Source organism: Cottoperca gobio, chromosome 17 (genome assembly GCF_900634415.1).
Source record: "Cottoperca gobio chromosome 17, fCotGob3.1, whole genome shotgun sequence".
NCBI classification, from domain to species: domain Eukaryota; kingdom Metazoa; phylum Chordata; class Actinopteri; order Perciformes; family Bovichtidae; genus Cottoperca; species Cottoperca gobio.
The window spans coordinates 12,170,963-12,311,874 of NC_041371.1; the positions used below are offsets into that span (position 1 = coordinate 12,170,963).

A 140,912-nucleotide genomic window follows, 5' to 3' on the forward strand; every position below is an offset into this window, starting at 1 on the left:
AATAGTCCACAGTCAATGACACTGAAGTAAAGTATCACACAGTAGTTAATTATAATGCAGAGCAGTGAGGATGCTGCCATTTCATACAGGAGACTAGTGTTTATGCAGATACCGATGCACATTGGACACATTCATGTAAAACAGTCACTTTGTATGTTATGTATTTCGTGTTTTAAGAAATTAGACATCTAATCAAAGTTAATGTGTCTTTGTTTGTGACTTTAGGTTGAGTTGAGTGAACTATGTACACTCAATCCAGAGCTGTTGGACCATATAAAGGCTGTCAACAACCATGTCACTGACCCACCCCCTCCTGCTCTAGATAAGGTAAGTGTTACTTTTCCCCATGACGATGAACTAGAGCAGCTTGTTGTCGATGACAGGTTGGACCATACTCTAAGAATTTGAACATTAACACTTTCAACTGTTATAATCCTATCTGAGCACCGTTCTTGTTTTGTCTCCTACAACAATACTCTTCAATAAATGAAAAAGAAATGTCATGGTTGAGTGGTAAATGTACGCATCTTTTGAATTGGGAAACATGAGTTCAACAGTAGTCCTGGATCATTGTAAAGCATCTAAATAACTCATGCGATGAGTCATTTCTTCCTCTCTCTGTTTCTCTTCCGTAGAAGTATGAGGGTCGACTGCGCTCATCCAGGATTCCTGCCCCTGCCTCCTGTATGTAAATATATTGTGCCATTAGTTTGTTTTAGATTGCCGTGTCCTGTAGTTTGGTTCCTAACAGCTTCTTTCCTTCCAAAAGCTCCAGCAGTCACCAGGGCTGAAGAGTCAGGTCGGCATGGCATGCATGTTCCGCTCTAAAGCAAATTAGTCTTTTTTTTTTCTAATCACTTCTTTGTTAATGGGTTCAGAGTGTAGGTACAAACAAATCCACAATCCTTGGAGAGCTGAACTCTGCTCAGGCCTGTCCACTGACTATTCATAACAAATCATCTGCTTTAGTTTTGTTGATTAACAGCACAGGGCTGCAAATTAAAAACTTTGGGTATTGTGTGCTTTGTCCATTAATCTGCTCTACATTTTGAGTAAGATGAATAGGGGGCAAAGTAGTGCACAGTATCATCACTAATAACAAAAGTACAGCATTTGTACCAGCATGTTTATCCCTTTAGGATAGAGTGGACTGTTATGATTCAATGCATTGCTTTTTTTATTTTTCAGAATTGGCTGAAAGTGACACTATTCACCTTCAGTCAGTAATATTTTCATATGCAAATATATAATCGAATATTTAATCCTTTTCTGCACCTGTGTTGATCTGTCATGGCTCACTTCTGTCACTCTGGGTCACTGAAGGATCTTGTTTCATCTTACAATGTCATGTATTTCCTCCCTTTTTTGATTTCACAGTTTATCCTTCCATTGTATCACATTTTGGATAACATTCGACCCCAGACAAACCATGCTAGAAATACTCAACGATACTTACTTTAACAAACTGACTTGGATTTGTCTTACTTTCAGTTGCCAGTCGTATTCAGAGCAGGCAGACGTGCATGTTCCAGGCCCCGGCCCCTGTTCTATCACCATTCCCGACCTCTGAGTCTTCTGAGGCAAACGTGGAGATGGTCCACCCTGATCTCCCCTCTTCATCAGTCTTCAAAAACTCTGGTTGGTTCTTTTGAAAATACGTTCACAATCTAGAACATTGTCCAAAAACATGAGAGAAACTAATACAAGCCACATATTTGTTTCATTCGACATGACGGTATTGTTGCTCACAATGACAGGTTATTGCTGGAAGTATATTTTGCACATCTACATTGTGCTCAGTCTCATGACACATTACTATATATAGAATTATAAAATATAAACTCAAGTGCACTCTTTTTCCTTCTCTAGTGCTTCTTAATGAGCAGCGTAGAAAGAATGAGGCCAAACCAGCAGAGACGCTGTCGCTTGTCCGTGAGGCAATAAAGGAAAATGAACCCGAGAGAATGCCTCCTCCGCCAGCAGTCAAAGGTCAGCAACACACATCAACATGATATCATGTGTATCCACTGGATCATTTAGATCTATAGACACATCCCATACACAAAGAGAGGAAGCTCAACAAAGTACTGTCACAAAAAGATTTTTGTTTTATTTAAGACTCGTACATAAATCCTATCAACTTCATGTTCGATGAGACGTATGATCTGAGGCACAAACTCCTTCTGTCATTAGATTTGTTGGCTATTGCATGCAAATGATATGTGCGGTTCTTAGGTGTTTATTATGATCTGACTAACAAATATACATTTGTTTCTCTTTGCACTTCAGTAAGAAGAAAATCTGTGGCTCCCCAAGAGCTAACCAAAGGCAGCAAAAGGCAGTCTTGTGTTGTAAAGCCCCCCGACATGCAGACCAAGAGGGGAAAGGTGAGATTTGTTACTCCTTCTGCTGTACATTTTTTTTTTTTAATTGGAGAAGTGTAACTTTTATACACGAGGGAAATATCATCTCACATTTTATTTATGTTCCCTTTTTGTTTCCTTTTAGTTTGGAGAGGCTTCTCGACCGAACCAAAAGTTTTATGAGATGATCCAAGACTTCAGAGAGACCTTGGAAATAACCCCCTTATCAACTACTGACCATGTTAGTTTTGACTCAAACGATGTGCCTTGTATGACGCTGTACGCTGGTGTGCCATTATAGCCATACTTATCGCACATGTTGTGTGTTTACAGATTGAACCTCACAGGATTTGTGTGTGCGTTCGCAAGCGGCCCCTGAACAAACAAGGTATATTAGAAGTGATTTCTAACCTCCTGTAAACGGTAGCATGTGAATATCAAGGAGTGATTAATGACACTGTGCAAACAATGTTTTACTGGTTTGAAATGTAAAATTCTCGTGTATTCCAGAGATGAACAAGAAGGAGATAGATGTGGTGTCTATACCTGGAAAAGGTGCACTGCTGGTCCATGAGCCAAAACAGAAGGTGGACCTCACCAAGTACTTGGACAACCAAAACTTCCACTTTGACTTCTCCTTTGATGAGACTGCCACCAACGAGCTGGTCTACAAGTAATTAACTCATGTGTTTTTTGTTTTTTGTGTGTATGTGTGGATAGCAGTGTTTAATACTGTATCTTTTCTTTAGGTTTACAGCCAAACCTTTGGTGCAGTCCATTTTCGAAGGTGGTATGGCAACATGTTTTGCCTACGGCCAGACTGGAAGTGGGAAGACTCATGTAAGCCTCTGCTTGCTGTACGGCGCTGACTTTACTTGAAGTAGTAATTTCCATTTATACATTGTTTGCTTGTTTTTTTTGCACATTTTCACCCTAGACAATGGGAGGTGATTTCACAGGGAGGCAGCAGAACAGCTCTAAAGGAATCTACGCCTTGGCAGGTAGGACCACAATCATCTACCCAATGGCTCTACATGCACTACGCAGAAGGAAATAGTTCATCTGGGTTTTCACATTTAAGATAACTAAGGAGAATCAATCAAATGCAATTTTCCCTCTTTGTTTTTATCCGCATAATTTCTATTTCTTCCAATGAACTCAGATTGCGTTACTCTTTAAACTACAGAAAATCAGGATTGTTTGAACTAAAGGTCTAGAAATGTGTTAAAATGACTGAAATTGTAGTATTGGAGGCATTAAATATGGATCTGCAAACTCTGTTCGGTGATCTAGAAAATATTCGGTAGCTTAATCGATTTTATATAAAATAAATAGAAAATGTGTTTTATTGCAGCCCTACGTGCATGAGAGCTTCACTTTAAGTAATTTGAGTTTTTCCCATTTAGCCCAGGATGTTTTTGCCTATCTAAACCACAAGAGGTATGCCAACCTGGATCTCTCTGCTTATGTTAGCTTCTTCGAGATTTACAATGGAAAAGTAAGAAGATCCTCCTACCTCCATGAACACATTTATTGATAATATTTGACATAAAAACCTTTTTTTTTTTTAGCTTTTTCCAGTTCTCCTAAATGGAAATATTCTTTTTGATTTAGGTGTATGACCTGCTGAATAAGAAGGCCAAGCTCCGTGTTCTGGAGGATGACCGACAGCAGGTTCAGGTGGTTGGCCTGGAGGAGATCTATGTGACCACAGCAGAAGATGTCATCAAGATGATCCAGCTGGGCAGTTCATGCAGGTGCTTTTGTGTTAAGAATGTGCATGTTCTGATCTCATGATGCATACTTCTTTTGAACTTGTGTCACATTTCTCTCTTTAAACTTCTGGTTCAGTAAAGAATTGAACAAAGACATGACATGTAATCGTTAATTCCTGAATCAGCCATGAGTTTACTTATTTTTCTGACATTTGTGTCATTCTTCAGCTCAAAAATATATAACTGACACTTGACTGCTTTTCTTTTGTCCTACTGTCTCTCCAGAACATCAGGCCAGACCTCAGCAAACGCCAACTCATCCCGCTCTCATGCCATCCTTCAGATTGTCCTGCGCCGCAATGACCGTGCCACCACGCTGCATGGCAAGTTTTCCCTGATTGATCTGGCTGGCAATGAGCGCGGCACTGACGTCAGCAGCAATGACAGAAACACTTTGGTGGAAACTTCTGAGATCAACCGCAGCCTGCTGGCTCTCAAGGTAGGAGAATGGCTGCAATGGAGGTGTGCACGTGATAAATAAGAGATGTGAGTAGAGCCCATTTTTCTCTCTTGCACTTTTAAATTAAATTAAAAATCTCCTGATATTTTCAGAACTCAGCACAAATATTATAACATGAATTCATAGCACGTGAAATGGTATTTAAAATCACAACCAACATTCCTGTGTGTCCTGTAGGAGTGCATTCGTTCACTGGGAATGAACAGCGATCACATTCCTTTCCGAATGAGTACTTTGACCAAAGTCCTCAGGGATTCCTTCATTGGAGAAAGGTCCAGGACCTGCATGGTACGTTAGAACACCAAACTTGGACTTACTCTCAATTTTAGCATACGGTGTATTATGGGCTGATTGCATTGTAGTAGAAGATGCACATCAAATAAGTATAGACTGTATGTAGATGTATTTTCTCTTTTCTTAATCCACAGATTGCTATGGTGTCGCCGGGCCTGACTTCCTGTGAATACACGATGAACACACTACGTTATGCTGACAGGTACACATTTAGCTTATGAAGTTTAACTTGATTTGAAATAGTTGTGTTTTCTTTGTGTAAAGAATAACATTAACTTTTTATAAAACATTTTCCGATCTTTGGCAGAGTGAAAGAACTGAAAGGCCATGCCAAGGCCAATGGAGCAGCTCAGGCACAAGAGCTTTTAAATAGCTCCACGGAGGAGGTCAGCTGGCACAAGATCAGTCCAAAATCATAATTAATATTGATAGTATGTTTGGTTTGCCTAAGTTTTTGTTGGGTGCTTTTGTGTGTTGTAGGAATCTGTTGTTGAAACCAGTGTATATGATGCCGTATCCCACGTGGCAGAGCTGGAGGAGAAGGTTTATGTACAGTTCCAGGTAGAGTTTTCTTAAGTCTACTCTTTTTCACATGCATACAAGACAAGTGATTTTTTTTTTTAGGCCTTTAAGTCCTCACACCTTTATCACTTTTGTTTCTCAGAGGGCCAATGAACTCTTCATTGCAATGGGGCAAAGCTCTTACAATATCGAGGCAGGACTTCCTGACTTGGTGGATAATGCAAAGACATTATTGGGTTTGTACAGACAACAGTTTGATATTCTCCAAACTAAATAAAATGTAACCTTCATGGACTGCTGTTGAATACGACGCAGTAAATTGTACCATTATTATCACTGAGACTTGAGACCAGAAATATGTTGCTCAGCTGCAGAAACTGCATTACATAAAGCAGTGATTCTCAACCTTTCTTGTGTCAAGGACCCCCTCTGACAAGATTTCGCTTCAGGGACCTCTAATTGTCAACAAGATAACCGTGAAGGAAGCGAAAACCTATGATCAGAATAGTCTCATAGTCTCTCAATAGTCACACTCTTGCTTACATTGGGCTCACTTCTATAGTGAATTAAATAGTCATAATAATCTATTCCCCCTAAACCTTTTATTCATTCAGTTTTTTCTGTCATCCACAGACACAGTACAGGCTTTGCAGACTGCTGTGGAACAGGAAAGAACGACACGTTAAAGCGACTGAGAAGAACCCGACCCACTCACAAAGTGCTTTATTGAAACTGTTTGTGTTGAATCTGCTTGATCTTAATGTGTTTATTGTATTAAACAAATAAAATGTTCAGACACTATTTTTTATTTTGGTTTTATTCAAAAACAAAGTTTACATATACATTTGCAACAGAGCTTGTTCTATGGCAGGGGTCGGGAACCTATGGCTCTTTCGATGACGCAATATGGCTCTATTTTTGAGCTGATATTTTTAGTAATAAAGTAATAAATAATTATACTGTGTCATTTTAAAGTAAAAACATTTAGCAGCGGATGTTTTTTTGCTCTCCTTTTCTCCGCCCTGTCTCTGACTGTAGGTGTGTTCGCACGTGTGTGTGTGTGTGTGTGTGTCGGCAGTGAAGCCCCTCCCTTCGCGAAACCTAGCAGAGGAGAAACTGCGCAAAGCAAGCAGCCAGGGGAGTCAAACTCAATTACAGAGAGAGCCAGCATTAAAAACAGGATACACATATTGGATAAAGTGCAAAGAGATATGGAACATATTTAAGTCGACTGCAAATGGATTGCAGAGCAGTTACATTTTAATTTCTGAGCTGCAAATGCGCTCGGTTGATCAGCAGAATGCGCGGTCGGGACCAAAGTGTCCTTCTGCATCGGAGTCTCCCACAGGCAGCTTGGCTTGGAAAGCTCTCACTGCATCATACATGTCTGTGATCACACGGCCCTGAAGCTGGAGGTTTAACAGGTGAGATGCTTCGTTATGTCGCACATAAAGGCCCGCTCACATCGTCCCGGAGATCTGTGGTGTCCATGATCCCTTTGCTTTCCAAAAACTGGCAGATTTCCTCACGCAACTCGAAAAATCTATTCAGCACTTTCCCTCGACTCGGCCATCGCATCGCCATGTTCAGAATGTATCTCCTCAAGAAAAGACTTAAATTGTCTCAAAGTTTCCTGTCTGTTACGGTGCTTATTACATGTTCCATCTCCAGAGCTTTACAACACAGCGCTTCCTGGTGTATGATGCAGTGATACACCGTCAGCTGCATCTTCTCCCGCATCCTGCACTAATCTGCTCTTTTCATCACATCGCAGGCTCTGTCTGTCGTCAATCCCGTCAGTTTGTCCCGGGGCAGTGTCATTTCATTCAGATACTTCCTCAAATATGTATTTTCCCGTGGTTGTGCCATGCCTTGATTTAATTACCAAAACCGGCGGGCCAGTTATGATAGAAATGATATTTTCTTGTGTGTATTTTCTTCAGCTTTCACAGACAATGGTAGGGGAAGCACTGATAGCGCTTTTAGTACTCGGAGACGTGATATACTTAAAACTAAATTTTATTAAATATATGGCTCTCAAGGAAATACATTTAAAAATATTTGGCTTTTATGGCTCTCCCAGCCAAAAAGGTTCCCGACCCCTGTTCTATGGAGTAGGAATATGCCTTGATGTTGTCATCCACAGGCACAATAGGTGATTGCATCTCCAAAAGGTTAACTTGTGTTTGATTTAATAACTGTTGAGTTAAATGCTTTTCAAAACTAAATGGATTTATAGGTCAGGTTTGTTTGACAGGAAATAAAATGTGTTTGTTAGTCATTCCTTATTTTTATATAAATCACTTAAGTGTACACTTCCAACACACACTTTTACACAAAACAAGTTGTAACAACATGATACACATGATCGAAAAGCAGCAGGAAGAAATAAACTGATCACAAAAACTGTTTTTATTTTAGGTCAGTTGAACAGCCAGGGCAGTAGGTGGTGCTGGAGATCTGTGCGAGTTGTGTAAGCAAGAGGAAAAGGAGGGACCAAGCAGTAACGTACAGATTAAGCTGCCTCCTTCTGACGGACGGACTGGGTGAGGAAACAAACCCCGGAACGGATAGCGATGAAGTGGTTGCGTCTTTCGCTCCTCGTCTTGGGGGTTTTCTCGCTGAGCTGCGCCACGTCTGGCGACAGCAGCGGCGTAAAGAAGATGAAGATGCAGTTTGCCACGGGACCCCTTCTCAAGTTTCAAATTTGGTAAGCAAATACAGGAAAATATGGCGAGTCATTGCAAGCTAACTAGCTTAACACCCCGGCAAACAACATAGGCCGAACATCGACAGAAGCTAACTAACAGCTGGGTAGTTTGTTAACATATTACAGGAGAAGCGTTCACGTTACGCTAGTTTTTTTATTAATGAAATTACTCAATATCTGAAACGCGTAGAATACATGTTGTGGAAGTTCCTGTTTTTTGTCACTTCTCGTGAACATATCGGAGAAAACATGGCCCCGCTTCCGCTGTCAAACCTGCGAGTTCACGTCAAATCCTGAGTCCACTGGTTAATGTTAGTCTAACGTGTTTCGTGTTGTACGGACAATGGGATTATTTCAAATCCCAGTTAAGTGCTCAGTCTGTCTGTAATTATGTTGTGCAACCATAACTGTTACCCTTTTAAATATGTTAAACCGTGCAGGAATGTTAACGCTAGCCTAGCCATCTAGCTAACACAAATTGAACATTAACAAAAAACGTGTTCATAGTTAACGTCAAGAGTATGCTAATAACGATGTCACATCCTTTTTAAAATGCTAATGTACAAGTGTTTCCAAAGTAAACAAGAAACAAACATTTGTATTGTATTGCTTTTCTCCAACCAAGAATCGGGGCATTGAAGTACAAAGCAACGTTTATTTAAAGTGGCTAACATGTAACTGCTCACTGGCATTTCACACTAAAACTTTCCACTGAGAAGAAAACGATCTAACTTATAAACGTGGGATTCGCATGTGGTCTCGAGGCTAAATTCACAATTTACCTTTGAGATCACTCTTGTGTTGTGACTGTCTTTGTTCCCTGTTTTGATGTTGCAACTGTAAACTGTGTTTGTCTAACACTGTTTGTCTTCTCACAGCATTTCCTGAGGGTACAAGCGGGTGTTTGAGGAGTACACGCAGGCCTTGTACCAGCGGTACCCAGACATCCGTATTGAAGGGGATAATTATCTTCCTGTGCCCCTCTATAGGTAAGGGGGAGATTGTCTGCCTTGTGACAAGTGGATTATATCCAGCTTTATGAAAGCAGCCTAAAGGCTGGCTGGGATTATCTGTGATTCAACTGAGGAAATGGGATTCTTGTGCAGTCAGGTTTATATGGTCTTTGGTAGTTTTATAGAGTAGCCCTACAAATTACACAATTAAGGTGAAAGGTGCATCATGTTAAGTGTGGATTATTATGATAAATTATCAATAATCAATGTGGTAAAAAAAAATGTGGTAATGCTTTTAGAATATATCCCGCATCATGCAGTGTAATTCTTCTTGTTTTCTTTTCTTGTACCACAACATAATGTACTTCAAGTCTGTAGTACTTTATAAATCTGCTGTGATTTATTTCAAAAATACTTACCAAAATTGGATGGGTACATGTCATAACGAGGAGAGTATTGGTAAACTGCATTGTTGCTTTTTAAGAAAAACCTTTTTTTAAACTACTAACTATTTTACTGTGGGATACATGTGTGTTTACTTTAGAACTAAGGTCCCTCTAAAAGAGTATTGTAAGGAACGTACTGTGGGCCTATGAACTATAAAGGCCTCCGCTGTATGTTGCGGGTCATATTCTGAAGCTTTACTGAACTTTTCTTTTTTTATTTGATCTGAATTAAATTAGGGGAAATGTCAGTATGACATCTATCTTAAACTAATCCAGTCTAATTTAACAATTCTACAAATAAATCCTACCTTCATTAAGGTTATAATTGTTGAAACTAATTTAGTTTGTTGTCCATCCAATTTGTATCGCATAGGAGGCTAAATGACAAATACCTCACTGTTGTATGAATGACTACATTAATTTTAGCCTAAGTGTATCTAATGAACTGGAAATGTAGAGTATATTACCAACGTAATGATTGTTTGGGCTACATGCAAGCTTAGTCACTAATGCTTTGGGTTTTTACAAATTATCGCATGATTACACCACTGTATCGCTTCACAATTATCTGACATCAAATTTTATAGACCAGTGATTAATTAAGAACATAATCAGTCAAATTAACTGATAATAAAAATCATAATTAGTTGCAGCCTTAAGACGAAAATTTCTATTTAATATTTGTCTTTGATTTATTTCTCGCCTCATTGCAGAATTGTCCAGGAACTATTTCTGTTACAGACTAAATTTGATTGATGAAATTTTATATTTAAGTAATATGCAAGACTGGTTTGTGTATTTGTTCCAGGTGTTGTAGTTAAAGGCGTGGCGTCACTGATACCTTCGGGTCCTCATCAGTAGAACTCTTAATCAACACACCAGAGATTTATTAAAGAAAGGACACAGTATCACTCCTTGGGTTTCAAATTCTCCAGAGACTGTTTTTTGAGTTTTTGTCGCATCCGTCTCTGACGGGTTGTAGTTCAACTAGTTACACATGTTATAGTTTTAAAGTAGTACAATGCGAGTGAACAGGATGCAGGTTGTGAATGATATGTGTGATAGTGTTAGTGTCGTTTTTAATTTATTTTTTACCTTCAATAAATATGCTAACTTCGATAACTAAGAATATGTTTGTATAACATGACCAACCTGCTTTAAGACAAACTACAGGCTCACATTTATCCGGACAATCGTCCGATATCTATAACGAGTCTTTATGTTGTCTAAGAATTGTATTAAAAGCCAGTTTCTTCTTTTCATTTCCTCCAGGCATTTTGCTTCCTTCCTGTCTGTGTTCAAACTGCTGGTGATTGGGCTGATTATTATCGGCAAGGACCCATTCGCCCTCGTTGGTATGCAAGCACCAGGGATCTGGGAGTGGGGCCAGGGAAATAAGGTACGGTTCGGATTGTATGTAGGAGTTTGCACGGTATTTTGTTTTGCAGGTTAACGACACGGATATCGTACGTGTGTGTGTGTGTGTGTGTGTGTGTGTGTGTGTGTGTGTGTGTGTGTGTGTGTGTGTGTGTGTGTGTGTGTGTGTGTGTGTGTGTGTGTGTGTGTGTGTGTGTGTGTGTGTGTGTGTGTGTGTGTGTGTGTGTGTGTTCACACAGCCAAGTAAAACTCACACCCTTGGGATTTCATTAGCTCATTCAGGGTCTTCGGGCTGTGTAGTTAAGTATTGTTTTGCTTGGATCGGTTATCCCCAGGGCCACAGACATGCCAAAGGCTCAGAGGAAGAATGACCGCTAACATCAGATATTTGCAAATAAAACAATCTTGCGGCTATTCTTGCATTTTAGCAGAAACATGAGGCTGATAAAATGTGGTGTTTTGGTAGCCAAACAGATGACTAACAAACAACCTTGAAATGGCATGCAGAATAGATAAAGGGATTTAGCAAGCATTTGGTTTGGAACTATTTTGCTAATAGATTTTCTTTTTCTTTTCTTTTTTAATCCAAGCCACAACTTGATTTATAACAGAACTAGTCTCCTGCTTTATGTGTGCATGTGAAGCTCCTGTAGGTACATTTTCAGGATGAGTTTTGTAATATTAGGTTAAACTCTCTTTATATCCTGTCATCAATAAATCAAAGGACTTGACAAAAGAAATGTGGCAGACGGTATTCTCCTGCTGATGTATCAGTTTTGCTCCAATAACTGCTAAACTGTGAGCTGAGATGGGCCTTGCATTTATAAAAAAAAAAAAAGATTATGAGGTATGCAATGCAACATACTGTAAGGGTTGTTGCAGCGATGGCTAATCCTGACAAACAAAAGATTTTGCAACCTAACCTTCAGTTCAATTGTCACTTAATAAAGCTTTAGTTATGCATGCATACACAAATCCCTGTGGTGACAAGGAGACTAACGGGCTTTGTTCTTTTTGTTGTAATAATTCAATCGTATCTCTTGTGATTCATCGAGTGAGAACAATGCAAGAAAAACTCCAAACATAACTGGCAGTAAAAAATAAAATGGGAAAATATTTTTTGTGCAGACGTGTTTAACTCGAGTTTCTCTCGTGCTTCTTTCAGATATATGCCTGCATGATGGTGTTCTTCCTCAGCAATATGATAGAAAACCAGTTAATGTCTACGGGAGCTTTTGAAATCACATTAAATGGTGAGTGTGTGTGTGTGATTCACAGCGCGGCTTTATTTACTGAACCCAATGCTTCAGATTGATTTGAGTCTTTAACATTAAACTCATAATAATCTTTTTTTCGTAGATGTGCCAGTGTGGTCAAAACTAGAGTCGGGTCACCTGCCCTCAATGCAGCAACTTGTGCAAATTCTGGACAACGAGATGAAGATGAACGTTCACATGAACACAGGAACACACCACCACTCCTAACCCTACTCGTCACATCCTGGCTAGCGCTAAAAGCCCCTCCATGTAAGTTCATATTCAGTCCCAGCTTGTAATCTTTTTTTCTCCTTGTGAGAAATATTGGGCCAGTGGAAATGTTTTTTAGTTTGATCTGCCTTCCTTCTCTTCCTGTGTAGGTTTGAGGTGGGTTTCTCACTGGGCTGTGAAGTGATGTTTATGAAGGTCTGCGCTGAAGGCAGGAAGACTGCTAGCACAGACTGGATGCCCCCATCAGTCTTCACCATGCCCCTTGGAGACATCCCGCCCCTGACGCCAGAGTGGGATCCATGGCAACAGTGCCGGCCATTTTCTTGTACCATTTATTCTACTGCAGATTTAATCAGTGGTCCCGTAAAGAGAGATTTAACATTGATTATTATAGTCTATAACTCGTTGCATATAATTGGTTTATGTGAATTAAAATGTGTTCTTTGTACCACTGAGCCACATGTAGAATTTTAAGTTTATTGTTCTAAACGTAGCTTAACCATGTAGAAAATGCAACACTTTCAATCTGTCATCATTGTTGTGGAAATAATATTGAGGAATTGTGTCTTGATATGATTTCTGAATGATTTTTATATTTGCATAACTTGAAGGAAGCTAATAAGATTAATAAAACATATTGTAACTATTTAACTTTGAGGAGGTGGTGTGTTGTTGAGGTTTAATGATTGATGTGGCTATATATGATATACTGAGTGAACTAAAGGAGGGGGGGGCGGGGGACGACATTTGACCTTTCAGAAGAGATGGTGTGTAATGTGACCGCCCTCAAGGTTTTAGTCTGTTAAGGTACCCGAGAGGAGAAGTAGGAAATCTGAATGGCTCAGAGATATTGCTCGTCTGCTCGTTTCAAGTCATGAGTGCACATCTTTTAGCCATCTGCTCAACCTAATGTTATTAGGAAGACTTGAGGCTCTACACTGATTTGATTAGAAGACACAAAACGGATTAGGTAAGAGTACAATGCAAGACTAAAACGAAGTGACGTCACAATGCCATAAACACTTGTTGATTTTTGGTTATTCCCGACAATATGGTCACGTCCCTTCATTATGACTTGTAGAAACAAGAACATGTAGGAATAACAGCTTTTACAATGTAATCCAGTATGCGCTAAAGACTGATTAGCTTTCAGTTTCTTATTGTAAATTTCAACAAACTCATATTTACTATGGAGAATTTGACATTGGGTGAAAAAGTCTACATTAGTTTTTTGCTTTTACTTGGAATTATATATATTGTATACTTTATTAATCCCAGTGGGGACTAACACTGTTAAAGCAGTAAAGCAAAAAAAGACAAAGACTATGCAAACAACTATACAGCCTGTGTAGCGCCATTATGGGTCAGATCATTTGAAGGGGCATGAACGGTGTAAAGGTCCAGGGTGAGAGCTTGTTATAGAGGTGATGATTCTTTATTTTTTATCATACCATTCATGAGTGAAAAACAGTGCCTCCTGTTGAGTATTATTTCAATGCCATAATACCTTCAGAAACCATTAAGAGCCATTAAGTTGTGTAAAAGAAACAAACACTTAAAAAGGTGTTTGACCTGCTTGTGGAGTATGACCTCACTTATACGCCTTTAATCCATATAGCAGAGCTGTCATCGTGCGCTTTTACTTTATTACTGGTGCATCAAAGACAATCTTGAAGGCACCTCTGGATAAAGAATCTCTCACGCTCACTCATCGTCACATCAGCGCTGACTTCCAGAAGTCTTTGGGCAACAACATGGAGGTGAGGGGTTTGTGTTGTCTTCGGCAGCCGGGGACGTGACGGCGTCATCAGGTACAGGTGGAGATGCTGAATGGCCAGGTGGATCCTGATCCTTGCTGCTAACACAAACAGCTCCTCCTTTATTACTGACGGCCCTGAAGCAGCCTCGTCTGTTTTACATTCACCCTGGAGGGAAACAAAAGTTTGAACTAGTTACTGAAGCTGGACATGATATCAACTGCAAGATGAAGTTTGTTAAAAATGGAAAGCAATGCTTCACCTGAGCGCAGCAGTTACCCACACTGAATTTTGCCTGTTGACCTTTTGCCAGGAAGGAGACAAACACTTGTTCCTTCCCAAAGACTCGGACCCCAACAGTTTTGTTGAGGGACAGGAAGACAGGATGCAGGGGAGTGGGAGTGAGACCCAGACTGTTCCAGCTCCACCGGCGAATCCTGGCACCCGCCTCATCCAAACACTGACCTCCTGCACTGCTTAAGGTCAGCCTGCAACATAAACACACACATGCATGCATTACCTATTAAAGGTTATTTTTAAACATTAGATGCACCCATTAGTATAGAAACAGGATATTAATCAGCCTAATTCATACGGTATAACTCTCTCTGTATCAAAACATTAGTTTACAAAGTCTCACAGGACGTGTAGTATAATCCAAGTCTCATTCATCCAGTAGTGCGCTCACTACTTCCCACACACATGCATTCTTAGTGCAACATTTCTAACCTGACTATTTAGAACTTCAAAGTTTACTTCACAAATTCAAGGTAACACAGGATGAGCAATAGGCTACAAGTGATCATTTTGGGTGTGAAGAATTCCTTTGAATAATATATTACCGATATAATACTAATTCTAAACATCTTGAATAAATAAATGACATAAATATACACTTTTCTTTGTACCATATGTTTCCATTGCTGTGGTAGCACGTCGCCCTGCCATTAGACTGGAACATGGCTCTAATTGGCGGTTCGCAGGCTTCGCTGTCATCGTACACGATGCACACTCTTCCATTTTCTTCAGTGACCACGACAACGAGAGCCAAGAGGCCTGAGGCATAACTGTTACCATGACGATAAGGATGGGAACACCCACTGTAGAGTACATGTTGTATTGCACGTGTACTCTCCACGTCAAGGCCCACTGATCTCATGATAAAAAAATCTACAAGCATTCAATAGTGAGCGGATACAAGACCTGAGCAGAGCCATCAGGGAACACGGTAAGAAATGTCTGGCCATTGGAATAATACTTCTGCAGAAGTTCTGCCCCATCCTGGGAACATATAACATTAACATAAGATCAGAAGACATTAATGTTGACCACAAACAGAGAAGCTCAATTACAAAATGTGGGCGCTGAGAGAAACTAAAGAAGCTGCTGCACTATGGGAAATGTTGGATCAAGTATATTTGCAAGCTGACCTATACTAGGGATTCAATAATCAGGATTATATCTCTGTATCTGCTTCTCTGATTTTGACGATTTGAAGTCCATCTCTCGTCTTCTTTATGGATGCACAGTACTAGATTGCTGGAGTAACCCTTTAATAGCCATAAATAAATAGCCTATTTACAATAACAAAAAGGTTGTTAAAGCAACTATTGTATGGTTTTATGCATTGATCAGACAGTGTGACTACATGGAGGCAGTGTATATGTGTAACCAATTAACTTACAGTAGTAAAGACTTCCATGGCTTCTGAATAAATTAGGATTATTTGTCAATGTTTCAATTAAGATAAGGTATTCTTATTGCTGACTTGAATAAAACAAACACAACAGTAATTTGTGGGTACCTGATGATGACACATGCCGAACTGAAGTGGCTTGTGGTCACAAAAAGGGGCCGACACCTGCTCCTCTTCCTCTTTTATTTTCAAGTGCTCCTCAGTTGCGCTACAAGGATACACTGTCCAACATCCTTTTCCTGGAGCACAAGAAAGCCGGAAGCTGAAGACTTTTGATGTTGGGGCGACTAAACAATAGCACAGAACAAACTGCATTAGCCTCACAAAGCAATTTAAAGTGAACTAGATACCTTTCACACACCGCATGCCAGTTTGTGTTAGTTTATTATGAATGGATGAACGGATTTAAAGCTGTCACATACACATGTATGTTGCTCACTGAGTCGTTACTCACAGGTTTCTGCCACAGGTAGTTGGACTGAGTAATCCTCGTAGATTCTCAGTTCTGCTTGTTCCCTAATAAAGAATGCACATTACATTGCTCTTGACTTTAATACTGTAAAGTTTTATTAAGATTATCATGTCACTATATTTGTGTTTCTGTGTGTTGGATCAAAACAAAATGAAGATATTTTAAGATGCAAATTTGTACCCAAGTCCACTCCATAAGTCCATGATGAACTTGTTGTGATCCTCCATCTCCTTGCCTTGGAAGAGAAGCTCCTCCATCACTGTGGCGGGCTTGTCTCTCGGGCATGTTGGAGTAAGAGTCTTCAGGTCACAGCTTCTCTCAACCAAACATCTCTGCTTCACCAGCATCTTACACAGCTGCTGCCACTGAGCACAGCAGAAGAGTGCCACTGTCTAAGATGAACACAACAGATGATGCAAGGAGGTCAGCAGTGCATCAGGTTTATTTGGGGATTTTGTTTAAGTGTATTCACTGTCTTCCTTACCGCAGAGCTCTGTGCCCATGTTAGATCCAGTGAAGGTTGAGCCTTTTCTCCACAGTACTCACATTTCACTGGGTATTCTGTCAGAGGCTGGGACTGGACAACCGAGTGTTACATTTGAATAATCAGTAACATAAAACCATGTTGCTATAGATGGGATTTTACAGCAGTAGGTATAAAGTGAACTCTGTACCGCTGGAAGAATGGTTGTTAAGTTTATCCTGTGGTTGTCAGACTCCCGGTTGTACCTCAGAACTCCTGCTGCTCTGATACAATAGATGGGTGGGTCCCTGACAGAATGTGGACAGCCCTCTGGTATCCTCTTACCAAAGAAAAACATGAATCAAATGAAGTAAACAAGTAATTAATCAAAGAGTATAGTAAATGAGATATGTATTGATTAAAAATTGAGCTGAAAAGGAAAATAAATTGCGTATAGTCTACTACTTGATCCGTCTTACGTGATCATCCAGGGCAGATAGCGGCTCACTGAGATCATGCTCTAATGTAGCAGCAGCAGCATCTAATATTAAAACAAAAGTTACTGTTGCATCATTGAAACAAGTCCTACTAAGAGAAGTAAACACTAGCCTGAATAAGCTAGGAAAGTAAAGATTGTCCTCTGCAGTATGCTTTATTTTCTAATAAGTACATTTAAATTGAGCTTGGAGCAGACTCACAGGAAGAGCTGGACCTCATGTTTTTGTCTGTAAGTAAAGACACTGTGTTCAGCGTATTTGTCCCAGGAAGAGAATATCAGTATTCACAGCTTTTATAACGTTTCTCTGCTGCTGAAGATTAAAATATAGTAATAAGATTAGGAAGCAATCACATGAAAATATCACATTCTATCGCTGGTATTCACACTTAGGTAGCAGAATCAGCATTATATTTTCCAAAATATTAAAGTAATTATCATGTGGAAAAGGAAACAGAGACACGTCAGATTGACAGAAAAATAATGAGATAAGACAATATGCCTATTAAATGTATTTAGCTGAGAGTTCCAAAAATAATGGTTTACATTTTAGTGGGATATATTATAATGAGAATAGCACATTTATAAGAAAGCAATCAAAAAAGTACACACAAGGTTATGCACTCACCTCAATGTGTCACAACTTTTGGTGTTGTGAGTAACCTTGGAGATTAAGTAGCTGCCTAAAGCAATGCCTGCTTGCTGACTGGTTTTAATACCAACAAATATTATGAAACACAATTATAATATACAGTATGATACTGTCAAAGTGCAGACTGTACACTCCATCAACTTGGTCAGCAGAAAAGAAGAAAGGGGGATCCTGAATTATAATATAAACTTTATGTCAAGGCTCCAGTTCCAAAAATATATAATTGCAGATCTTTTTAAACAGAATCTGGATTTATTTTTGAATATGTCTAATTAGATTATTTTAATATGTGAATTCAGTAATTCATGGCTAACCATTTGAGTTTGAATGTTTGAGTTTTATTTAAAAATTCAGAAAAAGGATACAAATAAAAAAAGAAAAACAGGTTTTGATGGCAAAATCTGATCAGTATAGTGGAATTGGACACGAAAAAGACAAAACAATCTCACCTCAAGGTCCACTCCGTAGCGGTTCTAAGGCTTCCTCGGCAGATGGAGTTGTCACAGAGCTGTAAATGTTTAAAAAAAAATTCCTGACTCCAAAGTCCATTCCTGACCTTGGAAACAGAAGTTTACAAAATAATGTAATCTTAAATTAGTAGCTGTTCCTGCGCTTCTAGTCATACCACATTATAATCATCCTAGGTCAAGAGTGAACTTTGTACTCATTGTGTAAATAGTAAGGAATACATCAGTCACCGTTTCTACCACAGATTGACTTTCTGTCCTGTTTACCATAACTTTTTCCTTCCCCAATAGTCAACCCTGAAGCCAGAACTCCAACCACAAGTACCACTAAACCTCAGACACTGCAGTTTCCACCACATTGTCCTTTCTTTCCTCAATATAATCCTTTTTCCCTTCCCTGACCCCAATATTCAACCCCTAAACTTCAACAGACAACATATCACCCGACTTCACCACAGCAACCTTATTTTCATCCCCATGTTCACCTTTCCTTTCCATACGTGCGTTATCTTCCTTTAGGCCAGTCCTCTGAAACGGTTCTAATAACTGTGTCGATTAACATTCTTCTTTTGGACTTGTTAACCCTCAACTACTCCAGAGGCTCTTAAGGCTCATCAAGAAGTGACATTAGGTGTGTGGATGAGATGAACAGTCCATATTGAAGGTCCTTATATACAGTATATACGGAAAAGTTGTGCAGACAAATAGTGCTATACAAATGTACACATTATTTCACTTTCCCACATTTTTATATGCAATTGATCCATTGTCAGCATCTGAACAGTTGTCAAAGTGAGGCTTTGAGACTGTCCACATGGTGGCACCATGGCTCAACCATTTCTTGGTGAGTTTCAGTTGGAAAGTTTTGTTGGATGCACCAGCTTTACTGAAATATATTTCAGTCAAAAGACGAGCACTGTTTAAGTAATTTCCCAAAACTCAACATTTTGCAGGTTTGAAGGAGGCTGCCTTTAATCAAAATGTACATTTAAATTGAGCCACCTCTGGAATGGAGACTTAACAACTGAGGGCCAGTACTGCACTTCCACATACTGTACCTGCTGTTGTTATGTCACCTCCTCTTTTGGTTTTGTTCACTAGATCCAGAAGAACTTGATGATAAGTGTTCAAACTGTATTAAACTGATGGTATGGTTTGATAAATGTAAAAGTAGCTATTATACATTCTTCAAACTACTGGAAATGAGAAACTAATGGGGGACATCACGAATCCTGTAAGGAAAAGATGTTGGCAGTGGAAAAAGCAATACATTTAATATCCTAAGTGTAAAATACTTTTATATAGCCCAAAATCACATCTGCCTCTTGTGTGTATTGTTTCTTTCTCATTGCCTTTACACTTTTACATTCCCACAGCAAGGCCTTGTTTTTGCCCTTCAATTGTCTGTCTGCCAGCAAATCTTAAAACTAGGTTACTGTGGAGCGTACTGATAGCAGCACTGACCATGAAACACAATGTCCCTGGTCCAAGTCAAGCTGGAGACCTTTGTTGCATGTCATTCCCCATCTCTCTCTCCCCTCTGATTTCCTTTCCTTCCTTGATGTGATGTTACATATTTTGTGTTCTATAGGTGGGATAGCAAGATTATACATATTATTTTACCTCTCTAGAGGAACTAAAATGAATGTACTTTAAGGTCTCTGGCTTGTACAGAAATGTGCTTTTTATTGTTTTTTTATGAGCATTGTTATACCTCCTTGTTGTTAATACATGTTTTGCAGGGACAAAATCCTTCCTTTTCCCCCCTGTCAAGGCAAAGAAAATGACCCACTGATGGGCTATGTCTGAGATAAAAAAACAAACAAACTTGAGGGTAACGAAATCCATTAAAACTTAAAGGGATTAGCATGGGAAGATTTGGATGTACTGCTGTTCATCTTTTATATCTTCACACATATTCCGCTAGATCCACATACTTATCCAGTACTGGAACAAAGGTACAAATAGCAGTTGCATATGTTCTTATATTTTGTAGAAGTAATATTCTATTTTGTTTTTTTATTCTACATAGACACATTTCTTAATAAGATCATTGCAGTTTTATCTACTGTACTATTCTGTGGAATATATTAGTATTCTTTAAGGAAAAAGCTCATAATATAAAGATTTTTATATATTTATTATATTTATTCTCCTTAAAAAAAAAAAAACCTGAAATGAAAGCAGAATTGTGATATTCCTTTTAAATGTTTCACCGTCAACAGTTGTATCAGCCATGGCCAGGCAAATACTGTTGTCTCACATTATGTCTGTCATTCTTGTGTCTTCACATTCTCTATTTGGGATGGCTATGAAACTTAACGGGCAGCAATAATATGCACTGAAGACACAATATTGTACTGCTCACATTCTTGCATGTAATACTAGGCACATGACAGAATTGAGGAATACAATGAAAATGTTTAAAATAAAGCAAACAAACTCCCTCAAACATTTCACTAAGAGATTTACATAACATTACAGCAAAATGACCTACAAAACAAATGACATGGCTCCTATTTTATGCCATATGATCAAGATGCAGAGCTTTATTGACCTGAGACAACAAATTAGTCATTCGAGGCTGTTAACGAGCCCACCTGTTGTGAGCTAATTGGACACAGGTGCAAGTTGCAGCTGAAGCGGCACCTGACTGATTGCTTGCCTGCCTGGTGCGCTAATATGTGTCAGTCTTAAAAACTGCAAGTTGTTCTGTTTTATTGCAAAGTGCTTTCCATCTGCTCTGAGCTTGGAGTGCCGCCACTTCAAACTGCAGCAGTCATATTAGTCCTGTGTGCTTTGGTGCAGACTCTAACTTGTTTTAGCTTGTGACAGCTAAGCAAAAAACGTTAGTCTGGATGAGGTTGTTAGTGAGGCGGCTGTTAGTGATGGAAGTAAGGACAGCAAGCATTCTTTTAAATAGGACAGAGATTGACTCCCTGTCAGAGCTGCCTCTGCTGCTGCCACAGGAAGTACTAGATTGCTGCATATTGACTTGGATCAATCAGATGGAAGAGGTTTTACTTTGTAGTTATCTGCTAATTAGATGTACTACATGCAAATACAGCTTGGTACTCGAACCAAGGGATATGAGCAGTATGAACTTTGTATCTGGACTTGTTCACTCCTAAAAGGGTGTTGGAGCAGACTTCACAGCTAGGAAACAACATGGCTGACAAAGCGTCCAGTTAAATTATCCTACTGCATGTCGAAGTTCTGTACAACGCCTGTTTTGACTACCCAGAAGTTCCTTTCCCTCTCAGGCCCTGGAGTCATAAGCATCAAGCATCCCATATTATTATTATTATTATTATTATTATTATTATTATTATTATTACTTGTATTACTCTCTTTCACTTTTCCCAGTGAAGACTGCCACATCTACTACTGGACCTCTCACTAGTGAAATGACCACTACAGCAAAGATCATGAGCACAACAGTGTCGACACCAACCACTCCTCAAAAATCACCAAACCCGTATAGCCCATATTCCTTATCCTTTCTACCATCCAGCAGGACAATGGGTGCCAGGTTTCTCTGACAATCCTGATGTTTACTTCTGCCATTTATCCAGCATTTCTATGGAAATCCTCCATACCCTACAAATAAATCATGCAAACTACTCTGCCGCCAACTCTCGCAACTAAATCAGGTAACACTGCTCCCACCACAAAACGGAGCAACTAAAGTCCTACGAAGAAGCAAACCGCCTCTGCTCCTACTGCGGAAACAACCACAAAACCAAGTGGTAGCAGCTATCCAGGCCCAGCTCCCCTTTGCTCCATACGTTTTATACAACAAGGCTGGCAAACTCCCGGATGACCAGAAGTACATGCCTCAAGCTGGCTACAAATCTGGAGTCCAGGCTCAAGCACATCCAGGCTTCAACAACTGGCAACCTGTGCCCTGGTTTCAACACTAAATGGGAAAAGACAAATTGGCTTGGTTAAATACCGAACACTTAACTTGAAATGCTAAGAATCACTTGTTTGTGTTTGAAATGAAATTGGTATTTTTATAAAGTTTCTCAACCATGCATTTGCTTATTTTCAGGGGCTGGTGTGCGTTCCCTTTTGTGCCATGGTGCTTAAACCTCTTGGCATGGCACATGCACATCATTGAATGTCAAAGTAAATCACAAAGATGACTAAAGATTTAATAGTGCAATGACTCTTATTTCTTTGCAACAATATATAGTTTCACAGACAAAGCTTAGTTTAAGCCAGGAATAGGCCTTAATGTGGACTAGTTAATCTAAAACATGTCTCTAGCATAAAGGTGGCTTAAGTTTGGTTTAGTTAGTCGCAGACTATAGAGTCTTGGAGTAAGGTAAGCAAGACTAAAGGAGAACACCTGGGTTAAGCCTCATCAGGTTAAGTATGAGCACATGCTGTTGGTGTAATGGTGCTCATGAAAACCCGGAATGGATTCAAAAACACCAATTCTGATGTGGATCTAGAGATAGAGGGATGGCAGATGCAAAAAGAATACGTTCCAAAAACGTTTGTGAATATAAAAAAAAATATGTTACTAAAGCAAATTGTGTCCAACCATCCAACTATAGAAAGTAAAAACCATAATACTGCTACAGAGAAAAAGAAAAAGAGTGGTTGATTTATATTTTCCAAAATCACATGTAGAATTATATCTGCCTTTATAGACTCTGTGGAAGAACCTTAAACTGGCTTTAAAAAGCTTGAGAGCGATTTAAAACTGGTGGAGGACCAGAAACAGACAAAACCCATGAATTCAGGGACTTGCTGTCTGGAATTATAGCACCAGCATCCTCTGGGTGGTGTACCAGACGATGACCATGTAGAAAGTTCAGATGAAGACCTGAGCACAAATGATAAATACACCACAAAAAGTTAATTAGTTACGTTGTCAGGTAATTATAGTCCCCTGTCAGTCGATCTTTTTCAAAAGCTTTCATGTTGCTGATCTGTGAAGCACAGTGTCACACACACACACACACACCACTGAACATAATACTACTGTACATACATTTACATAGGTATATGGTATTATACGAGTATGACTGTGGATCATAGGGTTATATTTGTGTTTCTAATGGTGTTATAATGGAGTCCCAGAGGAAAGGAATCTGAACAGGCTGGAAGACCCAGGGCACAGTGAGTGTGTGCCATCCACATCTGCTGTAGCATCCCTGAGAGAAGATGATGCCACCACCTTTCAGCAGAGAACAACAAAGATGACCATGCATGAAAAGTTAGCCAGAGCAAGAAATTAAATAAAACTCTAAATTAGGATTGCATACACCCTGGACATTGATGGAAAACCAGTTCTTATGGTTCCTGTACTCCTCAGCATCAGGAGTTGATGGACACTTGATGGGAACATGACATCCATCTATGCAGCCAATCACTCCTGGGAAGTGGCCATATTCATAGAATTGCACTTTATAGTTGGCTTGGGCAGCAGCATCAGGGAACTTTATATAAATACTCCTCAATTCGCAAATGGCCTTACAGACTTTGTGAACTATTCTACAAATAGTTGCTTTACTGACGCCACACAAATCACCAGCTTCCCGATGAAAGGTTCCAGTTGCCAAAAAACTTGGTGCAAAGTGGGTAAAGGCCTTCGTCTTTGAGACAAGGAGGAAAAGGCTAGAGCAGGGGTCCTCAGCGTCTTTCAGGCCAAGGACCCCCAAACTGCTGTAGCATGGAGCAGGGACCCCCTACTGCAGCGGTATTCAAACGAGGGAGGGGGGGGGGCTTTATCTACAAACAGTTTTGCGACCCCCCTGCAGTACCCAGGGGGTCGCGAACCCCCTGTTGAAGACTTATGGGCTAGACTCAAGCAAATATATTATTTGCAATGCATTTTCTTTTTACATTCTAAAGCGGTCTCGAAAAGTTATTTGATCATAGTCATTTAATGGATTACTCCTATCAACAAGTATTCGTCCGGCTGACCTCTGCTGTGCATGTTCATCTTCATTTAGGTAATCCAAGTAATCCATGCTGCCTCACAAACAAACAGTTGGATTTAAGCAGAGGCTAAACCTGCCTCCTTGAAGGATTAATTTAGGATTCAATTTAGTCCTAGAGTAGCTCTAATCCTCCCTCTTGTAACCAGTTTAGTTTAATCCAGAACAAGCCAAATCTAGGACTATTTTAAGATGAGTCTGTGCAGGTTGCTTAGAGTTGGAACAGTTTAAACAGGCATTTTAGTCTGGGACTAGTCTTAAACTCTGTCTGTGAAACCGCCCCTCAAAGTGCTCAATGGTTAAAGTCCAAGCTCAAGAGTAACATATAATTTATATGGGTTGCTAAACACAATTTACGAAAGAACTAACTCCTTAAACTGTACATTGCAAATGTTGCAGCTGGTGTTATGCCCAGTCTGCCTTAGAAATGGTTTAATCAAGGCTAAGACAATTACATGGTATTGGTTCTGTGCTGCAAATGGTAGCAATAAAAAATATACTGCCCTAAAAACAAGCTAAATGTACACAAATGCTGTTCTATTAAATTGTATTTTTCAGCAGAAAATGCACTTAATCGTTCACTAAGGTCGTTAACTACACTTAATTCCACATGTTGATATTCTGCTTGTTGTCTCATTCTGTGCTATATTTATTCTGAATCTTAAAATCTTGAATAGTATTAAAGATAAATAAAAAAGATTCCTCCCCCATACGCATGTACACAAGGCTCCTCACCTTTCTGTTCCATTGAAGCTGCCAAAGGAAGACTGGTTGTACCTGACAGCCTGAAACTTTTCTTCTCAAAAAAGAGGTTGGATTAAACAGCCATAAATGTTTCTATTTCAAACCTGTGGACTCTCTAAGTACTTCATTTTGCTTCTATTATATTTTTTTCCTTCTGTGAAACCCCTCACGCCTATGTACACTGATACAGAGCGCGCACACACACACCCCATTCTGTCTGTTCCTATATATTTCCACATGGTGCTCTCTCCTCTGGGCGCCCTGTGACGATGGACACACACACACACAAATCTACACACATCACTGAAACTAAGCCACACGTGACAACAGAGACATGTAATGCTGGGATGCACGTCTATTTCTTTTTCGTTTACTACAGTTCTTGAATGTTAGCGAGCAGGAATTATGCAGCGCTGAGCTCAGGAATAAGAAGTATTCTTTAGAGGAGCAAGAAATCCTAAAAATCCATCTTTTGGTGGTCATCATACATCATCTCTTTCCAGCATGGGAGAAGCAATTGTCCTTTTGCTTGATTGCTGCTTTTGAATTTTTATTTCTAGTATCTTAAGAATTGGTTTGCAGTCTACAATGAAGGTGAGTCAGCATGCGATATGTGATTTGACTTTTATTTTACCAGTAATTAGAATTTAGGATGGAAGACTATGCTATGTATTTGTACGTTCAGAATTTGTTTTGTGACTTCTGTTCATAAAGACTCAATAAAAGCAGTATAATCAGAGACTAGAACAATCAGAGTAGGAACATGGGAAATTTTATGACAAATAATATTTCCCATAATATAATTTGATGTTCAAGCCCATGCTGGAATTATTTTTGATCTATTTATTTTGTCTGTATGATCACAGGAAACATAAAAATAGGATAGAGATTAAAGACATTCAAGATCTGTGTCCCACCTCTGAATATCTTCAGTCCATCTGTGGCCATATTCCCAGCCAGGGCACTTAGTCCCTCCCCCACCCCTGACATTTGCTCCACCCTCTCCATACAGTTTGACTTTATGGAGGGCTATGATGTGGACATGGATGAGGAAGAGGAGGGAGAGGTATTCATGGGAAAGGCCACAACAGGCCATTGGTGGGAGGAATGTGGAGATGATGGAAACTGTGACACACAACACCAGAGAGGAGCAAGAGGCTGCATGGTAAACAGCCGCAGTTGGGCCGAGGAGCTCCAGGATATCTTTGCACCACAGGCAGAAGATTGTTACAGTGGAGGGCGAAACAGACTGTCCAGCATCTCTGTGAGTGATTTCTCTCTTTCTGTCTGAGCCACACAAGCACTAAATTCTTCCCTCTGAGTCCATTTGTTCGGACACAATTCCAGTGCAGCATACTTCTCCAAATAATAGAAAAAACAAAATCTCAAGTTAAAAAAAAAGATTAATTAAAAGCTGATAAAATGCCTAAAATGACCATAACAGCATTTGAAACCTGAGGCAATGCATACTGTATGTGGTTTCTATACATGTGTAAGTACCGTATATGATTATAATGGTGTATGCCTTTAAAAGCTGAGGATATTTGGCCTCTGAACCTGATGAGAGATGTCTTAATGTTGTGTTGTTTCATCAGCCCACTGCTGCATTGTGACAGCACTGTGGTAAATAACTGTGGGTGTGTGTACGTATAAGTGCTTATTTGTGTTTCTCTTCGCACGTGTGGGTACGTACACCCTTGTGCTTCCTCGTCTCTCTTCCGGCTCATCACACTTGGATCTGTGATGTGGAATGGGACTGCAGGAGACTCTTTTAGGAGACAAAACAAACAGATAACGTGCAATTAGAAATGTACTGCTCTGCTTTGGGCCAACGAGCAGATGCAGACGCCATGTCAGTGCTGCTCAACAGGGCTGACATCTATTAGAGAAGATGTTATTGATCAGCCTTTTTAATGGTTTTGTTTTCCAATTTTGCAGTCTCATTTATTAGGCTATTTTTAGTTTGGCCTTTTAGCCCAACATATCGCTCACTTTGCCGTGCAATCGTTTGCTTTTTTTTCTGTACATCTATAAGGTCTGTCTCCTCTTATCAGGGCACAGATTTCTAGCAGCTGCTATTTGTTTCTTTCCTTCGCTTATAAGAAATATGACTATGAAAAAGCAAGTGAGAAAGATGGAGTAGCAGATAACAGATCAGGAGAGCAGTGGCAGCACTGAGCAGCTCTGTTTCTCCCCTCCCTCTTCCATCTCTCTCTCCTCCTCCACTTCCGTCTCTTCCCACCCTTTCCTCTCCTGCTCCCACATCCCCCCCCCCTCCTCTCTCTGCTGCCTCTCCCCCTCCCCTCACTGCTCTCTCCTCCTTCCCCCCCCCCTCCCTCGCTTGCTCTCCTGCACGGAGCCGCAGTATATGAGAGGGTCTCCTGGGTCTAGCTTCACTGCAGTGTAGAAAGGGCAGGGCGGCTGTTTCACTACGATGCGCTGAAGGATGGTGCACCAGGAGAAACGCGTTTACCAGGTGTGTGGATTTGTGTGATTTGTGATTCTGAGGGTGTAGCATATGTAGCATAATATATACAGGTACATATGATAGGTATCCATCATGGTCAAGCTGCTGTAGATGAATCCGCCATAATGGATGAGTGGATGTGTGATTGTGAGGTGGCGTGGGTGTGTGTGGGTGTGTTCATATGTGATCTTTACCTGTTTTTACATTTCCTTAGTAATATGTCAAATCCTCTAATGAATGTGTGTGTGTGTGTAATCATATAACCTGCTTTGTTCTGATCCATAAATCCAATCATTCTACATCATTTACATTGATTATGAGGTGCTTTTGCTTTACCACATACCTTCTTCTGGGAGGGTAAAATAGGTTGTGTGCGTGTGTGTGTGTGTGTGTGTGTGTGTGTGTGTGTGTGTGTGTGTGTGTGTGTGTGTGTGTGTGTGTGTGTAACAGTCTGCTGTTAAGGAGGACATCTGAACCGGCTGTCTGAAGTGGATGAGCAGGAAGCAGAGCGTTGGTTGGGAGTGTGAAGACGATCATCTGTGATTTGTGCTTTTACATCACAGCCTCATCTAATGATGCGTCACACAAAAAAGAGAGAGGGGGTTTGTGTCGGGGTTGAGGTTACTTAGAGAGAGAGAGAGAACGTTGTCACATAGGAGAAACATCTCTAATTTTAGAGATGTTATTCAATGGCGCTGTGTCACAGGCACACACACATATAAGTAGGCAGCTTTGTGAGCAGTTGGCACAATCCCAAGTATAAAAATACTATCCCCATGGAGCCCAAATACACAAAATCATGTCATGCTGAAACATTTCGTTCTTCATTTCAAGACAAAAACTGTGAGACTTTGGATTTGTACAACAGAAAACCACGCAGCTCTAAGGGCAGCTGCACATTTGGAGCTGAAATGATGTGAAAATGATTCAGGGTACAATATATTCTGAAGAGGAGGAAAAGCGGACACAATTAAATTAGGACAGTCGAACTAGAAGCTGAGAAACTAAGTAAAACATTTCTTGTAAAGGAAATAAATAGGAGAGAACATGTCTGATGTGAGATTAGCTACGTACATGAAGTTGCCAAACAGAGAGCAGAATGATGTAGCATTTTGTACAATCAGCACGTGACGGATGGCGAGGCATTCTTAACTATATTACTGTAGACATTGGCTGCTGTCTTGAAGATACCCCCTAACTTACAGTAATTACAGTCCTGTGGTTGTAGGTGATTACCCCAAAGATGTTCAAGATTTGTTGATAGCTTTAATTGGTTGAAATATGTTTAATTGCATCCAACAATTAATGGACAAATACTTAAAACAGTATGGATTTTCCTTTTCTTTTTTAGGTCTGTGGTGGACCTGGAAAGAAATGTACTGTATACTATCCATCCATGTTGAAACAGGATGTAATCTATGCACTGTTAATGAGAATAGACGCTGCAAGATTCATTATTTAGATTCATATTCATCCCTGCAGACTATCCCAGGATGCATTGGGTGATCGGCAGGGTAAATCCTGTATAGGTTGTCAGTCTATAAAGGGGCTAACACATAGACAGAAAAATACTTTCAACATATTCATAGCTGGAAGCAGATTTAAGAATTTCTGTTTTACCTGATGTGCATGTTGCTAAACTCTGGGAGAAAATCAGAGCACCTGAATCCGCCAGATGTGCCTTTTTAATTGCAAATGCTGTCCAGTATTTATTGTAGTGTTTGTGCAATAGGAGGAACAGGAACATTGTGTGTTCTGTGTATGGTGGGCTGTAAAATGTTACATGGAAAACGTAACGCTGATATTTGTAGGTTTCACTAATTATTTAGAGGCACAATAAGAAAGGAGAGGAGGAGGGTTATGTAAGGAGTGATGTCTGCACCTGTTATCTAAGCTTATTGTCGAGTAGAGAGAGAAGGCCATAAAGATTATTTTTATAAAATGTGTAAGCTAAGCTTTGATAGTGTACTTCACATATTTATACAAACATAATGACACGGTCATAAGTGAGCCCACAGCTGGATTATCCTAATGTGTGAAAAGCAGGAAATTGGATTGCATGAGTTTGCTACATTTTTTCCCCAATCTACCTTTCCCTTCATAATCCATATTTGTCCCTCCTCCTCAGTTTCTCTTTCATTTCATCCTCCTTCTCTCAACCAGGAAGTGCATTATCGTTTGCCTTAATTGAAATAGCTACTACACACTCATTTTAATATCTCTTTGTCCCACTTGGTCTATCAATCAGAGAAGGAACTAGACCAGCAGCACTATTATTAATATTCTTTATATTCACGTATTTTTCTCTTTTCTCTTGCAGGCCCAGAGGAATGACAGAGAGTCCATCAGACAGAAACTTGCCCTTGGCAGTTTCTATGACGACGAGCCAGTCATCTACACCAGCTGCAGCAAGAACGGTCTGTCCTCCCGGTGGGTTTGGATAGAGTGTGTGTGTGTGTGTGTGTGTGTGTGTGTGTGTGTGTGTGTGTGTGTGTGTGTGTGTGTGTGTGTGTGTGTGTGTGTGTGTGTGTGTGTGTGTATGTGTGTGTGTGTGTGTGTGTGTGTGAGTCTATTACGGTTTGATCAATGAAGCCTTTTGAAGGCCGGCACCAATATGTTTGTGTTTTAGCTTCTGAGGGCTGACACTTGAGATCTTTTAGAAGTTCTCTCAGAATTTATTCTGGGATAGATGACAGGGAAACAGTTAGATACGCCCTAGATTGAATTAGAAAACATTATTATACCTATTTAAAACCCTGAATACAAAACTTCATTGTAGGATATGTAGACTTAATGTGTTGCCTATATAAGGAACATAAGGAACTTCCTCATACACGTGACTGGCCAATACAAGGTATCTATTTATGTACAGTATGTAGAACACACAGTTTGTTTGTGGAAAGTCGCCGCTAATAAATATCATGCATCTCCATATTTGGCAATTTTCGCACATTTTTGGGTTAAAGAAATTCTCTTACTTCTTAAAATAAAAACATATTTAAAACCCATTTCATTATCTAAAGAACACATTGCAACAAAGCTAAGACCGGGCCTGTTTTCATAGCTCTAACATTTTGGAGATACATGGTTTTCTCAGGACAGCGATGTACAGTTGATTCAGTATCCTGCTTTTAATAATCTATATGACAAATACAAGCAGTTGTCTAATAGTCAGGAGAGGGAGTTATTCAGCAGCTCACTGTATCTATTAACTAAGAACAATAAGCCAAAAACACGCAAAGGGGAAAGATAAAGCTGATGGATTGGCTTGTTAGCTCGGGTGTCAAGCGCAAATAACAGTACATGACAGCAGGTCTTTTGTGGATGTCAATTTGGAAACTGTGAATAATGTAGTGCATCATTGTGCAATAACAGTTGGTTGAGTAAATAAGTTGATCCTGTGTGTCTGTGTTTGTGTTGGACTGAGCAACAACAAGAGGAAGAGGGGAAGTCATTCACGTGACAGACAGACATGCAGACTGAAATAGAAGGTTTCCCAGAAAGCCAGTGTTGTTTACAGACACTGGACTATTGAACAATCTACAGCAGCAGAACAAAGAAACTTGAATATGGAAAGCGTACGTGCAGAAGAGGTGGCACAGTGGTTAACCTCCGTTGCATGACAAGTTTCTGAAATAGAAACTTAGTGATGCATGAGCTTCATTTTAAATAAATTCTCATGGCCAAAATGTTCCATTGACAACTGTGTTACCAACTGCTACAAAAATCATTAAATGTCAACAGATTACACATTCTTTCATAATATATCTATATTTATGATTATATATTATATATTTAATATTATTATTTATAATATTCAAATGTATTTGTTTTACACTATAAATCTGCAAAATGTAGTTAAGCAGTTTAGATTTTTACTGCCCTATTAGTTTGCTAATCACCTGTACAGCAAGTGCACTGAATTATATTAAAGTGCAATACAAATTAAAAATTTTTAAAGATATATCTATCAAAATATAGATCGAATTTGATGTTCATTAGGTATATGGCGGATTAAACCAAACTGAAGGAAAGGATTTCCCCACAAAATTGATATTTCACATTTGTAATTGAGGTTTTGAACACATTCGCACACACACAGTGGAAACAGTTGCATTACATCAGACACAAGCTGGTTAACCAAAGCCACTACACCTACAACACAACTTTGCTTCCTTCTAATCACAGTTTTGACCTCCAGTGGCACTTTGACCTTTTCATATTAGGGTGTTTACATTAAACAATGGGGCCGCCCCCCTATTCTACTGGCAAACTGTTTAAGGAAGTGCAGTTCTGTCTGTGGCTCAAATACTCCTGAAAGAAGAAGTGATGCCTTATATAAATCCACAGCTGTGATTGGTTGAATTGGAGTCATGTGGCCTCCAGTGGAGTGAAGGGTGCAACCTCTGCAGTTTAGTTTGGGGTGGAAATTCCATCACCACCCTGTCTGGTTCATAGTATTGTATACGTTATTGTTCTTATCCTAATGTAAGGGGAGGTTACTTTGGATCGTTAGGTTCTTTTAGTTAGAGTATCATAATCTGGAACTGAGTGAATGGTGTCTTTAGCTCTTGGAAAGGCTGAGGTTGAGGTGCAACTGCTGTGGAGAGCCTGTTGTAATTTTTGTGGCTTTAGTTGTTTCATTAAAGCTCTCAATTGCTTTTGTTTCTACTCGATTAGGTCACACACTGTGACGTGACTGACATCAATTAACTTCATGGCCAAAAGTACCGAAACATAACCCATGTTTAATATATCATTCCAAAACCATGGGCATTGATCTGCTGCTATTACAGCCTTCAGTCTTTTGGGAAGACTATAAGATTCTTGGAATCATGCTGCAGGGATTTGATCCCATTCAGCTGCAAAAGCATTAGTGAGGTCAGGTTGGGCACTGAGTCGATGCTCCAGTTCATCCCAAAGATGCTGGATGGGGCCGGGCTGGGGTCCAGCTTGTTCACATCAAGCATGGAAAGCCATGTCTTTATAGACCTCGTTTATGTTGAAACAGGACAGCATCTTCTGCAAAATGTTGCCACAAAGTTGGAAGCACACCATTCCTGGCCTTTTGACTCACTTCATATGTGTTTTGACAACATTTTAGTCCTACATGTTGTGATTTCTTTCATTTAAATGATGTGTGTTTATTATGTGGAAACACAATCTGTACAATCAATCAGTAATGTCCCTATTCTCCATGGGTTTAATTCTGACTAGAAGACATTTTAATGTCTCCAACTAAGATTTCCACTCTCACATTCTTCCTTTTTTTTTTTTTTTTTTTTCCCCTCAGACTGCAGAGTGGGGTGAACCTGCAGGTGTGTTTTGTTAATGACAGCAGCAGTGACAAAGACAGCGATGCTGAAGACAGCAGGACAGAGACCAGTCTGGACACACCGCTGTCCCCTGTGGTATGCACAACTTGAATGGTCTTTGTGTTGCATGAGTTTCTGTCTCGTTTCACGACTCTCATCACTCTGTGGACTAACCACGTGTAAGAACAATTACCTGTTACATCGTGGTATCACTTACACTACTTCTTCTCCAGAGCAAGCAGAGTACATCGTTATCGGACCGGGACACAGCAGAGGAGGACTCAGACCCGTTAGATGACTGCAGCGGGTTCTGGCGGGTGCAACGGAGGCTGCAGGAGGAGGCACGGGTGGCGCTAGCTCTGGCTCGACCCATGGCCCGCATGCAGGTGGAGGTGGAGAGGCAAATCCAACTGCACAGACGTTCACCTGTGGCTGACTTGGTTAGTCAGTGAGAGAGTCAGCATATGTGATGGGGGAAAAAAGATTTGAAAAAGAATGACTTACAGTAAACACAACACAATGAATATTACAGAGAATTGCATTGCCTGAATAGAAGGTTAATAATTAAATGTGTGTATGACCAAGAAAAAAACCCTAAAAGTGTAAAACCAAAAGTACAGCAATTCAAACATTTGCAAACCCAGTTACATAGATAATTTGACTCTCATATTGAATAATACTGATGTCATTTTATTCAGATTCAGAGCTTTTTGCATATTTTGAAATGCAGTAATTTCTTGTCCGTGTATGTTTACATATTCAGCTTCCCCATCTGCCCCACATCAGCGAGGGCCTAATGAAGAGGAATCTGAGGCGAGGGGACATGAGGGACATGAGTCTAGGACAGCTGCAAGTCATCACGAATGACTTGCACTCACAGATTCAGAGTGAGTAGATCAGGCACACACACAAGTACAAACACACACACTTATGACACAAACATCACTGGCCTCCGATTTTAGTGGGGTATCACTTCTGGCAGGTGAAAAACATTTATCTTTACTATGTCCGATTTGAAGAATTAAGAAAAAACAGCACTGGATTGGAAGTGTTTGATAACCTAAGGGTCACACACCTTCTTTACCATATGTTATATTTCAATTACATGGCTGAAAAACAAGGTTTTCAATCAGCAATGTTGATGATGCCACTAAAGATAGCTATAGTGTGCCCTGGTTAGTGGTCAAAGGACTATATCACTGAGAAATGATGTTGGTTTGAATAGAGTTATCCTCTTATAGTAAATCTGGATTATATGTCAGAATACTTTAAAAAACAGGCTCTTAAATCCTTGACCACCATAGTGACATCTTCAACAATGCATTAAACTTAGAGTTACCTCTATGTATAATCTTACACAGATCTAAATGAGGAGCTGGTGCAGTTGCTGCTGATAAGGGATGAGTTGCATGTAGAGCAGGATGCCATGCTGGTGGACATAGAGGACCTCACCAGGTGAATCTCCCTTTTCTCTCACATCTGTCTTTGTGCAATATCTGTCAAATTCTCTGTATATCCTGTTCCCGCTCTCATGTACTTCTTGTCTTTATTGCGACAGGCACGCTCACAGCCATCAGCGGCACCAAGCAGAGAAAGCTATCTCTAAATAAACACCTCGTCTAAACGTGTGTACGTCTGCACGCCATCTTACCTCCTGCTCCATGGACTGTCATCAGCGTTACTAATGAAACTCCATCTGTGCTGACTGTTTCTGTCATATACCATATACTTTAATATTAACACACAGACACACCACATAATGTATTGCGCCACGGGATGTTGTCGAAGGACAGAGGACATCTAAAAAGAAGCTGGGCGATCGCTCCTTTCAGTATGGACACGGTTGAGTGTGTGCAGGCTTTTCACTTCCACTCAGCATGATTAATCATGCCATATTTTATAGAATTAAGGGAATCCTCGCAACGTAATTGCATCCCCTAACCCTCTTCATGATTTTGCACGGTACACTCGTGTATGTTAATGCTGGGTTGGAGAGAGCGCCTGCACGCCTTGTTTCTCCCATGTCTGAAAGAGGATGATGACTTCTAGGGGCCACATCTGACTGAACTTTGTCTTTTGTTTGTCTCTATAATAATCAAGAAGATTGATTGGTTCACATGTAGACCTGCTCTGTTCACCTGTGTGTCATTTGTTTCACTAAGAGCACTGTGTCATCGCTGTGGAATTCACCATGAAAAACGTACTACTCTCTGAGCTGTTGCAATAGAAAATGATGAACACTCTGTGCTGATTTGCAGTTTAGCTTCACGGTGGTGTTTAAATGCTGCAGCAGCTTCACAGAGGTATTGTAATTCGATAGCTGCTACAGTTTACACCTGCTTCAATGATGTATTTAGAGCTGTACTGAACATTTTGAACTTCATTCAGACAAATCTGTATCTGTCAAATGCCTTTATGTACTCGGGATAATAGACAAAATGACAAGATATGGGTTAACAATTATATTGATTAATACATAGGGATAAAACAAGCAAAAGTGGAGGCATGACAGCCCCTGAGTAAAAAGATATGCAAAGTAATTTTTGCTGCTAAAAGCTCAAATGTCAAGATGGTAAACAAATATATGAATAAATCACAACCTAAACATAAATCTATTTTATCTGTTAAGAGGCTTTATGGACATACTGTATGTAAATGTTAAAAAATACTTTATTAAAAGGATGAAAAACATGCCTTGTTGTCTGGCTGTGTTTAAGTGTTTTTACTCTCAGCTTTTTAAGAATGTTATTTAACACAAAGTCAAACTTTCTTTTTCTATTATATGCTTCATTGATAAATGTACTGTATAATGATTGTAAAAAAACACTCCAGTAATAAATGTTTCCAGTGTGTGAACTTTGTTTATATTTGGCTGGTTTTCATAAAAATTCATTTGCATTTTGTGCTGGCTTAATCTGCAGGGGTTTATGTGATTAACTGTAAAACCAAATCATTAGAAAAACATTCATAGAAATTGTTTCATCACGAGATGCTTGGGAAAGGAAGTCTGCTCTCTTTGACACATTCAGCCTCAGAGTTGCACAGAAGGGCGCAGTGGAGTTTCTGCTTATTCACACATTCACACTTATGTAACCGAGTTGTGTGGAGGATTACCACGAGCAAAAGGGGAACAACTTGGACTGTGGGGAAAAATACAACTCAGTGACACGCATCAATTGATCTAAATTAACTGCTATTGGATTATTATTATTATTATTATTATTATTATTATTATTATTATTATTATTATTATTATTAGTAGTAGTAGTAGTAGTAGTAGTAGTAGTAGTAGTAGTAGTAGTAGTAGTAGCAGCAGCAGCAGCTAGTAGTTGTAGTAATATTGAAAATATTAAGTATACGTAGCCACAGGAAAATAACACATTTTTCTAATTAACATTGTACACATACTTCAACACACTTGAACTGCAATAATCAATCAATAATTTCCACCTCAGATGGCGGCTTAGAATATATATATTATTTGTAGATTATAAATGAAATCTTCCATTATATCTTTTAACTAGAAGGCAACATGTTAAACATACATGGACAACATGACAAGATATTTGGACTGAGTTATTGAACAAACACTAAATATATTATTCTAAATATATAATGAATTAAACAAATTAAAAAGTCATTTTCTACTTCTATCAGATCATACTAGATGTTAATGTCAATTCATATGTTCTGTCTGGCACTGGAATAAAATAAAATGTGTTTGTTTTATTTGATACAATTGGCATGGCAGGTATTAATATCATTATTATTATTAATAATAATAATAATAATAATAATAATAATAATAATAATAATAATAATAATACTACGTTATATTTATCAAGTACTTTTAAAAGATGTATTGCACAAATGTGCAGGATTACAGTTAAAAATAACAAACCACATAATGCTGTCACTCTTCAGTCTTGAAATGTCAACAATGAACAGCTACTAGTGTGAAGCTGCATTACTCATCACTCTTTGTGTTAATTCCAGTTTCACCAAAGCATTTGGCGATATAGGGGAAAATTACACAACCTTGACTTTACACTTTCAATATACAGCTAGGTGTGAATTTACTACGGTATCGCGAGGGAAATCCCTGCATCAGTGGGTATAAAACACTTAAGAATGTCTGAGTTCAGTCAGTCACAGCAAACAATCTGAAGTCTTATCCAAGATGGCACTCATCCAGCTCTGTGAGTATAATGTACCCTGACTGAACAGTATTTTCTTTTTGCAACAAAGTAGTTGAAACAGATGACTTACTATGGGAACTGTATATTTTTCTTTTTTTGTCAGACTTCACTCCTGCACTGCTGCTTCTAGTGCTCACCTGTCCTCAGGTCAGCCAGTCTGTGCCAGTGATGGTTAAAGGACCGGTGACAGACACCTGGGTTTTCTACGCACAGATGCTTCTACAGAACATCACTGATGCACTCAATCAAGTATGTCTATAAAACTAAACGAAGATTTATTTCTACCCTGTAATCTTTAATGTGTCTTAAATTTAAACATTATTTTTCCATTTGCTAGAATAACCTGTTCAATGGAATTGACTGCACAAAGCAAAGCATGGAGCTGAACATGAAGACTAACACCCCATCTGTGTGTGCACCAAAGGTAAATTATGAAAATGATTTCATTCTTTTAGTTTTTTACTTTTGGGAGTTCTTGTATAACTGTGCCTCTGTATTACTTCAAACTGAACTGTTTTTGTCCCACAGGGAACAACATGCTCAGGGATGGTTAAGACAGAATTTGATCAGGTAGGTTGTGCGACAAAGAATACATATTTCTTACTGTTTTATTTTTCTACTCTTATGTATCTTTAAAGAGCCTATGAATACTTTTTGAACTTACAAGTGTATACTTTAAATTGAGCCTGAGTAGGAACAAACACCCTTTGACACATCTTTTATATTCATATGTTTATATGTACATACAGTGTCCACTTGATGAGGTACATCTAATACAATTTGATACAATTGTTCTGCCATTTAGATTACTTTCATTATGCCTTTATTGTTACATTTTTGTTGGTGTTAACCAAATTCAGTTTTAGCATTGAGATTAGTAATGGTGTTTTACAGAAATTATTATTATTAATGTTTTTATTATTATTATTGTTGTTTTTATTATTATTATTATTATTATCATCCTTAGTATTACTATTGTTAAGAAGTGTTTCTAATATTCTGTATGTTAATGGAAAGAAACAAAAATAGATATATTATTTTCTATTATAATATAATATAATGTTCTATTATAATGTAGTCCAGTACAACACCATCGATAACACTGACCTCTTAATAAACATATGATTGAATTTAGACATTTCTGACAGCATCAACAAAAACTGAACATATGAGCTTCGTAAAGATAGATGTTATAACAGGAGTTTTCTATTGGATAGCATTGTATTGTACAAGTGTGCAATAGGTGTGTATTCACTATGTAATATTGTCTTGACGATCTATTTTCCATCCAGGATTTATGTCTGACAAACATCGGGGAGGATCTGCATCACTACTACAAATTTCTAGCTGCTCAACCGGACCCTGACAGTTTAATCGCTCCAACTGTTCTGTTCAGCCTCAGAGAGCTCATGGAGGTAAATCATTTTACACAACACCGACAGTATTCACACTTGCAGCATTACTTTTACCATTAACACTGACTGTCTCCAGGCTCTGCCATCTGTTTTAAATATGTTTATACGATATTTGTAAAATGTATGAAGGGGTCAATAGGGAGGTTTCTGGTAAGAGATAATTGCATAACTGAAAGCACCTGCCAAATTTTAGATCAACTATTGAATTGTTCATGAGAGACAGGAGTTGTGTCAACGTTGTTAAACATGAATAATTTTCTCTCTACAGAACTGCTTCACATGGTCTCTGCCCACAGACCTGGCCTCAAAGGAGGTAAGAAATCTCTTAGTTATATTAGAGTATTCCAAATCTAATCTTCTTTTGGAAGAACAGTCATAGTCTAATTATAATACAATCATTTCTTAATTCCTCTGTTTCTTTAAGGCTGCTTCTGAACGTCCACGGACCTACGATGAAAGACTAGCCTCTGCAAAGTGCTGAAGGGCTTCCAGGTCCGCAGCATCACAATCAACAGAGTCCTTGCATACATGACGTCTGGAGAACACACTAAATGAAACATTGAGCTCTAACAGATCAGTAGTTCTAGAAAGCTATACAAAACCATTTTGCATAGAAATAACCTAAATTACAGTACAAATAATCTGAAAAACACTTAAGTCTACATATATATTATTTTTACGTAGTCATGTAACTTTGTTATTTAATATTTGACATCGAGATGGTGTGTTAAAGTACTTTTTTATAAAGTGTATTTAAAGACTTTATGCTATTTATTTATTAATGATATTAGGACTATTTATTATCAACTATTTATTGTTATGTTATTGACTTGGTTCCAAGAATCATCAAATAAATATTTTTCCTGCATAAATCCTGTGGATTTCTCTTTCATTCTATTCTTTCACTTAAATTCCAAAACGTATGACTGTGAGATGATCTAAGTAATATTCTCCTTGATGAAGACAATATGCAGTGACAAAGTTAATCATTGGACTGTCCTTCTTTCTACTACAGCTACAGTCGGTTAATCTATTGCAGTCACAAAACACCAATATGTGTGTTTTACAGAAACATTTGAATTTACTTTAATTGAGAAGAGTTCACATTGTATCAACTGTCAGACCATAATAATGTCAGGAAAAAAGTATTTTAATATTCAGAAGGATGTGGAAGTCCGTCTATTCAGTGTCTGGCTTAGGATTTATTCATAAATAACGATTTAAACTAATATTTGAAATGGATTTGGGTTTTAAGGCCACAGCAGATAGTCAGGTGCTGTCACTGTGTTGAACATCTAGTATAAGTTTACAAATAACACAGAGTTAACAGTGGAACATCCACATAAGGTTTTCTTAAAAAACCTGAACTGTTCACTTTCAGTTGGCACTGTTGGGCACTTTGTTTTGAGATATGATGTTTTGAAAGGGCAGGTACAGGTTGGTTATTCATGAAAACCTCACGGAGTGTAAAATAAATCTTTTTGTTTCAATTTAAATCCCTTCCGTGTTCAGTGAAACTGAAACTGAGGTTAATGGTTGCTGAGGTTGAGAGAGACCTATGACGTTCTTGCTATAGGAAATGTTGATCAGTGTCAGACACAGGAGGGTCAGAAAGAGCAGGATCTCTGAATACAAGATATGGTGGGGGGCGGGGGCAAAAGGAAAAAAATGCTTTGAGGGGAATGCCTGGAGATTTCCCTGATCAAGCCCTTCTGATAGTTTTTGCATCTCTCTGTCACATTTTCCTTCACATTTGCAAGTACATTAGCTTCAAATAGGTACAATCCTTTAAGTGCAGAACAATAGCTTCAAATAAGCTAAACAAAAGTGCAACTAACAGAAACAATAGAATATGAACTCAACCATAAATAAGCAAAACCCATGTGCAACATACAAAGAACATAATTTGTATATATTTGTTGTTTTCTTGCAAATGTGTAACCAAAAAGAAACTATTTATTGCATAGATTATTTTCCTAATAGTAAATTCCTCTCTGTGTGCAGCCTGAGAGGCAAGGCATCTTTTTTTTTTTGCAATTTCAGCCTGTTGAATTACAAAATGTATCGATATCACAATAAAATTAGGACACAATTCAAAGCAAAACAAACATCTAAACTGAGAACACGTTATTATTCCGTTGAAATGATTACCTTCATTTAATTCAGTTACATTCATTTAAACCGTGTCGATGGAGACATAATTATAGGCTATATGTGCAGTTGTAGTGTCACCTAGTGGGGCAATTAGCTTATAGCATATAAAGCTTAGCCAAAGGACCATGCTTCCAAAATGTGTACATATTAAGTTGTTATCCAGTGTTTTGAATTCATTACATAGACTGAAAATGATAAACACTTTCATGTTGACACGTTACACGTAATGACAAACAGACATGCGCAGTGAAACAGCGTTATAATCAGTCAAACTCTGCTCCCAGGTGTGTTTGAGTTTGATTACTTACAGCTGTGGGGAACGCCGCTCTTTCCAAACCTGTCCGAGGGCAAGCATGGAGGCCAACCTTCAAGGAACCGCTTCTCCGTGGATTATCGTCCTTATCTCACTTTCCACACTCACAGAAAGCCGGTTAGAATACAACCGAGGCTCCAGTGCCATAACAAACTCAGAAATCATGAGCAGGATTCATGTTAACACCCAGCCTCAGTTCAATGAGGTCGAACAGCAGCAAAGCGCGGAGCTCAGCGTGCGGCCTCGACCTGTCGTGGTCAACTGCCACCCGGACTCGATGCGGGTTGTGGTACAGGCTGACATGTTTGATATGGGCCTCCAGGTGGACGGCAAACATCTGCGCCTGGGCTCGGACTCCGTGAGTGAAGGGAGTGCATGTGGCGCAGTCCCATCAGCAGAGGGGGAATTCACCATCCAGGCCCACCTTGTGGATTGTGGAACTAAACTCTCGGTGAGCATTATATAGTTGTATGGGATGTAAGCACAAGTGAACTTGTAGAAGGTTTATGCCTGGTTTTAAACTTAAAATATTATCTTGTAATGGGAATGTGCACTGGGTACTGATATGCAAAATGCCCCCCCACTTCCCTACATAGGAGGGAGCACGACACACACCGTAGTGGTTTTGTTTTTTCTTTCATGATTTTGTGTCTGTCTTTTTTGTGTTCCCTTTTTTAATGGTTTTGCTCTTGTATATGTATTTTTTATTTTATTTTTTACTCCTATAATTTTAAGTCTTTGGTCATTTTGAATCTCTCCCTGGTTAGAACATGTCTCTTGAGTGACATTTTGTAGGTGAAGGTCAGTGAACATGAGGCCCGTTAAGTAATCCATCCATGGTTATAGGCCTATTTATGTGTAGATTTATACATTTTGAAAGACTAACTTTGTTGTTTTCAGTCGACAAAAGAGAAGATTACCTATTCTAATATTCTGGTCTACTCACCTGAACCTTCAGCCGATGGTTTGCTTAGATTGGATGGAGCAACTATTCTGGTCGAATGTCATTATGAAAAGTAAGTCCTGTATATTTTAACACAGTAGTTTATACTTGACTGTTGGAACCAGCTTCTTGGATTGTGGCCTTGAGTATTTAAGCAGTGTAAAAAAGTGTTGGTGCTATTTGAAATATTGCTGTTTGTTTTTCAGGAGGTATTCTGTGGATGCCATTTCCCTGCAGCCCACCTGGGTTTCTTCTGTCTCCACGGTCTCTGCAAACGATCAAATAGATTTCAGTCTTCTACTCATGACTGGTATTAAAAGCATATTATTACACTCGTACATCTTAAGTACTATGCTACATTTCTTATGACTAATGCTTCTCTTTGAACATACATTGGGAGTCGATGTTGTACAACCAAATTTCAGTATTGGTTCTTGACTGTTTGGATTTCTCATTTTAATTTTTACAGATGACTGGCAGTTTGAGAGGAGATCTTATTCTTACTTCCTGGGTGACTCCATTCTTTTCCAAGTTTCTGCCATCATTGGTAACCACTTGCCCCTGCGAGTCTATGTTGACCATTGTGTAGCCACAGCAACTCCCGATGCAGAGGCTACATTAAGATATGACTTTATTGAGCACTATGGGTGAGCGCCACAACCAAATCTTAAAACCCACCACCAAGATTGATGGTTAACGTTATCGTTCTTTTTGTGATTTCTTTTTTTATAGGAACTGCATTCTCAACATTTGTTTTCTTTTGATGCTCTAACAGATGTCTTGCTGATGCTTACCTGACGCACTCAAACTCCCATTTCCTACAAAGAGTTGAAGAGCACAAGCTGAGGTTTCAGCTGGAGGCCTTCAGCTTATACCAGGCACCCAGCAATCAGGTTGGTTAATTTTCTTTTCTTTGAAATGCACTTGGGACAACAAAGCTTTTACTAGACCGTGTTGCGTTAGTTGAATTTATCTGTTTTTAAATGAACATAAGACCCTAAAAAGGAGCTTGATCATATTTGACTAAACATTCTCTCTCCCGCAGGTCTATATAACCTGCTACGTGAAGGCTGTTCCAGCTATGTTAACTGTCACCTCTCAAAACAGGGCCTGCTCCAAGATTGAGAACAGGTATTGTACTAATGATGCATGATCAGTTCTCCCTACTGTGTCACGATATTATCAGAAAATTTAGGAATTAAGTCGTACATCTTAAATGCCATGTCATCTGAAAATGAAACATAATTGGGTGCATTGAAAGATCTCTCTAATTTCACCCTTCATTTTGAAAATTGCCTCCTTTATCCAGATGGAGTTCAGTTGATGGGAACGACCAGGCATGTAAAAGCTGTGATCTCTCCCATCGGGTTGAGGAACCCTTGCCGACAGAACCCCCAATCATCGACACCAACGCATGGCCCCCTAATACTTTGAAAGTCCAGAACACACCCGATCACCACCCAGCCAATTATTTCCATTTCCAACACGAGAAGCCTCAACAATCCTCTGCTGGAGTGATGAAGAGAAGAGCAGAGTACAAAGCGGGTGAGAACAACTATTTACTGAATTTTTAATTTTTGTCTTTTCATAAGATGTGCAGGAGAATTTAGACTAACTTCATTGACACGTCTTACATGTTAGCAAGTTTAAAGACTCAAACCTCATACAACCAAAATCTAAGAATTCCCAAATGTACTTAATGCAGAATAAATAATGACATTTAAGTGATTGTTTTAAAATACTGTTTTGTTTTTAACAATATCCCTAATATACAAGATTTATTCAGCTGAGCACTATATATATATATATATATATATATATATATATATATATATATATATATATATATATATATTTATTTATTTTTAACCATATATATATATATATATATATTTATTTATTTTTAACCATATATATATATATATATATTTATTTATTTTTAAACCATATATATATATATATATATATATATATATATATTTATTTATTTTTAACCATATATATATATATTTATTTTTTAACCATATATATATATATTTATTTAAATATATATATATATATATTTTTTAACCATATATATATATTTTTAACCAAGGTTGAATTATATTTAAATATACCCGTTTAGTTCAATTATCCATTGAACTTTTGGTGCAGCAGACGGAGACTCTTTCAAATGTTTTAATGATTTGTTTTACAGAGCAAACTATCCAGCTGGGACCTGTTACTGTCCAGCTATCCCGCAAAGTTGACAAAAGGCCATCAAATTCCAAAACTGTACCAGAGAACGGGACAACCTGAGACTCAGGATAGCAACAGTGGAGACTGAAGATTGAAAAAACATGTTGCTGCCTTGTACAGGACAAAAACTATTTGGACATAACATAAATACAGAGGTTAATCTAGTCATTACAAATGGCATCTCAAGTGGAATATTTTTTTTGTGAACTTTACTCTTAACCCTTTTCCCAGTTTTCCCAATAAATATTTTACTTTAACTTGTTTGTTTTTTCTCTACCTGCTCTATAAAAAATGCATCAGCATTACAATTATCTGTTATTTGATATCTGATCTTTACTAAATCCACCATCCTGTAGTTCTTTGCCAAGAACTCGATATGCCTTTTTAGCAAACAATTTAATTAGGATTGGCTTTTAAGCACTTAGTCATTGGGCCAAAGCAGCAGAAATGGATGTAAGAAGGATGCATTGTTTGTCGTTTACCACAATACACACAATGCATCCTTTTGACATTCACTGTAAAAATTCATCTAACATAATACTTGCTATTTTGATCTGAACAGAAAAGCAGACATGCTATTAGAGAGCACTTTCCTCCATTACTACCCGCAGCCTACTCGTCACATTATTGATTACACAATGTGGGTATATGCAGCAATATAAAATGTTGGCTTTCTTTGACAATTCCAGTAAAATAATTAGTCAATTGTGATTATTTATTTTTTTTTTTAACACTTTCGGTCACTTAACTTTCAGGTGACCTGCATTAGAATAGTTTCTTGAAAAAGTGCTTATTACTGGCTAATGTGAGTACCACTTTGGACGTCTACCAAACCATTGCAGCCCTCTTAAGGAAATATCTGACCCGTTAATGTGCATAGTATTAATATTGCAAATGGAAACTCTTCGTGCTCTTGCTCTCTAGGGCATTCAGTTATTTGGGATTAGTTGTGTCAGCACCTCGGACAGCGCCCCTCATTGTTTCCCTCAGTGGGCGTGTTAAGCGCTGTCCCTGGTACCGAAACATCAACAGTGGCTTCTGCTGGTTTTAATGTCCCCTCCCATCAGAGGGTCATTTCTCAGTGCTGCCGACACGACTGGTCGATGTCCTGGGCGCCTGTTTACCTCCATATCCAATGAATAAGCCATTGTGTCAGGCTGTGTTTACGATTGGCTGGACGGCATCAATATACCCGCTAAGTGCATCATAAATCAAGGGTAAGTTGAAGTACACTTAGGAGTTAATGTCAAGCTCATTAGCATATTCATGTTGCAGAGAAACACAGCTGTCTGTGTAGCCCCAATTGTGCTTTAGTGAATACTGAGTGCTGACTACTCCATGAGTGAACATTTGTTTTAGATTGCTTATTTCCCCCCAATTTTTTTCATTTGTCCTTTCTGGGTTGATGATGGCTCTGCGTCAGCGTTTCAGCCAACGAATCTTTCAACGTATTAAGTGAATCGTCACGCCTGCACCCTTTTTCCTAAGCGTTTACCGAGCTTCACTGGATCATTTCTCCCTCTTGAACACCAACGATGTTTTTCTACAAATCCCAGGCTCTGGCGGTGTTCACAGTTTGCTTTCTTGTTCGCAAAGTTGTTTATTCCATCCGAAAATGTGGACAGGACCTTTGTCGGGATGACCAGGTCTGCTGCGCACAGGGAAACAACACCACTGCCGTCACTTGTTGCAAGCAGTTCGTGGACAATACTTACTACAACATCGCCATGGTCACCCGGAAACTTTCTGGGGTGCTTATTATGCTGCTTCTCTTCGCTGTGGGATACTTTGTCCAGCGGATGTTGTGTTCCAGATCGAGGCAGCTCACCCCACCACACAACGGGCAGCCAACTGTTACCACATCACAGGAGCCGCTTGTGGAGAGCTGTACACCGGACAGCTTGATGGGTCTAGCTCATGCTGCTCAGCTGCCTTCATACGATGATTGCAAACGCCTGCCAACATATGAAGAAACCGTGCGGGATGGGAACCGAGGACGGCCGGAATTCATCATGGGACAAGCCACATGACAAAGACGTCAGTTGGATAAATTAGGGTTTCACTAAATGCCACTATACATTTGACATTTAAGATTGTGTTTCATGTCATTAATGAACATTTCAGAAACACAAAAACAAACAGCATAGGAAGGACGTTGTTCTCTGCTATTTACCCTGCGTCAGCCTACTGTGTGCGTCTGATCATCATACATGACTTATTATACTGGCCAAAGATTTTTTATCGCTTATTACTTTATTTGTTCCGAGGAATGTGTTGAGTGCTTACGTTTTGATTTATGTTCTAATAAGTTACGAGTAAACCATCTATAGTCATCAGTAATCCATTAACCATAAATGAAAACAACGTTGGGGTTCGCATGTCGTGAAAAATCCATTTGGAAACCGATAATTCGTCTAGAATTATCTTTAAATTAAAAACAATAACAACTAATCAACATTAGATTATTGTTGAAACCCTCTCCATGCACTTGTCTGTTGCTTATCTCGCTGATAGTGGTGCTGTGTCAGTGAGAACAGTTTAATGTAAAGCCCATGGCTATGTGAGATCATATAATTATGTTTGACGAGTAAAAAAGGTAGGCTGCACACCGGTAAAAGTCATTTCTACAGTGTACTTATGTAGTTGGTACTCAGCGGTGGTTCTAATACACAGTATAATACTTCATGGTATTTCGTGTGTCCTGTGGTATCCGTACTGGTGTCATAAGAAGTAGCCACATGTTCATTAGTAGCTTTCAATAGTCTATTGTTCCAACGGGGATACTTTACATGGGCGTAAAATAAATGTATAGACTTAACCAAAAAGTCTCATCTCTTTAAATATGATTTATTGCTGGTATAAATGAATTTAGATTTACAAACATATTTCAAAGTAATTCGTCATACTGTCTGGTTTAAAAATATCACATTTCATATAAATAAATGTTCATTTATTGATCATTTGGACCACTCGTTTGAAGGCCTCTTCAACTCCAAAGCCCGTCGATGCGGAACAAGGTTGAACGAACCAATCCCGACCTGCACAAATCTTCCTCAGGTTAAACTTGTCCTTGAGTTCAGTGACAGTCAGAGCGCCGTTCACGTCCTGTTTGTTGGCCAGAACACCCAGCGGACGGCCCCGCAGCTGCTCGCTTCTCAGTGTGTTCTCCAGCTCCCTCCGCGCCTCCTCCAGACGCTCCCTGCTCGAGCTGTCCACAACAAACACGACAGCTGCTGCGTCCTGGTGGAAACTCATCCAATGCTCGCGCATCTTTCCCTGCCCACCGACATCCCACAGCGTTAATGTAATGTTCTTCCTGTTTTTTTTAGCCTCGAGCATTTCCACGTTGAAGCCGATGGTAGGGACTGTGTTCACGCACGCGTTGTGTTTTAGTTTGTAGAGGAACGTCGATTTCCCAGCGTTGTCCAGGCCCAGGAGGAGAACTTGGATGTCTGGTTGTTTAGATCCTCGCAGTCCCATGGCGGCGTGGATATATAAAGACAGTCAACTCAAGTGGAATAGGCACATCTTCCACTTCCAGTACTCTTTTGACACAGTGTTTGCTAAGTGCGTTGCCCAGAGTTTTATAGATAAGCCATTAGGTCCAAGCTGACTATACCTCGCGGCTCACCGATAAGGTGCCACACCAGGGTGCAAAGTTTGTACCAACCAGAGGACAGGCCTATCCCTTGTTTGTATACGCTGTAAACGAAGGGTTGTGTAAACGTTTTGCATTTGTAGGAACTATATTGTTCATCTGCGTTTTATGCAACGACACCATCCTAATCTTGTCATGCATTGGCTACATAAGGTTATCCTAAGTTATTTTACTGCAGACATTCTGCTATTTAACTTCGCACAGTCTAAAAGCTATCAGGTAATCAGTTACATTCTTGCACAAAAGTGTTTAATTGCTATGTTTTGTTTCTGAAAAAGTACCTTGCTGTAAATATGGGTTCTGAGAATAAAGCCCACTCTAGTAAAACGCTTCTGAATTAGAAAGAAAAACGGTCAAAGGAGTCATTTGTTTTTGTTTTTTTATACAGGACCATGGTGCACAGTGCCTTGGATACATTGTTGCACACATATAAATAATTGACCTGACATTACATTCTGACACAGTTCAGGATTTCTTCATCACATATACAACACAATAGTTGCGTAAGTGACAATCAATCTGTAAACATAAGGAACAATATCCAAATTGCACCTGCCTAAGAAAGAAATGCATCTTATTACTGAATTGTTAGCCTTCTCTAAATAGTAAAATAAAGAAAATGATATGGCAGTTTAATTAATTAAATCCTTAATTTTAACATACATTTCAAACATCCACACAGTTCAACCCTGGCATCCACCAACACTTAACATTTTTGTCAAGTGTTGTATCACTCAAATACACCATCACTTTCCCCAAACCACCTCAAACTTCCCAAAGCTTCTCTAAAACCTTTAGTCCATTGTGTCATTATGCTGCTCTGACACCCCTCTCTTACTGAGAGACAATCTGTGCAAACATCCAGCCTTAAATCTAAAGGTGGGTCAGCATTGACCTCCAGTCCATCACTTTCAAAATACCATATATGTAAACATTTGCTTCAAACATGTATTTGTGCTATGGTATTAGGCCACATAAAGTAATATATTGAATTCTAAAATAGAGGATACAGTCAAACAAAAAGGAAGGAGAAATGAATCAAAGTTGATCAGCCATTGAAAGGAGGCACTTTTCACCTTGGCACAGTTGGCCAAAGTGCACTGTGTTTAAAATCCACTGTAGGTCATTTAAATAACGCAGGAGTTGATGTTAGCTGTCATCACAATGTGTTTACACCCAAAAGTAGCCAACTCTCAGTACTGACATAACCAAAACGACCTTCTTTCATTTGATCTACTCCACAAACACTGAAGTGTTTTTATTCTTACAAAAAAAACGTCATGTTGAAAACAAGACTGACGCCCTGTTTCCAAAGAAAACACGTTATCCCAGGGCGCACAGTACTCTTCATCTCCTCATCATCTTCTACTCGTGCAGTCTGACACTGAATATATGAACGTCTCATATAGACTAAATCAATAAATTACAGTGATCAGTCCAACCAACTGGAGACGACTTAAATCCACTTTGACTCCACACGCTGCAGTGTGGATGTGCCATGGATGTGCACCTCAGCGCAGGAACCCAAATCAGCGGAAATCCTGCTGCTCTGAAGAAGACGGAGCTTAAGGACACTCAGAGTGCATACAAGCACGGGGTGCTTCACTCAATTCCATCGAAGAATTCGATATTTTATTTTTGGATCAAGTTCTGGTCCATTTCTCCCCTGGCTTGACCCACACGCCACCGGTTGGATTGTCCATCACGTACACGAGCCCCCCGGTGTCACCGCGGCTTTGGGTCCAAGAATTGGCTGTGGACTTCTCCATTGCCCGGGGGGAAGAGTGAGTACAAGCCGACTGACAGCTCACCTTCTTCTGAATGCGGACAACGGAGGCTGTGGCACAACATTCGTCGATTCTCTGATACATGTCCACTGTGCCAACCCGCTGGAAAATCACCCGCGCCTCTATGGAGGATTTGGAGCCTTGCTGTCCCATATTATAACTTAAATTCAACACACTACTTTAAAGACTCAAGGAAGAATTGTTTAATTCGTGCTTATGTCAGAATTGGCTGAATGATAAGCTTCTTCGTCTGGTGCTTGCGCGCACTTGTCTCACTTATAAAGTGCCCAATGTATATAAAACACGGCAAGAAGTTCCCGTAAAGCTGTTGCGTGACGCACTTGACTTTATGGTTATTAGATCCCTAAATTGCAACACGGGTGTTAGCATTTGGATCAGTCCATGTCAGAGCTATTCTGAGTCTCACCACCTGGTACAGACCGTCACAAAACCTGGCATCAGTGAGTGCTTCCGAGCTGTCTGCAGGCTGCAGCTGGGTTGAGTTAGCGCAGAGTTATGGTATGGAAAGCTATATGTGGTCCGTCAAAAGCATCCCAGAAATGCTGCAAAGACGTCACGTGTTTTCCCACAACCCTCACTCTGATCTCATAACCTCATTAGTTTGTGATTATCAATCGCGAAATGATTCACAGCTGATTCAAATTCCTGGGAAGGTGATAAAACACAGAAGAAAGGAAGCATATTAGTCATTGCTTATCTCTTTCCTCCATATTTATTTTTGTTTTGTGGCTGAATACATTTAAGTGCAGTATAACGTGAATGAATAGGTGGTAGAAAATAAATTAGATAAATCTTTGAAAAACTGTTAGGAACCTAATTTACAAACGACCCTTAAATAATAAAGAGTGGGTGTGTTCTGTAGTGATTGAACTGGTGAGCATGCTGCACAGTTAATGTAAGCCAGAAGGCCTTTGTGATAATAAAGGCTGAAGGGGGAAACACATTTAAGATGAAAGAGTTTCTTTAATACTGATAGTTTACATACAGCATTTATTTACACTGTTTTTTTCTTTTTACACTGAGCATCAGCTCAACATGTGTGAATCATTGACTGCTTCTCAAAATAAAGTGATGAGGAATTTATTGTAAACTTCTGCTCATGTACAGAAGGACAAAAAAAAAAAATAAACTCAACAATAAATAAGGCATTAGGTAAACTTAAAAAAAAAAAGGCTTCTCTCAAATGATGCAAAGGTCATGAAACACAGTAGTAAAGCATAGTTGAACATAAAACAGTAGCAAATCAGGTATGGTTTACTGTAACCTTCCTTGACAGGTTGTTGTTGTATTGCTTCATGAGCATATCATTTTACTAGCTACTAGCATTCCGGCTGTACAGTTCATGATGCGTCACCTTTTAGTCAGTTTCTCATGGCAGCAGAGGTGTGGAAGTCAGTTGCACCTCCTGTTTCGTGCGTTTTCCAGATCAAAGGCAGCCACGGATACAAACTGTATGTACTTTGTTCATGAACATGGATAAGCCAAAGCACATGCCCTGATACAGACGGTGTAACATATCTTTGACGGAACAGTTTACATTAGCTCCATAAAATTGCAGTACCATGAGGTGATGGTCAGGAACTAAATCAGGTTCTACATACATTAAACCCCTCTTGTATTACTGAGGATATACAGTGTTTACATTGGCTGATATGTAAGAATTTACCATTGCAAAAAATAAACATCTGAAAAGTGCAGTTTTTTTTACATAACTGATTGTGTGTGTGTGTGTGTGTGTTGTATGTTAGAGTAATATTTTTTTCTCAAAATCTATCTTCTGAGTATCACAAACCTTCTGCGCACTTATAAAGTGGAGGTCAAATTGTGCAGTTTCAGCCTTCAATGACAAAAGTGGCATGACGAAGCCACCTCCAGCTCAATCATTGGTTCAACCTTCATGCATGCTTACATCCATGGATTAACTTTGTCAGTGTTAAATTCTAAACAATTACTGTATCACAGAAGCTGTTATTAGAGGATTACATTTCAAAAAATAAATAATGTAAATTTGCCAATTACTCATTTTGTTTCCTTAATACATCTTTAAGTGATGAATTAATAATTACATTTGAAACCTTTTTCATTTTCCCCACTGGGACACTGCTCCAGACTGACTGCAGCCAGAGGATGAAGCTACAAATGGTTAACAGCTACCTCTCACGTCTACAGGCGGTGAGTGGTTGATACTCAAAAGTTAGATTTTAGTTGCAGCATCACTTCAAGTTAAATAAAGGTATTGATCCACTGGAGTCTTTTTATATTTGACAACATTTTCCGGTCAAACATGTAACGGACGCATACATTACTTGAGAACATCATCAAAATGCAGCAAGCAGCTTCCTGTGGTTGCACAAGTCATTCTTGAATAGGCACTAGTTGAAGCCTCCTCTAAAAAAGCTTCCAGTGGAGCTGTACCATTCATGTACAGTAAACAGTAGTAGATCAATCACAGTCTAATGTGCGCTGGTTAAGAGAAAATCCCCTGTCTGGTGTCTGCCTGTGTTTATGCATCTCCACTAATGGAGAACTTTAGGATTTTTTATGTATTCATCAATACGTTGGCAGATCTGAATCGTGAATAAATGCCCTTAACAAAACAAAAACATTAAATAATTATTTTTGTGTGTGTGTGTGTGTGTGTGTGTACTTGTACAGTTCTCAGTGTCCATATTTCTCCAGCCCTCCTGTGACATCACACTCACTGCTCCATCCAGAAGATGTGGAAAATCATTGAGAACATTGATCACAATGTGAGCTCTAAACTTCCCTCCTGACCTACTCCCCCGCCTTGCTGCTCCCCCCAGCTCCACTTTTGAACTTCACCACCATGACGGTGATGTTGTCGGGGCAACCACGGTAGAAAGACTGGAGGACGATGCTCTTGGCGCCGAAGTGAGGCTCGTCCAGACGCTCGCGGACGAACCGAACGGCCTCCTCGTTGCTGAAAGCGTCCCACAGGCCATCTGATGCCAGGATCATGAACTCTGGCTGCAGCTTGTCCATGTCAAAGGTCATGATATCGGGGTCGGGGATGACTACGTTGAGGTTCTTTAGCGGGTAGTCCCCTAGAGAGCGGGACATAGCCAGGATTCCCTGGACTCTCCAGGATCCATTAAAACTGATGAAACCTCCTGGAAGTGAAGAAATAAGAATGAAAATGTTCAAGCACAGTCTGATGATCTCTTAATGTGGACATATTGTATATCAATCCAAATAATGAGTAAGTCTGACAGAAAAGCAACATTTTAAATACTGGATCGATTTGAGATAACTTAAAGCTAACCTGAGAAAATCCTTTAATCACACGGTTCAGGTATCTAGTTCATCTAAATCTGTCCTTGTGCTTTGTTTGAGACAATACTGTTCCTAAATAAACCAACAGATGGCAACCAAGGATGCTAAAGTCATCCACAAGAGAGTGCAGCGCAGGTACGTTCAGTATGTGCTTTATAGTACAGGTTGTTTCTCTCGTCATGTACCTGCCCTCTTGATCCTCTTGCGCTCTTTCAGCTGGTACGGCTTGTGGTCGTGTGATAGTGCAACAGCGTTCCCATCTTTGTCACACAACACACCACGGGAGTCTCCAACATTTGCCACTGTGAGTTCTCTGTCTGACAGCAGCGCCACTAGACATGTCGTTCCTGCGTGGGAGATTGAAAGAGAAAGACTAAAAATGAGAGGAAACAGCAGAGAAACCTCTTTTTTGGTAAATGTTCCAATAATTATGAATCAAGTCGGGTTGCATGTTTATGTTAAACACAGGGAGTTGACCACTTCATAACAATGCTCTCAAAACATGGCATTAAATTGTTTTCAAAAATAATTCCAGTCACACTTCCCTATGTTGCAAGTGAAACTAATACATACCAGGTATATATGCAAATACTATTTGTGCCAGATTTAATGTTTTACACAAAACAAACATAATATTCTGAATTTAAACAAATCAACAATGAAAAACAAAAGGCCAAAAACAACAGTTTATAGAGGTACGGTAGATGTATCAAATGCCACCAACTGACTCATCTGGACTGTAGCTCTGAATTTTAAATCAGAGCGAAGAGTATCAGCTACGGCATTAATATAACTGCAGCATAATGTTACAACACAGCAGTCCCCCTCGTGTCAGTATTACAAGTGGAGTGTACAGAGGAAACCCGCCAAAGAGGTACATTTCAGCTGGGAGGATATTTAACAGGAAATTGTGAGATGTGCTGTGACACGTTGTGCACTGTGAGAGGCAGAGAGCGTGAATGCTGAGGGTTTGAAGACCTAATTTCAACATTTCTGCTTTGACCAAGACTAGTGTTCAACATGTCATGCAAATGTTTTAGAATACAGTATATATGCACATGCTAAGTGCCCAAAAAAAGAAACATGTCTGCTAACAATTTGTAACATATTATTTTGTATGCGTAAGTGGGATTTCATCTCAGCTGCTTACTTTCATTTCCCCAAACGCTCATCCAGCCCACGAATACTTAAAGTCTGATTTTCCCACTCTTTCTATCTTCTCTCCGTTTGCTCATAAACTGTCCCCCTCCCCATACACACACACACACACACACACACACACACACACACACATGTATACAGCATATATTCACTTCCCACCACTCTCCTCCCCCCTCCTGACCTGCTTCATCGTGGTTGGCAGAGAGCTTGTCCAGCATCTCACGATCCACAGTCAGGATGCGCTGCTCGAGGATGCTGCCATGAGAGAGAGCGCTCTCTCTTTTCTCTCTCTCAAAGGCCTGCAGCTGCTGCTTCAAGGAGTCTGGCAGGTGGGCCTTCACATAGTCAGCTGCAGCCTGGGAGAGAGAGGAGGGAAGGGAAGACACAGGCAGGGTTAGACAGTGGAAGGTGAATAAGTGAAGTCAAAGCACAGAGCGGATTTGGTGTTGATCATTTCAAATCAGTTCACAAATGCTCGCCCGACTCTGATGTTACCCTCAGCCCCACAGAAAGTTAAGCTCCTTTCAAGCTCATTGGTTTGATTTTTTTCTAGTCCATAAATGTACTGTTCAGTCACGGCACTTTTGTTTTCGGCCGCAGCAGGAAGTTTGTTTTCAGCTTAGAAATCTCTGATAAACCCAGTGTACTCTACCTGCCCGGCACCAAACAGCAGACAGACACAGTTGAACACAGTGGAACATTTACAGAAACATATTTCCCCCAGGGGCTGGTGGAGACTAAGAGAAGAGTTATTAACTAAAACTTCAAAAACTGGATGTGTAAAATCACAATTTGCTAACATGTTCAACATTTCATCTTCATCAGGTGTAAATAGGTTTTATACATGCATGTATATGTATATGATGTATATGTCAACATGTTTAAAGCTTGTTCTGCTGCCACACTAATTATTTTAGTTGCTTTCATTTTCTACTTAACAAGCTAAGAAACCCCTGTTCTTACTGCAATGTATTATAAATATACATTTAATCACATTTTCAGATTATCCTCAGTTTGACAGGTCACCAAAATACAATATAAATATAAAATATTGTTGTGAAGTTGTTACAATTTAGATTCACCACGTGTGGTTGCCAGGTAACATGGTCCAATGAGAGAAGTATTCTTTTTCCCCGTTTCATGCAGCAGGTGCTCTGTGCTGAATTATTGAACATCCTCTTCATCCTCCAGCACACTTGTCCTCCTCCTGCACTTACTTATCTGCTTCTTCCCTCATTTTCTCTGCCAAGATTTCCATTATGCTAATGCTGTTGAATCAAATCTAAAATGAGAACATTTTCTACCATCTCATCTCCTGGTTGATACAGACTACATATTTCATGTTCGCCGTTCTTATGGAAATCAGGGCACTTTTGGGCCATTCAATGTACATGCTTCACTGTTTTGCTTTCTGATGATGTGCTACCACAGTTCTCCCGCACAAGTATGACACCTGCATTCAGTTTATGAATAGGATTATGCATTTTAATTTTGATAAATACAAAAACAAACAAACACCTGAGCTTTTCTTTAAAACTCTCTGCTACATTTGATTCCTATGTAAAAATAAATCCTGAAGAAAACAGAGAACCACTATAATTATACTGAAAGAAATGTCATTAAATACAAGAATATTCCTAATGATCACTACAGTGTATCCACTTTCTTCCCTTGTGCTGGACAAGTGTACTCTTTCATTTAGTTCATTGGAGAGAGAAGCACTCAGTGAGCGTCGATCAGGAAAAGAGCGTCAAGTACATTTCCATTTGTCGTAAACAGCTGAAAATACCAGCAGCAACATACTTCATAAATGACTCAAATATCTCACTGTCTGAGCATTTAAATGAGTGAATATAAAATATTGGACCAACTTTATTAAAGGTTAATTAATCTGCATTGTAGATCACTTATCGACATCGCTGCTTTATTTGATCCTATTTGCCGCTCGAGTCAGTGTACAGTATAACTATACATCAAATGATATGCAGCAAAGTAGTGTGAAAGCCTGTTAAAGTTGTAAACTATTCAGAGTTCCTGCTTCAACAGCAAATAAACTCAGTAAATTCATGTAAAAAAAAAAAAACAGGAAGAGCAGCAGCAGCCTGTGCTGACTTTTACAATTCTGGGGAAATTCTGCCTCGATAAAATACACGGGGGAAAAAACAGAGACGCGATTGAAAGATTTCCTGCATATTTTCAGAGCCAGAACACACTGCACTGCCAAAGACAGCCTGTTCTATCGGCCTAGATTTGTTTTGGCGGCATCGCTTCGTTTAATATTGGTGATGTGTGTGTGTGTGTGTGTGTGTGTGTGTGTGTGTGTGTGTGTGTGTGTGTGTGTGTGTGTGTGTGTGTGTGTGTGTGTGTGTGTTTACAGTTGTGCCAAACTGTATAAAAATGCACGGCAAATAAATGTCCTAGGATATCCACACATGCTGTAATATTTCCCGACAACATCATTAGCATTGAGAGTCAGAGGGTAAACATAGCTTTCCCGAATGCCCCTTAACATTTCATCTCCCATTGATTTACCGTTAGTGCTTAGTTTTTAACTGTTTGTGTTTCCATATCTCAGATCAAAGCTGAGGTCTATGTCAGAGTGACTCATTCTGTTTCTGTACAAACCCTATTTGACATTGCAACAACTGAGAGATACATTTAGAATACAAAAGGAGGGGACAAACAAGCAAACACATATAAAACACATACATGCACCAATACAGAGACAAGTTTGACCAGAGAAAGGGGGGAGAACTTGCAGGAGAGAGAGGGAAAATTAGGAAAAAGAGTGAGCGATGTCAGGACGGACAGGAAAGATAAATATTTGTTTTTGGGACATGGAATAGAAAGAGGTTCAGATGGGTAAACATAATACACTCTCTGGTCGCGTTCCCTTAGTATTTTATGTATTCAAATGAAACAAAATGTAGATGTACAGCATGTTGTTCTGATGTGACTCGACATTAAAGCAGCAAGAGAACATTTGGTTTGAGAGGCAGAGTTTTAATTCATGAATGTTTATGGCTAAACAATATGATAGAAGTACTTCTCTAGAACTGGTTTACTTCTAAATAAGTCTACTTAACCATGTCATTAACCTTTTAGTTACATATAACACTCCGTATGAATGAATGGGTGATACATTAATTAGAGAGATACATCTCCTGTAGTCAAATAGAGCTGGAGTAATTTCATGAGCAAAATGCCAAAACTTCACTGCATCAAGCCTCTCAAATGTGAATATTTGCTAATATGTTTTCTTAGTCGTCAATGATGGTAAACTGAATATCTTTAGATCTTGGTTTGCTGGTCAGACCAATGTGAAACAGGAAGACTGTGCTCTAAAAAAAACCTAATCAGTATAATTCAGTAAAATATGTCATCAATGGAAGCTCTTGAGGACAGCAGGGATGGTGGTGTGACAGATGGTGTTCAGGACACATCGTCTGAAAGCAGCCATGAGAAACCAGTGACCTTTGACAACATAGGGAGTGCAGGAAAGATAGACAAAACCTCCCCCCCCCCCACTCTCTCTCACACACACACACACACACACACACACACACACACACACACACACACACACACACACACACACACACACACACACACACACACACACACACACACACACACACGGTCTTTGTGATGAATCCAAAGTCAACTCCCTGATTGGCAGTGGGATGGAGGAGAGAAAGAATACAATGATGGTGAGGGGAAGGGGATTGTTCTGTTTGAAAATAAGGCAATATGAAGTGAGGAATTCAAGTGATGCATTTCTGTGCCTGAGTACAAATAACTGTGTTCCTATAAAAACCTGGCATGGTGCAAAACACTTTAATGTCCCTCCCCAGATTAATTTATATGATGGCATATTATGTTGCATGTCCCAAAGATTCCATTCCATAAGAATAGGTTTAATTGAGTATGTTTTAAAGTATGTTTTATTACATTACTGTATGCTTTCTCTGAAGACCTTCCCTTTGTCTATACCTGCTCTGCATCCAAATGACGCTAACTCGTGTGCAGCAGCAGGGTTTGGGTCTGGATGAGTCTATATGCACAGTGATAACATTGGCCTGTGTAACCTCTCCCTCCCAGCCTACCTCTCCACCGTGACCGTCAAATATCCCGAATATGGACGGGTGGCTCTTGTTGGTGATGTCGGTGAGCACCTCGAACCGGTCCTCCATGTGATCTCGCCTCCCCTGTATGGAGTACACGGCTACGTTGTTATTCTTGAACTCCCAGGTTTTGGAGAACTCTGCGTCCAGGACACTGAGGCCTCCCAGCCGGTCATTCTGCATCATCTCCGCCACTTTCCCCTTCACCATCTTCACGGCGTCCCGGCTGGACTTGACGATGGTTTTCACCTCGTCCGTGTGGAAGAAATAACTCCACAGCGCCAGGCTTATGCACAACAGAAACAATGTCTCCGGCCTGAGGAGAAAATAACGCATGATCCGACCCAGAAGAGACAAGAGCGTCATTGTGTCTCCTATCATCACACGCAACCAAACTGCGGTCTGTCTCTCTCCCCTTTTGCACAATTCACTCCATCCGCTCAGCGGAACTATGAAGAAATCGATTCACTACCACAATGTCGAACAAAGACTGAATTTCAACATTTAAAGTGCTCCTCGGAGGCCTGTCTTCCCTATTCCGACCGCATTTACGCACTGTGCACGGCAGACTGACAGACACCGGGCCGAGAAGCGCAGGACAAAAGCGGACAGGCCACCGTTGACTCGGTCCGATGTCTTGGTCCTATCTTCGGCTCTCTAAACAGCTGCAAGAGGATTTTCCGAGTTGAGCCGATCTCCCACAGTCCATTGTAGAATGACGGGTATTTTGGGTGAGACCCACCCCGACAAGAGACATGGGAGTCACCGGGGGAGCGAGACTCGACGCGTGCTCCTTTTCCGCCGCTAACCTCGTGTTTCCTTTCGGATATGTGTCTTTTCAGTCTCCGTATCAACATAACATTTTTCAAGCACACACCTCCATTCTTAAATAGTATGAAACCACCAAGAGAGAGTAAGAATAAAACCGGAAATAACTGTGGTTGTCTTACTAAAGTAAAAACCTTAAAAAGCGTTGTACTCGTGTGCACAATGAACGGTTTTTTTTAAAGTCAGGGCTTTATTTTGAAAGTATTTAGCGGAAGTAGATTCTTTGATAGTGGCAAAGATGCTTACGGTGGCCAACTTAATGGCTCAATATTTAAACGTAGTCGGCGCTGACAAGAGTGCGCAGCTGCAAACGATGGACAAACTGCGGAATGAAATCATGATGTCATGTAGTATAACATACCATATCATACTGATATCAAATCTAGATACATTTTCACTCCATATTATCTCCCATTCATCACGGAATATGTTATCAATGTCATCAATTTAATATAAAGTAAGCATAGAATATGTGAGACTAGGCCTTTGTTCAGATGTTGTTACAGTAGTCATTGCATTGACCGAACACCGCCTCCTAGTGGCTCTTTTGAGTAATCAATATGTCCAACATCAAGTCAGACTCACACACACACACACACACACACACACACACACACACACACACACACACACACACGTTACTTCAGTCACAAATATTATTTAAAAAGTCTCGCAGAGGAAATAAGTGCCTATAATGTTGTACTGTATCTACTAGATTCCAATTAAGTGTATGGATCGACGTAAGAACACCATTGCACTGTACACTAGTGTGGACAGTTGGTAGCAAAGCTGCAGGTAATCATTTCAATGATGTGATTTATTTGAGCAATAACAGACTTGAGGAGAAAGCTTCGGTAATAAACCCTGAAAGATATTATGATATTCCCTTGTTTAGAGCACATATTAAAAACACTTTTATAATAAAGCAGTGTCTTCACTCACTTTGTCAGGATATATATCTTCCGCTAGACAATTAGATGTCCGTTTTGACCTTCTCTTCCTTTTTTCTCTTTTGAGTTGATCATCCATTGTTTTGCCACATACAGTATCATATGGCTCCTCATCAGATTTTGGGAACCTTTGCAACCAAATCATTCAGAGTTAATGTCAGTGGTTTGAAACTACATCCTACACACATTCTGAGACATGTAGAGCTTGGTTCAGTGGGGCCAGGTTTCCATGAGGTTTACTGGGTTTGGTTGGTACTTTGGTTTGATCAAGGAGGTGAACGGTTTGGGACATTGATCCCTCTCCCTCTGGGTGTATGGTGATCCATTTTCTGCTTTGAGGTGTTGCCAAAGGGTGTGATCACTGCAAGGTGTTGAACCCGGAAAACTCTCATATTATATGCTATTCATTACCAACAATGTTTGAGTTTGTGTGCCTTTACTGTAAGCGTATGTACACGTGTTCTGCAAATGTGTATCTGTGTGTGTAACCTGCTGTTTGTGTACAAAGCAAGCATGTGTGTGAACAACACTTTAGCATTGTGTGCACTCATGGGCTCTGGAATCATATCCCATATCACAAAGAATAAAGTCTTGCCTTGTATACAACCTGCTTTATTTCATATCCCTCAGGAGTCATATAATCTGTTCTTGCCAGCCCAACTACCTCCTAATAACCCCCGGTGTTCTTTCCCTTGTTCTGTCTTAAGGCTGCCGGAGCAAATATAAGGAAAGAGGCAGCCTACCTCAATCAGTAGTTTGAGGGGATGGAGTGAAGAGTCAACATCATTTACATCAGCAGGTAAGATGCATTTGTTGCTTTATTATCCATTGTAAACGCAATGTGGTGCAATAGAAAAAAAGCACTGCTCCTGTTTTGTCTGTATTCTTCAAACTTCCCCCCTTCTCCCTTACAGAATATTGTGTTAGGTCCTCAGAATGCCTTCCGACCGCCTCGTCTTCCTGACCACTCTCCTTGTGCTACTGATGGCCGTGTTGACCTCCAGCACCAGAACCACACGCTGGCCCAAACCTCAGACCACCAAGAAGCCCCCTCGAGCTGGGAGCGGGGGTGGAGGTGGAGGATTAGGACGGACCACCACCACGACCCCATCCCCTTCCAGCAGTCTGCACTGATGAGACAACTGAGGTTACGATGGACTCTCACTCCCTCTCCCCTACAGACAGCACCACCTACTCTAGCGACAGTTACTCCACTGAGTTCCACACCGATGCCATAGCGCCCCCCGGGAACGCCCTTGGAAACTATAGCCTTAACTACAATGAATGCTTCTTCAACATCTGTGAGTGCTGTCCGCCAGAGAGAGGCCCCGTAGGGCCCGTGGGAGAGAAAGGGCCATCGGGACCGCAAGGAGAGAGAGGCCCTCTAGGTAACATTGATTATCGTTTTCAGGAACGTTAACTTTTGGAGGTTGAAATTTGTCTTTCTTCATACTCTTCTCTATTTTCCAGGGTTACCAGGAGAGAAGGGAGAAACAGGGACCAGAGGGCCTCCAGGATCAGCAGGACTACCTGGAGCCAATGGACTCAATGGGGACATAGGTACAACCGGGCTTAACAGCAGGAGAGTTTCTAATTGCTTCTCCATTTTGCTCTTTCTACCCCTCTATCCTTCTTTGCAAAACACTGTCCTGTTTAAGTACTTTGTGGATGTCATTTTCTACACTTTATTTATCAAAACTACCACAGGTGACAAAGGTGATCAAGGACCGGTGGGTCTTCCTGGTGCCCCTGGGATCCCAGGAAAAGCAGGAGAGAGGGGTGAGTAGTGTCAGTAGACATTGTAGTAGAGGTTTTCAAAGAGGGAGGCAGGCAGGCCTAAATTGTTTTTAGGGGAGGCTCAGTGAATGGAAGTGAAAAGATATTACATTAATTAAAAGACAAAGTCAATGAAATGCAAGCTCAGATAGAATAACCTATATGTGGGTGATTTGGTAGGCAATTTACTGTTTTTCCCATTTTTCCAGAGTCAGAAATTAACAAATGCTTATGACAGAACTTTTTTTTCCATTTATCTGGTGTTGTCTGAAGTTATCTCAAACAGCAATATTAAACTCTTGGATCTTGGATCAATTGTTTATTGTCTATGGGATCAAATTACATAATCATGATCCCATAGGCAACCAAGAATTGAGCAAAACTTAGCAAGTAAACTAATGTAGGGTGAGGTGGCCACTTTTTCCTAGCTTTGTCTGAGAGGAGGCCCACATCCTCCGACTTTGAATACCCATATATTAGATCATCTCTTTTAATCATATTGAATTAGATTGCGTTACAATATATATAAATGCACCATGTGCAAATGTACATAACTATGTGAAAGTTGTATCATTCTACTTAAAACATATCTTCCTATGTGGATGCAACCTCTCTACACACTATAGGTGATCCGGGCCCCAGAGGAGAGAAAGGTGAACGTGGCTTCAGCGGTCTGAAAGGGGACCTGGGAGAAAAAGGAGAGCCTGGCCTGAATGGGACTAAGGGCAACCCTGGGCGAGAGGGGCCTATAGGTCCCCCTGGACTAGCTGGGACAAAGGGTCAGAAAGGTGACCAAGGACTTACAGCCGAGTGTTTACCAGGTGATGTGGGTGAGCGTGGGCCCCCTGGTATGAGAGGTGAGATGGGCCCCCCAGGAGTGAATGGAACTGATGGTGTAAAGGGAGAGAGAGGGGAGCCAGGGCCTCCGGGAGGGAAGGGGGATACTGGTTCTAGAGGGCCCCCAGGACCTCCAGGAGGGAGGGGCATGGCAGGGCAGAGGGGGGAGAGGGGAGCTAAAGGTGGGCGTGGGCCTCGTGGCCCTAAAGGCCCACCAGGTGAGAGTGTAGAGCAGATTCGCTCTGCCTTCAGTGTGGGCTTGTTTCCCAGCAGGTCCTTCCCTCCGCCCGGCCTGCCTGTGAAGTTTGATAAGATATTTTACAATGGGGAGGGACACTGGGACCCAACAATCAACAAGTTCAATGCCACCTACCCAGGGGTCTACTTATTTAGCTATCACATTACCGTGCGCAACCGGCCCGTGCGTGCTGCTCTAGTAATTAATGGGATACGGAAGCTGCGGACTCGGGATTCTCTGTACGGCCAGGACATCGACCAGGCGTCCAACCTGGCACTGATGCAGCTGAATGAAGGCGACCAGGTGTGGCTGGAGACACTGAGAGACTGGAACGGAGTTTACTCCAGCAGTGAGGATGACAGCACTTTCTCTGGCTTCCTGCTTTACCCAGACCCAAAGAACAAACCTACTGATATGTGAAACATGTGACGGCAGCCTTTGACCTTGGATGACCCTAGTAGTTACTACATGTAGACTCTGCACAACCTTCAGCCTATTGCACTGCTCTGTCAAATGAATGTGATTTAGCTAAATGCTGCTGCTTCGGTATCTGCTAGCTGCTGCCGTGCTAATCAAACTAAATGCTTTGCTTGCCTTGCTGTATTTGGAGATGGATGAGGCTTGATTATACTGCTGTATGCAACACTTCAGTTCTTTGTAACAATGCATTAAAAATGACTATGCTTGAAATGGATGACCCTTGAGTTTTATTTATTTAGAACCAGAACTAGAAGCTAATTTATAAGCCATTAGTCATTTCAATTATAATAGATAAGCTCTGTGTCAGTGAGGCCAATACAAATTGGAAAACAATTGAAGTAAATACTACATAATTGCATTTGGTTCCCACTAGAGGGTGTAAGGTGTTCAAGTTCTGTAAAGGGGCATTGGAGAGGATTGTTAAATGCAGAGAAAGTAACAAAAATGTTGCAGACAGTAAATGAGAATGGGATGTTTCAAAAGAAAACATTTTAGATTCACACAAAAACAAATGAATACTCAAAATGTTCTTGTCCACTTACTGACTGCAAAACAACAGGACGTAAATACTTAAGCCTTTAACGCCGATGCCGTTCACATCGCAGGATGTTAAAGATAGTTCTTGTAGCCTTTCGTCTTTCACCACGGCTCTGTTTCTGTTAAATTTAGTGAATTTGGTTTGTTACGTTAATATGGGGATTCACTAGGCCTGTGAGGAAATCCTTGTTTCTCCTAATTATCAGCAAAGATTGAAGGCAAAGGTGATTCAGACCTACAGGAACACAGAAGATTGATATGGGTTTATAAAAGCAACACCCAGAAGCAGATACAAGTAAAAAAAAATAAACTCCTCATTGACATTACACACTCATAATAACAGATTAGCTGCTTTTGCTCCGAACACGGAGGATAACCCTCTGCAGCAGAGAGAGAGAGATGATGCACTATAAATGATGCTCTGGTGAACCCACACTGTACAGTGAGAAGTAGCCTCGACTTTCTTTTACAAATGCTTTATCTCATTAGACTCTGAACAGTCAAGACCTCTCTCCAGATTAAAAATGATTATGACTCCTTGTCCTGTCTACAACAGAAATCCATCTGGAAGATAAATTGCATTTAGTAGTTTATTTCTCTGAGAGGTAAGTGAGACATTTTTATGTTGTGATGTATTTGTTAAAAAAAAAGACAGTTGGTTTGTTTTTTATATTGTATTGTATTATTATAATTATTAAATTTTTACTGAAAACACAAACATATGTCTAACTAGGCCATAACTAAACCAGAGATGTTCAGTAATTAGAATAGAAATATTTTATCACCGTAAATCTATATCTTACATGCAAATGATTAAATTGTATAAGAAATGTCGATATGAGTACCTACAATGTTGAGGTGGCTTCATATTTCATATTTCTTTTACATGTTAGGTATGTATTAGGCTGCTTTTTTTAACTAATACATGCTCAAAACCTTAAATGTGCAGTCTATGCTCAAAACAGGATTAAACATTTGATGATAAATTAATAAGAAAATAAATCTGCATTGCTAGTTTATCTCTACATTAATGACCAAAATGTTTTTGTGGGGTTTGTATTGATATGTCAATGTCTTTATTATAATATTCTGTTTTGATATTTGATGTTGTGTATTTAAGTAATCTTTCCCTCAACATTCATTATAATTCCTCTTCATTATTCTCCAAGTCTATCTCACAAATTGTTTGTTAAATTGCAATGTTTTATTTGTATACATATCTGTCTAAGACTTTGCCGAACACACACTCTGTTTTCTTTAGGGAGACACAGTCTAGAGCGCACACTTAATCAATATTGTATCCCGTAACAGAATTACTATAACGAGAAATACTGTGACATAATAAACATCAGGGAATGATATTTTAAATTACGTCCAAATAAACATTATCAAACACGGCCTGTATTGTTGTTCATTCGTGTCTTTGATGAAGGAATAATTAAAAAGCCTGTCATACTTTTTTCTTACAATTCCAACATGTGAGCGTTGAATTTGTGTTTGGGTTTAAAGTCAAAAGAAGATAAATCAACCAAGGTTGTAAATGTAATAACATTTGTGAAGTTATTTTAGAATGAGTTAGTGATTAAAGGCGATCACTTCTGCGACTGGCTTCAACATTTTCTATGACTTGGAAGGATTTTATTTTTCAGCTGGGCTTTCTCATTTGTAGAAACTTTATTTATTGAGGGGAAAAAACTTGAAAAAAAGAGGATTAAACCTTTACTTTAATTAAGGAAAAATGTAATATTTTATGAAGAATACGGAACCGAAACGTAACATTCAAACTTGTTAAAAAGGAAAGCCTAGAATGGCATCTCCATCTACTGGTGAACGACACAAATTTCCTTCAAATTTCCACCATATTTATGCTGCTGTTGTTGGTGTGTGTGTGTTTGTGTGTGTGTGTCTGTGTGTGTGTGTGTGTGTGTGTGTGTGTGTGTGTGTGTGTGTGTGTGTGTGTGTGTGTGTGTTAAAATGTTATTTTGCTTGTTTGTTTATAGGCCTATATGTGGATGTGTGGATGTGTGTGTGTGCATTTATGTATTTTCTACTACTCTGTGTGAAAATATAAATAACTACCTTGGCGGTGTGTGCAGTGTAATCTGCTCCCAGCAGGCTGGATTCCCACTGTGAGAAAGACAGTATATTGTTCCTGCAGCACCACAGATAACAACTCATTAGCATACTGAATCATTTGGCTGCAAGAGCCACTCTGCCACCCATCTGCACTGAGCTGATAAACACACACACGCCTGCTCTCTCTCACACACACACACACACACACACACACACACACACAGATCTATGCAGAGCAAGTACATACACACTCACACAAGCCTGCTCTCACAAACATATGTACACACACAGACACACACACACAGACACACACACACACACACACACACACACACACACACACACACACACACACACACACACACACACACACACATACAAACCTCCTCTCATCCCCTCCCTTTCAAACGCTCATATACACTCCCTGTATTCCTCTCTTTTTGTGAGTCTGTGTGTTTCTGGAGAGTCAGGAACACTGAAGCAGGTAAATGTTTGACAGGCATTAACCCAGAGGGCCCCTCAGTGGAGTCCCAGCACAGCCAGAGCAGAGCACAGGAGAGGTCCCCATACACCTGGATGTCTCTGATGCTCTCTGGAACGTCAACTTAGAAATGTCTAAGAGCTGATGCTGTTGTACTGGTAGCAAAGTCTGCTGTGTGGAGTTATGGAGTATAAGGAAGTAGACTTCAGAAAAGTATTGTTTTTTTTATAAAAAAAACTAATATCTTACAAATGAGTGCAGGTTGGTTGAATATAGCTTTACGATTGCATAAGTGAATAACTTTCGGGCGGTGGGAGTCTCGAGCAGTGTGGCTGTTTCACAATGTGTACAGACACAACAGTGTGCAAACGAGTGAAGCCAAGGCTGTCAAAACCACTTTCACAATGGCAGGATATCCTGCAGGTCACCGAGCCACGTTAACCTCGACAGGAAGTTGTCACTTGGGGGGAGTTTCAGGAAGAGGTTGTGGTTTCAACCATACACTCTGTATAGATAAGTTGTGAAACAGTTGTATGGTATGTTATGCCATTGCCTGTCTATAGGAATGTGTCAATCAGAAAATGCAAGTGTGTGAAAGGTATAATTAGTCATATACTATGTGACATGTGTTTTTTTTGTACATCAAAGAAATTGAAAGGACTTGAACTGAAATTAATTGTATTAAACTGAACTGAATCAAAAAGGAAGAAAATTAAAATGAATACAATTGAAATGAATTTAAGTAAATTGAATTGAACTGGATTGAATCAATAAGACCCACAACATGCTTGAGTGAGATCAAATACAAGGCTTTTCCTCTGTGTGTTTTATTCAGGGGTTTTATATAAAATTCAGCAATTTAACATTGGATATATTTATAGATACAGCTATCATACAACAAATATGTCATTACCAAACATACAATGTCCCTTTACTGCAATTCATAAAATACCATAGTTACCAAAGGTACCAATATAGGCTACTAGGGCCTGCTGAAAAAGCAGAATAATCAACAACAGTGAGCAATACCTAACTGTATTAATCAAAAAACTGCTGGTGTTGTTATGATATTAACACTGTGTGTGTGTGTGTGTGTGTGTGTGTGTGTGTGTGTGTGTGTGTGTGTGTGTGTGTGTGTGTGTGTGTGTGTGTGTGTGTGTGTGTGTGCATGTGACTGTATGCATATATGTGAAATGCGGCAATGAAGGGATTTATTTGTGTACCTTACTAAACTACAACTGCATTACAGTTTTTTTTTTAAACAAAAAACACTGAAACATTCATATCAAAAGGACTGCATGAGTCGTTCCATGATATCCTATGACTCATATTTTGTACACTTTAAGAAACACTGCATGTCTTGTACCTTCGCAAATTCAAATAGATATATTCATTCCCGGCAGTGAAAATGTTTAACTGTCTGTCGCCGTATTTGGTGTCATTTTCTCTTCACCAAAGTGTAACAGAAGTAAATGGTACCACATTTGATGTACTTCGTTCAGTTGTTTGCTTTACATTTTGAGTTCATCTCGTCTCTTCTCCTCTTTCCGTGCTTCATGTGTCCCAAAAGACCATTTTGCTAGTAAACCCATTGACAAACACACTACAGTACATCTTAAACCACATGACTTGAACTCGAGTCACTGTTGTTACATTGTGCAGTGGGAATATAATGCTATTTACAATACATACGTAACTGCATGGGTACAATAGAGTCCAGTCGGTTCATTTACAGCCTCCAACTGAGGCAAACTTACTTTTGTGTCATTATTCTAACACATTTAATTTGTTGGGAATACAACTCCGGGGTTTATTCATTGATGTTTAAGAGCCATTTACCTGCACTCTGCAGGCACGTCAGATCTATTGTTGGCCGCACTATTTTGTAATCAATAGGATCATTAGTGAAGCATTAGTCCAAACTTCAATATTACATATCAAAAATCTTTGCTAAATGTCTCTTAATTTATCTTTTGTTTCGTTTGCTTCTTCTTTCTTTTTTTCTTTTCTTTTAGAATATTCTGTCTTTGGACTTTCAAAACACAGAAAGTTATAATCAGCAGGTCAGTCAAAGACATATGACATGCAGAATTTATAAGTCTTTTGTTCGATCAAATTGAACCACCAAATCAAAACAAGCTATTCATCAGTGCTGCCTCGGGTAGTGTGGAGGCAGGAACGTACTGCACTATCTCACTGCGTGGAGCTTGATTCTCTTTCCTACACTGACGACTCAAAGCCAACGGGTCCTGAGCATATCCACCTCTTTCTTAGTCCCTCTTGTTTCAGTCTCAGGTGCTGTGCCATCAGCATCATCGGTGACTGGAGCCATCTATAGGATGGCCATTGCGCCTCAGATCTCTAGCAGCTAGATGCAGCGCAGGCCCACGTGAAGCCGTTAGAGTCCTTGGAGCTGGAGGCGAGTCCTGGTCGTCCATAAAGCTCTCAGGACTGCCCTCGGCATCGCCATCAGGCAGGCTTCCACAACTGGAGCCTGGTGACATTGTCTCCAGAAGATCGTCCCTGGCCAAGCCCACCACTGTGTCCTGATGTGGAACACCCTGAGGGCCCCCCTCGTGGGCCCCGACCCCAACCAGCAGCCCTGTTTCCCCATCAGTTGTGCTGCCAACATTCCTTCCTCCGTCCTGGTCCTCCAGGAGGTTGGAGAGGAAGCTGATGTACTTCATAGCAAGCCGCAGGATCTCATTCTTGCTCAGCTTCTTGTCTGGGGGGTGAGTGGGGATGAGTTTGCGCAGCTCTGCAAATGCCCCGTTAACGTTCTGCTGCCGCCAACGTTCACGACTGTTAGTGAAGATACGACGTACAATCTTTGGCTGGCCAGCTAACAGAGGAAAAGGGAGGGAAAGTGACAGACAAAGAGAATAAGAAGAAGAGGCATTGATAGAATAATACAAATAAGTGCAGAGCTGAAACAGATAATGTGGTCTGTAAAAGGCTAGAGCAATACAAATGCAATAGTACAGTTGGAAGAAGTATCTGCAGGAGAACATATTTGTTTGCACAAAAAAAACTGAAGTTTAATAATCCTAAAAAAATTAGGCTACAAAATTGGCCTCCCTACAACCATGGATGGTTCAATGGTTCGATGATGGAGAAGTAGTTAGTAGTTGCAAAACATAGGACAATATGCTGTGTGTCAAATGTGATATAAGATAAATGGTTGGCTTGGCATACCAAACCCCAGTAAAGTGTGTTGGTGAGACTGCGTGCTCCCTATTCAATTTTCTATGTACTTTTTATTTATTTAGGTATGATAAAATACCAAACTGCAGGTAATCACATCCTCCCGCCCTCAACAATGGTGTCTTCCAGGCTATTGTCACCCTTGGAACACACCCAGTCTATCTTAATCCTTCAGCCCACTCTGCAGTAAAACCTTGGCATGGAGGCAGCAGCACCCCCATCCTCCACCCCTGTATATGGCAGTGAGTGGGCAGCGATGGAAAGGATGTTTCAAATAAAATAAACTCCAAATCCGCCTGAAAAAAGCTTACTTTAATGGCATGAAGGTACATGTATTTGACATTAAGATTAGCAGCAATTATTTATGCCATGAATTATGATGTATTTATTCCTCTTGGTTTAACAGCTTATTTTTGCCAAGCATCTTCTGCAACACTCAGATTAGGAGCGGTATAGATCAATGTCAGTGAATGAATGACAATGGAGATGAGAAAGGGACGTTTAGGAGACTATATTGGCAGAAGCAGGACACAGCAAAGTGCGTCTTACCATACTTATAAAGATCTAAAATGCGCCTACCCTCATCGAGTTCAACCTCATAAGGCGCCGGGCGGCGCTTTACCCTGTTGCTGGGGTACATGCTGTACTGCTCCGTCTCCCCTCCAAGACTACAATAACAGAAAGCAGACAAAAGGAGCACAGGTATTTGAGAAAACATGAATTTACATCATTCCTTTCATTGCATATAACCCACAACACCCCCCACTCCTTTCCCCAGGAGCACACACATACACACTCAGAAACACACACACACACACACACACATACATACACATTTGTATAGGCTTATTTATTCATGCACGTACATGCAAAAATAATGTATACATAATGTATAAACTACCAGCATATTTTCACTCTTCAGTATCCTATTTCTGCAGGGCCATAATATGGCAACATCGAGGCCTAACAGCCATGTTGCTCTCACAAGGATCAAATGGAAACGTACATTCATGAAACTATACGATTTTCCTTTTTCCTTCTCCACCTTTACCTGTTGATGGCGGCGAGAGGCTGCGCCAGGTTGTAGAGCATCGCCCGGGCCGGGACAGGAAACGCGTTAGGGCTCAGTTGGACCATTCGAGCGTCGTCTCGTTGCGGCAGCGGCAGCGGCAGCGGTGGAGGTCTGCGAAGTTCCGTGATCGGCACCAAATGGCTTTCAGTCCTCTGCTCCAGCGCTTTTATAGCGTCCCTCCTGGAGAGCTCGATCACCGGCACTTCCCTTTTCAGGTCAAGGGCGTTGTGAGAGGCAGTTTCCTTGGCAACGCCGTTGATGATGATGCTGATGCTGGTCCCGTTGCTCGAGTTCTGCAGAGGAACGTCATCCGTCTCCTCAACCCCCTTGAAGCTCCCTCCCCTCTCCTTCTCCCCCTCCTCCCTCATCGGCTCCTCTTCCTCCTTGCATCCGTTCAGTCTGGAGATGATGGAGGAGTCCTCCCGCTTTCCAGGACCGGACTCATCAGGACTTCCAGGACGAAGCTCCGGCTGCCGTTTTTCCATCATTTTTATATCGTCACTCCTCGCTCGAGTCCACTACGTCCTAAATAAGATTTTCCTTGATTAATTAATTTATCAGAACATAATGTGTCGTAATATACCAGATAAATAACAAAGCGTTTGCTTCCCATGGAAGCCTATAGGAATTTAACAATCCATTATTATTATTATTATTATTATTATTACCATTTAAATTAAATGTTTTTATTATAATCATTATTAGAATTACAATTACCGATTGCAGACTTAACATTCATAACAAAACAAATAGTATAAGAAGGACAATTAATATTCTATTAGCTGCTTGTTGGCTAGATTAATTATTTTTCTTAATTACCACATTTTAAATTTATACTAATTAAAAGAAAAGGTAAAATGCAGACATTTTTTTCCACGAGGGATGATAACAATAATGTTATATGACAATTAAACTCAAAAACGTTTTAATTCTGGAGGATCCTTTCATTATGTGAGCTGTTGAAGGTTTGAGAGCTGTTCTTGAAGTTAAACCGGCTGGGATGTGATACATTCCTTATAGGCTCATTATGAATTTGCCTCAGTTAAACATGTTTATTATAAATTTGGAGTCAGTGATATTTTTCAAATGTTTACATGTTATTTGTGATTTCTGCATTGCATGTTTTTTTTCTCCCTTTCTATTAATCTAAATCTAAAGCGTGCCTGCTCGGCTCATTAACAGCTAATGTCTTAATGTTTTTAAACCGATGTTTGAGCTCTGCATAAAATCCCATTCGATTATATTAAAAAGCTCATTTCTGTTTATGTAGAGGTGAAATGGTCGTCTTTACAGACAGAGTGTACATGCCAGGACCCCGAAGGGAGCTTGGTATCCTTTCTTCGTCGAAATAAAATCCCTCTTTTTTTTAGTCTTCAGCGAATCTACAAATAACCTTGAAAAACACTTGGACCTGATCATTTTCATAGCCACAGATGTCAGAGCAGGTGGTATCATTTTTGTTTTATTGCGGTGTAGGCCATAGTGCTGTTGTTGTTGTAAAGCCGAACATCAAAAGCGTGTCATATTGAATACATTACATATCAGTGTTAGGTGTTTTAGTAGCTAATTAACTCGATAAATATTCAAGGAATATTACTATACACGAACGCCAGGCCGCCAATAAATAAAGCGCACTTTTATTTCTGGGAATTCTCCAATGGGCCTCGCATCCGTTATTAGCCTACATCCCGTACAGTCTCAACCATCCGATCGGACAATAGCAGAAACTATAGGCTAAATATTTCGCACATAACACCAATACAATTCAGACGATAACAATCCAATTACATTATTCGGGATCAACGAATACCCTGGTTTAAATAAAGAGGTGTATTTTTTTTTTTTGCACTTACCGTTCCAGCCGTGTTGTTGATGTTACTGTGTAAGTGGAGCCATTTTGTGAGTGGGTCATCCATGTCTGAGGTTTTTCTTTTTTTCTGCCAGTTGTGGAGCGGTGTGTGTGTGTGTGTGTGTGTGTGTGTGTGTGTGTGTGTGTGTGTGTGTGTGTGTGTGTGTGTGTGTAGTTGAGTTATTCCTCGTCGCATCCAGTGCGCTCCCTCAGTGTGGGGAGCGGAACACAGGCCTCAATGTGGCCGAGTGAGATAAGCGCACGGCAACGGCCTCTTCATTCCCGATAAGCCCCTAAACCCATTATTTATGAAATGATTCATTATTATTTGGCTGTCGTGGGCTATATAGGCTTGTGGAGGGCAAAGCATTAAAAAAAAAAAAAAAAAAGCAAACAGGCACAGCGCAACGGCCTGTAACACTGTGAGGTAGTTTACTGTAGCCTGAGCTATAGTGGAGGTGTTTTAATTTTTTTGATGAAAGAAACAAAAGCTTAGGTTAAGCTGTTGACCTATTTATATTTTCAACAAAAGGTTTTTTTGCTAAGCCGATTTATCCTTCAGTAAGATAACTGATGATAGCAAAAGGTCGTCTCTTTTTTATATTATTTCATTTTATCCTAAAAAGAGTGTATCCATTAATCCAATATCCATTTTCTGCGCCTTGAGGCTGGATGTGCTACTGATACAGAATGACGAGGGTGTAATTATGATAACGATGCCTTAATCGAATGGGACACAATTCTTTATCAATTAACAAATCAATAAATGTATAAATAAATACATAATATGTGCTGTTGAATGACATTGTTTGTGTTGGGGGCCTTGGCCGGCGGTTCCCCGGGGCCCATGGGGAGTCATGGCTGGGGGAGATAAAAGCGTATCGGCCCCTGGACGCATCAGATAAAAGAGCAGCACGCTATCTCAGCACATTCAGGACAGCCTCAATGGTAGCAGGTACATCCTAATAACGGATTTTCCACATTTTTTTTCTTACTCTTTTTGTCAAATTTAAATAATCGCATACATTTTGTCAAATACACTCGTGACATCGCAAAATATAGAGCCCAGGCTGCGTCATTAGATACGTAGATGTGAATTGTGGAAAATCTTACACGTTTTTAAGCCTTTTGTGTAAAAACAATAGCGAGCCTGCACAATTAGTCACGACCTTTAAACAGACCTGTTGAAGCAGCAGTCACGACCATTATCCTGCATCCTGTGCTTCATACAGTCTGACATAATCCCTTTAAACTTTTCTGTGCACCTCAATTGGGCCAAGATGTTTGTTGTTGGGGAGCATTCAGCACTTGTTTACGTCCAAATAAATGATGTAACGTTTTCAAATCAATAAGCCTGTCTGATTTCATTGAGGTGGATTAAAAATAAGAAAACAATCCATGATATAATTTATAAACTATACTATCTAAATGTAAATGTTTCTAATATGTGTGTGCATCTAACTGAATGACTATAGCAACATGTCATATAATAAGCTTTGTGTAGTTGTGTGCATAATTAATGAATGTGTTACAAACGTTTGGCAAAATCATTTTTTTTATTTAAAAGCACAAAAGTATAAATTCCTTGAATTAATTAGTGGCACAGCACAAGTAAAATGAAGGACTCATTCAGAGCCCCAGGGAAATATGATTCATATGTTTTCTATTCTTTTATTAATAATAGCTCTTTAGTTTGAAGGTGTCATGGGCCAATAATACATTTGTGGCACATCCTTCCACAAGTCAATCATCTGAAAAAAAATCAATAAATTAATAATATATTAAGTAATGGGAAACATTTAAACGTGTTTAATATTTTCTACTCACTAAGCATTTAGGGTGCCAAAATGATTCACACTTTGAACAAGACAAAAGTGGAGGTGTTAAAGTTATTAGTCACAAATACTTCAGTCAAATTAAATGTTTTATAAATATATTTGTATATTTGTAAATAGTTTTAAAATGGGGTTAAAATACAGGTACTTTGTAAATGAAAAGACATTTAACAAAGTCTGACAATAAAAAATAAACATATATGCAGAAGTAGTGCTGGATTTGAATCAGTATTTATAGTCCAAACTTTTTAATTAGTATTACAATATATACTCTGAAATCTCATTTATAGCTAGTGTATTATTTGGTTTTAGATTTGTTATTTGGTTATTTTTATGATTTGTCATTGTAACCCAAGTCCCTTGCAGTGTCATATTGTTGAACAATAGATTGCACTAATAGGAAATGAACCTCTAACCCTGTAATCTCATGTAGCCCTTTCACATGTACAACTGCACTGAAATACACTCCATCAGCAGGCTACAGTCCATCAGTAGTGTTTGCAATGGTGAACTACAATCCATGGCTGCAGGAGAAATGGCTCTGTGCCATGCCTATCTTCCCAGTCAGCGCTGGATGCGTCGGGCCGGCATGATCCGAAGAGAAGCAGTTGCTTTCCCGGGTCATGAGTCGCGTCACATGGTCCAGACTGAGTCCAGCCACTGCCTCTCCATTCACCTGCAGAATTTCATCACCAATGCCGAGGAGACCTATGTAAGGGCCTTCGCCGCCGCCACCATCACCCACTTTCTCTACATACACACCTGGGAAAGAAACAATAAGAGGGGAAGAGGGAGAAGGAAGACAGATTAATTAAAGGTGAATGAATGGTTGGATAGGGTGAGAACGGAGGAGGAAGTAGAATTTTAATAGAGGAAAAAAAGGAGCTCGAAGATGCCTTTGTGTTTAGTGAACCACACAAAACATATATACAAAATTGTAAACATAAAACAGCTTCACCACGAGTAAAAGCATTTGTATCTGATTACCAATTGTATATTTTAAGAGTAAAGCCAAAGGCCAACTTATATCTGAACAATGACATTGCAATTCTATTCTCTTTGTCTTTTATTCTCTTTATTCTATTCTGTTTTCCAGATGCACAACATATCATTTAAGAATAGCCTGAAAGAAATAAAGTAACCAGTCAAATGAAATAACTGCAAAAACCAAGCTCTACATTTAAGACAGCACAAAGAAAATGTGGATAAAAAAAGTGACCTGTGTCGGGTCGACCTTTGCCCCTCGAGATGACGAAACCAAAGGGACCGTTTGGGGGTCTGACAAGCTCCAGGAGGAGGGTCCCATCAGGGAAAGCCTGGGTTACCCGGCCCACTGGGCGTGCAATTCTGGAGGCAAGTACATCTTCAGCACTCAGGGCCCTGTGAAACTCGAGCTGAGGGCTATCAGGGCAGTAACAGCAGATATTCAGCTCTAGTCATTAGAAAACGAATGAAGTAAAACAATGTAGAATGTGGTTTAAGACCACATGTGGGGGTTTTTTTCTTCTTCTCTGTCTTTCTCTCTGCTATGTTTTTCTTTGACACTCACCTGGACGCCAGGCCGTACGGTATCTGCACCTCTCCCAGTATTGTTGAACGTTCTGTTCTTCTCTCTAAACTCTGCACGGAGGAGGCTTTCCGCAGTTGGGCCAGTGGCAGCACCTAGTGGCAAATTAATGGCACTGTAACAAATTGCGTTTTTCATATTGGCAACATTTTACCACATCAGCTTTTGAAACTGTACATTTTTGGCTCTATCACCCCTCAATGTGTGTGTTTGACAGCACGCACACACACACACACACACACACACACACACACACACACACACACACACACACACACACACACACACACATTATTCAAATACAGGCTGTGATAGGCTGGAACAGAGAGTTGTTTACATCTGTTTAATGCAATCTTACAGCTGCCAAGAGGACAACAAGGATGGCTGCCACAGAAAGTGAAAGGAAACACAGACAACCTGGAATGCATTATCTGTGCTGCCAGTGTCAGGACGGAAAGGTAATACTTCAAAGCATTTTTCGGTCCACTGTGGCAATAAGCAGTAAGAGGTATTTCAAAGCAGAACTGGAAGTTTGTTTTCTCTCTGTGGATTTCCTTTTTGAGGTAAAAAAAAAATCACATCTACTTGATACGTGAACTAAAACAAAAGACGATGGCAACACAGCAGTCCTGAATATAACATAACATGGCATGAAAAATGTTTGCTCCTTTTGCTCACTGTGTGCAGGGTTTGCAGTGAGGGCGTCCTCTGCATGCGCATAGAAGGCTGTGGTCTGCGTGTTGGACTTGAGGAAGCAGAGCTGACTCGGGGAGCAGGAGCTATGCTGAGCTGTTCCATGCTGCTGGAGCGGCCTCCTTTCACTAGTCTACCAACACTGTTCAGACCAATGGAGGAAAAGAAGCGACGCAGGAAGAGCTTTGGCCGTCCATCCGTCTTCCTGTAAAAGTAAAGTTAGAATTTCTTTTTATCAGACCGTAATATAGATACAAAATGTATATCGACACAGTGACATCCCAAACTAATCAAGCCAGGGATAGAGAGTTTTGATTATTTTGCTTACATTGTGCTACAAGTATGGGTCTACATTACCAGAAGAGGGCAGGATTGTCTTGATGTTGACAGAATATTTTTAATAACAACATCCTGTGGACTGTAGGTCAGGGTTTTAATCTCCTAACTGCTACCAGTCTGGCATGCTCAAGCTGTTTTGAGAACAGCATGGTGGGGGCAAAGGATTTATTGTCTAAGCTACGACAAGAGCGTTGTTATCTTGGCTTACCTGGACCCGTCACAGTTTTCCTCCCATATGGCCTCAGCTTTCAGATGTTCTGCTCTCAACAGCTCCGCTCTGAGGTCTTCAGCCCGAGACATAGCGAGGCCGCGCAGAGCGGGACGACACTCTGGACCAGGACCAGCGTCACTCATACCTGCTGGTAGAAAAGGATGTACTGAGTGGATGTCAAAGAATCATTCTCAAATATTATTTTCTATTCTATTGCATTGTCAGTGGTTGACAGTAACTAATTATATTTTCTTAAATAATGTACATTTTTGAGGCTTTACTTGAGTATGTCCATTTGCTTATACTTTATACTTTACTACAGTTCAGAAGCAGGAATTGTACTTTTAACTCCACTACATTTATTTGATAACTTTAGTTACTTTGAAGATTCAGATTGTTAATACAAATTATAGTCAACAAATAATTTATCATGTGAAGAAATGAGCTCCACCTTTACCAGCTGCAACATTAAAGTGATGAACACATTAGTGCTTCAATCATTATAATACAATATGTCATTCTGAAACAAACCGTTGTGCAGAATGAGTACTTTTACTCGTTCTACTTTAAGTATATTTTGATGCTAATACTTATGAACCTTTACTTAAGTAACATTTTGAATGCAGGACTTTTACTTGTAACAGAGTATTTCAACACTGTGGTGCTGCAATTTTTATGTTTGTAAAAGATCTCAGTACTTTGTTTACTACTTGTGCAATGTATTGTATTTTTGTTCTGTTCTTTTCTACTCTAAAAGTTTTAAATGACATTAAGTGAATTCCAGAAAAATAACTTTTGTATAAAGTAAAGCTCTACCTTTTCCACAGAGGACGAATGCAATGCAGTTGATGATCATAATGTAACATGAAATATTACTTTATACATATATAATATTTAATATATATTTAATATATAATATTACTTTTATGAACCCAATTCATTGGGAATAATAATCCAGTAACATAATATGTATAATAAAACTCTACCTAACGATTACTCTTATTTTTTATATTTAAGGATATTTTGCTGATAATACTTAATTAAGTAATAAAAGGTATTGCTCCCGAGGAAGAGAGTACTTCTTATTTCCAGAATAGTAAATCCTCCCATAAAAAAGAACAACATTATTCTATGACGTGTAAATGGCAGAACCTAAAGGTACTGAAATCCCTACACAACCTTCCACCAGAACTGAAATCTATCCATGGCTCTGCTCATCCCCAATGAACACTCACCTGCTCCATCTGGGGTGGCATCCCAGAGTTCAACAGCAGGTATGGCTGCGGAGTACCTCAGGGTGGAGGGTCTGATACAGGGCACTGGGTTGCTTGTTGCAGGAGTCCCTTGGGTTAAAGCCACTGCACCCTGCCCTCTCGCCTCTTGGGAGTCCAGGAGGGCAGAATGCTGGGACCCTCCCTCACCTCCCTGATTTGAGGAAATCTGGAACTGAACCGTGGACTGACCAGCAGCAGAGCGATTTCTTGAACTTGACTTCAGGGCTGACTTTATAGGCAGCGTTGGGGGAGGTGATTCCCTTAATCCAGAGGCCTCCAGCAAATGTGGCTCCACAGCAACGGGGCTATCTGGGGCGAAGGAAACCGCTCTGCTTAAATTGACCCTGTTCCTGGGATTTGAGTTACGCCGCTGAGCCCAAGACGGACCGTAAGGGCCATTGCCGGACTCCAGTCGACTTTCTCCTTTCCTGCTCCTTCTCCTAAGTTTCCCAAACCCTGATGATTTCCACCCTGTGCTGCTCTCTTTATTTTCCCCCAGCACGAAAGCTCCAGCGAAAGTGACAGTTAGAGGAGCTTTCGGACGAGTACTTGCCTCTGGCTTGTTATGAGGCACCCAGCGAGGAATTGCTTTTTCCCGTGGGTTCTCAGGCTGCTGTGGCTCAGTGTTCTTTGGATCTGAAGGTGATGAGACCGGCTGAGGCTCCCTAACCACGGAACCACATGCCTCACACTTCTTCACCAACACTATTATCTCTTTAATCACTGTTGTGGGTTCACCACTGACACCCACAACTTCTTTCTTCTGTGAAGGAGGCATGGAGACACTTCGGTGGCTTCTGCTCCTCTCTGATCCACTACTGCTAGAATCTGTATTACTTTCTTTACTCTTGGACTTGGGCATCCCAGGCCTGTTACGCTGTCTCACTCTATCCAAGTACCGAGACTCCGCTTCTTTCTCTGATTCGTCTTCGAAGCGCACCCGTGTGGGTGAACAACCATAGCGTCTGGATCGACCACTTTGGTCACCAGGGGAAATGTCTCTTTGGTTGGGGATGAGGAGGGTACCAGATACAGTTTGAGCTGCATGATCTTCTTTGGTTTGAACAGCTTTCGGCACTGGCGTTGGACTGGGAGACTCAATTTGTTGCTTCTTTCTGCAAGAAATGACACAGAAGGGAATATGAAATGACATACTTTGTTTGTGAGAGAGTTATACTTGTTTTGAACTCATTTGTAAGCTAGTACCTCGTGAAAGTGAAGCAAAAATGAACATCTAAGTGAAACTGAATGTCAGCCATCTCTCAGCAACAGAGCAGGTAGATGGAATACCTCTTCAAAATAAGAGATGTTTGGTGATTAAATAAACAAATGACATGAGAACTTGCAATGAGGAATACAGTACATATAGTGGCTACAGGTAGGTTTGCTGTGCCATCTTGAATGTAGTTTTCAATGCAAATCCTCCTATTTCTAGAGGAAGTGAATGCTTCCTGCTGATATAAAGGGGTTTCAGCAAACAAAACTGCGTGACCTATATATGCTACTACATGAACAGAAGGACAACAAACATTTTCTCAACATGGTCAGCTCTGTATTTGTAATTGCAAAGCACAGTAAGGGTTCAAAAGCTCCAACTTATTTTCAGTTATGCAATATTAGCTTTGCCGAAACAGGCCAAATGCAAGAGAAGGAGACACAGAGCAGAGAGGGAGATAAGAGAGACATCAGGATGGGGAACTGAGAAATAAACAGATTGAGGAAACTAAAAGACAGAAACAGTGGAAGCAACAACCTAATTTGCAGAAAAGGTATTAACTTGTCAGCAAATGCAACTTGTTATCACACCACTGATTCATACTCATGCATGCAAAACTACACAAACACAAGTGGGACATTCACAGTCTCTGGCATCTCACTTGTGAAGATGCCAAAGAGGTCATGGCCCACGTAAGGAGATGTAGCCAACTTACATGGTGGATCTCTGATCAGAATGGGAGCGTCTGCAGGGGCGATCGCCTTTAATGTGATTGGAGCGAGCCTTGAGTCTCGCTCGTTCCAGAAGAAGCTTGGCTTGCTCATGTCTCGGGCTCAGAGGAAGTTCATCACTGATTACGAGTGACCTGACGATCAAGAGAAAACAAAATAAATTATTACGTGATGAAAACAGTAAGGGAATGATGGAGTTGAATGTGATGAAGCGAGGTTATATCACCATCTGTTTGAGTGAAATGTAATATTTGATGAAGTGTTTAAATGTGCAAAGCTTATTGTGTGTGGTGACATATCCAGCGACATCATATTCCCCGCAGATTGATTTAACGTAGAGTGAATCAAGCTGCGTCTTCCTAAGCCGTTTTATGTAATATCAGATAGATGGTCTGGGGCGTGGCACTGGCGGTGAGCAGCAGAGAGAAACGTCATCCTTCCATTTATCCTTATGCCCAGCAGCTAAGCTGCTCTGCATTGTGCTTCATCGTCTCTACTTGTCTTTATCCCCTTGCCCAGTGATAAAGATAGCATGATACACCAGCCATGTGTGGATTATCCTTGTAATGGACTGTGAGTGTGATTCATTCTCTCCTGGGTGTCAAGAGGAGAACACATTCAGTTTCAATAGACTACAGTTTGTCATGTCAACTTTTTATCCCAACACTGACAAAGACATTGTAATTAGCAGCCTGTTTTGTCCCATGTGCAGCTTTTTTATTCAGCAGTTTATAATGATAATGACCAGAATGATCTATAATCTATAATAATAATAATGGCTGGAAGATAAAGTAAAAGGGTGGGTTGGATGAACAATTCAAGTAATAATAATAATGTTTTGTTTTTATTGCTCAGTTGCACAAATGTGTTCAATTTACTTATGTATTTATTTATTTATTCTGTTTCACTTACTTAAAGTGAGATTTCTTTAATGTCCTGATTTTTTTTTTGTCTGGTTTCTTATATTCAATGACTTCATAGTTATAATAATAATAATAATAATAATAATAATAATAATAATAATAATAATAATAATAATAATAATAATAATAATAATAATAATAATAAATTGTTTTCTTTTATAAGTATCAAGGTTTGCAAATCTATTGCAAATAAGAGCTTCCTTTTATAATCTTATTTGGGTAAAGTATAAGCTTTGTCAATACACGGTATTTAATATTCATATTGCTTTATGAATATATTCTATTTGTTTGATTTATGATATATTTGTTTGACTCTCTAGCTGCTTCAATCCTGGAAAGAATATAAATAGTCCATAGGATTTTTATGTCACCAAGAGTGCCAAGAAGCTTTGCATTGCTCACCTCAAATAGGGTTCAAGTTCCTGTGCAAAAATGGCTGAGTCTGAGCTGTCCAAAACCCCATGGGCACCTTCGACTGGCAGAAAACAGAGAGGAAAAGTACATATCACAGCAGATCTGATATGAATACAATGTGGACGTAAAAGCTTTAAAAGTATCAAAAAGGTTTTATGCCACTAAAAAATGATTTCCTGACATTTAGCTAACATGGTGTATGGTTCATATTATAACAAAGTGTATTATTCTAATGTTAGGTTCAGTTCTTATTTAGTGTTTCATGTAGTGCCTGCTTGAGGGAAACACTACTGTCAAAAGAGCCATCAGCCATAATTTGACCTACAGGGGCATGTGGGTATTAAACCAATTGGATCCTTGTATGATCATGAGGATTTTCATAAACCTTCATACCATTAGATTCAGTGACAGTCACATAGGTTATCCGTGACAGATCCTTAATGCCAGTCAAAAAAATACAGGTTATGCAACAACTGAGAGACAGATAAAACTAGATTTCCCAGAGACACAAGGGGAAAAACAACTGATCATCATGCATTGCACTGACTGTATTGGTATTGACACCCTCAGACGCACACACAGAACACATATACAGACAGAAATACATAGTATGACTAAACTATACATAATCTGTTGATTTACAGGACTACAAAGACATCCATTAGCGCACAAACAGAGATACAGAAGCAAGGACACTTCCCCCACCGCTCTGACTGCTAATAATAGCAACACGCTCATGCACATCTGCACATCTGACATCTGTTCAACACTGGGAATCAGCCAGGTTACATACTGCATTTCTGTACAACATCATCAGTAGAGAGTCAAACGCTTGTGGAAGGCACTTTGAATGGTTTGTGAAAGCTGGAAAGTATTCTAAAGCAGACAAATGTTAATATTATAAAAAGCTTTATCATTTTTTTTGGGGGGGGTAATGTTATTTCTGAGCGACTGATCTGAATCTCCACTCGTAATAGCGACAGACCACCTCAGCAGCTAACAACATTCACTAGACTGCACAAAGAAGTAAAAAAAAAAAGATGACTGAGCCACTTGTTTAAAAAGAATAAACCGAAGCCTTCGTTCCACCAGTGTGGACTCTTGTCTAAAGTATCTCAACATGCCTGTTTTTGCTTTGTTTTTTTCAACTCACACAACAGCATGTAATAGATTGTTATGGAGTCAGACAGTTTAAAGTCAGTCAGAGGCTTTACAACACTTTGTAATGCAATGCTTTCATCAAAAAGCTGAAAATAAAACCACCTCCAGACAATCTATGACTCAGCCCCACGAGTCAAGCTTTCTTTCAAGCCTTATTTATTATTTACAAAGTTTTTACAGTTGACATTTAATACAGGCCATTTTCATCAAGAGACCTACCTTTACAATCCATTCTGCATGTTCTGTCACCGTAATAGTCGGCGTTTTCCCCTTCGCTTTGCTCTCTCCCCTCCCTGTAGTTTTGTTGTCTCTCCCTTAACTTTATATAAGCTCTCTGCTTCACCTTCAATGTCTCATCAGCAGAGAGCACCCCACTTTGTGAAGACGTGCTCTCCCAGCTGTCTGAACTGCACAATCCTTTGGCTAAGTAACCAGCATCTAACTCCTTCTGCTCACACCTGTCCAGGTAGCACTCAATGCTGTCTGAGTGTTTGAATTCTGAGGATGCTTCACTGGCATCCACTACACTTCCTGCATTTGGTTTGGACTTCCTTTGAGGCTCTGCCACTGCTTCTGTCTGATTATGGTTCTTCAAAGGTAAAGTTGAGGGTGTGTTGTTAGAGCCAACACCATTTAGAAGCAATGTTTCAGGGCGTGCCACTTTCCAGAAGCCCCTGGGTGGTGCCCAGTGTCTGGTTGACGTGGAAGATGTGAAGGATGGAATGGAAGATGTTGTAGAAGCAGAGGTGTTGGCAAGAAGGGAGGAGAGCCCCGGTAGAGGAGGAGGATGGGATGGCTCATCTTTACTGCTGCTTGAATGATCAGACAGAAGACTCTCCAGACTGGTGCCCTCCCCGAGCCCATAAAGGCCTGTCAGAAAACTGACCTGGTCCTCATTTCTCTCTGACCTCTCGTCTTCAGTTTTCTCTCCCTCCTGGAACACCTGTTCTCCTCGTGATTCAGCTGGAGGGCTGTGGATCTGGAAACTGACTTGCACCTCTACCTCCTCCTCTTCATCACTGCTGCTCAAGTTCTTTGCTGCGCCAGATCTCCAGGAAGGGGCAGGCAGAAATATCTGAGCCTTTCCTTTGGGCCTCTGTCTGAGAAGGACTTTGGATGAAATCTGCCCAGCTGGACTGCTCACTAAGACCTCTGTGTCCAACCGTTCTCTTTCTTTCTCTCGATCTCTCCCTTTTGTTCTTCTCTGTGTGAGTGTCTTCACTTTGGTCTGTAGTGCGTGCACAGCAGAACTCTGAGGCGGAGGTAGTTGGGTGCTCAAAGAGGGTGATAGGAACACCGGTTCAGGGACAGGGCCGGTGATGAGTCCCCAATTAATGGGAATCCCAGTAGGTAAAGGGGAACTGGGTTTTGATTGGATATTGTCAACCACCTTCTCTTCCTCCATTGGCCGGTCATGCACAGAAAAGTCCAGACAGATCCTATAGTTTAAAAAAAAACTTTTTTAATGCATGCGGACAAAACCATGTCTCTTACATCTGTTCTACATCTCTGTTACCGACAACTTTCTATCTGATCTGCGTGGTGAGGAGAAATGTAAAGTAGATTCAGTCACATTGACTTATCCACTGATTACTTTGCAGTGCACAGGATAATCCTTTAGAATGAGAATAAGCAACTGCTGCCTGCAACTGAGCCACTGCACGAATAACAAATGTATGAGTGTTTGTTGGCAAGCAAAATCAACAATATACAATGAAAAAAGGTATCTGTAAATCAGTCACCTATTAATAAAAACAGTGAAAAAATTACAAATACCATAACAAATTATGAACAAAGTAAACTTCACAACACATTCACTTAAACCAGATTTAGTTACATAAATAGGCTAACACACATTGAATAGTGTACCTGGATATTTAGTCAAGATGGTGTCCTTTAAAACAAATTTCCAGCGTTGACCATCATAAGAAAGTTGTTATAAAATCTGGTGCAACTGCACAATTGTAAATTAGGCTATCATCCTTTCTAAAAAAAAACCTGCACCAAACGTGAGGATATTGCAGCGCGCATCCTCAGGTCGATCGCCAACATAAACGAGAAGACAGGGCAACTTTCATCTCCGGATAAAAAGAGAAAACAAATAACATCTCTCAATGTTTCTCCAGATCCGAGTGTTATGCTTTCACTCACTGTCTAAACTGCTCCCGGTCCAGGCAGTGTCAGGCGAGCCAGCGGCCTCTCAATCATGATTGGTCCAGTAATCCCTTCAGAAATCAGTGGGATTAGACAAAAATGGAATACAAAAAATGCCTGCTTTAATTTCGTCCTTGCCTCGCAAACCCGTTGCAGAGTGAAGCTCTCTGTTGCGTAACTATAGAGCACATTCACCGACTCCCTGCACTCAGTAATAAACCAATGAAGAAGAGGCAAAATAACACTACATTCAGATTGGATTCAGACTAAATGAGATACCCCATTCCTAAAATATTTCGATGGTTCTGATAAAAGTATACAGGCTATGATGTGTTTTAGAAAATATAGACTCATTTTGCATCGTAAAAACAACTGTCGGCTGATTCTTATTTGTCAATACAGCTGATCCCTCCCTCTATCTCAGTTCATCCCAGCTCTCTCTCTCTCTCTCATCCTCTCTTTCTATCTCTCTGTCTTCATAGACGCGTGTGCGCACACACACACACACACACACGCGCACATTAAGCACTCGTGCACAGTCAGCCTAATTGGGACAATGTTCTACTTGCCAGTTGTCACAATTTCCAGATGTGATCAAACTCTGACAAAAACTGCTCAATTTGTGTTGTGTATGCAAACAAATGTCAGTAGAGGGCGCCATTAGCACATACGCGCAAGCAAACCCACGCACTCACTTACACACACACACACACACACACACACACACACACACATAGACATCTTGCCCAGCTAGCTGTAACCGGCTAGCGAGTCTGTTGTCGAGTTGACACCCTCCTCCCCAAACCTCGGCAGCAGCTAAGCTGCACAGTCGACATGGCAAGAAAATATCGCAACAATTTCCTAAAGAAAGATGAAAATCTTCCAAGTCTTTTGGAATGAGTGAGTAGTATCAATATTAACGATATATGTGTCTTGATGGAAACTAACGCTAGACGCCGCATGTTTCGTTTTAGTCACATTTATGACGCATAGCTATGGTTAGTTGTTGCTAACACGAACGGTAGCTTTGCTAACAAGCTAGCCGCTACCAGAGGGAGGAGTAACGTTATGGTTTGTTCGCTAGCCTTCTGTGCTCGAGTACGAGTATTTGTGTTCGCTGCTTTTCAAAATTGGATGGAAACACAACCCTAGTATGAGAATAAACATCCTGAACTCAAGTAAATTAGGGTGTCTGATTAAATCAATTACATTTTCAAGGCAGTTGGGTTGCTGGGTAGTTTCGGATGCTAGCGTTACATAATCTCGCTGTTGCAAGTCAAATGGCTACACTTTCCAGTGTCACTGGTTCTTCTCTAGCTATCGTTTCTATGACCAATACACGAGATGGTAACTAATGTTCTTGGTAGTGCAATGGATTTATAACCACAGCTACATGCCTAATAATAAATATGCCATGACCAACCAATAATAGATTTTAGAGTATTACGTTAAATATTTTTTTAATCTGACGACGTTTGCTTGCGAGCCAACCTAGCAAACTAGCCACCCATAGCTTAGCTTGCTAACAGTAAGCTAACGATACATACAATTAGCTAGCTAACGTATTGCCTCGTATTTTAATAGGTGTATAACCGTACATTTAAATAATTAAAGCCACGATGGCAAACTCGTTGACCAAAATTAAAATTGTTTGTAGCATAATGTTTCCCAACTCTATTAGCAAACGTTAGCCTCATAACAAGTTAGATAGCGCAGAAGGGACTTGGCTGTTAGCCTCTTCAGGACCCTTTGTCCATAGTCATAGTGGTTAGCAGCTCTTCTAAGTAGGCCACACAGCAGTTGTTTTGATCCTTCTCCGTCGGTAGTTTCCTCAGTATTTTACAAATATGTGCTGTGTCAACTCCTTTTTTATTTGTTTTGTGTTACAACTGAACACCGCATTCCGGCGAGAAACGTTAATCAAATAGACTTTCGATGATATATTATTGTATTTTAATGTAGTATAGTATCAGTCCCACGAGAAACCTATTTTATCATCCCACTGCCCTTTTAATGTAATTTTCAACTACATATGCACTCGTTCACAACACAACCATGTTTGTTAATGCACTGTTGAAATATGAAATATAAATTAGTATTAAACTACATTTTGACTTGTATGCAAATTTGTTCAAATCAGGGGATGTTTGCACAATTTTAATTCTCTTTGTCTTTCTCTTTTACAGTATTCATCGTGCGATGTGATCTAAAATCCACAATGTGTGAGGACATATAAGAACAATTGAGTTCGGAAGATAAATTCTTGATTCCAGTGGAATCTTCCATATATATTATTATTATTAGATTTTTTTTCTCTGTGTTAAAGCTTACATACATTTACACACACACACTCGTCCCATCAACATATAATCATGCCAGTGCAAGCACCACAATGGACAGAGTTCCTGCTGTGCCCAATCTGCACACAGACATTTGAGGAGACTGTTCGTCGGCCCATCAGCTTGGGCTGTGGGCATACTGTCTGCAAGATGTGCCTGAACAAGTTGCATCGTAAGGCCTGTCCCTTTGACCAGACAGCCATCAGCACAGACATCGAGCAGCTACCTGTCAACACAGCCCTGTTGCAGCTGGTGGGAGGCCAGGTAAGACTAGTATTTATGCACTTGTTTGGCAATTTATGAGAAAGATCTTATGTGGACAACAGTTATGCCGACTGCAGAGCCCTTGTTGCTGCGAGTTTGTGATGAAGGATAACAGCAGGGGTGTGTTTGAGTAGTTGAGTAGATACAATTCCTAACTTGATAGTTTGATGTTTTCTATAATTACTGTTTATGGACTGTATAATAGCATTACACACGGGCTACTACACGATGCACATAGCTTGTAGATTCCTTTTATGAGTCATACTCCAGCCATTGAGCAATGACTTCAATTCTGTAGTCCTGACACAATCGGTGACGCTATATTTCTCTGACATAGTTTTTAACCATCAGGGTGAGGCACAGCTAATGGTGTTTGGCTTTTCTTGGTCAAGTTTTCAGGTATACACTGTCCAATAACGGATAATGGATGAGCATGTTGTGTGACGTATTTTAGTCATGACTGTGATGTCTTGTCTCTTAGCTGTGTCTTGCATATCTGCGCTCCTACAGATTAGTAGGGTACAATGTCCAATCAAATGAACATGCTCTCCGGTAGAAATGCAGTTGTTATGATAGTTTGGTACCATTGTCGTTGATGAAAATAACCTCATTCATCATATGAAATGCCTTTTGTTTTGGCCAGTATAAATGCAAAAGGTTTAAAGTGAATGTTGTTATTTAATAGTTTTTTTTTTTTTAATCCCGATAATTATTTCAATCGGCCATTGCAAAACTTGGAAAGTGTGCTTGCTACGCAGCCCAAGCATGACAATACAAACGTGATGAGAAATACTTCTCGTCAGTGTCTTGGCTATATCTTAAATAATCTTTTATTAGTATTGTCAACTGGGAATAGTGCAGTTCAACAAGCTATGGCGTGCAGAAAATAGAGCAGTACAATGCAGTGATTTTCAAAATGTGAAATGTGAATTTTCTTGTCAGCATATTTCCTTGCTTTGACCAGTGTGTAAGTAAGGTCCAGGGACAACTATACATTGAGTATAAGATGCTCTTAGCAGTCACCGCTCACTATGTCCACTTAAGACACAGGGCAGTTGCATGACATGTTTCATTGTACTTGACGATCCGTCGTAGAAATGGAAGATTGCCTTTATTCTAAATTCCTGGTTTTAGTAGGTAGTATGTGCTGCCCTGAGTTTGTAGATGTTTGTAGCTTAAACAAAATGCCTCTGCAAGTATTATACATTTTACCATAACATTTCCTAATTTCACTTTCCTGCCAAAATATACCTGCATGTACATGCTAAGAGGTATTTTGATATTAATTGCATAATTGATATAGTACTAAAAGGCTTCAGCTATTGCTTAATTATTAAAACATTTCCCTCTCTGTGTTCTGCTGCAGGTTCCTAAGGCTCAGCCAGTTGCCTTGATTACCAGTCCAGAGGACTCGCAGCATTATGAGGAGGCCAGGCAGTGTGTAGAGGAGCTGGCCCTCTACCTCAAACCCCTCAGTAACACCAGAGGTACTTGACACATACACAAACACATGCTTGTTTCCTTTACAATTTGTTCTACCTTTATTATGATCCGTTGACACTCTCGCAGCCTTTAAAATAAACTCTGGAGGTTGTTTTCAACATGGGAAGTCCAGTACTCCATATTCTTAGCATTCAACTGGTTTAAGATGTGAGTATACTGCCGCCAGGTAACTGGTTCACTTCATGGGTTTCTTTTGCATGTCAGTGTCATGACAGAAACAAAAATAAATGTTACAACTTATGAATTTGGCGATGTCTGAACATTTCAAAGAAGTTGTGAATATGACATCATCACTAGGTCCTTAAATGGACACTTTTCATAATTCTTGTCATTTGTGGGGAAAAAGGAGACGTGAACATTTGATTAGCTTTGTGGTTAATGCTTAAATAAGCTTGTTTGAATTGGAGTCTTGAGTTATCTGTTAATCATGCAAAGTCATTAAACAACGAAAATAGTACAGAGACGTATCCCTTTCAAGTTCTAGTTCATTGCTGTAATAGTGATTTTATCATTTGTTGGAGCCAGTTCGGACAATAAACATAAATAATACTAAAGAGTCAATTTAAGGAATTGTTTTGCTGTGTATATATGAAGCTTTAAAGAAATATACTATTATTGTTTTTTTCATTTGGATCACTGACATTATTTAAAAATGAAATTATATTTTCAAAGTAAAGGGGTTCAAAACGGTCTTCCATTTGTGGTGTGGTCAATGCCACTATAACCTTTTAATGATTCATCATCTATGCCTCATGAAACTCTTGCAATTAAAACTCTTTCTATGTTGTTTAAGTAAACAGATAACACAACATCCAAGCCGTAATGAACTGCCTACTTTAGTGTCCAGTTTGTTAAATTGCTGAATCACACAACTGCACTAAATGTATTGTGTACAGATTGGTAGAGAAGGGGAATGGTTGATATTTCATAGCATAAATCTTTCTAAATGTATTATTTTTAATCAGTTTATTCAAACACAAGGAAACCGAAAAGAAAAGAATGCCTCAGAATGATTGCAGATTCTCCCTCTCCGCTGGACATAATTCAACATCGGTGATATCGGTAGACCTAACAACCCTACAACAGTCTTGAGTTTTCTTTCTTTTTTAATTACATCACATTACAGTTCATTTAGCTGACACTTTTGTCCAAAGCGACATAAGAAAAAGTGCAAACAATCATGAGGATACAACTCCGAACAGCAAGAATCTTGCAAGTACATTAGCTTCAAATAGGTACAATCCTTTAAGTGCAGAACAACAGCTTCAAATAAGCCAAACCAATATAAGTGCAACATACAAAGAACCGTTATTTTTTTGTTTATTTTATTCGCTGAGGTGCAGTCGAAGCAGGTGAGTTTTCAGTGTGCGACAGGAGGGTGTGAAGACTGTCTGCTGACCTGGAGAGCAATCAATGGGGAGGTCGTTCTACCATTTTGGAGCCAGGATAGCAAACAGTATATCTATGAGATCAGGAGGGAGTTATAAATATACTGTTTTTACAATGCAGTTCCCTGTTACTAAAATGCCAATCAAATTTACAAGAGATGTAATTGCAAGGGAGGAATTATAAAGAATTAACAAACTCTTGACGTTGAGTTGCTACCAGCTCTCTAAAACGGTTTCAACAAAAACTGAACATTATAACTTTTGTGAAAGTAAGATTTATTACACAACTGTTGTACTGCATTTGCTTTTGCTAAGTGTACCTAATAAACTGAGTGTGTATTGTCTCAGAGTGTGTATTCCCTTGGTTTACCAGTTGTCCCGTCTAATCTCTCACCAGGTGTGGGCCTGAGCAGCACCGCCCAGAGCATGCTGAGTCGACCCATGCAGAGGAAACTGGTAACTCTGGTCCACTGCCAGCTGGTGGAGGAGGAGGGCCGCGTTAGGGCCATGAGAGCTGCCCGCTCTCTGGGTGAGCGAACAGTCACTGAACTCATCTTGCAGCACCAGAATCCACAGCAGCTCTCCTCCAATCTGTGGGCCGCTGTGCGTGCACGAGGATGTCAGTTTCTAGGCCCAGGTAGGTTGTTTTCAATCACCTGCAAAGTGAGAAAAGCACATTTAATTTGTGAGAAGAAGCAGTCCGTTTATCCTCTGTAAATGTTGGCTTTTGCCAATCCACTGTTACTCATTGTTTTTATGTTTGTGTTTTTCCTCCCCCAGCCATGCAGGAGGAAGCTTTAAAGTTGGTCCTTCTGGCTCTAGAGGATGGCTCTGCTCTGTCCAGGAAGGTGTTGGTTCTCTTTGTTGTCCAGAGGCTTGAGCCACGCTTCCCGCAGGCCTCTAAGACTAGCATAGGCCATGTGGTGCAGCTCCTCTACAGGGCCTCCTGCTTCAAGGTACGTCACTGAACCAGAAAAAAAATGTCATAAATATTTTTGACGTTTTGTGGCAAATAGTGTACTTTATGTTGTGCTGCACCACAACAGGACCTATTGCCTTAATATTAGAATGACCCTTGCCATGCAGATACCTCGTCATTGCTTATACAACACTGTGTTTGGTGTAGTTCCCCAGTAGAGATTATATATTACTTGCCAGTCATCAAGATGTTGTGAAACCTACAATTTAAAAAAGAAAGCTCTCTGCAGAAGAAGAGAAACAGAGGGGGAAAAACAACAACATTTAATCTCACTCTTTTCTTCCTCTGTGGGTACTTAGGTGACCAAACGTGACGAAGATTCCTCCCTGATGCAGCTGAAAGAGGAGTTCCGTACTTACGAGGCTCTGCGTCGTGAGCATGACTCTCAGATAGTTCAGATTGCCATGGAGGGTGGGCTGCGCATCGCACCTGACCAGTGGTCTTCTCTGTTATATGGAGATCAATCTCACAAGTCACACATGCAGTCTATCATAGATAAGGTGTGTGAGAGAAAAAAACATTGTTGTTTGTCTCCTGTGGCATATATTATTTATGTGTTATGCTACACGTTGCAGTTTCTTAGCTCCTGATATGAAAGCATGTTCCTACATAAGAAATCCTGATTGCCATAGACCTCCCAAAGCATTAACTCTCGGTTTTCTTTCTGCTTCTGGCACAGCTGCAGACCCCGGCATCTTTTGCGCAGAGTGTCCAGGAGCTGACGATTGCGCTGCAGAGGACCGGAGACCCAGCTAACCTCAACAGGTTGCGGCCCCACCTGGAACTATTGGCCAACATTGATCCGAGTCCTGGTAAGAAACGAGCAAGTTGGAATCTAAACAGTGACCTTTGCATCTTCTTAACCCTCTCTCTCTCTCTCTCACACACACGTTTTGTATTATTCAAGTATATCTTTTCTAACAAATTTGGTTAAAACAAGCAGCTGGGATGCCAGAATATGTCGGAATATGTCTTGTCCAGAGCCTAGCTGTTGCAATACAGTTTAACTGACCCTGTTTTTATCATATGTTTCCCCAGATGCTCCCCCTCCCACATGGGAGCAGCTTGAGAAAGGGTTGGTAGCCGTGAAAACAGTGGTGCATGGCCTGGTGGACTTCATCCAGAACCACAGCAAGAAAGGAGCGGACCCTCAACAGGTCAGTCTATCAGACCACAAAAAGAGCTGGGCCCCATCCCTTGTATGTTGCTTAATTAATCCAGGCTACACCCATGGGACATTATAGGCCAAACATCATCATCACTAGAATATCAAAGGAGATGATACCATCAATTAAAGTCAATCTTTTGGAAGAATGCTGTTAATCACGTTTAGAAATATACATAAGCTGACATGGCTTGTGTTGACCTTACACCTGACTAAAATATACAATTTGTTTTTTTCTTCTTAGTTGTAAGACTTCCATATCATCTCTGATTTAGAAGATGTGACAATTGATTGTCAGTATCACCCAGCCCTAACTGTGAGGGAAATATCTCCTCTATTGAGTGTTCTGTTCTGTTTGTTGTTGTGCTAGACAGCCTCCTTAAAATAGGGTTTTAACATAATGACACAAAAAGTTCTGTATTTCAACAATACTTGATGTCTCTCTTTAGCCTCCTCAGCACAGCAAGTACAAGACATACATGTGCCGTGACATGAAGCAGAAGGGAGGCTGTCCTCGAGGAGCCAGCTGCACCTTTGCTCATTCTCAGGAAGAGCTGGAGAAGTGAGTCTGACAAATATCAACATATAGTATTTTTAATTAAGACATTACAGTCGATATGAATCAATTATGCATTTTGTGCTGTGTTTTACTTTTTGTCAGGTATCGGAAGATGAATAAGCGTCTGGCAGCTCGCCTCCCTGGCTCAGGAGGTCTCATGCCAGATGATGGCCTTCCTCTTGATGTAGCAGTGACCCGAAAGCCTTCACCCCTCACCAATGGTAGCGGTGGACCCTCTTTGCCCCAGCTCATTGCCCGTGGCACCGACTCAGTCCCCTATGAACTGTTGCGTAAACCGATGAAGATGGATGGAGGAAGTCCCAATGCCCCAGGATCACCACCTGATGGGTGAGTATAGCATTCTCTGTACATTGAATAAATTGGCAGCCAAAGAACGGGCAGCCACATGCCATGACGTCTGCAAAATTGTCTTTTGATGGACACCAGTGCAGGGTTGGATGCATCCTGAAAATTAGTTTGGACCTCTAAATATTTTGGTTATAAACTTCAAGTCTTGAGAAATGTTGCATTCCCATGAATGAGGTAAAATTGGAATACTTGAAATTAAATTTGCGTATATATAAAATATACTCCTCACCCTATTGTTGTTAGTGACTTAATGTATTAACCATAGGTGACATTGACTATCATCAGCCTATTATGTTTTTTAATCTGACATTTTTTCCTGTAGCATGGACCCTCTGCTACCCAAACCTGGTATGCCGCTGCCACCTCATGGTATGGCCCACCCAAGGATGCCAGTGGACCACCTCTCTGGGGTGAAGCACATGCCTGTGGTAGCCAGAGGTTCGCCAGTGTACCCCCAACCACCGCTCCCTGAGATGTGCTATGACGCACGCCCACCACCTTCTGCTTCTCAGTATGAGCCCCCACAATACCCCACAGGTAGGGGTCAAATAAATTAAATGATGCATTATGGGCTTCTGTGTGTGTGACTGATGAACAATTTGCAATGTTTTTAATTTATAAATTAAGGAAAGTGGTTTTAATAATTGTTTGCTATTTATTTCTCAGGGTACCCCTACCAACAGCCTCCACAGTATGTCCCTCGGGATTACATGCGTAACCCTCCTCCCCCTAGTGAGTCAGGACCTCCTTACCAGGACCCCTACCCTGGCTACGGCCCTCCAGAGCGCACCTACCAGGCCCCTCACTCTGGTCCACCTTTCTCTTACCCGCCCCCTCCACACCATGATCGAGGTCGTCACGGCACCTATAGTGGCCCACCACCTCCCCCACAGCCGTACCCATCTCAGAGGGATGGCATGGTTCGAATGAGTCCCGCACCTCTGGATATGCCCCCGCCATCGGCAGGACAGGCTAACTCCCTCTACCACCAGGAGCCCAGTGGTCGTGATAGATACCCTCCAGATGGCTACTATACACCGGGTGGCCAGCCTCCACCCATGAGGGCTTATGTCAGGGTGAGTTGTTTTGGATTGTTCTTCATTTGAGCTTTGTGATGCCAGCCTAGTTTCAAAACACTTTATTAAATTCTAGCAGTTTAACAGCAATATCTCTCTGTGTGTGTGTCTTAGGGGCCATCGTATAGCAGTTCACAGCCCAGCCTGGACTACCTGCACCGACGTCGCCAGGAGCTGTTATCCCAGCTTGAGGAGAGGAAAGTCATCTCGCCTCCACCATTCGCTGCCTCCCCCACTCTTCCTCATCCCTTCCCCAGCGACTACCCTCCAGAGGTTAGTGCATCTTTAGCATGAAACGCTAAGTGCAACTTTCTTGGCCTATTGCAATCTTTTAAAAGTCTGACCTGCCGATTCCAATTTTGTTTCTTTTCAGAATGAATGAATTGAGAGCATACAGAAACATTTTTCTTTACATTAATTCAATTGTATGTTCATAATAAAACATAACGATTCAAGAACTGTAAGTACATGTAAGAGTCATGGCACTTTCTGTTTGTTGTGTGTCTTTAGTATGGCGAGGAGAGCTCCAAAACCATGGTGAAATGCAGAGAGCCCGACTATGCAGTGCAGTACTCTCCCTGGTCTTGTGAAACCATTGGCTCCTACATTGTCACAAAGGATCCCAAACCCAAAGATGTTATGGTTCCTGGTGCCATGGACATGATGGTGAGTTCAGATCAATGACTCTGTTAGTAACCATATTAGTATTTTGAGTTGGGAAAATTATGCATTGTGGTTCTTTCTTGAATGGTTCAACGCTGATGCACAAAACTTGGAGTGTAACAAGAATAATGAGTGAATGAGGTAAACAAAAGTTTGACAAGTGAAGAAAGGAACATGTTGCCCTCTCAGCCTCTTCGGATCTCTCCATATCCTATTCCTCTCTTACCCTTCTCTCTCCCTGTGTCTGACAGAATGCCGAGGCTAAGAGTCTGAGGGAACAATCGCTGGAGGCCCCTCGGAGGGGTGCAGAAGTGAAAGACGATGACCCAATAATTCCATTTGGCCCCCAGCCCACTGTATCGCGCTTCGGTGCCATCTCCCGCACCTCAAAGACGGGCTACCAGGTCCCTGTGCAGGCTATGCCTTCCACTCCCCAGAACCCAAGCTCTAAACACATGGCCATGACAGGTAATAAAACGTGTGCAAAAGAACAAATGAATGTTAAACCTAATAATATCAAGAGATTGACCTCTCTTCTCACGTCAAAGTGCATGATGAGTCTAATATTAGATACTAAAAAATATCTAATTGAACTAAAACAAATGTGATTTAGATTTTTGTATGCTTAGTAAAAATCTTAAGCTATTGATATTATTTACTCATTTTATCCACACTGACCACACCTACATTTAAACTTTTGCAACATGTTCATTTCACATAGTTTGTGGTGGTTGATCGTTAGAGTTTGGCATGAAAACATTTCTGACAACCGTTTTGCCGCCTCACCTGCAGCAGAATACTCATATGGAAGCCATGGAGGATGGGGTGGAGCTTCATACCCCTCCCACCAGACTGCCTCCTCCTCTCAGGGACACTTCAGTGAGCGGTGAGGCCCGCGTTTGTTTTCCGGTCATCTTTTTTTAATATTCATATAATGATAATACTAATAACGCTTTTAGGAAAATATCATAAATGAATGTATGAAAACGTGTTGCTTATAAAGATAATTATAAAGCAGTTTGTTTAAATTCTTACTGTATTTTCCGCTCACAGACTACCTATGGCAACGCCAGACAGAGAACAGTTGAAGATTGAGCTGCAGCAGGTCACACAGCAGATCAACCAACAGACCCAGATACGAAACATGGAGGTGTGTATGCGCTCTAACTAACAAGGCAACTTACGAAGGTCTGGAAAGTACTGGAATTGATTTGATAAAGTCTACAAGATTTAGAAATATCTAAATAGATCTAAAAAATTATTTAATTCCAGGTATTTTGTGTATTTATATACCTGCTATGATGTGGTGACGATTAAAAGCAGTCATCCTGCTTGGTCACTATCAAAACATAGTTTTCCAAAACGGGTCTCCCATTCCACACTGCATTCTTTCGGATTATTGGCAGAAATTTCCAAATTGCGCACACATCCTCTTCACTTCCTGTCTCACTATTACAGGCTGCCAGTAACTCTTTACTGCTGCAGAGGGAGGCCAGTGCAATGGCAGGCCAGCCTGTGCAGCCCGGTCAGGGCCAGACAGCAGCAGCTCAGCAGCAGCCAAAGTGGCCAGCAGGGGGAGCAAGTACAACAGCTGTCTCCAGTGAACAGCTAAGCCTGGAGCTCCACCAGGTGGAGAGAGAGATCGGCAAGAGGACCCGTGAGATGGCCTTGGTGAGGGGGGGTGGGGCTGTTGAGCAACAATAAGGGATGAAACGGTCTAACTAATGTAGGCAGAGAGAAGTTGGGATATGGTGGGGAGGGGATCATTCAGTACATCCCTCTGGGTCCTCAACAACATTGACATTCAATGTATTCTATCATGAGTATATATCCATGAATTTTCTTTAAGAATCGTTTCAGCTTCTCCTTGTGGAAGCTGTGTTATTACACTATACAACTTATTATGGCACTTTTTTAACACCAGGACAAGTGCCATATCATAGTTGTAGTGATTTGGGCTGTGGATATTGACTGATTGGGGTTCAGTTGGATCAAATAAACACAACATTTAGTCAAAAACAGAATATGTAACTGGGTGTCTTTCCAGCAACTAAGCATGTTTTTTCCATCTCCAAACCAGGAAAACCAAGTAGCCCATGACGTTCAGCAGTACAAGATGAAACCTGCAGAGAACGGACAACCAGAGCACAAGACTCAGCTGGAAGAAATCTCCCTGGCTCTTGGGTGGGTAAATACATGCTTGAATATAAATATGTGTATATTTCCTGAATATACATTCATTATTATCCTGGCCACCTCCCAGTATTCCTTGTTCTCACCTGTTGTTTTCTTTTCCTTTTTCCTTAATTCAGCGAGGTGTCAAACGGCTCTAGCAGTCTGCAAGAAAGTGCAGTGGGCGGGTCCATGCTGTCACTGACCAATAAGACGTCTGCGTTGAGCCTGTGCTCTGATCCAGGTGCCACTGGTTCAGAGATGCAGAAGAATGGCGTCGTCCATTCCTGCTCTTAGGCAGTACAAACACACACACACACACACACACACACATACATACACATACACACACTCAAGATGCTCAATTGAAAAGCATGCACAGGCACACATACACCCATTCTATTTAGAAGATGAGCAGTATCTGCCGTGATATGAATTTTCTTTCTTTTTGTTCTGTGAATGAGCTTTTTTTAATGACTTTCCTTGCCTGGAAACCAGAGCATATGATAACATTTCTCGTGTGTGTTAATTTGTTTCTTTTTTTTGTACTGGGATAATAGATTAACAAGGCTCACAATGGATATATCAGGAAGAGCAAATGGTGGTGATGTTGACAGTGGTTTTGTAATTTCATTCAAAAAGGCTAGGCCTATTCCATTCTTAATAAACACAAAACATAGTCATGTATTTGATCAATCCTCCCCATATATGATTTTTGGTTTAGCTATGCCAGCATACATGTAGATGAATGGTTAGATACAGAGGAGCAGATTAACAGGCACTATCCACATGCACTCTGAGGAACTTCTCTGTAATCTGACGATCGATGAAGGTATTGTAGGAAACGGCAGAAGAGTGTTACTTGGTACTCAACCCCAGAATCGTAAAAAAAAGAAGTGGTTGCCCAGATGTAGATTGTCTGAGGAGGGAAACATAGTTACATTTTCCACCAGTATTCAGCTGAATCGGAGATGCAAGGTGTTACAGAAATTACTTTTGCACCACATGCACTTCCTCACCTGCCACAAGAAGTATGATTTTATTAGTGCATTTTATGAACACATATGTCTGTTTCATACTTGAAAGCAGTATATTATATATTTAATTGAAGCATTCTGTTTTAAGGATTGCAGCAAGTCTTTTTGATAATGAGCTTTACACATGTTTTCTATAAGGGAATCTACTATGTGCTTCTCCTGGTTGTGATGTGACCTGATGTGGTTTGGTTGCAATGCCTTTCGCCTGATCTCCGTGGGGCTGCATTCAGTCCGACCTGATTATGTTGTGACATTTTTCACAGCACGCTCAAAAATGTAGTTTTTTTTGGGCGAATGCACATGATCAGGCTGAGAGAGCGTACATCTTTCTGCCTCAGGAATCAGGTAAATGAGTGTCTTTATAACGTAGGGTAATAAGGATTTCCCTCCTCAGAGCTTCTTGTCTGGCCACACAAAAGGCCTCCCCATTGGGATTATCTTGTCATTTGTTCTCCTAACTTCTATGAAGTTGCCTTCCCTTGTGTTTTTCTGTTTAAATTTTGTTATATTTTTTCATACTTTTACGTTGTTACGATTTGGGGTGTGTGGCTTACCTAGTGAAGGCCTTTTAGAGCTTAGCTGAACGCGTGTCCTCTCTGTCATGAAATGGTTGAATTCCAAGCAAATTCCAGACTTATTGTTTGTACTCTTAGAAAGGTAAATGTTGTAGTGTTGTGTTAGTTACATGGTACATTTGAAATCATGTTCCCAGCTGAGGATGTTAGTGTTGGTTACTGAGGGGTAAATGTAACCGACTTTCAAAGCGAGCTGTCCGCAAATAGCCAATTTTGATAACCGCAGCTATTTATCTTTATTGGTGAGTATTACAATATTCTGTTCACAATTTCCTTTTTACACCTGAATGTCATCATCACCACCATTACCACTATTATTGCTCTTTCTCCATCATGTCAATTGTTTACTGCTGATGCTCGACATGGAGCTCTTTGCCTTTTGTAAACAATTAGCATGATTGGCTACAGTTTTACAGCTCCGCTGAGAGCGAGTGGGTCCTTGTTTGAACGGTTGAAGGATAGAGGAGACGCTCTGGGTCAAGTCATTTAAGTTTAACGTTGAGCCTCCCTTTTGGTCAGACGAGGGGCACTGAGAAACTGACAAATCCCCTGATAACTGATGAGTCAAATAAATAAAGACACAATTGTTTTGTGTCTCTCATCTGGGTTGTTTGATGGGCATCTCTTCCAATTTGTCAGCGCCATGATAATGGATGTTTGGGTTTTTCTTTTTTTAAATTTTCCTACCACACTTCAAGCCTCTGGCTGCTCCTCGCTACATTTATTGTTTAGGTACACAGCTCACTTATACATATGAGTATGTATACATACATTAATATACTAAAGCACTATTAATGTGCCACCTCTTATTTTACTCGCTCAGCATTTATATTAAATGATCTCTACTTAGAATCAGCAAAATGTTTTTGTTTATTTTTGTTGTTTGATTTGTTTTCTGTCCACTGGTTGCCAACACAGACTTTATCCTTTCCCAGACGAAGGACTTCTGTGCGCATTGATGTGTGTTCACTTAATCTTTTGTGTTCAAACAAAGATGTTCTTTATAGACTATGCTTCCGAAGAAGACAAAATTCTGTAACTTTGGAAAATTTATGGAGACGTTTTGTGTGTGCTAGATTGAATTGTAGAAAATGTACCCTAAGGTTTTTTCCCCTCAAAGTGTGCTGTACTGGGTGATAGTTTTGAGGTATTAGAAAAGTGTTGGGGTTTTTTCCCACCCCTGCCCCCAAGAGGATATTCAGGAAGTCCCTGATGATAGGTTGGCCTTAAATCCTCTTGCAATGCTCCTTTACTTTGTTTGCTTTAGGAGCATGAGGTGATCTCAAAAATACTAATTAACACTGAATTGGCATGATTTAGAGTCACACAGATGGACTCTAGTAGATACCCCCTCCCTTTTTGAAAATGTCATAAAACAGCAACATGCAAAAAATTGCAAATCTCAAGATTTGATGAAAATGTGTTTTATTACTTTTTAAGGAAATGTTGTTGACCTAGCTCGGTTTGTAGTTCTTTTCTCTTTCTCTTGTTTTTTGTTTCTGCAATAGTTGAGTGAATTTACTGACCTGCAAGTCTTACAGTCTTTAATGCATCATCTGACCTGATGGGTAGTCAACAGCTCAGAGTGACATTCACACAACAGTTTTGTTCTTCTTTGACACGTATTTACAAGAAATTGGCCCACCAGCTTAATTCTGCGGTTATGATGCCATGAATTGGCAACACATGGTGTTAATTAATATGTTAAGTGCAGGTCAACCAAAAACGATTACGATGCTGATTCTACCTGATGGGTCCCTGCAGGTCTGAATGAGCCTAAAACGCCTTTAGCTTAGCAGAACTGACATACAAAGACATACGGGGTGGTTTACTATTTAGTAAATAGCAAAGATGTTCATTTCAATCTCCTGCGTGTTTTTGTTTCTGAGTGGAACTGCTGCCTCTACCCCTCATTTACATAACCAGTTAACCCCTCCACTCCCACCCTTGACCACTGAACTCTGTTACTGCTGTTTGAGGCTCACATTTTATTCCCTGACTTTCTGGGGAAATTCGCAAATGGCTATTTTATATGATTACTCCCTTGTAAAATATCTCTTAAATTAAGGTACAGGTTTGATTTCAGCAAGAAAAAAGAAGTTTTTATATGTATATTATACTCCATTAAGGAATGTCTAGAATTATCTTCCTCCAATGTGGATGTAGCCATTATTACGCCATTTTATGACTTTGTAAGAGAATTCACTGTGTGAAAATTGGTTTGCATTTTTGTATAATACAATCTGCTTTTTTTTTCGTTTGATACGAGAGGGAGGTCAAACTGGAAGTTTGAAGAGAGAAAAAAATGAACCTGTGAAATTGAGAAAACAAAGTGTAACTTATGTACAACAGTGATTCTAAGCTGAGGGGAAAAGATTAAATGATATTGCTAACTCTGAATGTATTTGTCATTGTTTTTATTGTTTGCTTTTAACAGAGTTCAACAGGTTAAAGAGCAACTTAAGCCGTCAGGGTTCCAACGTAGTCCCAGATCTGGATTAGTATAGAAAAAACAAAAGGGGAACATTTGTGGTTCCAGACTATCGGTCCTTTTCTGTTTCATAAAAATATAAAACTTGCAGCACCCAACACAGCCAAAACTTTAACCACAATGTGAGAGAGCGGGCCAGAGCACTTTGAGGTCGTCAAAAGCAAGGCAAGAAGCAGGCCTGAGGTGTGCGACGCAAAGTCAATGGACTTCAGTTATCTTTTCTAGTTCCCTGGTACACGAACAACCCTTCTGTCTCTGTAGGGGTTGAATGTGTACAGTTATTTAAATTTATATGACAAACTGAATAACGATGAACTGTTTTAGCATTGCAGCTTGAATAAAATGCTGTTCATTAACTTTGTCTGGCTTTGGTGTTATTTGATTTGTACTGTATGAGCTACATTACCTAGCTACAGTCTTCTGGCAATTATTTGGCAACATAACCGAATACATAGTCAGAATGTAACATTTAAATTTGGATTTTAAAACCATTTATTTATTTATTGCTAATCAGATATGGTTTGAAAAAGTTAATTTAAATCTGAAAATTAATTTTGAAATGTAAAGTGTACACGAAGCCTGTCTTTATAACACTGATTTGTTTTAATATACTAAAATAGGACTTTTTTCATTATTTTCTGACATTCTATAGTACAACTTTATGACTTTGACATACTATACTGACTTTCGTGACATAACATACTATGATATCTTTATGACACTTCGACACACTATACAATGATTTTTTAGAATCCTGTTTATTGCCAAGGAATTTGCTTTGGTGCATAACAAACGTAGTAATAGGAATCAAAATTAAAGCAAGTATTGCAAAAATCAAGAAACATAAAAATAGAAGAATTCAATAAGAATATGAAATACTGTAAATATAGACGGGAGAAAAATCTATTCAAAACTATGTTGCAATACATCTGAATTAAAAACGGAAGAGCTGTGCTGTCTTGAGAAGAGCTCTGCAAAAATGTGCAAATTGTCCAAGGAATGCAAAGGTTCACAGTAAGAAGTATTCAAGAATATGCAATGTACAGAGATATAGTCCCGAAAATGTGCATTAATGTAACGCATATAGACGCATGTGAAGACGTTAATGTAACGTCTCTATGACGGGGGATAGGAGTCCATGTCAGTGGGGGGCCCTGGCCTTATTGATGAGGCCAGTTCCAGGGGGGGGGGGGGGAAACAGTTTTTGTGGCGTGAGGTTTTGGTCCTGATAGACCCCCTATTGCCAGAGGGGGGTGTTCCAAAAGGTTTGTGTCAGGGGTGTGTCAGCTACAATCTTTCCTGCCTGCTCACGTAACTGGAGGCGTACAGTTCCTGGAGGCACGGCAGAATGCAGCCAATCACCATCTTCGCATAGCAAATGATACACTGCACTCTGCCGTTGTCCTTTTTTATGACATACTATTGGCCTACTGACTTTTTGTTTTAAGACTTTAGGAGTGAACAGTTTAGCACCAAGAAAAGAGCATGAAAGGACGGATTTACCCAAAAGCCGCTCACTCATACTAGTAATCATCATCATGGTGAAGAGTTATCTGATGCGGGTCAAAATTCTGCCTTGTGTTCCTCAGTGTGAGGTGCCCGGACCTGTGATGCTGTGTGTGGTGGTGGTGGAACCAGAAGAATCTATGGAGGTCTACACTGTGATCATTTAGTTATAATCTGAGATGACAAAACTACTAATGTCAATACTAGCACAACTACTCTACAGTTACATTGGTTAGCTAACAAAGAATGACACACTGCTAATGAACAAAGTACTAATATCTTATTAAAATCTCAATGTTAGTTCTTGAGTCAATTGTTTATTGACAAGACTAGTTCCCAGACAAACGCACTCTTGAGTTTTCTTACATATTGTTACTCCACATTTGTTGGATCCCAAGTCACATGTCTTCCATCGTGAAAGCTTCCCAAAGCAGCCATGTCCGACTCCTCCAGGTGAAACCCAAACACCTATGTGTGTGAGAGAGGAGATGTAGAGGAGGAGGAGGAGGAAGAGGTAACAAGTGACATTTTATAATTAATAGTTGTGACAATAGAGAATATTAGTAAGATATGGCTTCTGATTGCCTAACTGCCTACTCTGCTGTTATTATTTTACACATTACACACTCACAGGCCCGAAATACACACACATGCACAAACAGGACGTTATAGACATGCATTAATGGAGACATGTCAGCGTGAAGGGGCTGCCCATGCGTCACTACAATTTTAATCCATCTATACTTTTCCCTTATGCATCACTCGGGACAATATTGTAGTTTTCTACTATTCCACCAGATTTGGAACATAAATGCTTTTTTCTTGGTTTCCACCAGGGTTATAGCTGCTGTATTTGTAAGCACTACAGTGTTTGATGCAATGCATCTAAAGCAATGGTGTCGCTGATCATTAACATATTCCCAGACTGGGGAAAAATCCCCCTTAGCAGTTAGTGTACAGGAAATAATTACATTTTTGTGTTTGTGTTTTTGTCAACAGTGTCATCACCTAAACAAACGGGCACATAAAGGGTTAACATTCTGCAAAGGAATAAATATTTCTGGTGCTGCTTAAAAAATGTATTCAGTGAAAGTGGAAAATAATTTTTATATATAGTATTTTTATAACAGTTAGAGAGGGGGAGTTATTTTATTTTATTTGATTAAATCTGACACTACACAAACAATCAAAATCAATGTTGTTGCCAATCATTGATATATATATATCCCAGACTGTGAAGAAACTCCCTCTAGCATTTCATATGCGCAAAATAATTACTTTTGTACCTGTACAACAACGGCATTATGTAAACAAACTGGCATTTGAATGATTCATATTATGAAAATGAATGAATATTTGGTAGTTATCATCAGGGCTGAAGTTGGCTAAAAGATTGAACTCAGTGAAAGTGAGATGCGTGTCATCATGCCTGCTTGATTGGTTTATCACAATGTAATTAATCTTCCTTAACCTTTCTTAATTTATAAGATATAGTTTTACTATAAAGTAAAAAACTCTGTAATGCATTTTTAACTCACTTGACAGTTTTCTTGAATCCTCTCCTTTTTGGTGGATTTTGGTATTGTCACCACTCCATTCTGACGAAAAGAAGAGAAACCACAGCATTGTGGGTAAAAATAATAGAGACATTATGTGTAAGGCCACTTTAACTTAGTGCAGGCAATATCTGAACAATGTGACAACCTGAATACTCCAGCGGATGCAGATCTGAGCAGGTGTGTGTCTGTACTTTTCTGCTATCTGAAGAATAGTCGGGTTGCTGAGGACTTGACCCTTGGCCAAAGGAGAGTAGCCTTCAAACACAATTCCCTCCTGACGACAGTACTCCATCAGGTGATGGGGCTGCTGAAAAGGATGATACTCCACCTGGTGGGTCATATGCAAGTTACTGTATGTAGGCAGTTCAGTTATACTCCAACACTGTGATAAACAGCAGGGAATTATGTTTAAAACTACATAACTCATTACGATCATGTTGGTAAACCAATGTATATTATTGAATCATTTGTGGAGGGTTTTGTGTAAATTGCACTCTAAAAGATTCAGGTGCTGTACGGTGTAAGTTATTGAGGCGAGAAAGGGGAATAACCCCCCCCCATGAGCTGAAAAACCAACACATTCAATCTAATTGAGGAAAAAACTACCTGGTTAACATGTGGTACGACACGACAGTCTTCCTTTAATTCTTCCAGGTGGTGGACCATAAAGTTGCTCACTCCAATAGCACAGCACACCCCTATAGTGACAAACAATGATGCTGGCTGTAGTCACTTATTACATACTTATTGTGTTTCTGACATGATCTTCCATGTTCTGTACCTTCTTTATACAGTTCCTCCAAAGCTCTCCAGGTCTCAGCTCTCACCTTCCTGTTAGAGCAACCAGGTCGCGATGACTCTGGCCAGTGCATCAGGTACAGATCTGAAACGGTGGGCAGGTGATGATTTAATGAACGACTACAAAAGAGAGGAGGACAACAAACTGCATAAGATGTTGGTGAATGAAGACAGCCATGATAATAAAGAAGCAAAGAAGAATCATTGTTAGAAAAAGTTTGTACATCTCTCATCACAGGTTAAAAAAAGAAGATGGGTGGTACTGCAATGATAACACAGAAAACTGTAGTTTCTGTTTAACATCTCTTTTAGCAATCACAACACATACCAAAATATTTCACCCCCATCTGTGAGCAGGAGTCAAGGCACGCCTTCTTTGCAGCGTTGTATCCGTAGTCTGCTGGCCACAGTTTGTTGGTGACCCACAGATCACTTCGTGGAATCCCACTTTCTGCGATAGCGTTGCCCAGTTTCTCCTCGCAGCCATAGTATTTCGCTGTGTCGATGTGGCGAACACCACACTCAGTGAGTGCATACACAATGGTATCATGAGAGTATCCACCGTCATGTGATGTGCCTGGTATACAGAGAGAGAGAGAACAGACTAAATATAGGCAGTCAAAAGAAATGTCAGCTCAATTCAATAGTTCTTTTGTTTGGGAGCACTGTATCAACACGTACACTATATTCAGACAATTGTCATCAAAAATATAGATCAGAAGGAGAAAAAAAAGAGCGTAATTTGATTGCTTTTTAGTATTTTAGGAGAACAGAATTTACTCTGTGTGGGAATGTTTGTCATCTTTTCCATTAGGGTTTCCTCCCATTATGGCATATTAAAAAAAAAAAATAGAATAATAATAAATCAAACATCAAGAAAAAAGGTTAAACATATATGTAAAAGATCATACAATGTGTGTGCATTGTTGTGTTTTGTATTTGCGTCATGAGACACGTCCAGTAGGCTATTTACTAAAGTAAAACGCACCTAATCCAAATATTGGAATCTGCAAACCATTGGAAAGTGGGACAGTACGACAGCTCTGCGCTGGTGCGAAAGTCATGTTCCTCTGGGCAGTGCTGAGCAACCTGAATTACAAAGAAGGGTTATACTTTGCTCTACTGACGGTAAAGTAAAATATGTGTCCTAGCTTTACGAGCACCCACCACTTTCCAAAAATACTTAGTAAACATACTCTTTACAAACTATCCAAGCACTGCACCACTAATGACACGCAGCCTTATTGAAAGACATTGTATACAGTCAATGGCTGCAAGCAGTATGAATTTGCAAGTTTCTGTGAAGTTATTACCGAAGTGTGTTTTCGCTTCTTTCCAAACTTCCAACCCAACGTCGTTAGCATCTCTGGAGTGGGTGGAGGTGTGCCTCCAACGGAAAATCAAATGACATTACATTCACGCCTATGGGTAATCCGTTAGTTAAGCACAACAAATATGGCGTCGGTTTCCAAAGGGTACGAACTATTCTCACGTGAGTGAAGACTGATTTACAACACTGTAACGTAGAAAATGTAAACATACAGACTCAAATAAATCGCTCAAGTAGGTTTTCAGGTTTTTGAACAACACAGCCGGTCATTTATTTCAGCTGGGACCTCCACACATACCACGTTACGGCTAATGTTAGCTTGTTAGAGCGCTTTTCTTTCAGGCTCTTTGGTGGCCAACATGGCGACCATGTAAAGCAAACAGACTGTGTGCTTTGCCAACAAAATGAGGTGAGTTTTGAGTTATGGAAATAAATAAAACATTACTTCTACTGTGTTTAATGCAAATAAATAGCTTTATCATGTGGCAGCATGGTACATTCAACGTATGGCGTTACAGAAATAATACTGACCTAAGAACACTCTGTTAAACATACATTAAAGGTTTCATCATACAACAATAAGGTAGTTCTTGGGTAAACTGACATTTAATTTGTTTTGCGTACAGCACAAATTCAGTAAATACAGCGGTGTAGGCAGATGTTCTGGACCCTTCAAGGAAAACTATTCTGGGACTCACTTAAAGAAAATAAACCTTGTGATTATTATTATTTTAGATTGCTCCAGCTATCTTTAATCAACAATCGTGTTAACCTTTAATTACTTTCTGATAGACCCAGTGTGTTCTGAACGCCTCACGTGGACATTTAATCCTTATGATCAATCCAGCGAAAGTGTTTCCACACAAATATATTGCAGTTGCACACATACACACATCTGTCTCATAGCATGTGCTTAATATAGCTTGTTGAATCTATATAAAATGCTGGTGCTCTGGGATATCTTCAACCCCAGTTAGTAGAACAAAATGAGAGGAGAGCAAAGAAGAGGAGAGCCGAATGCATCTGAACATAAACCTACTTTGAAGTTTGTAGGGTAGATAGGTTGGTTTGTTTTTTTATTCAGAGAACAGCCTTTTTCAATTTTGTGCAAATATTTGTTGATTTTGAATCATTTATTTAAGCATCAATTGTTTTGTGTTACATGTTATTATGTAGAAATAGTGAATGCTTAAGACCATCGTCTCCACTGTGAATTGATAATTGGGTATTGAAATAAATAAGTCAGTAAGTAAAATATGTGCTACTGTATGTAACTTTATAAATAATTATAAGCACACCTACATACCAAATGTCTGCATGTACTGGGAGAGACACAACCTGGATGACGTTGTAATGGGACGTATTGCCTATCTGTGTGCCTCCTATCATGTAGGGTCCCCCGGTGCTGCATGGGGCTTCGGCGAGCCTATTTGGTTTGGCCAATCCTGCTGCTACTCCTAGTCGGTGCAGCCCTGACCGCTCTGCTGCCCCCTGCTGAGGACCAAAGAGGCGTTGGTGTCCTGGGAGTGCTACGCAGGGCAACAGCACAAAAGGAGACTCCTTCTCAGGGCCACCATGGTGACAATACAGAGGAGAAGCAGAGGTTTACCATCATCATCCAAACTTACAACCGCACTGACATTTTGCTCAAACTTCTAAACCATTACCAGGCAGTGCCTCATCTTCAGAAGATTATTATAGTTTGGAACAACATTGGGGAGCAGACACCCCTAAAGTTATGGAACTCTTTGGAGCCTCATCCGGTCCCTGTGGTCTTCAAGGAGCAGACTGTCAATCACATGCGCAACAGACTACAACCATTCCCTGAGATTGAAACTGAATGGTCAGTATATCTATCATCATGCATATTGTTTTGCGTTGGGGCTATTAAATATTGTTATATTGACCTATATGTTGGGCCTGTTAAATTTCTTTTTAAAAGGGTGTTTTGCTTTGATCCTTAGCTGTGCTGATGCTGGATGACGACACCCTGGTCAGCGTTCCTGACATCAGTTTTGCGTTCTCTGTCTGGAAGGTAATAAACTTCAAGGACAATGTAGATGACAGTGATTAACATTTTTAATCTAAATTACATTTGTGTTAACCTGATTATTTATTATATACATAAAAATGCATCAGCATCATGTCATACTGCACCATACACAATGTAATTGACATAAGCAGGTGCAGCATAAATTATTTTGTCTTTGGTTCTAATCTGCAGCAATTTCCAGACCAGATTGTTGGGTTCATCCCACGGAAACATGTCTCAACACCAGGGGGAGTGTACAGTTATGGCAGCTTTGAACTGCAGGACCCAGAAACAGCTGGAGGTGACAAGTAAGTTGTACTTTTCTTTTTTGTCATTCTCAAGCTCCAAATACAATGCATCTTATTTGGCCGCTTGTATGGTTTGGTCTTACTTTGCCGTGAAATACTGATTTATCTCGATCCACTAACTGCAGATACTCCATGGTGTTAGTTGGTGCTGCCTTCTTCCACCGCCGCTACCTGCAGCTCTTTCGGGATCAACCTGAAGCAGTGCATTCGCTTGTGGATGAAACACAGAATTGTGACGACATTGCCATGAACTTTGCTGTAGCTCTTTATTTGAGGAAACACTCTACAGGCAGCATTAACAAACCCTCTGGGGTCTTTGTCAAACCTGTGGACCTCCGCAACCTAGAGAAGGATGCCAGCAGTGGGTACCAGGGTATGTGGCATCGCCCTGAACACCTTCTTCAGAGATCCTACTGTCTGAACAAGCTGACACAGATCTATGGCTTCATGCCTCTCTGCTTCTCCAACCTGATGGTCTCCCAGTTTGGCTTCCCCAGCTATGCCAATCACAAGAGTAGAGGCTGAGGAGCTGCCACACTGTTTTGGATTGAAAGAAGACAAACTCGAGTAACAGTCGTAAGTCTGTGTTTGATTAATAACACTTGTTTAGGTCAACACTGTTGCTACCTGCAGGTGTAGGAAGATCACATTTCATAGATCAAAGCTTTTCAAGTTTACAAAACAAATCACATTTTGTAAAGTTTATCTGTTGTATTTTTATTTTATTCCGAGCAGTTTCGTCATTTCATCTGCAGGACTATCATGGATTTTGGACTATCAGGATTTTCTACCCATGGCCCAGTCTGATGGAACGTCCATATTTGATAAATGAATCTGTACCTTGATACCAAAGCTGCCTTTCCTTCAGTATGAACTACTCTGTGGATTGTAGGGAACTTATTTTATAGCCAGCAGGTGTCAGTCTTAGATCTGCTTTGACAATTTGCCTTGTTTGTAACCATGAGTTACAGCTCTGATGCAGTCTCCTTCCAATTTTGGTTTTTACTACATTTATAGTTGTTTATGGAACAAGTCACTTTTCTGGTGAGCTTGTTTTACAATCACTCAAATTTGAAATGAATGTCAGATGTAGGTATTATTATGTAATTTTTGGCCAAAAGAGTACCAACCAGTGTGAATATAATATTACTGCTGGTATTATGTACATTCTTATTAACATAAGCTTAATGTACAGCACTATGCATGCGTGGACAATCTTTTTTTTTTTTTTTTTTTAAACAATGTGTGAAAGCTTGTAAGACCATCACGTGTTCAAGTTAAATAAAGCCAAAATGTTTTCTCTGAACAGAAGCTCTGGATGAATTCATAATTATAATAGAAGTTAATAACAGTTGAAGTCTGGAAACTGAGTTCAAGATCCTGAGATGTAATGAATGATTGAAGATGCTGCAAAATCCAGCAGTGGGTGGTGTCCTTGCTCAAGTTCTTTTTTTGGCAAAACCCCACCTTAGTTTTCAGGGCTTTCAAGCTGACTTACTAACATACTGAGGCATCATATTTCTGAAAAACAGAATTAGCTATTAAACATAAGACCAGCCCAGAGGACTGTATGTTTTACATTGAATTCAGCAAATTATTCAATCACTGAATTGCATCAGGACTCAGTTTTTCTGTCCAGTCTTATACAATTGCTTTTAATAATATGAACAGTAAAAAAAGTGGACATGAAGGCTGAAGGTCCAACATCTTTGGATTTTTAAGAGGTAGAATGATATTTTCCTTGTGTAGCTTGAAGAGGTTACTTGTATTGCAGCACATGTTATCAGTCTACACAGTAAACACTTGGATTGCAACACCAGGTGTGAGGTCTCACTGGTTTTTTCAAGTCTCTGAATATCATTAAATTAAATCACTATTAAATCATCTCCAGTTCTTTCTAAAAAAAGGATCCGAGGGATCTCATTGTGGTCCAGGTCCACCTCCTGGCCTGGATCCACCGGCACCTGGAGAACGTATTTCATGCCACAGCTTCACAAGAGGCTCCCTCTTCTTCCAAATGAGTTTGTGACCATATGCCACATACCATCTGTAGAACAAGATACACAGAGACGTTTCAAATTTACTGACTGCAGGACAATATACTACCAAACCACATAATACACTAACATCCTATGAAAATATTTACACCACTAAGTAGCAGAAAGCTGACGTTCCTGCAACAACAAGAACATGTTATATTGTGGGGCTCTTTGCTGCCCTGGGTCCCAGGCTGTGGAACACTTCTGCTGGGAGTCGGATGAGATTGAATTGTGATGCTTTTAATTGTTTGCTTTTATTGTGCTACATATTTTTCTTCTATTGTAATGCATATGCTGTCCTCATTACTTTTTATTCCTTTGTAACCTAGGTTTTGAAAAGAAAACATTACTATCTGCTGATGAAAACATAAGTAGATGGAGTTTGTCCAAGTTACAGATCTTCCAAATTAATTTCCTTCTGAGCAATTAAAGGACTTTAAACCTCTGCTTTTGAGCCGATGAAGACGATTTGATATGATCAAAAACTCCTGGACTATGGACCTTGTGGTGAAATGGCTTTCTCGCCTGCTTTTAACAATGCACTCCGAACTTCAGCTACAAGACTTCTTTTACTCTTTCCCTGTATTTCCTACAATTTGGACCTAACCCCAAACTTTGTCTCTTAACTGCATCCGATGCATTTTGAGGATAAAAGAAAGACTCGAGGACATTCTTCTCCAATATAAAACACTTCTGTATTAATGGCCACGGCCGATCATTTATTATTTACATTATCTGTACATTTTTGTTTATTATTCTTTTCAATGTAAAAGGAACATTGGCTACTCACACTCCAAAGAGGGCTCCGCCAAGGTGCGCTGCGTGGTCAAACAGCCGCCATCCCAGTATGAGACCTGCTGTATCTATGGCAATGAGTGCTTTCAGAGCCTAAAGGCAGACCAATGACAGGAACACAAAGTTACACACAAAGTGCGGCTGCAGCGAAACACACACACACACACAGACACAGACACAGACACACACACACACACACACACACACACACACACACACACACACACACACACACACACACACACACACACACACACACACACACACAGTGTCACTTACATTTCCTGCTGTGAAAGTAATCATGGGGAGGAAGATGATGCCTAGTTTGGCCTCTGGCACCTTTGCACAGACTGCGGCCAGTACTGCCATCACTGCACCTGACTATGGATCAAACGAAATACAGTTCAAAAGATTAGAAATGTTGTACTTCTTGCTTGTTACTGCTGTATGAAGATTTTAACAAACATCTTACCGCTCCTAATGATGGATGGAAACGTCCAGTGGCAGCTTTACAAATGTAGCTGACCATAGTGGAAATCACACCTGAAAATACAAATTATGATCGAGATGTCACTCTTTCTTCTCCAAAATAAACGGAATTCATCCCTTTCGTAGGTTAAGTTCCCATTCAGTCACTGGGAAAATACAAAAATGTGTTAAGTTTCACAACTATTTAGTCCAATGAAAGTCAGAAAGTTATGGAGCTAAACAGCAAATATGTAATCTGTACAGTTTGCCTTTTTAGTTTTTTAAATGTCAGTCAATTAATTGTATGTCTTAAAAATGAAGTTATTTATAACTCAGCATTGATAAATTCAACGCTGTTTCATACTGGATTTATAATCTATATTCAATGTTATCAGACCCCGGTCCTATTCTTTACTTGACTCACCGGCAGACAGGTAGAATGCAAGAAACTGCTCCTTCCCTAAGAGAGAGACGATGCCTGATGAGAATGTCCACAGGACATACATGTTGGCCACCATGTGGACAATGGAATAGTGGCTGAAGCAAGACAGGACCATGGGAAGGCACTGTGTTTCTGGTGGGGGACAGAAACATTTTACACATGCAAGAAAAGCATTGCCTTTACTGTCCTATTGTAAGCACTTTGTATTATTTATTTAATAGAACACGCATACTCACTGGAGGCTGGGTTGGACGTGAAGTACTTAATCATGCTTCTTTGCATTGCAGGGATCCGCCAGCAACACAGGACTACAGCATTCACTGCAATGATGCCTGGAAAACAGTAATAAGGAAAGCTTCTGACTATGAAGAATTGTGGGATATATTAAACACATTGATGCGAACCATCCAATCTGAAGAAACACAGGGACAAAATGAGTCCGTGTCTGCAAAATAAGTTACCGGTGACAGTCTTCTGTCCCTCTGTGAGGCTGCTCCAGAAGTCATCCACCATGGACATCAGGAGGAGGAGTTGTCGCTGGAAGCCTGACAGTTGGTTCCACCAGTTATGCCAATACGTCATGTCCTGAGACCCCTGATAATATATGAATGGTTCACTCAATCACTGTAAGCAGCCTACTAGTTAGTTATATACATTTGACAGCAGGGGATGAGAGAGCCAGCAGTTTGTATCATTCAAACCTCACCTGTAACAATTTTTCGGACTCTTCTTCATCTTTAGCAGTCCCAACTCTTGACTTCAGGGTCTCATATTGCAGAATGGCTGCAGCAGCAAAGGAGCAGCCTGTAAACTGATATGGAGTCAGACAACAACCAAAGCAATCATAGTGTCCCAAACCTCAGTACTGCATGCCTCTATTTCCTCGTTTTAGTTAAAAATGGGAGGACCTACCCCGACTGTGAACATCAGCGGTTTGAAGAGTGTCGGCCTGGGGACTTTGGGAGGAGGCGGGGGACCCAGTGGGCCAGCCTCAGAGGGTGAAACTTTTGTTTCTTGGGTGACATTTCCTTTCTTTGTATCAGGCCTTTTGGCTTCTTGACGGAAACTGCACCTCTGTTGGCTGTGAGGGTTCAGTCTGACAAAAAAACGTGCAGACACAGTATTAAAACCTAATTTACAGAGAGCTTTGATAAATACACAAATAACATGAACACCTGTCTGATATTAGGGAAAACAACATAACAGCCCTGAAGTGAAAACGCTAGTAATATTCAAATATTCTTGAGATGTTGATTTAACAGTTTGTAGGGCTGAAACTAATTCAAATATTCATTAATTCGTTTTTAAAAAGGTCAAAAATGCCAGTCACAATTTTCTACAGCCTCAAGTCATGTCTGCAAGTTGCCTGATTTACAGTCTAAAACATATGTAGCTTACTATCACATAAGACAAAGAAAAGCATCAAACCTTCATAACCGAGAAGCTAGAATCAATATATTGCAAGGGAAAAGAATGACACAGTTAACCAGTATTATATTGTACAATAGTGTTGATCAACACCCCTGATAAATCAAGTAAAGCACCATCTGTGTACGATCTACAATTGTAGCTATTCTCGGTGAGGAGCATGCAGGCTCAGGAAATTAGCCCCCATGACCTAACTTTAAATGTGCTATCCCTATTGGTCCAAAACACAGCAATGTATTTACTAGGCTATATATGTATTAGGGTAAACATTAGGTAGTGGGAAAGGTGGGACATTATTTATGCTGCTACAGATAACACGGACGGTGCTGGTCTTGTACGTTTTTTCTGTAAACAAATGAAATACAGTTGTTTTCAGGATCTCTTTACAATGACAGCGGGAACAGTTAGGTAATCTGCTGGTCGAGAGACAAACACATGCACACACGTCCTGCCAATGTTATTCTCGACAAACTCATTTACATCTGCTCACCTGGAGCTTCGTGAAGTAGTGTTGGTGGATCTGATTAACTCTGTTTTGGCCAATTTCATTACACATCCTCTCCACGCCATGTTTGTGATGACCTCCCGCCGGAAGCCCGTCCCATTGCTGGAGCTAATGCTGCGTTCATCGTCTAGTTGAAAAGGTCCGACTTCTGACTTACGCTAAAGAGCTCTTGGTGTAACAAAGAGCACTTTTTAGGAGGCGGTGGAGGGAGGATGTTGTTTAATATAATAAAAATAACTTAACTATTTAATTGGTTAATACAAATGCAATGTCATGTACATAATTTATTAAAACATAAGTCTAAGCAGGTTGTACATATTGTACATACATGTAAAGGTACTCGACATAAACTTATTAGCCAACATAACGCATCCAATATTATCTTAGCTTTCTTTGCACCCTTGCACTATTTGTAAATATGTACACACAGTAAACAGTAATAATGTAACCTGTATACAGAAAGGCCTAATGTATGTTATTGTCCATTTTCTGTTCCCTGTGTAGTACACTAAGAGCTATTGGAAACCAAACCGTCAAATTCCTAGTATGCCTGAAGTATACTGGACCAATAAAGTTGATTCTGAAATAATTGTTGAGAGAATTTGTAGCAGCAGAAATGAAATGCCTCGGTTTTGTGCAGGCACTATAACATCTTTTTGTGTGTCCATAGGTAGAACTTCACTTCTCTCTAGTGGCATATTAAAGTACAGATCCTATAGATGCGGGAGGTCTAGCCAGTGAAGGCACAGTGGAGTATTGAAGTATTGAACTGGTAAGTACAGTTTTCAAATACTTGTCTTTTGATGTTATGCCATATTTGACTTCCCCTCCTCTACATTTCAGAGGGAGGGTACTTTTTACGCCACTGCAGTTATTTGACAGCCTGTGACTATGCACATATAATGATTAGTTTGTAAATTATGATGCATGTGCTTTTTTCACAGTGCACATTTTGACAAAGCAAAGCTGTAAATAATAAAAGTAGAGATGGTTGAATTCCCCGTAGCTGCTTCAGTTTCAGGGTCCTGATTATTATGCATGCTGTATCACTCTCACACTGTCATGGTTTACTGCGACACTTAAATAGGACTGAGCCATCGTTAATGTTATCAGTAACACCTGTGGAACAAGTCCTGCTGTTGTAAATGTAACTACCAAACAGTATATAGAGCAGATACAATTACAAATTAATGCATTAGTAATACTAATCCAATAATGTAATATAATAATAATATCTCACTCGGAAATTGACAGTTCTGTATAATGAGTACTTTTACTTTTACAGTATTTTTCCATTATTGTATTGACAGTAAAGGATATCAATATATAGACCACCACTGAAGATAGATTTCTAAAATAAAATAAAATAAATAAATAAATGTCAAATCTTTGAGCATAGAGGTAGATAGCGAAGATGAAGGGAGTGAGAGCACTGTAAAGAACACATGTTAATATATGACATATGCTTCACAATGTCAAAATATTAGTAAAACTATAACAAATGACTTATTATTCTTATTCTTATTAAAGCATTTGGTGGGCACACTAAACTTTGTTTTCATGAAAACAAGAGAGAATGCAGTGGAAGCCTTGGACTAAACAGTATTGATGGCACTATGTTGCTATTGGCACCTGGACAAGTTCCACAAACTCCTCTCACGCTTGCCAGTGACTCCAGAAATAGGCGAAGAAGGTAGACTTTACAGTGAGAGGGCTGCACTGCAGTGTCTTCAGAGTAACTAGGGCTCTCCTCCTATGCAATATCTGCACATGACTTGCTCGGTACTTTAACTATAGAAAATATTGCACAGAGAAATGACGTAATAGAGCTAGAAAAGAATAAAAGACGTTTACGAGTAAGTAGGTAATTAATCTTAACTGAAGCAGACAATGCATCCCGTGGGGACAATATAATACAATTTCACTTCTGTGACACAATTATATAGGTATACAGGAAAGTGTAGAGGTTTCAGGGCAAAGATACGGTGCACAAGGAAAGAAGAGCAATATGCCTCTGCCCCTGTATGGACCCAAGGACACACTGCCAAGTTAGATGATATCCTATGGGTGCAGGTCTGGGGCAGGGGAGGACAGGGGAGGATAGGGAGATGTGGAAGGGGAGGAAAAGGAGGAGGAGGGATGAAGAGAGCAGAGAAGGGAAGGGAGGAATGACAGTGATAGGAGCGAACACACGGATTGAGGTGAAGAGGCCAAAGAGAGGAACAGAAATGGAGGAGAGTGGACCAAAAGAGGGTGACAATCATAAATATTTAAGCAGCCGCAGAAGTTAATTTAGGTAAGAGCTGTACGACGCTGCAGCCCTGCTATGCAAACGACACAACCCCTCACAGAAGACACATTCATCCCTCTCTGAATCTGTAGAGGACTATGTGTTCCTTTCTGATCAATGCAGTGCATTTTCTTTCGCAGCAGAGGCGTTCTCTTTCAGATCCCTTCATCGATTTTGATGTGATCCGACGCCAGCCAGGATTTGTCCGTGTTGGCAACAGGGTATCAAGGCCTCGGTCATGTGACAGGAAGTGTCCAAAATCAGAACAACCTATCATTCATGTAGGACATTCATTCATCTTACTGCAACTATGGCTGCGATCCAAATCGCATGCTTTTTCTTTCTACTTTTAGAATGTACTGTTACAAAGTACGTACATGCAGTATGTAAACAATTGAGACATGGCATGTTGTCATAATATTACGCCTTGAACTTTGACCCTCTTGCTCATAAATCCGCTGTGCAAAGGATTTTGGGTCAGAATAGCCAAAAAAGGGTATTGGAACACACAGTGTGACTAGATAGAGTGAATAATAAAGCAGCTCTGACATCCGGCTCCCATATTTGTGCTGTGATTTGGATCCACAGACAGACGCACAAGGCCAAACGTCATTTGGCCTTGAGGTTTCTATTTCAGCCCAAAGGCTAAGAACATCTTATACTAGCAGCACAGTCTTTTTATACCATCAGAGGAAACTCTAGCCGTTATCATTGCGTCCCATCAGAATGCTGACAGTGAGCTTGCTGAGACGCTGATCAATGGGCCAGTTAGGTAATACCACACTATGACTTGTTTACTGTTTTTTCCTTGGTGGTCAGTGTGTGATTGTGGTATCCTTTGGGAAGCAGTCCGCAGCTGATTTACACTATTAAGCTGTATAAAGTTAACACTGAGGAGAATTTCAGATGACTCCATCGTTGCAAAGTCCTGATGTTTATTTTACCCAAAATACCACAGAGGACAGTGCACCTCTCACTATCCTAATTTATTAAGAGACTTTCAAAAAAAGTTGAGTATATGTATGCAAAGGTTTTTTTGTTTGTTATTATTTGGGGATACAAAACACATTACAGAATGACAGGGGCACTCAAATAAATCTGAGAGCAGCACACTCTATCCGCACACACTGTACCTTTGTCTACATATCTACCCTGGCAGTTCACACTGAGTTGATTAATTAACACTAGCCTCTTCCTCAATGCACAGTGTAATCTTTGTTTGTACTGTACACAATGTCTATCAGAATTATACTGCAGTATAATCAAATTACAGGCACAATAAAGAGTCAGATGCTCAGGACATGACCATTGATCCATTATTCATTCAATAAATATTGATGTCTCTCAGCAAAATATCATCTGCCATTGCAGAACGGTAAAGCAACATGGTACAGTATGTGGTCAGCAGGTGTGTGAGGACGAAGCTCATCACTGCAGGCTGCAAGTTAAACTTGTTTATTGTTAATTTAAGAATGAATGGAATGTTTAAAAATAAGAAATATTACATGAAAAGATGTCCTGACACTTAGGGTAAACAGGAAAGTGCTAACATATTAAATGTTCCATGAAATGGCCCTGACGCAGATGATGGAAATGTCTGTTCATGTTAGCTAATGTTGTATCAAAACCCTATAAGTCTGCAAATATTTTCTTGTTCACTGTTTTCAACATTATATGACAGCACCCTTTTTAAGAGTTTGAGGACCATATTCAAATTGAAAATGTTTTGAATATAAAAATAGCACTGATCAGGGTATATCTGTAAAATAGAACACTTTTGTGTATCATCAGTACACATTATCAGCATGCTGGTTTGCAAGGACTTTACAATCTGTTTCAGCACAACAGTGACTGAACAGCTGCTGACAAAAACAATACTGTACTCCTGCATCAAGATCAAGACAGAATGCACACCCTGCATCAGCTCTCTCCTGGAAAACACACGCGCACGCACGCACACACAAACACACACACACGTGCACGCACACACACACTCACACACACCGTCCCAACCCTCCCTTATTCTTATTCTTATACCTGAGCCCTTAGTCTATCTTACTCAGAAACTCTTGCAAACACGAAGGGGTAGGCACGAGCTCACTGAAAAGCTCTGCATCCTGTGTCGCTCTCGTGCGTTTCAGGGGGGCTCCCAGAAGAAGCTCATTTTGCAATTATACTACTTGAAACAAGCAATTTACCTCTGCTCGGCTAACCCAACCGAAGAAGCGAGCGCGCACCATCTCCAAGCGCATTTACCCAGCCTACGTTGGCAGTATAGTATACTTTAGCACCGCAAGGGAACATGGGTGATAAAAACGCCAGTAAAAAACATCAACGTGAGTAAGTTATATTCTCATTTTCTTGTTGTAATTGTTTCTTGTGGGCGTTGCTTATTTGTGAGAATTTATTGAGCACAGACTGCGGAACACAAAAGCCTTAACTTTGTTATTATATCTGCAGCAGGACATCCCATGTAATAGAGAAGGGATGCACTTTCATAGCCTGGGTTCAAACTTGAGCCGGAGGATGCGCATGATACTGTATATATGTGAGTTAACCGGCCACTGATCAGCACATGCTCCAGTGCTGCAGCGCGATGCTGCTGCTGTATCCCGGCTTCATAGCTCAGTCACTGCCTCGACTAGTTGACTCTCTCCGTTAATCACCTTAAACCTTTCCTTTACGGGGTATAATTAAGATTGATCAGCACTATAAGTCCACAGTGTATTGACAAACATCTAAATTGCATATGAAATGCAACTTGTGCAAATATTAGGCCTGCATTACAGTGTTTACACCCCCAGTGTTGCGCATGGTAAACGGCTTTAGTCTCCCTGCTGGAGCTTTCGTTTACTCCATCGGTGCTGTCAGCTGATTTAGACAAAAACTGCTGGCTCTACACTTTTTTTTCTCCGGTGAGATGAATGTGCTGCTGTTCCCCGTGCAGCGGCGGCGGTGTGGCCTCAACGATCAGCATGCGTGTTGTTGACAATTGACAAAGCTTTTCAACTCTGCCAGTATAATGTGCTATAGATGCTGTTATTAGAAGGAGGATTACACACTGCTTAAAATATGAAACTCAGTATAACACGTCTTGTTGTGGTTTTGTTGGCAGTGTTTTGCAGGGTAGTTTAATTATGGATGGGGATAAAACGCAAAACAGTCACATCCCCCTCTTAAAATATATTTGGACAAGGGACAACGTGCCCTTGTTTAAGTAGGGTAACATTCTTGCTCATGGTCACCCTGATCTGTTATACCTAGAGTTTACAGTAAAGCAAAAAGAAAATCTGCAGTAAAGCAAAATACAGAAGTCATGGTACAGTAACTGGCAGGGGGGCTCAACTACGTCCTCTCGGTAAACCTGACTCACCCTTCTTAAATCCACTTGGGGATCTGCAGTTTATGGCTTCGTCCATTGATCTCACACAGGGAAAATGAAGTGTTCACTACCACAAATATGCAATGCTTTATGCTTTATAGTCATGCATAATGGATTGCTGTTAATACATCCCACCAGAGCACAGCGTTTGCATCATAGTATTTTATTTTAGGAGAGGTGGAATGTATGATAGCTTTATGATTCGTTCAGATTTATGTTATCTTATTGGACTTTGTGGGTCTTTTCTGTCGTCTCTCTTTAGTAGAACTTCTTGCCACAAACTGTGGGAAAATTATACATATGAATTACTCCAGGACAATTCACAACATAAAGCTAATACAACTCAATACAGTATCAGTCTGACCTCAATGCACAGAATGTAGGTATCTTCCTCTTTAGACCAACAGTCGACATAGTTTACCTTCTCTGTTTGTGTCTCTGGCTCTTGTATGATGACAGCAAAGCTTATTTATTTCATATGCATTTTCTGTTTGATTTAGTATTGTTTATTATCTGTTAGTGGTGTGGCAGGCTCTTCAGCTACACTAATGTCCTCTTGGCAGATCACAGTTTGTGTGTTAGTGTTACTGTGACAGTATGTTTTCGTATTTATCTGCTGTGACATGTTTAACTTGTCTATTCTGGTATTTGTCACTGTGACCAAACTCGTGTCCTAGTTTTCGAATCTAATCTAAAGGCAGGGTTACCAACTGGCAAAGGGGGAAATTGCTCTGAGACCCCAACAACACAGGTTCACAGTGCAGCAATTTGATTCATTCTAATTTTGTTTGGATAAAATCATGCACCACTAAAGCATCACGACATAATAAGGGCCTTAAGATGGGTCCTGTGTCAAAAGCTTGTTTTAAAGAATACTTCACCCACAAAATGATCATTTGCATATCAATTACCCTGTGTTACCGTGAATTCTTGAAGAAAACTTTGTTTTTCTCACATGCCTCAACAAGGAATCAAAAAATGGAGAACACATTTGATGAATGGAATTAAATGGGAGCCATGTTTAACAACAGCATAACTGTTGAAACATCTCTCACACAACACGTGCAATCCAAGTCTCATTTATCCAGTTGAATGCTTGCTACTTCCAAAACACATGCATTTCCCCTAAAACCTTAATATTCAAAATACCTCACATTTAAAATACGGGTAATAATCTACTTCAATTTGTCCTTTTCTTTGTGCACCATGGAGGCATGCAAGAACAACAAAGTGTTCTTTATTTAAGGTAACACAGATTGAGTAATTGATAGACAAATGATCATTTTGCGGGTGAAGTATTCCTTTAAGGTGCTACTGATAGTGTTTAAATGGTGTATATTCCAAAAGTAATTAATTAGAGTTTCATTAAATTACCACACATAAACCCTGGGGGTAATTTCTGTCAATGTTCTGTTGGATGTGACATTCTTGTGCACTCCTCTTTAAGAAAGGAGGAAAAGCTCTTCACAAACACAACTGTTTAGTGATGTAGCTGATTTAGTGCCCCTCACTCTCCTCATCTTTTAAATCCCCTCTCCCTCTTAACCTCTCATTTCTTATTCTTCACATATTTGCAGTCTTGGCTATCGCATGAGTTGAAGAATCTCCTTTTTCTTCCCTCTTTCTGTCTTTTCCTTACTCTCTCTTTCATTAATACACAGGTCTACACTGCAGGTCCACTGAAAAACCCCACAATAAAATCATCTAGTTTCCATATAAGTGAAAAGGCTAGTTGTGTTGTGATGCTGCTACGTTATCTGTGACAAGTATCTTGTTGCTGTGTATTGAGCCACTAACATGAAGTTTGCACACTTGTCATTTTGCAAGAGAATGTTTGACAGCTTTACTAAATGCAACCATTAACAGTTTTGATGATTTTTAGCAACGCAGACGTTGCTTTAGCTTTGCAGAATATGAGAATGCTTTCTGACATTTCAGCAAATGGTACTTACCATCAGCAGGGATTCAGTGCTGTTGTACAACACAGTGTCTGTTTATGTTACTTTATGTTCTATGGTCTTCTTCTCTTTCTCTTGGCTGTTGTAGCATAACATTAAACATTATACTGGGAGCACTTTAAAAGGGAGCTTTAATGTTTCTACATGTTTTAGCTCCATCCAATGACATATACTTAGAGTTTTAGATTTCCATATGCGTTTCGTCTGTTTTGACTCACTTTGTTAAAACTTTCAAAGTAGTTGTGATAGACGATCATGTCTGCATGTTTTTGTTATATGTATTATTGTTGTATTAACACACAACAATAATGTGATTTTGAGCAAAACAGAAACAGTCATGATAATAACACTAATATGGTACTTTAAAGAACTTAATGGTGAACAATATTCTACTTGTAAAATTAGGACCCAATAACATGACCTGTTATACATCAGGTGTTAAATGTGCCTGTTTTGTTGTGATCCATTTGTCTCATCCAGCAAGCCCCACTGTGGGCAGCTCTTACAAACAACTGAGTCATTCTCCCAGTAATTTAACACTTTAAAATAACACTAACAATATATGCTTAATTAAAATGTCCCTTTCAATTTAATATTAGAACAAAAAGATTCCAGTGTTGGACAAACTCACAAAGGTTGCTGTACGGTATATTGAGTGTTGCATTTCTGCTTGTTTTAATACTTTATTAAACTGAGTGAAATCTAAAAAACTGTTTTAATGGCTGCACTGTATGTTTAGTCAAATGGAAAATTCTATATGTGCATTGTTTTATACATACTGTACTTATGTGTCATGCTGTTTGATCAATGCTTGGCTGCACGACATGTATCTGTAATGATGGAACCATCAAAGCATTTGTTGGGATGAATAGTTTGAGTTGAAATATTCTTGAAATAGTTTTGCTTCCTGGTGCAGAAACAAACACCCAACCCTGTTATAGAGGTATAACACAGAACCTTTTTTTATTTTAAATGAAAACATCTGAAAAAAAAAAAGGACGTCCTAATCTCAGTTTTCAGTTACTTTTCTAAATTTCTAAATTCTAAATTTTCTCTTAACGTTTGATCAGCACAATCCCAATACTTTTCTACATGATGCATTTTGTTCGCAGTTCCAGTGAAAGCTGGTATCACCTTACAAGGTGAACATTTCAACCTCGCTTCTGTTGACAGTATATAGGAGGGTGAAATAAGAGCTTGTTTTCGCATCTTTCCACAGTGTCATCACAAACAGATCTGAGTTTGCTCAAATACTTACAGGACACGTTTTCTTTTGGACAAGCTAAAGTTACACCCACGAGGTGTCACATGGGGTCGGAAGCGAAATGTGTGATTGGAGGAAGGGAAATGTTACAAGCTGAAGTTCTCCCACGGACGAGGATTGGGGGAAATGTCCCCCTCGCCTTTATTGATCCAGTTTGATTTTCTTTCTTAAATCTCTATAAACATTGTCTTCTTACTGCTCAGCCACCAAATCACAGACTGTGCTATTTGTAATAAGGGCGCAAAAACAACGGTGTGACAGTATGAGGTGTCTATAAAGGAAACTAAAATGATTTACAGTGAGTATAGTGTTACCAGAGAGAGTAGCTAGAAGCATTCTGCCAGTGTACACTATGCTATATTAATAATATGATCAGGTCAGTGCTTATTTGCTTTGGTAATCATCTCATTTTATTGAGTGGCAAATGAACAAATCCTCCTATCATACTTGCCTCTAACCAGTATCTGTATATTATGCCCTTCTTTACATAAATTGCCCTCTGTGCTGCCTTTTCCTCCGTACGCTCTTTCTCTCCCTATATATATATATATATATATATATATATATATATATATATATATATATATATATATATATATATATATATATATTGTTAATTGGCTCTGCAGTGGGACAGTATAGTGGGAGCTGAATATATAGCACCATCGCCATATCTGTGACTGGGTCTGATGCCAACTCCCTCCCTCCCTCCACCCATTCTCTCTCTACACCTCTCTGACCTTTCCTCATTTGCATCGATGCTGTTGTTGAAGCATTTTGCTGACCTAAAATGTCCTTTTATGTACATTGTATATATTACACATTGTGAGGGCATGTTCCCAAAGTAATTGCTGCCAGATTTGTTGTCCTTGTGGTGCAAGGTTATATGAGCACAAGAAAATATTAGATATACAATAAATGAATACTTTAAATGCAGCAGTGTGTTAAATTAATGCCGCAGAGGAAGTTTTGCAGAGTGTCCTTGTTCATGACAGCTTCAAGAACAGAAACGTCTCCGCACAGCAAATCCAAACGTTTGTGTTTTTATTGAATCTGAAGACTTTAAGAAACTAGTGGTGATACTTTGTCTCATTCTCTCTCCTCTCTCTCTCTGCTACATGGTTAATCTCAGTTTCTCTGCATTTTATTTTTTATCGGAGTGCTTTAGGTTATGGCACCCCCTAGAGTAGAAAGTTGCACATAGTTTTGCTTTTATACCAACTCAATGCACCGCCCATCATATACTGGGCCAAATTCGAAAGTGAGATTTTGATTAATGTCTTTTGGATCATGATTAGTTGACAAAAAAAGATCTTTAGAATATATTAAATCAGATGTTTGGGCTGTAATCTAAAGGCGTTATCCTCAGATGTTTGTAAGCATATTCAAGCTGCTATATCTCCACTCATTATTCCAAGAGTCTTATTTAGCTTTGTTAGAGCAGCTAATGCTGTGAGATCAAACTGACTTATTACTTTCACTTGGTAACTTAGAATTATCACTCATTAGATAAAGTGTTATCTATAGTGAAATTAATAACACCCGTTATTCTCGTAATCCTATTTTGTTGTTCTTGAACATGTTACTATCCTGCTCCTTAATTATTTGTTTCCTTTTTTTATTATGATCACTTTTTAACTTTTATTTTGAAAGGTTCTTGCTCAGGTTTTACTACACAGTTTTACTATGTTTTGTTTTTACTTTTTGAATAACCTGTAATGAGAAGAATGGCAATAAACAGTGATGGAATGTAACTAACTACAACTTTGAAGTACTTTATCAAGTAATATTCCCACATTTGTGTTTCCATTTTCACTCTACCAGTACTTCTACCCCACTACAATGCAGTGGGAAATACTGCTTATTAGAGCCTTAGTAACTTAACAAATTAATATTTTACATAGAATACATATGTTATAAATGATGATGTATTGTTGCAGCTCAACTTATAAAATTAATAATACCAGCACTCACAGGGGCCGTTTTTCCGAGTACATCTTTTATAATAATCACAGTATATAAGCAACACTTCAAATCAAATCAAATCAAATTTATTTGTATAGCCCAATATCACAAATTATACATTTGTCTCAGTGTGCTTTACAGACTGTACAGGTTACAACATCCTCTGTCCTTAGACCCTCGCATCGCACAAGGAAAAACTTCCTAAAAGAAACCCCAAAATTAAAGGGGAAAAAATGGAAGAAACCTCAGGGAGAGCAACTGAGGAGGGATCCCTCTCCCAGGACGGACAGACGTGCAATAGATGTCGTGTGTACAGGATAAACAACATAGTACAAATACAACATTTGACAGAAATTATGTTGTGTTGGAAAAAAAAAAGAAATAGAAAGTTTGGATGAATCCAGGAAAATGTCAATAAGGCTTCCCGGTGTCCAGCAGGACCAGGTCAGCAGGCGCTGTCACAATTCATTCATGATCCTGACGTAAACTTTATCAGTGGCAACCTGCCACATGAGAGACAGACACTCCGGGGATGATACCCCGGATGGTGAGTTAGTAACATACATTTACATAAATGCATACAGATAGAGAGGGAGAAGAAGAGAGGGAGAAGAAGAGAGAGGGAGAGAAGGAAGAGAGCAGGGAGGTGTCCCCCGGCAGTCTAAGCCTATAGCAGCATAACTAAGGGCTGATCCAGGGCAAACCTGAGCCAGCCCTAACTATAAGCTTTATCAAAAAGGAAAGTCTTTAGCCTACTCTTAAATGTGGAGAGTGTGTCTGCCTCCCGAACACAAACTGGAAGCTGGTTCCACTGGAGAGGAGCTTGATAGCTGAAGGCTCTGGCTCCCATTGTACTCTTAGAGACTCTAGGAACCACAAGTAACCCTGCAGTCTGGGAGCGTAATGCTCTAGTTGGTTTATAAGGTACTATGAGATCTTTAAGATATGCTGGAGCCTGACCTTTAATTGATTTGTAAGTCAGGAGAAGGATTTTGAATTCTATTCTGTATTTTACCGGGAGCCAGTGCAGAGCAGCTAATACAGGAGTAATATGATCCCATTTCCTTGTTCTAGTCAATACACGTGCCGCTGCATTTTGGATCAACTGAAGAGTCTTAACCGACTTTTTTGGACAACCTGATAACAATGAGTTGCAGTAATCCAGCCTTGAAGTAACAAATGCATGGACTAGTTTTTCTGCATCATTTTGAGACAGGATGTGTCTTATTTTTGCAATGTTACGTAGATGAAAGAAGGCAGTCCTTGAGATTTGTTTTATGTGGGAGTTAAACGACAGATCTTGATCAAAGATGACGCCAAGATTCCTTACAGTGGTGCTGGAGGCCAAGTTAATGCCATCCAGAGCTTCTATGTCATTAGAAAATGCGTTTCGGAGGCGTTTAGGCACTTATAATACAATACGTAACTTTTACGTTGTTAATTCAGGACCTTTACTTATTTTACTCATGATTATGATACTTACTGCCAACAAGTGACAACTATACTTCGCCTTGTTCCACAAAATAAGATCAACTTTATTTACTCCTTATCACATGGCTACTTTATGTAAATCAGTACACGTGCGCTGGCGTTATGGATGCACTTACGGTAAACTGTAATTCTAGATAAAAAGGTAATGAACTTTTCTTTTCCTGTTAATTCCCTTTGGGTGAACACACAGCTGCCGCACTGGTCTGACACTGAGGTGTTGGCACATGGGCTTTCATAACGCAGTGAGTGATCCATAAACTTTCTGGTTGTATCATCGCATTGAGAAACCCCCTTTGTCCTTTAAAGCGGTGGGCTGCAGCTGACGTAAGCTCTGCGTTGCTCGCTTGTTCCCAAACGATCTGGGGGGGCGGGGGGGGGGGGGGGGGGGGGGGGGGGGGGGGGCAGGGAGAAAAAAAGGGAAAGGATTGGCTCCTGGGTTCCAACATCTGTGCAGCCAGCCTCAGATCTTCGCTTTAACTGTCAGCTCCGCATTACCTCACTCGTGGCCGTCCTGCCACTTTACCCCTGCAGTTTAACTTTGGCGTGCATGCTGTCTCTCTCTCTCTCCCTCCCTCTCATACAATCTCTCTCTCCCTGTCCGCTCTCCTTTCCTGCTATTACGTCCGCTGCTGGTAAAGACACTGAGACAGGAGGGTGGGGGTGTGGGGTGTGGGGGGTTGTACAATTAAGAGCACATTGTAACGTCCTTGCGTTGCCTGCCGTGGCGGAAGAGGAGTGTGCCGTGAACGCGAATGACCGTCGGTGGACGAGAAGAAGATAGACAGAGAGAGGTAGAGAAAGGGAGAGGGGACTCACTCAAGATGCCTCGTTTTAGCGTAAATTGTCCTGCAGACTGTGCCCTTCCGGCGTTTTGAGGGCTGCTGTGAGCCTGTAGAGAGAGGCTGGCTGGCTGGTAACGCTATGCTGCCTGACCCTGCTGTGTTGTGATAGCGTTGTCCGATTGTTTGGATTGAGGAAGGCTCCCATCAACCCAAATCAATGAGGATTCTGAGGCCATTCCTTCAGAAAGGAGCGCATATGCTGCAGTGTTTCTGTGGACAACGATCGAAGTCGACCACTATCACCAACGGTGAGACACAAACATAGCACCATAGCTTTACAGCTACCTTCGCTTTGCATGCTTTCTCTCTTGAGTGATGAAAAAAAGAAAAATAGAGAGAGGGTTGGAAGATGAAAGGGGGGGGGGGGGGGGGGGGGGGGTGAGTGGTTTCATTGGCCAGTCGAGTGTGTGAGTAACATCTTCCGAGTCTGCAGTGGAGAGAACCTCTCCTCGCATCTGTCCCGAGTTCTGAGTGCGGGTAGCTGCCGGCAGTCGGCATCCAGCCAGCCGCACTACTACAGAGAGAGAGGGGTCTCCAGATACTTTACCAGATCGAGCTATATTTGCAGACGAGCGTGTTCCAGTGAGCCAAAAAAAGGACAATGCAGGGATCAAGTCATTAAACTTCAGGGGCCTGGAGAGGCAGCTTTGTTTTAGGGCCCCAAACAAGCAGCGAGGTCCAGCACCATGGACAGCACCAAAGCAGAAGTACACAAGAAAGGGTCTCCTAAACTTTTCCCGTCATGGTTTCTTTAAAAAGATGTACATCAAACCTGGACCCCACATTGATTACATTTTGTCAAATGATTCCTATTTGACAAGACAGAGTTAACCGTCAGACAGACTGACAGAGTTTCTTCTCTTACTTTAACAACTTTAATAATAATAATAATAATAATAATAATAATAATACATTAGATTTGTATAGCGCTTTTCTAAAAACTTAAGATGCTTAATGCATGTTGCAAAGCAGGCACAGCGTAATACAGTTTCAGATCAGTTGCATTATCCCTCAAATCAAACAATACTTTTGAAAGGGACTTATTTTGCCACACGTCCACTATAAAACAAAAAGTCTCAATGACACACACATGCATGTTCACACACACACACACGCTCATACACAACCACCACTCAATAAGCCTAAAATGCCTTGCATGTCCTCTAGTCATGTTTCAGCTATTTACTGCATTGCTGCTATTGTTCCCTCATAACACAGCTACACCTCTAAAGTCATTAAAAAAACATCCTACAGTATTTCTAGAGAGAGACAAAATGCAAGACTTTCTCCCGTCTCCTTCAGTCACTTGCAGTACATAGCATATCCAGTAGTTTAAGCTTGAAGCAGCTCTCAAATTCAGGGCAGACAATTAGAAACTCCATTAAGCACAGCTGATTCCTCTGAGGAAGTTGGACCAAAAGCAGCGCGCACACTGGGATCTGTAGGGCTCGAATATAAGGCACCATCAGTCCTATCCTGCATTTTTGCTCACTGCCAGATGAACCTTATGACCTCAATCAAAACTTTATGAGTCAGCTTACAGGTTTCGACAAAATGGATGCAAAGTTAAACCTCGTTTGACACGAAGACTTTGTTTGAAGTTTGTTCCATACTTTTTCAACTTCCAAGTTTGGTATTTTGATTTTCTGCTTTTGTCTTTTTTTTTGTTCTTTAGCAAAAACTCCTAAAGACGAGTTCCACTGTGTCTCCGCTGATCTTCCAAGACTGTAACATGTCATTTTAAAATAGAGCAACACAATGATGACAGCGTGCTTTTAGGATTATAAACAGGCACTCCCCTGCTTGTGCATGGTTAATCAGCCACTATTAAGTTAAATCTGAACTTGTCTGTCTTTTATACGTCAGCAGTTATACATTATTTACTCAGTATGTAAATCACTCATCAGACAAAAAGGGGGATAACAAACTAAGCGTAACCTCGGCTGGTAATCTGACTGAATAGCTCACTACAAGATCATGTAAAGCAGGAAGAGCAGAAAGTCTTTCGCTCTCCAGATTCAGGCACTATGCCAAAACCAACCTCCTAGGGATTTTAGCTGAAAGACGTGTCAGAGTAAGCTTAAGTGTTTGCACCTGCTTTCCTTTGTAGTGTCAAGTCTGCAACTTTTCTTGTGTTAAAGTTAAATACTGTGTTCAGGGTGTCTGGATTGCAGGAGACTTGAATAGTAGGTGGCATAATGGTGAGACAACCAGAAACACAACCTTGTCCTCACAAGTGGTAATAATTATTTCCATGTTTCCATGTGACAGTTAAATCAATATAACATCATTCTAATTACTGTGGGACCAGTTATTTCTATATAGAGTGACCACTTGAGTCAACCCTGACTGATTTGTAGATTGATGTGTGGCATTTTTAGTTGAATCTGACACTTTTGCATGCTTGTCAAACACGTTTTGTGTTAATGACTAATTTGTCTTAATAGTCTTATTTAGCAGTTGGTTGTCATGTAACTGCTTGTGTTTTCTGGTTGTGTGGCATATTTCTCATGAGTAAGAACAACAGTAAGATGACTTACTGTTTTTTTAATATAGTATGTTTATAAAAATTTGTATGCATCTAAAAGTGTCTTTTTTTTCTCCTCACTTTAATGTAAATTAGAATGAGCTTGTTTTTGTTTCCCTATCCAGTTCAGGCTTTGTGCAGTTATTGTGGGCTATATACCTATCACACTAATATAATCGTTAGTGCAAGTGTGGTAATAAGCATTGTGAGCCACAGCATCACAATTATTCTCACACATCTCTCCTCTTGGTCTCCTGAAGACTTGTCAAGACAGTTTAGCTATTATGAGTCAACAAATCTGTAAAATATCTCATGACACATGGGTGTCTCTCTCTGTCTCTCTCTCTCTTTCTCTCTCTCTCTCTCTGTCTCTGTCTGTCTCTCTCTCTCTCTCTCTCTCTCTCTCTCTCTCTCTCTCTCTCTCTCTCTCTCTCTCTCTCTCTCTCTCTCTCTCTCTCTCTCTCTCTCTCTGCCTGCGGTTCTTTTTTTTTTCCACAAGGGGGCAGCATGTATAAAGGAATAACTCTGAACAACATGTTACTCCCCTGGTGGCACCTGAACAAGGTCCACAGGGACGCTGGGGCTTTTGCTAATTTCTTTCAGTTTTCAAATATATTTCTTTAGTTCCTATGTCTGCATAATTTGTACACAATATTCAGAATGTTTATATGATAAATACACATTACCTTTATACCTTTATAGAGTCACATCATTTAAATTGACATTTCAAATGATTGCAATATATAGTCTGCAGAGCATTTCTTAGCGACAGTGTTTTATTGCTCGTGGACATATCTCAGCTGGAATGAAGCGAACATCAATTGTCTCTGGTCCAGGGAGGAAGCCTAGCAGATCCTCATTAAGGACAACTTGATCTTTTCCTGACAACAATATACAGTATGTCCCATGTCTCTACAGTGCTCTCCAACACAACTTCTCTCCTTTTGTAAAACGCTCACTCCATGTACTACAAACCACCAGCTGGGTTTCTCTTCTAAGAAATGTATATCACGCTCCTGCATATCCTAGAATGATGAATGATATATCGAAGTTGTTATTGATCTTTCTTTATGCTGCAGTGACATATTTCTTTCTACCACGCACCGGTAACTCAATAAGAATACAGATTTTGATTTAGAACCCCTTGTTACTTTTGCCATCTTTATTCTGTCTGTCTTTCTCCCTCTCTTTCCCACTCCTTCCCACTCACACACACACACACACACACACACACACACACACACACACACACACACACACACACACACACACGCGCACACACACACATACATACATACATACATACATACACATATACACACACACACACACACACACACACACACGATTATATCAAAATCTTACGTAAGGGGGGTGGGGGGTGGTAAGTGGGCCAGACAGTGGTAGTCAAAAGAAAATTGTCTCTCTCTCTCTCTGGATCTCTCTGCGGGCTCTGTTTGGAGAAAGAATGTCAAACAAAGTCCTAGAAAAAGCGTCTAAATATTTCATGCCGTTTCATCACAGGGAAGAGAGAGGTTTTTTGTGCTGCTGAAGACTCACATGTTCTTCCTCCCCTTCCTGTGTGTGGGTTTGTGTGTAGGGGTTGGGGGTGTGTGTGTGCATCCTAGCCCATGCAATAATCAACATGAGACCAGAGGAATGCTGTCATACACACTGACACGTTTGCAAGACATGTTTGAGAACTTTGCATTGATTTACAGCTTATCCTTAACCATTTAACAACGGGCTGAAAACACCTGGTGTGATCTATGATAGAAACACATGCAGAACACAGTAGGCTCTCTTACATGCACATTTCATGTCCACACTTCTTACAGTATTTGTCATAGTTTATAATAAGGACTAATGTGATGTTGTTGGCAATGTTATTTGTAATGTTTGGGGTAGTCCATTTCATTTTACATAATCCCTAAATCATATTCATCCATGTGTTGTGTGACTGTCTCGGTCTTTGGTGTACCATTTCTGTTTTGGGCTCATACTCTGGGTGCTTAAACCTGTTGCAGGTAATCCTTTTAGCCACATTTAATATGTACTTTATGGCATGTGTGGCCAAGGGGTTTTAGAAAATAAAATGCCTGCTTATGTCCCTTAGATATAAGCTATGAGGGTAAGATTGCTGTGTAGTATCAGCCAAAGCTGATTAAGATATGTCTGTTTATGCACACAGCCTCCAGAAGGGTTTTGAATGCAGCCTCCTCACTGACCGACGTGCCCCATTTGAAAACTGGCTTGCAACTTCATATTTATTGTAATTCAACGAGACTATAGTGAGATCACCCGCTCCCCTTTTAGATGTGCACATTACCTCAGATGACTAAAAATCACACGCGCGCACCCACTTTCCCCTGCATAAACACCCACTCAGCATTTACCCTTTTCCATTTTTTATATTCACATATTTTCCTGGAGATCATCGATCTTTCTCTGTACTGCCATCCGATAACTCCTAATACGAACCTCAATCACGTATGATTGCGTTAAAGGAGTTGAAGAGGGAGAGAGGGGGTGAGAGAGAGCGAGAAGGGGGAGAGAGAGGGAGAGAGAGGAGGCTATGGATCGCGACTGTCCACTTTCGCTGTCGGTGTGTTACATCGCCGACAGCTTTCGGGACGCACTGAAAAGAATGCTCAGGCTACTTTATTATTTGTGCACTACAACAAAAAGCACTCCGACGTTTGTTCACCTCAACTAATTGTTGCTTTTCGGACGAGAATCCCTCCCTGCATGCTTTAAATTACATCTCTGCAGCATCCTTGCAGAGTAGCCTCTGCTGCCGATACCATTTTTCCGGCTGCATTACGAGGTACCATCGACAGAACCTTAGACTGGGCTCATATAACTGGGCTCCTGCACCGCCTCCTGGACCGGCAGCGAACGGTTTCATTCATCGATGTGCATGGAGTTAATAATAACAGGAAACAACTTCAGATAATTTTTCCAATACGCACGGGCGTCTTGTGCATGGATTTAGGTTGGTGCGTGTTATTAAAAGGCGTCGGGAAGCCAGAAGAGAGGCTAGTGTGCAGATGAGGAGTACGAAGACGTGCTCGGCAGACGCGGCGCTGTTCACCTGGAATACCTGAAGCTCTCCAATGACACGCAGCTGCATCAACTTATCAACACTGTTGCATGTTTTCACGGCTGACATGTCGGCCCCTGTGGCCTAGGTTTATGTTTCATATCGGATCGGTCGCTGTTGATTCGAAGCCCTGAGTGTCAGAAACTCGCAGCAGCTGAATTACACTCACTGCTACTGTCCCCTCAAGAGGATGCTGCCCGACGCGCAATGATGCCCGGGACTCGGAGGGTTTTCTGATCATGATGACATTTGGTTTAAACATTTGTTGACTCGAAACATAGAAACAACTCTCTGATCTGTGTTTGCGCCAAAGAAGCTGCACCAAGATCCGACCTCTGCCGAACTAGACTCTCGGTTTTCAGATTCGGTTCGGGGAGATGGCCGCGATCGCCAGCTCCCTGATCCGGCAGAAACGCCAGGCGAGGGAGTCAAACAGCGACCGGGTTTCTACTTCGAAACGTCGCCCAAGCCCCAGCAAAGACCCCCGCTCTCTCTGCGAGAAACATTTCTTGGGGGTCTTCAGCAAAGTCCGCTTCTGCAGCGGCAAGAAAAGACCCGTTCGGCGGCGACCAGGTCAGTGCTGTGATTTTTTTTTTTTTACTGATGTGTGTTATGTGTGCTGATGGAAGCAGTTTTCCCCAGCCCCCCAACTCCACCCCGCCCCTCTTTGGAGCATTACACTGCAGTCAACGGCTCCAATATGAGCCGGAGGAGAAGGTAGATTTTCTCCGCGGTGCGAAAAATCCACCTGTTCCATTAGGTCTTCTTGTTGTCTGTCGATCCACCGCACGACACAACCCTCCCCCATATACCGAGCTAGAGCAGTCTGAATGTATAGGAAATTGTCTGTATGCTGTGACGTTACCCCCTTTATTTATTAGTGATACTGCTCTGATCAGAATAATCAATTACCCTAGAACAAAATTAATGCTCCTGTATCCCAGTCAAGGCTTGATTATAGGATTTGTTCCAAAAGCTATATAATATATTTAAGCCTTCGACTTTTTGCTCACTTAATTTTTGCACCCCCCTCCCCTCCAAAAAATACATACCATTTTAATGCACTCAAAAAGCCATGCTTTAAATGGCCTAATTCAATATTACTACACATTGGGGTACAGAGGGGAGATAAATTGCACCGCAGTGCACCAAGGCTCTTTTGAGATTAAATGTTTTAATGGTAAATGTTTATTGCCGAGAGGGAGCTTTACTGCAGTGAGGGAGGTATAGCTTAGTGATTAAGAGCTACTCTGGCTGTATTGATAGACATAGGCTCCGTGCCTACTACACTTCGTGGTATAGCCCTCCTCCCTTTGTTATTCCCCTGGCTCTGTCCTGGTGCACAGAAAACAAGCCAGCCCTCCCTGAATCCAAATAGTTCTGTCTGTGATGAACGACAGTCAGGTCCACTCACAGTCCTGCAGACAGACTGGTGAGGAATAAAGCAGGAGGACAGACAAACATCATTTTTTAAAGGCAGAAAGGGAGAACAACAGAGACAGCCACCCAGCCAGACAGACGGACTCAATTTTAAAAAGTCGTCACACAACCTCATCAAACAATCTCAGTGCCAAAACTGGTGGTGATGGCCTAGTGGTACGCCTTCCAAACAGAACACCTGTGGGTGCAATACCAGGGCTGCCACCATTTTGCCCCTGAGCAAGGCACTTAACCCTGAGTTGCTCCAGGGGGGCTGATCCTGCAGTTAGTTCACTGTATGTCGCTCTGGATAAGTCCGCTAAATGACCTGTAATGTAATGTAATGTAAAAACTGCCACAAAATGCCCGTATGGAGACATAGACAGACAGACAACAAGCCAGCCAGGCCTCCAGACAGTGTTGGGCAGGTAGGTAACTTCTTTCAAGGGAGGCGTAAATGGACAGACAGAAAGCACAGACAGACGCTGTATTTCCTCTTATTGATCATCTTTATATTTCCACTGATGCCTTGCCATATATTTGCATATAAACAGCCGATACGCTGGAGAATTTATGAATTCTGCCTGTTTAAAAGACTGTTGTTTTTCCTTCTATTCCCCCTTCGTAAGATGCACCCTCGAAACCTCCACAGGTGTCCCATAAGGGCTGCAGGCTAGGTCAGTAGCTCAGCCTCCATCCGTGTGTGCTGTGTTTTTTCTCGTCTCCACCCCATCTCGCGCCCATGTCGACTCCCCCTCGGCCAGGGAGAGGGGGAGGTGGGGAAGGGGTGGGTTGGGGTGGCACAGAGAGGGAGGGAAGGGCGGGGGGTGGGGTTCAACACCTGTCTGACAGCCGACGTCCCTCTCCCTTGCTGATCTCTTCTCTTTTCTTTCATCCCTCCTTCTTTCTTTCTTCTTTCATCCTTCCTCCTTTCGTACCTGTTACTTTTCTCGTATCTAAAGCTCTCTTATAGCCAGTTGTTTGTCCCTCCTCTGTCTCTTCTCTATCTTTGTCTTTGGCTCTGCCTTCTCTCATTTTGTTTCTGCCTCATTCTCTTCGTCAGTCAATGTCGGATCAGTCTTTATCCTCGCTACTTGTTCTGTGTCTGTAAATATGTGTCTACTGTAAGTGTAGTAGAGGTTCGTATAGTGTACTTTGGTGTATATGGATATGTTGTGTTTCTCCCTGTCAAACACTATCAGAACAGGTGATCATTCACCATTTCATGGTCATGACGCCATTTGTCGACGTACCTAAATGTTTTTGTCCTTCTGTATTGGTATGAAGTACATTTATTGACGTTTTAACGGCCCATACACACAGAGGATGATTTGCTGTATGTTGCCACTGAAAGACATTTTTTATGCACAAACACATGTTGTCTGGCTTGAAGCCTGTTTATACCTGCACACACACAAGCAGTACACACTCTGCTAAATGATTGGAACTGATGAGCCGTCAGCGATTGCTCGGGCCCATGTTGAAGTTTTAATTTATGGAAGTGTAGTTATCACATGTGATTTACTGATGTGTGCTTTCTCACTCACTCACTCACTCACTCACACACTCACACACACACACACACACACACACACACACACACACACACACACACACACACACACACACACACACACACACACTGCCTGTGATGGATGATGAAGGGCCTGTCCCAGGAATTGATGGCCTCATCCCCGGGGTAGGTGAGCTTGGGACTGCTGGTCAGGATGATGTACAGTTGAGGTGAAGCCACTCTCGTCGGTGGTCACCACTCTGCATAGACTTTCTATGGGATCTCATCTCCACACACTTGTCTTCTGTAAAATATAAAAAAAGCATAAGCGTCAGTAATTATTGCGGTCATCAGCTTTCAAGTAAAGATTTAACATCTGCTGTTACTGTTGAAGACAGATCTGGCTACAACTTGGATCTTCCCTCTCCTGATACCAAGTTTGAAAATGTTTATTTTGTTTTTGGGGTGTTATGCGCCCGCCTGGACTTCCCAGAATGACATGACCTCTAAGTCTTGTTACGACCTTGGAGAACAGTTAGGCTCACTCATATTCCCTTATTGACATCACATGCATCACTTATCAGAACATGTTGCGAGCCCTGCAAATCAAGCATTTTCAGTTGCTGAATATGTATTTAGCCACATAAAATGAAAATGAGCAAAACTTCAACTGTGACAAAACGCATAATTTGTTTCTTTTGTCAGGCTAGGAATAAACAAAGGATTAGTAACATCCAGCATCTGAGTTGAGGTCTGATTTTAGTGGAGCTTGTCTCAAAATCTCTGCCATTGCGAAAACAAACGCATTACTGATCAGCTATAGTGTTTCATTACTCACAGTAAACCTTAAGGAAAATATGAACGTATACACAAACTCTCGATATTTTCTTTTTTATCTGGCAAACAAACTTTACGTCTCTTATCTTTTCCTTGGCAAAAGCCACAACCCAAGTCTTGTCTACGTTAATGGTTTCATCTGACTCTGACGACTGCTTTTTGCAGAAAATCAAAAGACCTGCCGGACATTCAACAGGCCGCAGAGACCGCATGTACATACCTCCTCAGATAAACACTTTTCTTTATACATCAATTTCTTTCCTGGCATTGCCTGAGGCAGAGAGTCTTTCTTTGCCCCGAGCTAATCCTCGTTTTCCACCTGCTCCTCTGAAGTGTGCTTCTAGCAGCACCCTGGCCAGCTGCCAGATGTCACAGTCTCAAAGTTGGAGGTCGGTTCAGGGTTAGTGCAATAAAAAAAAAACTCACAGAAACTTTAGGTCAAGAAGAAATGCTGGAATCGTTTGGCGTGAACCTGTAAAAACTCAGAATTTCTTTCATTGAATATCAGTGATATCAACCCAAAAATGCACAGTTGCTTCATACCAAATAAAGAAACCATTGGCATGTCAGTGTACATTACAAAGTGACTTTAAAACGGTTCTGATGCACAAATCAATCATTTCTCTGTACTAGACACAGTCAGACACTATGAGAAAGTAACAACATTCTCATTGATTTTCTGTCACAGTGTTCTCATTGTAAAGGCCTTCCCGTCAAACAGCCGTTTTGGGGATTATGTGGTACAACAGATGACTCATTACAAACTGTCTATCATAGTTGTATTGATATTCAACAGCTGGTAAAAGTTAAATAAAAGGCTGACGTGGTTCTAGTGCTGTACGTTTATGTTTTTTGTGAGCAGGCAACTCCGGAGGCTGGATTGTGCCACAAGAACAATAAGACTTCTTAAATTATTAATTAGAATGAAGTATTTATAGAGATTCACTTCATAAAGTAATTCAATGAATTTTTCATTTGAATTATGAAATTCAACAACAGCTTTTAAAGTCTTTCATTTATCTGACATGAAAACACACACCAGTAAATGTTTTTAAATTCTTTAAAAAGCAATGTTAAGGGTGAAAAGTCTATAATTGCTCTGAGGGTACCCTCCAACTTCCACAGCCAATTTGTCTCTTTTAATGAATTAAACACTGTACATTTTATGTTTGTGAAATACGTGTTTGTAGAACATTTCAGCATTTTAAACTGCTTGATAGGAAGAGCTGTAAGTGTGCAAACACTTAGATGAAGGCAGAGGTCTCAACTCTTTTGTGTGTTTCTGTCACAAATATGAGAATGCTGTTCTGACACATACTTGGTGGGGATGGGGCTGTGGCTTGGCCGACGGTTTTTGTGTACGTGTCGTGTGTGTGTGTGCATGTTTCAGAGCCGCAGCTGAAAGGCATCGTGACACGACTGTTCAGCCAGCAGGGCTTCTACCTGCAGATGAAGCCGGATGGATCCATCGACGGCAGCAAGGACGAGAACAGCGACAACAGTGAGTGGAGCATTATGGAAACTACAGCTTCTAGCACAGAACAGTTAATGGCAGAGTCACTTGGTTATATAATATATAATACATTTTAAGCTGTGCTTTATCATTTTTAATACTTACATAACTGATGTCAGCTTGAAGCTCTCTAAAGTCATTTTAAGAAGCCCCTGTTGAATTGGATTATCAATAAAAAAAAAACTACAACTTTAAAAAGTGTACTATTCACTCAATTCCACAAGGCAGATTGCCCCATTCCCTACATCTAGTTATGCAATAGTATGCATGATAACTGTAGACATAAATGTGTAAAAACCTACTCAGATGGATTATCAGTTCTTATGCAGTTCTCCTGTATACCTTTCACGGTAAGTAAATACAATATTTATTCAAATTTCTATTCCCAAGTAACATGAATTCCAATATCCCTGTCCCGATCTCTCTGAGTAAACCATTTCTACTGGGTACACTGCATGATTGTAAGTGCCACGTTGTTTTGATTGATTCGGCTCTGAAGCGCGTGTGATTATCACAGCAGAAATCCTTTCCTTGAAAAACCAATCGCCTGAAACAACTGAGCCCCACCGCTTCACTTCTAGTCACAAATATCCCTCCCTGAGCCGCTTCTTTACAATATTTTACCACCGATCGACTTTCCATAGTGGGCCACCAGTGGATAAATAGTCTCCAGGGAATAGCCGCCTAAAGCTTTTACCCCTCCTTCTGAACAGGAAAACCAGTAGAGTCTGCGGAGAGTCTTCTATATTAAAACATATAGGCTTTTGTTTCCTATGGGAATCCAATGATCAAGGAATAGATATGTGTCAGCAGAGAATCGTCGTCAAAGCGATAATGACAACACTCCCAGTCTGGAGTGAAGCCAGACAGGAAACCAATCATGACCTTTCTTCTCTAAAACAGCCTGCCACTCTGAAAGGAAGCCGGAGCCAAAGCTGCTGGACCGTAGCAGTCATGCGGTGAAAAGAACGGTCTCTCCCCGTCACTTGTCGTTATATATTTTATGAGGAGATAGATCTTCAGAACAATAAGGAAAGAGAAAAAGCGTCCATATAATGCATCTCCTATTTGCACCTTTAACACGTTTTCTTTGGAGCCTCCATTGTGTTGTAAAGATTTTTGGCTGATGAGGTTCTTGTTGTATGTGAGGGTTTCCCCACCTCTAGGTAATTCTCTTGTTAAGCAGTCCCACTGGCACAGGGATGGAGGAATGCAGTGAATAATTTAGCCGGAGGAAACTAAAAATACCACCTTTCCCATTTGTACCCAATGAATAATTCTCTATATGGAGATGCTTCAAACTCAGAGACGGTCCGAAAGGAAGACACAGAGAGAGAGAGAGAGAGAGCAGAGGAGACCAGGAGGTGCAGCGAGAAGAATGTGAAGTGATTTCAGTAGAATGATAGAGACAGAAAGAGTAAAGAAAAAAGTGATGAATAGAGATAGAAATGGACCAAGAATATTTGGTATTCAGCTCTTGCACTGTACTATCGATTGCCCGGTTGGATTATCCGAATAATAGATTGCCCCCACCCTTGAACTACACCAACATCTGACCTGCAGCATCTTCAGCAGCGGCAGATGGAATACAGTAATTCATTTTCAGAGGGAGCTTCAGTGAAACTGATGGGATTGAGGAGCACGGCGGTGCCTGCATACTAGGTGCAACCTGAGCCCGCAGTGCGTTTCAATTCCATGTTTCTTTACTATTTGCTCCATTACTGCGCTGGATGACAACAAGTTGTGAGACAAGGACACAACTGAGCAGAGAATAGTTGTAGCTGGGGAAATGCTTTCAAAAATAAATGGATTTCTGCTTTAATAAAATCTAGTTTGACCCAAAAATATTCAGTGAATCGTGAAGTAATAGAATAGGTTGTTATTGCAGTATGTAAAACTGCTTTAGTGGTAAGCATGACTGGCGCTTAACTAAGTGCAAGGGCTGTGAAACACTATTCAATTAATTAACACCCATGTTCAGATTTGAGCAGTTAT

At 40.3% G+C, this 140,912-nt stretch overlaps 15 protein-coding genes across 24 annotated transcripts in view; 8 read left to right on the forward strand and 7 right to left on the reverse strand.

Moving 5' to 3' along the window:
- kif2c (kinesin family member 2C) overlaps positions 1-6,215 on the forward strand; it is a 7,462-nt gene extending 1,247 nt beyond the window's left edge. For 3 of the 4 annotated variants that reach the window (XM_029453557.1, XM_029453559.1, XM_029453558.1), the window contains exons 4-23: positions 226-327; positions 636-684; positions 770-799; positions 1,492-1,638; positions 1,870-1,989; positions 2,290-2,387; positions 2,509-2,604; positions 2,697-2,751; positions 2,874-3,036; positions 3,113-3,203; positions 3,301-3,364; positions 3,770-3,861; positions 3,978-4,120; positions 4,364-4,577; positions 4,776-4,886; positions 5,027-5,094; positions 5,200-5,278; positions 5,373-5,453; positions 5,557-5,650; positions 6,048-6,215. In XM_029453557.1, the coding sequence (XP_029309417.1) occupies positions 226-327; positions 636-684; positions 770-799; positions 1,492-1,638; positions 1,870-1,989; positions 2,290-2,387; positions 2,509-2,604; positions 2,697-2,751; positions 2,874-3,036; positions 3,113-3,203; positions 3,301-3,364; positions 3,770-3,861; positions 3,978-4,120; positions 4,364-4,577; positions 4,776-4,886; positions 5,027-5,094; positions 5,200-5,278; positions 5,373-5,453; positions 5,557-5,650; positions 6,048-6,100 (1,950 nt within the window). In that variant the 3' untranslated portion in view covers positions 6,101-6,215. The remainder of the gene's footprint in view (positions 1-225; positions 328-635; positions 685-769; positions 800-1,491; positions 1,639-1,869; positions 1,990-2,289; positions 2,388-2,508; positions 2,605-2,696; positions 2,752-2,873; positions 3,037-3,112; positions 3,204-3,300; positions 3,365-3,769; positions 3,862-3,977; positions 4,121-4,363; positions 4,578-4,775; positions 4,887-5,026; positions 5,095-5,199; positions 5,279-5,372; positions 5,454-5,556; positions 5,651-6,047) is intronic. The other variant, XM_029453560.1, reaches the window with a different exon arrangement.
- A 1,704-nt stretch (positions 6,216-7,919) lies between these two features.
- On the forward strand, positions 7,920-13,038 carry selenot1a (selenoprotein T, 1a). Its single transcript, XM_029454331.1, has 6 exons — positions 7,920-8,124; positions 9,003-9,113; positions 10,796-10,922; positions 12,066-12,153; positions 12,260-12,426; positions 12,537-13,038. The coding sequence occupies exons 1-5, from the start codon at positions 7,991-7,993 to the stop codon at positions 12,382-12,384; spliced, it is 585 nt and encodes a 194-aa protein (XP_029310191.1). The 5' UTR covers positions 7,920-7,990; the 3' UTR covers positions 12,385-12,426; positions 12,537-13,038.
- Positions 13,039-13,874: 836 nt separating this feature from the next.
- Positions 13,875-17,492, reverse strand: LOC115022955 (glutamate-rich protein 6). The gene is made up of 11 exons (XM_029454077.1): positions 17,474-17,492; positions 17,255-17,316; positions 16,987-17,115; positions 16,797-16,889; positions 16,493-16,704; positions 16,295-16,356; positions 15,949-16,127; positions 15,343-15,425; positions 15,053-15,211; positions 14,407-14,632; positions 13,875-14,312 (listed from the first exon to the last, which is right to left on the reverse strand). The coding sequence occupies exons 1-11, from the start codon at positions 17,490-17,492 to the stop codon at positions 14,046-14,048; spliced, it is 1,491 nt and encodes a 496-aa protein (XP_029309937.1). The 3' UTR covers positions 13,875-14,045.
- Positions 17,493-26,153: 8,661 nt separating this feature from the next.
- Positions 26,154-35,726, forward strand: LOC115022970 (schwannomin-interacting protein 1). Of its 2 annotated transcripts, none has more exons than XM_029454094.1 (7): positions 26,154-26,352; positions 29,876-29,985; positions 32,849-32,966; positions 33,104-33,310; positions 33,634-33,757; positions 34,232-34,325; positions 34,429-35,726. In XM_029454094.1, the coding sequence occupies exons 1-7, from the start codon at positions 26,161-26,163 to the stop codon at positions 34,478-34,480; spliced, it is 897 nt and encodes a 298-aa protein (XP_029309954.1). In that variant the 5' UTR covers positions 26,154-26,160; the 3' UTR covers positions 34,481-35,726. The 2 variants fall into 2 exon arrangements, with proteins under 2 accessions (XP_029309954.1, XP_029309955.1); XM_029454095.1 differs by lacking the exon at positions 26,154-26,352 and adding an exon at positions 27,409-27,564.
- Positions 35,727-40,936: 5,210 nt separating this feature from the next.
- On the forward strand, positions 40,937-44,389 carry LOC115022720 (zona pellucida sperm-binding protein 3-like). Its single transcript, XM_029453799.1, has 8 exons — positions 40,937-41,402; positions 41,852-41,967; positions 42,101-42,204; positions 42,364-42,541; positions 42,670-42,787; positions 42,940-43,025; positions 43,204-43,439; positions 44,092-44,389. Exons 1-8 carry the CDS (start codon positions 40,992-40,994, stop codon positions 44,190-44,192), a joined length of 1,350 nt encoding a protein of 449 aa, XP_029309659.1. The 5' UTR covers positions 40,937-40,991; the 3' UTR covers positions 44,193-44,389.
- Positions 44,390-46,991: 2,602 nt separating this feature from the next.
- On the reverse strand, positions 46,992-50,101 carry arl14 (ADP-ribosylation factor-like 14). The gene has a single exon (XM_029454193.1). It carries the CDS (start codon positions 47,610-47,612, stop codon positions 47,079-47,081), a length of 534 nt encoding a protein of 177 aa, XP_029310053.1. The 5' UTR covers positions 47,613-50,101; the 3' UTR covers positions 46,992-47,078.
- Positions 50,102-50,541: 440 nt separating this feature from the next.
- ppm1la (protein phosphatase, Mg2+/Mn2+ dependent, 1La) lies at positions 50,542-59,139 on the reverse strand. Its single transcript, XM_029454188.1, has 4 exons — positions 58,160-59,139; positions 54,235-54,409; positions 53,078-53,239; positions 50,542-52,729 (listed from the first exon to the last, which is right to left on the reverse strand). The coding sequence occupies exons 1-4, from the start codon at positions 58,556-58,558 to the stop codon at positions 52,374-52,376; spliced, it is 1,092 nt and encodes a 363-aa protein (XP_029310048.1). The 5' UTR covers positions 58,559-59,139; the 3' UTR covers positions 50,542-52,373.
- otol1a (otolin 1a) lies at positions 57,746-63,500 on the forward strand. The gene is given in 7 exon segments (XM_029454185.1): positions 57,746-57,763; positions 60,663-60,754; positions 60,870-61,082; positions 61,084-61,343; positions 61,426-61,515; positions 61,663-61,734; positions 62,358-63,500. Coding segments are annotated over 5 exon segments (1,482 nt in total). The 5' UTR covers positions 57,746-57,763; positions 60,663-60,754; positions 60,870-60,891; the 3' UTR covers positions 63,227-63,500.
- Positions 63,501-67,173: 3,673 nt separating this feature from the next.
- On the reverse strand, positions 67,174-72,647 carry LOC115023045 (T-cell acute lymphocytic leukemia protein 1). Its single transcript, XM_029454187.1, has 4 exons — positions 72,510-72,647; positions 70,636-71,181; positions 70,164-70,252; positions 67,174-69,222 (listed from the first exon to the last, which is right to left on the reverse strand). Exons 2-4 carry the CDS (start codon positions 71,142-71,144, stop codon positions 68,693-68,695), a joined length of 1,128 nt encoding a protein of 375 aa, XP_029310047.1. The 5' UTR covers positions 71,145-71,181; positions 72,510-72,647; the 3' UTR covers positions 67,174-68,692.
- A 1,395-nt stretch (positions 72,648-74,042) lies between these two features.
- LOC115022341 (uncharacterized) lies at positions 74,043-85,331 on the reverse strand. Its single transcript, XM_029453310.1, is given in 11 exon segments — positions 74,043-74,949; positions 74,951-75,102; positions 75,560-75,741; positions 75,890-76,002; positions 76,586-76,805; positions 77,148-77,295; positions 78,386-79,539; positions 80,356-80,505; positions 81,697-81,769; positions 83,089-84,308; positions 85,021-85,331. Coding segments are annotated over 10 exon segments (3,423 nt in total). The 5' UTR covers positions 84,275-84,308; positions 85,021-85,331; the 3' UTR covers positions 74,043-74,904.
- A 409-nt stretch (positions 85,332-85,740) lies between these two features.
- On the forward strand, positions 85,741-101,512 carry rc3h1b (ring finger and CCCH-type domains 1b). Of its 4 annotated transcripts, none has more exons than XM_029454180.1 (20): positions 85,741-85,923; positions 87,210-87,626; positions 88,993-89,113; positions 90,915-91,154; positions 91,298-91,473; positions 91,796-91,996; positions 92,176-92,308; positions 92,535-92,653; positions 93,111-93,223; positions 93,323-93,568; positions 93,912-94,126; positions 94,256-94,665; positions 94,780-94,938; positions 95,176-95,331; positions 95,580-95,796; positions 96,121-96,214; positions 96,382-96,478; positions 96,787-96,999; positions 97,409-97,512; positions 97,641-101,512. In XM_029454180.1, the coding sequence occupies exons 2-20, from the start codon at positions 87,396-87,398 to the stop codon at positions 97,795-97,797; spliced, it is 3,402 nt and encodes a 1,133-aa protein (XP_029310040.1). In that variant the 5' UTR covers positions 85,741-85,923; positions 87,210-87,395; the 3' UTR covers positions 97,798-101,512. The 4 variants fall into 4 exon arrangements, with proteins under 4 accessions (XP_029310040.1, XP_029310042.1, XP_029310043.1 ...); XM_029454182.1 differs by having other exon boundaries at positions 96,124-96,214; XM_029454181.1 differs by lacking the exon at positions 85,741-85,923 and adding an exon at positions 85,986-86,094.
- An 830-nt stretch (positions 101,513-102,342) lies between these two features.
- On the reverse strand, positions 102,343-107,161 carry LOC115023048 (glyoxal reductase). The gene is made up of 8 exons (XM_029454189.1): positions 106,780-107,161; positions 106,455-106,555; positions 105,795-106,043; positions 105,450-105,551; positions 105,275-105,366; positions 104,814-104,996; positions 104,648-104,707; positions 102,343-103,577 (listed from the first exon to the last, which is right to left on the reverse strand). Exons 2-8 carry the CDS (start codon positions 106,528-106,530, stop codon positions 103,482-103,484), a joined length of 858 nt encoding a protein of 285 aa, XP_029310049.1. The 5' UTR covers positions 106,531-106,555; positions 106,780-107,161; the 3' UTR covers positions 102,343-103,481.
- Positions 106,845-110,196, forward strand: extl2 (exostosin-like glycosyltransferase 2). Its single transcript, XM_029454194.1, is given in 6 exon segments — positions 106,845-107,205; positions 108,190-108,643; positions 108,739-108,831; positions 109,021-109,136; positions 109,262-109,712; positions 109,872-110,196. Coding segments are annotated over 5 exon segments (1,068 nt in total). The 5' UTR covers positions 106,845-107,200; the 3' UTR covers positions 109,662-109,712; positions 109,872-110,196.
- Positions 110,197-110,353: 157 nt separating this feature from the next.
- Positions 110,354-114,956, reverse strand: parla (presenilin associated, rhomboid-like a). The gene is made up of 10 exons (XM_029454186.1): positions 114,799-114,956; positions 113,793-113,976; positions 113,587-113,691; positions 113,342-113,474; positions 113,117-113,212; positions 112,863-113,012; positions 112,443-112,513; positions 112,250-112,351; positions 111,966-112,063; positions 110,354-111,183 (listed from the first exon to the last, which is right to left on the reverse strand). Exons 1-10 carry the CDS (start codon positions 114,876-114,878, stop codon positions 111,057-111,059), a joined length of 1,146 nt encoding a protein of 381 aa, XP_029310046.1. The 5' UTR covers positions 114,879-114,956; the 3' UTR covers positions 110,354-111,056.
- A 12,937-nt stretch (positions 114,957-127,893) lies between these two features.
- The window catches only part of fgf12a (fibroblast growth factor 12a), a 28,317-nt gene continuing 15,298 nt past the window's right edge, over positions 127,894-140,912 (forward strand). Inside the window, exons 1-3 of one of the 3 annotated variants that reach the window (XM_029454190.1) lie at positions 133,087-134,208; positions 135,684-135,731; positions 138,795-138,905. In XM_029454190.1, coding sequence (XP_029310050.1) covers positions 134,013-134,208; positions 135,684-135,731; positions 138,795-138,905 — 355 coding nt within the window. In that variant the 5' untranslated portion in view covers positions 133,087-134,012. Of the gene's footprint in view, positions 128,254-133,086; positions 134,209-135,683; positions 135,732-138,794; positions 138,906-140,912 lie in introns of those variants that run through there. The other 2 variants (XM_029454192.1, XM_029454191.1) reach the window with 2 other exon arrangements.

Bases quoted from the DNA above. Each gene is read 5' to 3' on its own strand.
- LOC115022955 (XM_029454077.1), bottom strand. The intron at 16,128-16,294 runs GTGAGTAACGAC...GCTATTGTTTAG, and splicing joins ACTACCTGTGGCAGAAACCT to TCGCCCCAACATCAAAAGTC. The intron at 14,633-15,052 runs GTACAAAGAAAA...TTTATGTTGCAG, and splicing joins CACAGCAATGGAAACATATG to GCTGACCTTAAGCAGTGCAG.
- LOC115022970 (XM_029454094.1), top strand. From the start codon at position 26,161: ATGGGAAAGGCCACAACAGGCCATTGGTGGGAGGAATGTGGAGATGAT. The intron at 32,967-33,103 runs GTATGCACAACT...CTTCTTCTCCAG, and splicing joins ACACACCGCTGTCCCCTGTG to AGCAAGCAGAGTACATCGTT. The intron at 33,311-33,633 runs GTTAGTCAGTGA...TTACATATTCAG, and splicing joins GTTCACCTGTGGCTGACTTG to CTTCCCCATCTGCCCCACAT.
- LOC115022720 (XM_029453799.1), top strand. From the start codon at position 40,992: ATGGAGGCCAACCTTCAAGGAACCGCTTCTCCGTGGATTATCGTCCTT. The intron at 41,968-42,100 runs GTAAGTCCTGTA...TTTGTTTTTCAG, and splicing joins GTCGAATGTCATTATGAAAA to GAGGTATTCTGTGGATGCCA. The intron at 42,542-42,669 runs GTGAGCGCCACA...ATGCTCTAACAG, and splicing joins GACTTTATTGAGCACTATGG to ATGTCTTGCTGATGCTTACC.
- arl14 (XM_029454193.1), bottom strand. From the start codon at position 47,612: ATGGGACTGCGAGGATCTAAACAACCAGACATCCAAGTTCTCCTCCTG.
- ppm1la (XM_029454188.1), bottom strand. From the start codon at position 58,558: ATGATAGGAGACACAATGACGCTCTTGTCTCTTCTGGGTCGGATCATG. The intron at 54,410-58,159 runs GTAGGCTGGGAG...TCTCTCTCCCAG, and splicing joins TTGACGGTCACGGTGGAGAG to GCTGCAGCTGACTATGTGAA. The intron at 53,240-54,234 runs GTCAGGAGGGGG...TCTCCCACGCAG, and splicing joins TGCCAACCACGATGAAGCAG to GAACGACATGTCTAGTGGCG.
- LOC115023045 (XM_029454187.1), bottom strand. From the start codon at position 71,144: ATGATGGAAAAACGGCAGCCGGAGCTTCGTCCTGGAAGTCCTGATGAG. The intron at 70,253-70,635 runs GTAAAGGTGGAG...CTGTTATTGTAG, and splicing joins CCTCTCGCCGCCATCAACAG to TCTTGGAGGGGAGACGGAGC. The intron at 69,223-70,163 runs GTAGGCGCATTT...TTCCTCTGTTAG, and splicing joins TGAGGTTGAACTCGATGAGG to CTGGCCAGCCAAAGATTGTA.
- rc3h1b (XM_029454180.1), top strand. From the start codon at position 87,396: ATGCCAGTGCAAGCACCACAATGGACAGAGTTCCTGCTGTGCCCAATC. The intron at 94,127-94,255 runs GTAGGGGTCAAA...TTTATTTCTCAG, and splicing joins GCCCCCACAATACCCCACAG to GGTACCCCTACCAACAGCCT. The intron at 94,939-95,175 runs GTTAGTGCATCT...GTGTGTCTTTAG, and splicing joins CCAGCGACTACCCTCCAGAG to TATGGCGAGGAGAGCTCCAA.
- LOC115023048 (XM_029454189.1), bottom strand. From the start codon at position 106,530: ATGACTTTCGCACCAGCGCAGAGCTGTCGTACTGTCCCACTTTCCAAT. The intron at 104,997-105,274 runs GTAGTTTTTTCC...ATGACCCACCAG, and splicing joins TCGTACCACATGTTAACCAG to GTGGAGTATCATCCTTTTCA. The intron at 103,578-104,647 runs GTGAGTTAAAAA...TCACACACATAG, and splicing joins GGATTCAAGAAAACTGTCAA to GTGTTTGGGTTTCACCTGGA.
- parla (XM_029454186.1), bottom strand. From the start codon at position 114,878: ATGGCGTGGAGAGGATGTGTAATGAAATTGGCCAAAACAGAGTTAATC. The intron at 113,977-114,798 runs GTGAGCAGATGT...TTTTTTTGTCAG, and splicing joins ACTACTTCACGAAGCTCCAG to ACTGAACCCTCACAGCCAAC. The intron at 112,514-112,862 runs GTGAGTCAAGTA...TTGTATTTTCAG, and splicing joins TGCATTCTACCTGTCTGCCG to GTGTGATTTCCACTATGGTC.